General features: G+C 41.9%; 2 protein-coding genes across 4 annotated transcripts in view; both read right to left on the reverse strand.

The window, feature by feature from the left end:
- Positions 1-15530: 15530 nt before the first annotated feature.
- On the reverse strand, positions 15531-95928 carry TGFB2 (transforming growth factor beta 2). Of its 3 annotated transcripts, none has more exons than XM_035010116.1 (8): positions 94954-95928; positions 81070-81153; positions 44915-45078; positions 23660-23792; positions 23427-23537; positions 21740-21802; positions 20370-20523; positions 15531-17376 (listed from the first exon to the last, which is right to left on the reverse strand). In XM_035010116.1, the coding sequence occupies exons 1-8, from the start codon at positions 95297-95299 to the stop codon at positions 17352-17354; spliced, it is 1080 nt and encodes a 359-aa protein (XP_034866007.1). In that variant the 5' UTR covers positions 95300-95928; the 3' UTR covers positions 15531-17351. The 3 variants fall into 3 exon arrangements, with proteins under 3 accessions (XP_034866007.1, XP_034866005.1, XP_034866006.1); XM_035010114.1 differs by having other exon boundaries at positions 21740-21917; positions 94954-95917; XM_035010115.1 differs by lacking the exon at positions 81070-81153 and having other exon boundaries at positions 21740-21917; positions 94954-95367.
- An 11932-nt stretch (positions 95929-107860) lies between these two features.
- The window catches only part of RRP15 (ribosomal RNA processing 15 homolog), a 43250-nt gene continuing 6931 nt past the window's right edge, over positions 107861-144179 (reverse strand). Inside the window, exons 2-5 of the mRNA XM_035010117.1 lie at positions 138399-138673; positions 135985-136082; positions 132719-132920; positions 107861-111261 (exon numbers count right to left, since the gene is read on the reverse strand). Of these exons, the coding sequence (XP_034866008.1) occupies positions 111118-111261; positions 132719-132920; positions 135985-136082; positions 138399-138673 (719 nt within the window). The 3' untranslated portion in view covers positions 107861-111117. The remainder of the gene's footprint in view (positions 111262-132718; positions 132921-135984; positions 136083-138398; positions 138674-144179) is intronic.

Raw genomic sequence — 144179 nt, forward strand, 5'->3', positions numbered from 1 at the left:
TTGCATTTTTAAATGACATCTCACATTTAGATTTTCTATTACTCCAAATGGCTCTATTAATGCATCTCTGTAATTAAAGCTGCATAGATACCAAGAGGATAAAACAGTTCAGTGATCAGAACCAGGCCCCTAGAACTACAGAAAGTTCCAAAACTATCCATGGAACAGGCTTCCTTTTTGAACAGCTGGTTTATGTTGTAAAAGATCACAGAAAGCTCAAGATAGCATTTTCTTTGTATATGAGACTTGTGAGTAAGAGTTAACAAGATCCATAGTTAGGAAATGACATCACGACTTTCCAAGGGGGAGGTGTGTGTGGATTTACTTTGTAATTTGTGCGCTGACTGGTGTTTCTGATAGCGATTGTCTAGTCATGGGGGTGGGAACAGGGAGGTCCTTTTCACACCACCTGCAGCGTACTTCCAAGGTGTGAGGGCTGCTTTGGGGCTCACTGTGAGAGTACTGGAGGTGACTTAAAGTTCTAAACTCCTCAGCTCTTCAGGAACAGTCCCCGAGCTTTGCAGGTTCAACTTCAGGTGGCCATGTCCAAGTATCAGCCCCATCACATAGCACCCAACACGCCCAGCTTGGAGGGGGAGTGTGGATTTAGGCAGGAGAAATGGTGACCCAGTAAAAAAGCCCAGCGTACAAGTTGAGGAAGAAATTTCTGCTCTGAGGCTCAGTGCATGACTCCAATTGGTTCCCTTTATTGGTAAAGTTTTTCTTTGTGGGTTTTCTTTCTGGTCTATTGAGGACTTGACCAATAGCCCATGGAATGTGTCAGCTCTAATTGCCTGTGTGGATTGGCACAAGTCATGCCTCAAAATTGGAATGTTGTCACATATAACATAGTCCTGCAGAGGAAGAAATGTGGCCTGGAAAATGTTTTATCCAAACATTCCTTAAAAGCAATTGTGTTCTGCCATAGTAAGGGGCAGACAACATTTACAGAACCAGCTGAGTGAGTTGCCAGGAGGCCGGAGTCTCCACACACGTCAAGACGCTGCCACCTCCCTGGGCCCCTAAAAAAGCAGACTTCCTCTTCCCTCTCAGTACATCAGACAATGGCCAATTGCCCCCGGGGGGCGCTCCAGCGCAGTTGCCGCCAAGGGCATTTTTCTAAAAGAAATGGGTAATTGGAGAGCTGCGAAGACAGATGAGGCACCTATGGACCTGGGCTTTGTTTTGGGGTGAGACTCCTAATTGATCAGCGGCTTACGCAAGTGTTGCCTGATGGGCAGGTAAGAGCTGTGGGGCAAACCTCGCTGCAACAAGTTCGAAGAAAGCACGGAAGCTGTCTTCAGGGGGAGATTTGCCACGAAGAGAGATGCCATGAGCTCCGGATATAATGTGATTAGGGAGATGAAGAAAGAACACCGACATCGAAGGAGCAGCTATGAGGTGCCAGGCACTGTGAGTTGGCATTTTTGCCAATATTATCTGAGGGCTCTGAAGTTCAAGCACTCACATTCTCTTGCAGGGTCTGTTTTCTTTAGAAATAAACTGTGGCAGTCTGGTTCTTGTGAACCAATTAAGCGGTAAATATCGGGCCACGCAGACAAATCAGTGCTGTGCTTATTCACTCTATTTCCCTCTGCACCTGGCAGACAGGTGCTGGGTGAGAAAAACAGATGCTTGAACCGAATACTACCACATAGTCAGGAAAACATTCATTTCCCATGTCATAAGCCCAGATACTATTCCTCTTGCCTCAGAAATATACCTCATTAAAGGCACCTAGGCAGACACCAAAGCATTGTTGAAAATAAAGAACCTAGCTATTTTGGCTACCTAAAACTAATCTACCTGTTGACTGACTTAAGTTTTTGAAAAATTAGCAAAATCGTGCTGCTCTTTTTGTCATGAGAGAGTGAGTTGAATGGAGACTAGTAGCAAAGCCAGAACTCTGTATCAGTTGGAGAGAGACAATCAAGAGACTCTCTACAAGAGAAACTCTCCAGAAAGTTCCCATAGAAAAACTCAGACCCACAGGAAATGTCTAGTTGAGATGATGGATCACAGACCACCCCACTTGCCAAACTTCCATTTCAACCTCTCGCAGCCACCATCATGCGAAGAAACAATTCTCCTTTTCGTCCTGGGATACCGCTTTTTTTGGAAATGACAAACTATGGTCTTCTAAACATTTCTTGTTTGATATTTGACATTTTCCCAAGAGATCCAACCCTACCCTCACCGTGCAATGGAATGGAGATAAAGACGCTTCTTTTTTTAGAGAAGGCAATGCTGCTTTGGGAGGGCTAGCGAGATAAGCAAGCATCTCCTAGCAGAGAATGGGACCAAAACAATCGAGATCCCTGGAGAAGTGAGTGGGAGTCTGTGACCACCTGGCATTCTTGATACTTATCTTCAGACTGATAGTCATTCAAATATTTGCAGTGCCTGGGAACTGTGTTTCCCTGAAATGGTTCCATTTTTATGCACTTTTATGTGTAAATTGAATCTCCTGGGCTAGACAATCATTGACAAAAGATGGCGTTAGATGCTACATCAAATTTACCTGGAAGATTTTTTTTTTTAAACTATAAAAGCCCCTTCCCCAAAGTGATCTGAGTCAGTAGGTCAGGGATGCACCTAGGAATCTTAAATTTTAAAAGCTCTCTGGGTGTTTCTGTTGTGTACCCTGGCTTGGGACCACTGGGGGCAGGTGGAATGCCTGTGTGCAGGGGAGTGTGAGAGTTTTGCTCTACCCCACAATTGTAGATTTTTCCAACTGTCTTCCAAAGAGGACTGAATAAACAGAGTTTGGTCTAATTGGTCCAAATCTTTCTCTATTTTTGGCAGAAATATCCAGCCATGAGCAGATTGGTGAAGCCCATTTTGTATATAGTTTATTTTCCCTTGAACGTTCTCAGGAATAAGTTGTCTTTTCCTCTGTACTTCTAGTTAAATGCCTATAGGTTGAATTGTGTTCCCTCAAAAAAGATCTGTGGGAATCCTAATCCCCAGTATCTCAGAATGTGACCTTATTTGGAGACAAGGTCTTTACAGAACCAATTAAGTTAAAATGAGGTCATTAGGGTGGGCCCTAATCCAATATGACTGGTGTCTTTGTTAAAAGGGGAAATTTGGACACAGAGATAGACACACTAGAGGAAAGATGATGTGAAGAGACACAGGAAAAAGGTGGCCGTCTGTAAACCAAGGAGAGAGGCTTGCTTAGAATAGATCCTTCCTGGGGCACCTGGGTGGCTCAGTTGGTTAAGCATCTGCCTTCAGCTCAGGTCATGACCCCAGGGTACTGGGATCGAGTCCTGCATCAGGCTCCAGCCCCTCATCAGGCTCCAGCCCTGCACTGGGCTCCCTGCTCTGCGGGGGAGTCTGCTTCTCCTTCTCCCACTCCCCTTGCTTGTGTTCCCTGTCTCGCTGTCTCTCTCTGTCAACTAAATAAATAAAATCTAAAAAAAAAAAAAAAAAAAGAATAGATCCTTCCCTTACAGCCCTCAGAATGAACCAACCCTGCCAACGCTCTTTGATTTTGACCTTCTAGCCGCCAGAACTGTGAGGGAATAAATTTATGTTGTTAAGCCACCCAGTTTGTGGTGCTTTCTTACAAGCAGCCTTAGGAAATGAACACATAAACATCAGTCAATATTTGGTGGCCCTGCCTCCATCTACCTTCCTAATAAATGTAACATTTCTCCTGTGTAATTGTTTTCCTAGTATAAGGAGTCTTGCTGGGAGGGTAATTCCCTTTTGCTACCCCACCATAGAAGCCAGGGGAACCAGATTTTTCTTCTAAATTCCCATGTTCTAGCAAAGGAACTGGCCCATGACCTAAGCTCAGCCAATCGGATGCTGTCTTCTGGGACTTTCCATCTTGAGGGAGGGAAGCAGAGATGGAGAGAGCATGAGGGAGCTCTGCAGACTCTGTGCGGCAACCGTGGGTAACTCAGCAGTACCTCCACTGGCTGTTCCAGTAACAAAGAGTTGGTTTCTCCTTCCTGCTTCCGGTCCTTCCAGAGCTTCCTTGGTCCCTGCTGATCCCCAAGCCTGGTCTCCCTGAATCTTGGTTTGTTGTGGTTGTTGTATTTAGAGAAGGGCGGGGGGGAGGGGCAAAGGGAGAGGGGGAGAGAGATTCTGAAGCAGGCTCCATGCCCAGCGAGGAGCTCAACTCAGGGCTCGATCTCACAATCCTGAGATCATGACCTGAGCCGAAATCAAGAGTCAGACACTTCCAACTGAGCCACCTAGGTGCCCCCTGAGTCCTGTTTTTTGAGCATCATATGAAATTATCAATTGTCAATCTTCTTTTTGACCTACAAAAAAGCCAGTTTCATATGGTTCAACCTAATAATTCTGCCAGAGTCATTTTCTATTGTTTGTTGCTAAGAACCTCAGTGCACTTCTAATGCATCTCATACATGCATTATTATAACCCACTAATATAATTTCCAGGTGTCTGTCTTCCCAATACCACTATATTCCCAACACCTGTAGAGTGCTTTATCACATCATAGGTGCTCAATAAATATTTAATGATTTGATCCCTTTTGACTTTCTGCTTGTATTTTAGTTATTTATAGATCTGTCTCTTTCAGGAGGCTGTGAGAACCTTGTGGCCAGAGATTGTGAATTTATCATCTCTGAATCTCCAGCAATTTATATAGTTCCTGATGATATAAGACATTGTTGAATGACTGAACTCACTAAAAAAAATTTTTTTTTAATGAAAAGGATCCATGCAAATCATCTAGTTAATTTTTTTTTTTACCTACACTCTTGGTTGTATCAATAACTTGAAAGTCCTACAGCTAACTTCTTAATTTCAAAGGCAAAAATAGTAATTGTTACTATTATCATTGCTGTGTAACCAATCACCTTAATTGATGGCTTAAAATGGCAATAATTATTTTTATTACCTTTCACGGTTCTGGGTATTGACAAGCTCAGCTGAGCAATATTTGCCTGAGGTTCTTTGTGCAGAAAACGTCAGTGGCTGTGACTGGAACCGTCTGAAGCCTTCTTCACTCACATGTGTGACAGTTGATGTTGACTGTCAGCTAGGATCTCAGCTGAGGCTGTTGGCTGGAACACATAAACATGGTCTGTCCATGTGGTTTGGATTTCCTTACAGCGTGGTAACCAGTTTCCAAGAACAAGTTCCTGAAGAGAACCAGATAAAAACTATGTTACCTTTTATGATCAAGCCTTGGATATCATGTAGTATCACCTCCATTACAGTCCCAAGTCCAGCCAGATCCAAGGGGACAAGACATGTACCCCACAAGGAATGAGAAGAGTATCCATTTCATGATGTAAAATGGGCATGTGGGATGGGATATATGGTGGCAGCCATTTTCAAAAAATATAATCCACCAGATTCTGCCCACTGACTACAATGATTCGCATCCCTCCCAAAATGCCACTTACACTCAACCCCGTCCTTCAAAACTTCCATGTCTCCTGCCATAAGCATGAAGTCTAGGATTTTGTCATTCAAATAAAATCCAAATATGGATGAAGCTCAGGTGAAAATCCTTAGGTACATCATCCTGAGTACTGTTTCTCTTGATCTGAAGACCTGTAAACTCAGTGCCCAGTGTAAGACAGGAAGAATATGTTTTCTTTCCCCAAAGGAGATAAGAGTTTCACAACTAAATAGGAAAGAGATTGGAGGCAACTTGATTAGGGTGTGGAAGATGAGAAGAGGACCGTGATCCCATACCTTGGTCAGGTTTGAGGAGCATCCATGTCCCCACTTTCCCAGACAGTAAGCCTCATGCGGCAAACATGGGACCTGAACTGTGGAAAAACAATGACTGAAGGAGATGTTTGAAAGGATTACCTAAGGCAGCATCAGTGAGTTCTATGAACTCAGCATGAGTCAAGAAAAACAGGCAAGAGCTTCCAATCCCTCTGAAAAAGGCACAGAAATGGGAGAGTCAGCTAACCACAAGAGACAGGGGATTGGGATGTAGACAATGTAAAGCATGTCTTCCTGACAAACAAGAAGGACACAGCAGATCCTCTGACCTCAGGAGCACATAAGGCCAGCACAGAGGATATGGTGGGCCTGGGCCTGTTTGCCCTGAGATCCACTCCTCACTGTTCCCCTACTCTGTTCTCCGACATGGGGAAGCTAATCCTTACAGGTTGCATTTCTCTGATTCCTATCTCACCTGACTTCCTACTGAGGGTAACCAGGGGAGATGCTGACAGGACAGAGGGCAAGGGGAAGAAAGAATCTAGGGAACTTCTACCTACTTTGCCTCAGACATTTCCAGCAAAGTTTGTGTGCACTTCAAAGCTCCAGCCCCCAACAGGGAGGCCCCTGAGCTCTGGTAACACGGCTTCCTCACTTGTCCCTCTGGCTTAGGGGTGGTACTAGCTTTCGGCTGTTGCTAGCCTTTGGGTTGCCTTAAAGGCCCCTATGTGGTTCCTTATCTCTTCCATCCCCTGGTAACCAGTCCTGCATACCAAATTTTTATTTCAAACACCAGTATTTATTTTTATGTTCCTTTTTCGACCTCCTCTGATGTAGAAGGCCATGTCCAAGATGGGTTATGATATACTCCAGGGATCAGTGAAGAGAAAAGAGTACCACAGACCAACGCCATACCTCCTATAGGCCCCATAAGCCTCCACCAGGACCCGCACGCTACTTAGAACAGAGAAAAAGGAGGAGTGGGCAGAGCAAATCCAATGCTGAGTAATTAGCCAAAAGAAACCGCTTTAAAACTCAAGCGACATAGTTCTCTTCACTTGGCAGGCTTAATTGTTCTGCTACTAGAACAGAATGAGAGGCTTATGAGTGGATTCAGTCATAGAAACATAAAATTCCTTTCTTCACGTCTGAATACATAGTCTTAAAAAGGAACATCTACCATGTTAAGGATTTTAGATTTGCCCTATATGCAACAGCAATGCTCTGAAGGGCTTTTAGCAGGGGCTGACATATTTCATCATTGCTTGAGAAAGATCCTCTTGCTGAACTGTGAAGAATGTTTCAGAGGGAACAAGATAAGAGACAGACAGACCTGTTTGTCTTTTTATAACAGCATAAACTGAGGGGTCCAGATGTGGCCTTCCTTAAGGATTTGAGCAATTTGGTCATAGAGGAGAACAACTGTACATACCCTCCAATAAATGTTCCTATTAATAAAGATGACAATACAATTCCCTTTCTTTCATTGTCAAGTACAGATCCCAAAACAAATTTCTTTAAAGACTCTGAGGAAAACACTAAAAATATGAATGCAGAAAAGAAGCCATTAAACCCTGCTTTCCCACAGACCAAAGACTTCTGAGCACATGGGGAATGACATCACATTCCAAATGCAGTCGTCATTGAGGCCTATATAATAGACACAAATTAATGCAGAATTTGCTTTAAGAGGCCCTCTGGTTGAAGTATATTTTGGAAATATTCTCACTTTTGCTACTGTGCACCTCGAGGGTCATTTTAGAAACTCATCACAGTTATTCACACTATTTAATAATTCTTCACTGCCTCATGAAACCCGTGATAACTAACAAATGTTGAGGAAGTTTTTGTCGCAATCAGAGTTTCTCAATTATAGCAATATTGACATTCTTTGGCCATCTAATTCTTTATTGAGGGAGCCATCCCACACATCGTAGGATGTTTAGTTGAATACTTGGCCTTTACCCACCAGAGGCAAGTAAGACTTCCTGAATTGTAACAACCAAAAGTGTCTCCAGATCTTGTCAAATGTCCCAGGGGCATGGGAGCAAAAGTGTTCCTGGCTCAGAATCCCTGGAACTGGGATTAGATGGAACAAGTTACCCATGGGGGATATAAATCAAGACACACACACTTGTAAGTCGTAGTGATGATTTTGTAGATGATGGCACGGCGGGTAACAAAACTAAAGATAATGATAATTTGGTTCATTCTAAGCTGTGAGCTCCTGGGCTGCAGAACTAGTTACTATGGACTTTCAAGGATTCTAGGGGGTGGAACGAACATCAGAAGCCCTGTTTGCTGGTCCTCCACCTGCAGAGATAACATTGTTCCAATCTTCCTTCATTACGAAAAGCTGTTCACCAATTCTCTTGTGTGAATTGGCAGAGTTGGGTTATCTCACACCGGGGTTTATATCCCAGCCTTATCTCTGATCGGCAAATGAAAGGTTTTGTCCATTGACAGGCTCTGATGGAGAAAGCATTTTGGGAAGTCGAGGCTCTTCCTTCTCCTATACCTCTCAAATCAAGCCAGAGAAGCGGCTGCTGATTCTGCCTCCATCAGAGATGGAAACCATGTCTCTCAGTGTTAGCAACAGGGAAGGTGCAGTGTGAGAGCGCATTCTAACATCTTCTTTCAGGTTTTCACTGGAGTGAAATCCCTGCTCCAGCAGAATTTGCTGAGGGCAGAGTTCACTGATTTGGCCTGTTTTGTTCACTTATGTGAACCTAAAATCTAAAATAAAATCTGGTATATAGGATAAGCTCAGAAATCATTTGTCAAATGAATGATGCTTCCTGCCCACTGGTACCAATCATAGAAAAACACATGAGGGCAACCTACAAATCAGAAAAAAAAAAAAAAAATTACAAAGTACTTTATAGATCACCTAATCCAATGCTTTTGTTTATTGAAGAAGGACATGCTGAGAATGCTGATTTCTTGGGGTCCCAGACAGTGCCTCAGTAGCAGAGTTGGACCTCTAACTCTATCCCAGGCTTTCCCTCAATTTAACAAACATTCATTAAATTTCCATGAGCTAAATTGTGTACTAGGTGCTGGAACACAAGATAAATAAGGACTGGTCAAAAGTAGGAAACACACGATTGGGATGGCTCACTGTTCTGAGGGAGACCCCTGGGGGTGGGATGTGACCATTCTCCAAACCCAGCACAGCAGGACAGAGACAGAGAACAAAGAGCCGCTTCTTCTAGTCACATCATTTATGCAAGCAGCAGGTTGGCTTTTAAAGGCTCCTACTGAAAGACAAGAGCACCGTGGGATTCCTCCTTTGAATCTTCTGCTTGAAGTTAAGTCCAGTTGACCAATTTGTTCTGTATTTCTCACTACATTGGTTCGGTTGCTTTGGTATTACACACAGACATCAAACTCTTGGACTAAATGTGAGCTGCACATGAAGGTGGTGCTCAGTGTCCCTCCCTTCCCTTCCTGTCCCTTTCCCCATGTCCCCTCCTTCCTTCCCCTTCTGTTGCGCCTCGAAGTGTTCCCTGATATCACTCTTTCAGATCCCTGAACAAGAGTAAATAAATCAAAATCGATCCTAGCACCTCTGGGTTGCAACTGGTTCTTGTGTTACACCACTGACAATATTGAAATACACACACACACACACACACAAACACTTAGGGAAAAATCGTACGGGAATAATTCCTCATTGTTGGCTACCAGAGGCTGTAACAAGTAGACAGTGTTCAAGGGGATTGCCAGACCTCCCCAGGGCTCCATTATGCCTCCCATAGAAGCTTCTATCTACTTCACCTCTGTAGGAATCTGAACGTGGCCAGTGGTTTCTCGGAACACCAGGATATGAGCAAGGGGAAGATGTACACACACGGTGATGTGACATTTGATACTTCACAAAATGAACCACCAACGCTTGATTTAAAGTTCTCAGTTTTCTGTACTGTTTAATTTAATTTTGCTTCAAATGAAGAAATTAGTGTTACACCCATATTTGAGGACAAGCCAAACTGCATGACTTCACATCGCCTTTAGAGCAGGATTGGATTACACAACTTCTTAGTTTGTTTGCTCCCAAAATCCTGAGATTTGGAATTTTCTATATGATTCAGAATGGACATTTGGGCCTGAGGAGAGGGTTTCCATCTCTGGGGCTGGCCAGACCTTTATGATGTCACCTGAGTAACACATCTGTGTTCTTTCAGTTGGGTTGGCATCTATAGGAGAGAAAAATCCTACTTTGGGGGAAAAGCCTGAGAGATTATATTGGGCCTTTTTCTTTACCACTAATTTCTTGCCTTGCTCTTTAATTATGTCTGTTCTCTCAGGCTGACTGATTTCCCTAGTTTTGATCACACAGTACAGTCTCCCTCAGTACATTCTGTTCCTTTCACTACGTCTCTGCCCAATTACAGGAACACACTCATCTCTTCTCCAAACAGCCATTACTTGCTTGAAATAAAAAAACCAACTCAAAGTATTTCAGGGAAATAAAGACACCATCAGGAAAAAACCTAAAGCAATTCTTTCATTTAAAAAAGGCCATCAAGAAGGCATTCGTTTTATAATTTCATGTAATAACTTTAATAAGTTACTCCTATCTATTGGTACAATGATCAAATATGTATCTTAACAATTTCTCCAATCTCATAGGATCTAGTTTGATGTTTCAAAAGAGGTATAAAAATAACATTTCCTTTATTGTCTCTGACCTGGAATATTAGTGAAACCAGGGTCTTATTTTCCTTTGTTCAGCACGTAAAATGCAGTTGCAGAGATAAGGGGAGGAGAGAGAACAGAGCAACTGATTTAAACTGATTTAAAACTGATTTTAGCAGATTAGCAATGAAAGATGAAATCCAATTGTAGCTAGAATTACAAGGTAACAGGCTTTGATAGAAACAAAAGCATGTATTAGCTTCAAGCCCAGAGGCAGGTTTGCAGTGAAGCTCTTAAAATTTACAAGTCCTGGCTTTTCCCATTTTATGGGCCCTTTCTAAGGCTCTGAATCTAATTTTGTATTTGTAATTTTGATTCTGTAAAAAAATATATATATGTGTGTGTATATATATATATATATATATATATATATATATATATATATACACATATATATATACACACATATATATATGTATTACAAAAACACAACTCCTCCCTTCTGTGAGTTTCTGGAACCCAAAGCCTGGACATACCCATCTAAGGCCTCTAAGCAAAGGAAGCTCCGCACAAGTTACTTACAGATAGAAAAGCAATGTCTTCTCAAGACCAGGAACTCAAATGAGCACAATGAGTGTTTTGATTTGTTTTCCCCCTTAAATACAGCAGAAAAAGTTGTCACAGGTATATCGATGAAGATTTTTATGGACTGAAAACATTTAATACAATAATCCAACGACCCTAGAAGTGGGTTGTACTGTCCCACTTGGTGGCTTTGCTGGTATGTAACCATTGATTTTATCAAGAGTTTTGTTGGTGGGGTTTGTATAATATTTGCATTGTCATTACCATATTAGTCAATCCGTGCCAACTGTTAGGTTGAACCCTTGCCAACATACAAGAAATCATGACCTACAAAGCCAGTTTCAGAGGGTTTGGCCTAATATTATTCAACCGTATGTTAATTTCAAAAACAAAAGCTGGTCAGATAGCTGAGGGGAAGAGTTTAGCCTTTGTTTCTAAAGAGAGCTGCTTCCAAATTCTACACTAAAGCTGTCGAATAAGAATAAGAAATAGAACTTCCAGTTTCTGGTTCTGCATATAAAGAGCTGGGAAGTGGCCACTTCATCTTAACAACTAGCGCTGTAAGCTGAACAGACGGAAAAATCAGTAAGTCTTCTTGGATCCCTAAGAGAAGAAAAAACTGCAGCCTCCAGAACTGGAGAAAGAGATGGGCAAATACGGGCCATCACAACTTCCAAGACCAGAGACTCACAAGCAGGGACCAGTGCCAAAACCATTGCCGAAACCATTGCCGGGCTAGGAAAACCTGAAGCCTAACTGATGAACTACGGAAAGCTCAGTGCAAACAACTCTGAGAGTTAAAAACTCTGGGGGGGACCCAGTCACGGGGGAGGCACAATATTGTTAATATTTACCTCCAGGAGCTTTACCACATTCCCAGAGTAAATATTGGAGAACAATTTCGTAGTACATCCAGCAGGGAGAGGGGGCAAGGAGCCATTTTGAAATATACCCAAGTGCTCTGTTCTTAGCATGGTCCCCTCTCAGGGGACACTCATTAACCAAAGGCTAACTAGTTGGAGTATCAGAGCCTAATTGACCTAGGGAAAGGAAATACCAACTCCAGCCCACTCTAGCCATCCTGTGCCACCTAATGGTGGTGGAGAAAAAAAACTGAGAGGCTCTTGTGAAGTTCATAGTCCAGAGGCAGAGGCATACTGAGACTGAGACCTCACCAGGAGACTATAGAATGCTTCCCCTCCCACCTCAATACTAAGTTAGAAAGGCCTATTTATAGCAGTTTCTTTTACCCAGTATGTCATGTCTAGCTATCAAGAAAAAAACTACAAGGCATACTAAAAGGCAAAAACACAATTTGAAGAGATGCAGCAAGCATCAGAATCAGATCTGGCAGGGATATTGAAATGACCAGATTGGGCGCCTGGGTGGCTCAGTTGGTTAAGCGACTGCCTTCGGCTCAGGTCATGATCCTGGAGTCCCTGGATCGAGTCCCGCATCGGGCTCCCTGCTCGGCAGGGAGTCTGCTTCTCCCTCTGCCCCTCCCCCCCTCTCATGTGCTCTCTCTCATTCTCTCTCTCTCAAATAAATAAATAAAATCTTTAAAAAAAAAAGAAATGACCAGATCGAGAATTTAAAACAATTTTGATTAATATGCTAAGGGCTCTAAAGGATAAAGTAGACAGCATGCAAGAACAGATAGATGGGCAATGTAAGCAGAGAGACAGAAATCCTAAGAAAGAACCAAAAAGCAATGCTAGAAAAATAGAACACAAAATAACAGATGGGAGCCACATATGTAATTTTAAATTTTATGGTAATGGTATTACAAAAGTAAAAGAAACAGGTGAAATTAATTTTAATAATATACTTTATTTAATCCCATATATCCAAAATAGTATTATTCAGACATGTAATCAAGATCAAAAATTAATGAGACATTTTACATTCTTGTTTTGGTACTGTCTTTGAAATCTGATGTGTATTTTACACTTTGTTATATCTCAGTTCAGATTAGACATATTCCAACTGCTTGAAAGCCACATACACCTAGAAGCTAGGGTACTTACTGGACAATGAAATTCTAGACCCTTCCCTTATAAACTGAGGGATCTTGGACACATGATTTAACCATTCTGCGTCTGCTCACTTCCCTGCAAAATGGAGCTATATAAAAAAACAAAAAACAAAACCCCTACATCATAAGGTAATACGTGAGGTTAAATAGGTTAACAGAGAACAGGAGCTGGTAGGTGCTCAGCAAACCACACAGTTCTATCACCATCTTAGGAAGTAGGTCATTCAGCTAGCCACTTTGTCTCTTTTACTTTGAGTTTAGTTGGTAGACCTGAGCAAAGATTTACATGACCATCTCCCCCACTGTTTTAAACAACTTCTGGTCAGACATGTAACCAAAAGTTTAACAAATAGAATTACAGAATATTCTCAGAAATAACTGATGGCTTGATCCATTTATGGAGAGTCTGGAGGGTTTACACATTCACTCTCAAGACGGGGAAGTATGGGCCCAGGTTACAGTCTGAATATAAACACCTCATTACAATAGAATTGCCAAGAAGCCAAAAACAGAACAAGTTGAGAAACATATTAAGACTACAGTTTACTGATCATCAACTATAGGCCAAACGCCAAGGGAAATGCTTTTCATATGTAGAGTCACTTAACCACAAAAACACAGGAACAAACGTGCAAACCCCTGTGAAGCAGGCAGTCTCTTCCTCACTTAAAAAACAAAGAAACAAGGCTCAGAGCAGTTGACAAACTTCCTAAAGTTGATGTTAGGTGACACTCTTCATTACCCTGCTACCCTCCTCCTCTTACTCATCACATGAAGGTGATGCGGGCTGGGGTGATAGGCCTTGTGCTGGCCACTCTGCAGAGAAGCAGCTCAAGTGAAAACACTTCCTTAACTTCCTTTAACTGTGAGTTGAGGATAGAAGAGATCAAACACAGAGGATTCTAGAAAAGGGACCATTTTCTATTCCACCTGAACACTTGCATCGATGGTTTGTTCCTATGTGAGGTTTCGACAATGGGCACAAACTGGTTTTTTTCCACCAGATAAAGCAAGACAACCAGATCGAGCCACAACTACTTTTTTATTAGTTCCATTTATTACGAGACTGGCAACTCACTTGCAAAGCCTGTTCTTGAAGGAAACGGCCAAAGCACTTTGCGGGAATAGGGGTTTTTCGGTGCAGTGGGCCGGGGAAACGGAGAGGAGTAGCTGTTCCCAACACCAATCCCAAGGAGCACGTGGCTCTTGTTATATCTGGCTGGCTCAGCAACTATCCAAGTTATGGGGCTACAGGGGATACTGTCTAGACCAGTTCTTTTGGCCTTGGGGTTGGCAGAACATAGAACCAGAAAGCCAAGGCATGGTTCAAACAACTCTCTGCATTTTTTCTGGTAGACAGTCAAGCTGGATGGAAACTAAATCTCAAACAATTACCAAATGGCAATAAACAAGAGAATAAAAAGACTGCACAGTCTTCTTCAGTCCTTGGTAGATACGTCCTGGCTCATGAGCTATAAAACATGACATTTCTGTAGTGAGTATCCTTGAGAATAAAAGCACAACCTTAAAGATGTAGGACTTTTCCAGCTCGAGATGATTCTCAGGGCAGTAGAGGTGTTCTCTAGTCTCAGTGATAATCCCGTGATAGGAAAAACACATCAACATACAATTGAAATAATTTATTTACCACTAGAGCACCACAAAACAGACATACATCATGTTTAAAATACAGCGTAATCAGTCATCAAAATACAAAACAGCTATTCTTATATTCCATTTTTTTTAAACCATGCCAACCATGAAATTGTACTGCTTGCTTAACATATAAAAACCGCCGCCCCACCCCCCCACCCGTACACTAACATCTTCCCATTCCCTCCCACCTCCCTCCCTGCCCACGGCAATATTTACTTATGGGAAATAAAGACCTTACAGAACCCCCAAACTAAAAAAAAAGATTCAAGAGATCTTAAAATAAAGCATTTAAAATATTATCAGTGCATTCATGAGGAAAGACAAAATAATACAAAACAAAACGTCATTCTATCTGAGAGGAAAATACCTGCAGAAATAAAAGTGATTTACATAGAATTAATAGAAAATGGAAGGAAAAAAATCAACACACTCAATTTCTGGGATCGGGTCACACCCAACACGAGGGTCATTTACTACCATGGCATCCCCTCTCTTGCTTTTCCAGTTTTCAAACCTGTGAATCCAATTTGTCATTTCATTAACAGCCAGGAAATGTCAGACAAGAAGTCTACTAGATCAAATAACTTCACTTGGATTCACACCTCGCCATGCTGCCCTTTAGGTGACACTGTAAATATTCCATTGTTTTGCCTATTAATTTTTCTCTTCAAGCTAAGGAAGAGACAACCGGTAAACTGATATCTCCTATCAACCTTGACGGAACGTTACCTTCTCTGCAACGGTAAGGCAAACCATTCATTTATTAAAGCAAGGTAAATTCTAGCCTCAGATCTAAAGAACTCTCATTCAGAGGGAAAAACAGAATTTTTTGATCATGGGCGTATTTGGCTTGTACCTCGAACAACCGTCAAAGAACATCTATGAAAACCTTTAACTTCAGTGAACTCAACTAAGTGACTTAGGCTGCGCGGGGCTTTTTTTTCTCCCTTAAAAAAAAATCAACTAAAATGTCAATCTTTCCATTTCCCCCCGAACACTAAAAACCTGATTAAAGAAAAAGATATATCCTATGAACTGTCTGATCTCTACAAACCGAAGAATTCTGTGAACATACCGATGAAACCAAGTTGGAGAAAGCTGTCTTCACTCAGCCATGAAGATTCTGAGTCTCAGTCAGATCCTGAGGCCCTTGCTAAAACGAAAATATTTCAGCTCAATGATCTATACATCTATCAGAGTCCCATTTTCCTAACATAGAAGATGGTTAACATCTGAATGGATTAGTAATGATGCTTAGAAGATGAAGGAAGACTAGTGAACTTGAGTCGATCCTTTTTATAAAAGGAAAACGAAAGGACAAGTGGACTCAGGTAGCTTAGGTCATAATATTGGACAATGCACAAAGCACACATGGAGCAAATACTATAAAACACGTATTTGTGCTGCAAGTCAAACTACAGCGGCCTTCCTCAAAGTCCTGGCCAGCTAGAGGAAACACACAGGTCTGAGTGATCATTAAAAAGAGCCCCAATTTAAGTCCAATCGAAATAATCGTAGTTGACATTATTACAGAACATTAAAAATATGGTAAAAATTTACACATTACATGTAAAGTAGTTAACGTTCTGATTTAATAGTTTGCAAAAGAGATCTGCAGGTGTGTTTCCAATTACATTGGCTTCTCTCCCCATCTATTATAAGAATGTAGGTATGGTTACATATACGGAAACGAAGAAAAACCTATAGCAAAACTACACGGCAATACTTTAAGGTCTGAAGTTGGACCGGTACGTATCAAAACATTTCAACATGTCACTGGTTTACTAAACTGACAAAGAGCCATTTACAATTAAAAAGAAAAAAAAAATCTTACAGACTTATTCTGACTGAAAGTTTTCTTTATTAACAGGCTTTTCAGTTTTGAACCTTACAAGAAGCTTCCTTGGGCAGTCGGCACATAGCATGTGTTTTCAGGGTCTTTATCTTACTGCAGACTTGCTTGGTCATATAATAACTCGCTTGGTTTTTCATCCCGTTAATATGACCTCTTTTTTTTCTGGCTCGTTTGAGTTCAAGTTCCTTAAGCCATCCATGAGTTCCTGGCAAAGTATTTGGTCTCCACTTTATACACCTGTTTTATTTTCCAAGGGCAATGAAATGTTCATTATATAGTAACACACAATAAATAACTCACTGTTAACTCTAAAGGTAAGAATGGGAAGGGTGCCTATTGCATAGCAATACAGAAAAATCAAGTGAGGCATGGGATAGGAACGGTATGTACAGCAACTCCACTTAATGGGATTTTCCTGTTTGTTTGTTTTTTCCTTTCACATAATTAACACTAACAAATTCTTCCAGTGTTTATTTTTTTCTTAAAAAAAAAAAGGTTTCGCTTCTTGTCTCTCTCACTTACAGAGTAGGTGAAATGTAGAATAAAGCCTTCAATTTGTTTTGCTTTGTTTTGTTTTGTTTCAGAAGCCAGTTTTAACAAACAGAACACAGACTTCCAAAGTGTTTGAACTAGTACCGCTTTTTTCGAAAATTTTTAACACTGTTGAAGCAAGGCTCTCTTATGTTTTCTTGTTACAAACATTGTCATTGTTCTCGTCGTTGTCCTCCTCCTGATCCTCCACCATGGGATTATCGTCTTGCCACTTTTCCAAGAATCTTAGCTGCATTTGCAAGACTTTACGATCATATTAGAGAGTTGTTCAATCTTGGGTGTTTTGCCGATGTAGTAGAGAATGGTTAGCGGTTCTAAATCCTGGGACACGCAGCAAGGAGAAGCAGATGCTTCTGGATTTATGGTATTATATAGGCTGAGAACCTGAAAGGACATAGGAGAGGAAAGAGAACATAGGAAAAAAAAAGGGGGGGGAGGGCAATTACTTTAAAAAGAACCATTCCATAGAGCCATAGTGTTACCTTATCCGTCAGCACTCAGGAGGCAATTTAAACGAGTTTTGGTTTACAATTTCCTTCTCTTAACCCCCAATTATGGCCAACTTGATATGTGTTCCTAGTAATCATTGAATTCATCATTTTCCTACAGAATCCTTTCCTCCTGCATCGTAAACAAATGATTTTGTAAAAGCTCAGATTGCACAAAATCGCTCATTCAATGAAGTTTACAGTTTCCCCAATAATTCTGGACTTTGATCACTGCCTTGCTGCACACGCTTGCCAGGCCCTTGAAAAACTTGGTCCTCTTAGTATTTGCTCTGCTGTCTACACTTCCTTCCGAGTGTCTATTTCCAATTCCACCTAGGTTAGAGTTCTATTAAGCTCAGAGACTCTATGGACTTTGTTTTGACCTCATAGCCCAAATAAGGCAATATGAGACTGTTGTCCTCCGTGAAGAAGCAAATACACGGAGGAGTAGAAGAATCACTTCTACAACTCCCATCAGAGCTTTAATCTACCCTTAGGTATAGAAAAAAACACCTGTCTGCACGTGAAACCTCCCTGTGCTGTATCTTTGTGGGCCCATTTAATGTCACCTACATTTTCGCTTAAAAGAAAAAAGACACGAGTCTTTTCATTTCTTATTGTTTCATAAATACGATAAAACATTAAGCAGTTAAGAGTTAATTAAGAATGACACTAGGGCGCCTGGATGGCTCAGTGGGTTAAGCATCCGCCTTTGGCTCAGGTCATGATCCCAGCGTCCTGGGATTGAGTCCCTCATCGGCTCCCGGGGAGTCTGCTTCTCTCTCTGCCCCAGCCCCCTGTTCGTGCTCTCTCGCACACACACTCTCTCTCTCAAAAATAAATAAATAAAAATCTTTAAAAAAAAAAAAGAATGACACTAAAAGCAAGCTCTCTTTTTAATTATTCACTTTCTTACATTTTGCTTAAGAGTAATAATAATTAACCACGAGAGTAATAATAATCAACCCTCCATTAGATTCCATGTGGTAAATGGTAGTGTCTACGTTGGAGGGCTTTAGCCAGTCCCACAGTGGAATGAAGCGAAAGTTCTAGAGTTAGTCCCATACCCTTATCTCCGTTTTATATCCAAGGGGGATGGGACTTTTACCAATGGAATTATGTAGGTTCCCCAGTGATGATAAAGAGACATTTCCAAGGATGCCATTAATGTGTTAGTCAAACAGCAAGTGACCTTTTCCTCGAGATTCACTGCGATTTTTTCAGCCGAAGACAGAAGATCTGTTCAGTGCAGCAACACTGACTACTTTATTAAGCTACCTCTGGCTTCTTGGGTAACTGTCCAAACCACATATTTGTGACCATGACAGTTATTCTTCCTCTCTCCTTGAAAAACAAGCCTGGTCTCAGCCTTCACACACTCCCTCTGTGTATCAGGGAGGGGAATTATATTTCTACTTGGCACTGGGACCTTGCCCACATTATAGCTACTGTTGCCATAGCCCAGTTGAAATAGCCTGGCCAGAGAGCTCAGACAAAGGGACAGGCATGAGCAAGTTTTCCTCACATGGCCAAGCACATGGTCAGCCGGGAGTGCCAAAATCTACAGGGGAGTTGGGAAAACAGCTGAAGGAAGGAGAACCCTATTTGTCAACTTAAAGCCTAGCATATGTAGACATTTATAAATAAATAGACTTCATGTTCTACTAACACGTGATTTTTCATATGAATTAAAGGGGAATTTTATACTACAGATTGTCTAAAATAATTGATAACCCCCAAACTCTTGACTTGAACCAAGTGCATTATGTGATCCTTTTGGCAGCAGGTCCATTTTCCTACCCTGCAATGAAGGCAATTTTTCTAATGCCTCTTTAATAAGGAGATTTACAGAGGCATAACCTCAATGTGTAGCCACATTTCAGGAATTAGACTCAGTAAGACAGCAAACGGAGGCCTTGGTTATAAAACAAGGAAGCCTGCGTTCCAAGTTTTGGTTTGTCACCAACTGTTTGATCCTGGGCAAGTCACCTACACGATCTAGACCCCAATTTCTTTAAGTAAAGTTAAATGTTTGGACAAGATAATTTATGAAGTCCTTTCCATCTCTAAAACCCTACATTATGAGGTACCAGGAAAAAGCATTAGGACAAGCATCATTATTACATAGAAAAGGTCTTTGCTGATCTGGGCTACTAACCCATGGCCTCCCATCTAGGACTGGTCCTCTGAATTAGCCTTCTAACCTCACTGAAGTAATGTGACAAAATATTTAGATTCTTGTGTACTTTGGGTATATTAAAAAAGACGTGGAGATACTAATTTTCAAATCATTTCTCTTATTTCACCTGTTTGCTCTTTATATCTATCGTTATTTTAAAGATCATTTTTAACATAAACATTCTTTCTACTGATAAAAAATTGAGGTATTGAGGTTTAGAGAAGTCAAATGACTTTTTAATTGCCATACACTAGTGAGTCACTATGCCAAAGCATCCACTGAGGTCCTCAAAGTTTTTTCCTCTATGACAGTCCTTGATGTAGATGATGATGGCTCCTTCTTTAGATGGGGACCTGGGTCCCTTCACATCCAAGCTGTACATGACCCCAATGGATATTTTGATTCCAAAAGATTTTTTATAGCTACTAATCGCTTACAATATAAAATAAAGGAAAAAAAATGAACAAAACTGTCTTCTGGTTGCTTATCGTTGAATTGGGAAGGTAAAACCTACTTTTCAAACTGAACGGTGTTACTTCTGATTTCACCTACCCCCTACATTCTTGACCTCCCCATTCAAAAGGATTTCTCCAGTACCCATTCATGTGTGATGATGAACGGGCACCAGGCTAATTAGAATTCACTGGACATGTTATTGGCAGGTACACGTTAGAGATCCCAAAATAGAAGAGATGGAGCCAAATACTTACCCTACTATGTTGAGTGTCTGAACTCCATAAATATGGGCACGCTCCAGCACAGAAGTTGGCATTGTACCCTTTAGGTTCATGTATCCATTTCCACCCAAGATCCCTCTTGAAATCAATGTAAAGTGGACGTAGGCAGCAATTATCCTGCACATTTCTGTTAGAAGAAAGAGTGGTGGAGCTTTTACAGCCGATTTCCCACCCCCACCCCCCACACCTCATTCCAAGTCAGAAAAATGACTCCTTCACTCAGGCAAACAGCATCTAATGAACAAGTATCATGGGCCAGGTTTGAATGGTTTTATAGTAATCTCAGACGACTTTCACGATGGAATGTCATGGTGACCTGCTGGACTACTTTCCCTTATGAATCCTAAACCCCAAGTCCCATGGCTGTGACCTTGAAAGTCAAACCTTTCTCTTGAATGACTAAATAGAAGCAGAGAGGTGGCGGAAGAGACCAATCCCCCCTTGCCAACCAACACTGGGCAGTTTTGCCAGTCAGCCTTGATTGCCCTTTCAAATATAAAATGAATGGAGTACAACAGCTATTTTCAAAGAACCATCTAAGGCGTTTTCCTTTGAGAATGAATCCATTATTTCATCTCCTGTCCCTAGACCCGGGAATGAGCCAGAGATCAAGACACATGGAACCTCGCTTCGTGCAACCACTGACTCTGGCGAGCAAAAAAAGCCCTTTTACTCATGAGCTCTTTGAGCACTTTATCAGTGAGAACCCCTTACTGCCCCATAGCTCTCAAAATAAAGAAAGAACTTTCCTCTTATGAGGCTTGGTAAGAAACCACAGGAGAACACTCATACTCTCCCCTCCATGAACTCTTTCAGGAGTGGGAAATAAATTTGTGTTGCCTTCACTTCTCTCAGATTCTGTAGCTAATGACACAATAAATAGCATTCTTCTTCTATTTCTCTCATCTCTGTGAAAAAGGGCATGGCCATGGGCACTCTACTGTGTGTGGGGGGGGGGGCGGTGAGGGCTTCACACAGATGGTGAGTCTTTCCAATTAAGGATCCGCCATCACACGCTTCAAGTAACCTTATACTTGCTCTGGGGAGCAGGGAGCTCATTTTCTTCTTCGGCCCCAGAGGACTTCAGAGGGATTTGGGAAAAAAACATCAGGGGACTAATTTTCTGACTTCACACTTGGTGCACTGCAAGGTGTTGAGGACTACCGCGCAGAAAAACTGGTTAAAGCCTCTGGGAAGAATGCTGTTAGGAGGTATGATGGCTCTCCTGTCCCACACCTGGCCTTATGCAACAAGTGGAGTTTAGGTCAATTTGTAAGAAAAGGCAAAGGCAGTGTTAAGAGTTAACAGACGTAATTACTTTGTTTTATTTTTATTTCCTTTACCTAAAACAATAGGCTGCATCCAAAGCACGCTTCTTCCGCCGGTTGGACTGTTGTGACTCAAGTCTGTAGGAGGGCAACAACATTAGCAGGAGATGTGGGGTCTTCCCACTGTTTTTTTTCCTAGTGGACTTTATAGTTTTCTGATCACCACTGGTATATGTGGAGGTGCCATCAATACCTTGAAAAAATGCATTTGGGTAACAAACATTTAGCTTTACCTTCATCAAATATAACCAGCCATTCTTTTTTCCTTTGTATCTTGTCACAAACAGCCGTGATGACCTCACAACAGCATCATCAGCTGGCTACCGCCACTCCCCACGGAAATAGATATGGCACGAGGAGACAATCGCAGGTGACAATGGACACTTCTCACTGAGGCTCTTGGCAGGAGGCAGTTCAGTGTCCAAGGCAGGGCTTGTTGGTTATGAAGGTCACTACAGAAGAAGCCTTTGACTATAGTCCAAGGGCAACCTAGGTAGTTTATTTTAGTCAACCCTCAGGTCAGGCTGTGTTCAGACCCTCAGCGACTGAAGGCACAGTGAAAGAACGTGCCTGGTCCCTGCCAGTTCACTCTCTTCCTCAGACTCCTAAACTCAAAAGACTTTCCTCATGAACACAACCTGAGACTTACACGAAATTGCAGTGAATTAGGTTCAAGGGAAACAGAAGCCACCCTTACTTAATGCTATTTGGGGAAGCTGTGAAGAAAGGGCTTTTTCATTTATTTTATGGCATCCTCAACACTTTCCTGATTCCATCTGAGATTCAGAAACTTGAGCTCCCCAAAGCATGCTCAAGAGACTGCCAGTTTAAGCACTTAATCTCCACACTCTAGAGAATCATGGCTAGGTTAGAGACTGAAATAAATCTCTAGACCTCCGGGAATATTTTTCCATGAGCAAGGGCCACCGTAGCCTTGGTCCTGGGTGGTGGTAGCTGGGGAGGGGAAATCAGCTCCCTGGCGTGCTGGTGTGGAGCCGCTGTGGGCACGAGCACATGGCAGACATCCCTCTTTACCTCTCATCGGTCGAACTGGTGAGCTAATAAGGGAAGCAACTCCAACCCTTGGCATCTCCTCATTCTCCTTGACCTTTGGCCAATCACTAAGAGGTGAGCAGGAATAGGGAACAACTAAAGCCTCGTTATGTCTTTATAAATTATTCCAAAAGTCTGATCAGGCAGCCACTGGCAATACCGGGCACCAGCTAGAAACGGTGGAGTGTTCTGATACATGGAAGGTGAGGTAAGGAGGCTATGGTATGAGGGGCTTCCCAAGTGAAATATGGTTGTAGGCCTCCTGACATTGCACCTGGGACATTATCAATGGGTGTCCTTGATTGTATACTATCTTCTGCTCTAATATCAGCATAGCTGGAAAGTTGGCTTGCTTGAATGAAGAATAAAGGGCTTACCTGACTAATAGTTTGGAAAGTTGATGAATCAGTCAGTTAGTACTGCCAAGTCATCACTGGGCAAGGAGCAGCATAAACAGGGAACCAACTGCTTGGTCCCAATCCCTTCTGCCTTCATATATCTTTCTCCAACCTTATCTTTACCCAAACAATTACAACTCCCAAGCCTCACCCAACAATCCCATTCTCACATGCAAACAGACTTCATCCCCCATGAGATTGTGAATATAGACCCCTCCCTCCCCCACCTCGTATGACCAAGTTTCAGTTACCTGCAAATCTTGCTTCTAGCTCTTCACTTTTATTGGGAATGATGTAATTATTAGATGGTACAAAGGTGCAGCAGGGACAGTGTAAACTTATTTTAAATCCCAGGTTTCTGTCTGGAAAACATTAAGTCAAGGAGGTCATTTGGATGTGTGACAATACCCTTAAATCTGCAATCAACTTACAGTAACGTGGGGTCACTGAGCATCTAGGGAGGAGGACAGAGGGCAGCTGAAACCTTTATGGTGGAGCCATTCATGGACGGCGTCAGTCACGTCAAAGGAAAGCCATTCGCCTTCTGCTCTCGTCTTGACAACTTTGCTGTCAATGTAGCGCTGGGTCGGAGACGTTAAATCTTTGGATTTGAGAATCTGGAGAAGGAGAGAGAGAGGGAACAAGCTCAGCTGGCATAAGGTCAGCATGACTAACCCAAAACCATTAACAGTATTCCAATTCATTATCTAAACTTAGCTCCACTCTGGTACATCCATGTATTGTCATCCCATAGCACGTGTGCATAAAAGCATAGCACCAGGCCATGTGCCATGAAAAACAGAGCTACCAAGTCAGCTGTGTGTTATGATAAAGGTGACAGGAACCATGAAGCCAAATGTCTAAGAGAAAGTGACAGTAATTATTTTACTTTGCTGACATAAGCTTTGTAAGATTTCAGCCATAAATTCTATGCTATTAAGTTAATGGTTTTGTTGTTCTGCTTTTTAATTTGGGGAGCTGGGCGGTGGGGAGGGACAGGAAGAGTGGGCCAGTCCAGAGGACCCATGCTCACCCTCTAAAGGTCCTGACTTATAAATCTCCTTCTAATAAAGAGAAAAATGTCCCAAAACCCTGGTTCCTAAATCCACCCACATTACAATATGTGGCACGCTTCAGCTTTTGAGGTAAGTCTCTAGCTGGGGTTTTTACTCTCCATGTGACTTGTTATGATTGATAAAGATATTCCATATCCCACAGACAAAGAGTGAATTGGGGCAGGAGCAGTCTGGCAAAGTGTGAGTGAGACTCTGAAAGCCAATCAGCTTGAACACTGAGACTTTAGAAGGATTCATTTAGTTCAAATATGTGAAGAGCAACTGTAGTAGGTTCTTGGGTTTCTATAGGAAGTGAACACTTCAGGCGGTTTTTAAAAATTCTGCCTGTCTTTAAATGAGAGTGTTTTATGAGCCAGTCAAACCAAGATTTCAAGTCTCCTAGAGCTCTATTAAATCCCTACCCAAACCTGTATCTTGCCTTCCCTCAGTACTCAGGGGCTTATATTGCCCTTCCCGACATTGAGTCTAACTATTCTGGGCTCGTTTCATACATGTGGGCTGGTCTTTCCAACAAGTTCCTACGCTTCCCCAGGGCAGTGATCACGTCTTCAATTTGACGCCATTCCCAGGCACAGCACTCAATTTAATCAGTGTCTGTTAATGCCTGAATATCTAGAAGCCTTACTTACTCTTCTTTCAACCCTGCAAAACAAAAATGCGTGATCTTCCTGCTGATTTTAAAAGGACTTTTCTTCCATGTGCGTACATGACTCGTTCAGATAATTTAGCAACAAATGCTTCCTAAAATATTTGGCATTAGGGTAGACGTTTTTTCTGGATGAAGTAAGTTTAGGAAAGGAAAGAGATTCTCACAATGGAACTTTGGGGGGCCCTCAATGAATTTTAGACAAAACCCACTCTCCTGGTCTTGCCCCTGAGGGTCAACACACCCCACTAAGTGAAGACAAGCTAGAGGCAATCATGATTCTACCACAGGGGAGAGATGTTCTTGGTGAATTAAAGGAAGCAAGTAAACACGGCTTGAGAGCTGGGTGCACTGGGCTCTGGGCTTGGCACACATTATTTCATTTCATTTCATCCTCAAAACATTCCTGTAAAGTAGAGTCTCGGAGAGGTTCAGTAACTCACTCAGTGCCTCGTGGTGAACATATAGGGAGAGAGGATTCAAAGCAAACCCCTAATTTCCCCACTTCAGTGCTGGATTTTGAAGACCAAAGAGTTATGGGGGTCAGATTTGAATCACAGTTCATCCTTACCCCCTTCCAGGTAACCAAAAACCACTCAGTGATAGAAGTAAAGATTTTTAAATAAGAATAAAATAAATGTTGGTACAAGATGGAAATATAACTTGTGGAATGTATACACAGTTAATGCTAACATAAACCTGTAACTTTAAAGGTACAGGTTCACAGCAGCCCAATCCTCGGGAAATAAAACCTTGCCTTGAAAACACTCCCAGTTGGACAAATAAGACACCACGTATCCAATTCATAATAAATGGTATAATTAACCTAACCTAGGATAAAAATTATAAAACAATGGTTGAGAAGTTTTCAGGCAGTTCCATCTGCCTCGCTGCTTAAAAATTGGTAGCAAATCCAGAATGCATTTTTCTGATTTTAAATTTTTTCCCCTAGTGTACCTCCTATATTGATGCATTATTTCATAATGCTTTTATATTTGCTTTGTTCCTAATCAGCACAGTGTATGTCTTATTCATCTTCTTACCCCTAATACTTAGACACAATGTCTAGAACAAAACATTGTTTTCATTGTTGTATTAATTACATATTATATATATATGTATATATAGCAAATGTCTATGATATCTATCTCTGATATAAGTATCACTGAAGACACAGAATTTTTTTTAATGACTGTATTGACCAAATGGGCAGAAAAAGCACATACCAGCAAATCCATGGAAATTTTTCACCTCAGAGAGAAGGGGTAAATTTAGATGATCCTGCTTTAAAAGCAGACCAAAAGGGAGCAAAAAGATTCTGAAACTTCTTTATTTCTTAAATCTCGTCTTCTAATGAGTGCTTCCTCAGCCACAAAACACCAGTAGGTTCTAACAGTGGACAACTTCATATTCTCACCTGACTGATAGGTCCTCTATGTCTTTTTGCTATTTCAAGAACAAGCCCATTTAAACCACCCAAGAACGACAGCTAGTTAGTTGCACAGTTCTGAAATAGAGAGGTGGCTTTGGTCTTGTGGGTTTGCTGTCTCAAACTTTATGGCCAAGGAATTCTTAAACTCACTCGTTGCAATTGAACTCCATTCTTTCTTACCAAGTCCTCAGTGGAAACAGGAAACAGCTGCTTTCCATCACTCATAGACTATCCCTCATATTCTTGGAGACTATTATTAAGTCCCCCTCAGCATGCCCGCTCTCTCTCTCTAAGCTAAATAAACCCTGTTCCTTTAGCCCATATTTAGAGGGGCAATTTCCCAAACCTTTAATCACTTGAGTCACTAACTAGGATGAATGATGCTCTATAAAAGTACTCCTCCTACAGCTTCGTGGTGTTGTCTCAGAACTGCCTAGAAAACCTTCTAATCACATCTCAAAGCCTGAAATCTTAACTTGAAAGGTATCTTCTTTCTAAGAATAGGCACAACCTCCCTATTCCCTGTTTATCTTCCATTTATCATCCATCCAGAATTAAACTGGAAGGGAAGAAAATCAACCCACTGCTATTATCGATTAGGACTTCCTCAAATTCAAGAGTTTATACAGTCAGTCAACTTCCCACTCCATTTTAGCCTTTGCTGTCATTTTTCTCCAGTCTTCCAACAAGTGTATTGAACATGAACAGTCATGGATATGCAGCTGTTTTTTTCCAGAATCAGAGTTGCTTCTAAATTCCTCTACACATCGTATCATGACAAAAATAGTTTAGTTGAATACTAGAAGCTCTCTTAACTGGCTTCCAGATTAACCGGTATTCTCCATTTGTTCTGTAATATATATTGGTTTATGCTGGGGTTCATTGCTGGAAAACTACTCTCTAGTATGTTTTGAGAACTTCTGGTCTTAGCCGTTGAGTTGTATGCTTAGCAAATACCAACTGTATATGTTTCTAAACCCGTGTATGCTAGTTGGACTTGATATTGTTAATTATCCAGGGGAATCAAATGGTCTAGAAATAATGAAATGCAGGCCCAATATTTAAGAGAGCTGTTGCTTTTGTGAAAACCAAGTTGAATGCTTTGCAAAGTCTTCAGTACAGACAAGTTGCTTTAAAAACACTTAAAAAAAAAAAAAACAGTTTGGTGGTTCCTCAAAAAGGTAAACATAGAATTACCATTTGATTCAGTGATTCCACTCCTAGGTATATAACCAAAAGAACTGAAAGCAGAGACTCAAACAGATACTTGCACCCCAATGTTCATAGCAACATTACTCACAATAGCTGAAAAGTGAAAACAACCCAAGTGTTCATCAATAGATATACAAACAATATAAATAAAATGTACTGTATACACATAACAGATTACTATTTAGCCATAAAAATGAACGAAATTCTGACACATTACAATATGGATGAATTTTGAAAACATCATGCTAAGTGAACTAAGCCAGACACCAAAGGACAAATAATATATGATTTCACTTCCATGAGGCACCTAGAATAGGCAAATTCATAGAGATAGAAAGCAGAATAGAAGTCACTAGGGGTGGTGGGTAAGGAAAATGGGGAGTTACTATTTAATGGGTGCAGAGTTTCTGTTTGGGATGATGGGAAATTTCTGGAAATAGTGAGTGGTAGTGGTTGTATGACATTGTAAATGTACTTAATGCCACTGAATTATATACTTAAAAAGTCGCTAAAAGGTTAAATTTATGTATATTTTACCACAACAAACTCTTTTTCTAATTTCAGATGTCAGAGAGACAGCTATAGAAGAAATAACAAAAGGAATAATATGATAAAAACCTAGAAGGAGGGGCACCTGGGTGGCTCAGTCATTAAGCGTCTGCCTTCTGCTCAGGTCATGATCCCAGGGTCCTGGAATCGAGCCCTGCATCGGGCTCCCTGCTCAGTGGGAAGCCTGTTTCTCCCTCTCCCACTCCCCCTGCTTGTATTCCCTCTCTCACTGTGTCTCTGTCAAATAAATAAAATCTTAAAAAAAAAAAAACAAAAAAACCTAGAAGGATCCCGGGGTGCCTCGGTGGCTCAGTTGGTTTAAGTGTGCAACTCTTGATTTTGGCTCAGGTCGTGATCTCAGGGTCATGAGATCGAGCTCCACATCATGTTCCACGCCCAGCGTGGAGTCTGCTTGGGGTTCTCTCTCTCCCTCTCCCTCTGCTCCTCCCCCTGCTCACTCTCTAAATTAAATAAATAAATAAATAAATTAATTAATTAATTAATTAAAAAACAAACAAATAGCCCTAGAAGGATCCTCCACTCGGGTTGCTCAACAATTGTCCTGAAATGTCTTTCTTCTTCAAAGAAATGAAAAACTAGAAATTGTAGATGATGCATAATGGATGTGGTTCATGCAAAAAATACGACATGGATTGGCAGTAGTCAGAGCCATAGAAAAGTCCTTGGCCTTTTATAAAACACTCAGCATGTAAAGTGTTTGTGTGTGTGTGTGTGTGTGTGTCTTTGCATCTGCATACGCATATACATATATATGTTTTAAGTTAAAATACTTATTTCCCTCTCTCACTCACTCTCTCCTGTTTCTATAATCCCCTGCTTTGACTTTTTTCTTTAACAGATGAACAACTGTTTCTGATTGAATTAGAAACGAGAGCTTCTTTTGTGAAATGAAATTTAGCTGCCCCTCACTTAGCTACCACCCACAGTGGTATGAATGTTACCTTCATTACATTATTGATATACACACATTATCTATAATATGTGCAAAATACCCACATAACACCTTTGGCAAGGCTCTAAACTCTTCACTGAATTACAAAACTCTCTACACAGAAGGATCCATTCAAGTCTCTGCCACTGGAAAGCAGCCAATCAGCAGTGGATTGAGGCAAAAGTCATTGATGTTACCCAATAGTTCAGGGCAAAAAAAAGAAGAAAGAAAGAAAGGAAGAAAAGAAAAGAAAGAAAGAAAGAAAGAAAGAAAGAAAGAAAGAAAGAAAGAAAGAAAGAAAGAAAGAAAGAAAGAAAGAAAGAAAGAAGAAAGAAAGAAAGAGAAAGAGAGAAAGAAAGAAAGAAAAAGAAAGAAAGAAAGAAATAGACTAGATGCAAAATTACAGCCAGAGGAAATCTTAGTCTTAGAGGAATAACGTTGTAAATCAACTCAGGTTTGGCTTAGACCCCAAGGGTGATACGTACTCCTCTCCCATGAGATACTGCAAAGAGGTATAAGAAAGCATTAAGAATTCCATTTTACTTTGCATATTCAGACATCGATGGACCTAAAGGAGCACCAGGGGGTCAGTTCAACCCAGACTTCTAATGCGAAGGTAAATCTAACAATAGGGCTGAAGGTAAAAACCCAACACCGGGTTAACTAGTTGTTGTTGTTGTTTTTAAATGCATTTAATGTTTTTAATGTACTTAACATTTAAATGCATTTAAATGTTTGTGGTTACTGGCACAGAGTGATTAGCAAATGCTGAATTAAGCACCTACTCTGCGGGGCCCTGAGCACTTTGTCTCAGATGTGCTTTAACTTCCCTATCATGAAATATCAGTGTCAGAAAGGGACCAGAAGGCCATCAGCTTCAACCCCTACAATTCATTCATTGACATCTCCATCTCTGTCTGAAGACTTCTCATGACAGCGGACTCAGGACTTCTTGAGAAAGGCCCTCTCACTTCTGAATAATTTGTATGTTGTAATCCTTCCTTCTCTTGGATATAAAATCTCCATCAACTAGTCCTACTTAATAATAATATCATTGCTTCATATCCGTACTATCATTTCCAGTTTTTCAAATATTTGCACATGTTCATGTTTTTTTTGGTCTTCACAAAAACCCTGTGGGGTGGACATCATGGCCCTTATCATCTACAGTCTGCAGCCAAAGGGAAAGAAGCCTGAAATACTTACCTGCGTGACCACAGCCCTGTAGGAAAAGTCTGGACTAACATCCTGCCCTCTTCATTCCAGAGGACAGGGCTTCCTCATATTGTGTTTTGTTCTCTGGAACAAGATATAAAATTCTCTTTCTTTTCTATGTCAGGCCCCAATCATAGGAGGCGCCTTCTCTCAACTGCTTCCTTCAGAACAAGGTTTGAGGAGCTTCACCATCCTTGTCAAGCCCCCCTTCAATACTCCTCTTGTAATTACTTCCTCAACACACTCAGATGCAGTCTAGCAGGATGTGGAGAATATTACAGAATGTGCCACATGTGGAAAAGAGGGGCTATTGCTTCCCTTGTTCTGGTCACTATTTTTAATGCAAACTACTTTTGGCAGTAACCACATCACACCATTGAGTCATAGTAAACTTTTTATAAAATAAAACCTTTGTCCTGACACAAACTGTTAAGTCAGATTTTCCATCCCAAATCCTTTCTGGAATGACATGGAATAAAGAGAAAGAAATGAAGGGAGGCAAAAAGGGAAGGGAAGGTGGTTTATCTAGCTGCGTGGTTCTCTAACTTCAGCCTGCATTAGAAACATCTGGAGGGCTTATTAAATAAAACACAGATTGCTGAGCCCTAAACCCCCAGACTTTCTGATCTAATAGGGATGAGACTGGGGCCCAAGAATTTGCACTTCTGACATATTCCTAGGTGATGCACAAACTGCCGGTCGACTCTGAGAACCACCCCTCTAGTCTATATTTATGTAATTCATTCTTGAACCTAAATGCAAATTACGCATGATCTTTGTTAATTTTGAACTTCTTATTTGGCCCTGACCTTGGTTTTTAGCCTTTTGGGAGCCCTCTGAATCCTGTTTGCTACTTAACACATATTCTATTCTTCTTAGCCACATAGAACCAGCAACCGTGTGCTTCGTCAGGGTGACAGTAACAACGTTAAATCACCTAGGGCCAAAACCATAACCTCTAGCTGGATCCTTGGGTCCTTCTTTCCTGGTTGGCCCTGTTTCTTTAATCAACACTCCACGGTTATGTTATATACAGCAGAAAAAATATAGAACTTCACTAGTGTGAGGTGTGAGGCCCAGTTTAGTCCAGGAGTCTTGCCCATTTTCATCAACTGACAATCCAATCCTGTGGTCCCTTAGGTTTCTTTGAAGAACCCCATAGGGCTTGCCAAGTGCCTTTGGAAATCGTTAATGTAGTAAAAATTCTCATAGGCTTTGAAGTCAGGCAAACAACAAAAACTAGCACTTACTGGATCTGTGATTTTCTTATTTATGAAATGGGTTAATAAAACCCACCTTCCATGGTTGTTAAGAGAATTAAATAACACACGAGTAGGGAAAGCATCTATCACATTGCTGGTATTCAATAGATGTGAATTATTATTATAATTATGTTCCTTATCTAGTCAAAATCTTCCAGATTCACTAGTCAGCTTCTACTGTCTAGTGAATAAACTCCAGATCCCATAGTTTAGTATTTAAGACACAACTTGCCACCAATCTATCATCTTAGACTCGCCTCTCATCCCTAGAAAACTGATCTAAACACTATCCCTAAAACATATTCTGTGTCCCAACTCTGTGTTTAGACTAGTATCCCTATCAGAATGTCTTCCCCACTCTCCCAGTTTTTACTTAAAAACAAAAACAAACTTAACAATAGCAAAAACCTTTCTATTCTTCAGCCCCGCTTTTCAATGAAATGGTTACTTTCACTCTGAAATCCCTTTTCTTGTCCCAGTCCCCCAGCAATTACTGTGTGTGCCAAGCATTCAGCCCCTTGAACATAGTGGCCTCACGGGTCATCCTGCCTATGCATAAATGTCCATTTCTTCCAAGGGAATAGCCAGCTCCTAAAAGAGAGAGGGAAACATGTACTTACTTACATCTCCATAATCCCTGTACTCTAGTTTGCAGACACTGGAGGCTTCATTGATTTAATTTTAGAGATTTGACTCTCTGGGTTGAAATCTTGCTACTATCAACATTTCCTCTCACACAAACAAACAGAGCACACTCCTGAAGGTGTTTCTTGGCTTCTCTGCAGGAGCAACAGGTGATTCTCCAAAATATCACTTGCAAAACCAATGTATAAGTTCTGAAATATTTTATATGATCAGTTCATTGGTTTGGTTATTCATTCATTTGTTGAATAATTGCTGGGCATCTTATACATGCCCGAGTCCTCATTTATTCAGCTGTTCCAATTTACTTTATAGCTCACTTCCTCCAGTTTAGTTCAACAGCTATTAAGCACCTGCTGTGAGCAAGGCTTTGCCCTTTTGTCCAGGACAGTAAGATGGTCCCTGTTCTTAAAAGAGCACACGCTCTAGGAAGGGAACGAGGTCTCCCAACAATTGAAAGCCATGCATTCACAGGCCACAATGAGGTCACTGATGCAGGGCATGACTGGGAGCAAGGAGATAACTATCAACAAAGTAAAAAGGTAACTACTAACATCTGAAAGGTTGGCAAGAATACTGGGCACTGTGAGAACACAGTCCAGATCACAGAGATGTACTGGGTCATTACAAAAGAGAACAAATAAATGGAATCTTCCTTTCTCTGCAGGGCTCCTCCATCCGTCCTAAGCACCAGAAGCTTGAACTTAGGGAGAGTTTGCTCCGGTAAGTGTGTTAGACTCCCAGGGGCTGACTGAACAGAGCACCACAAACTGGGTGGCTTAAAAGAGCAGAATGTACTCTCTGGGGTACGTGGTTCTGGGGGCAAGAAGTCAGAAATCAAGGTGTTGGCTGGGCCATGTTCCTGGGAAGCCTCCCAAGGGGGATCCTTCCTTACCTCTCCCAGCACCTGGTGTTTTGCTGGTAATATTTGGCATTCGTTGGCTGGAAGCTACCTAACTTCGATCTCTGCCTGTGTCTTCACATGGCATTCTCCCTGTGTGTCTCTGTCTTTACATGGTCATCTTCCTATAAGGACACTAATCATATAGAATGAAGGGTCTACCCCCTACTGCAGTAGGACCTCATTTTGACTTAACAGATTGTATCTACAATGACTCTATTTCCAAGAAAGGTCACATTCTGAGGTCCTGGGGATTAGGATTTCAACATATCTTTTTTTGAGGGAACACAGTTCATACTATCACAATAGGTGTTTGTAGGTTACACTGGGTTGGGTATGTTCTAAATGCTCTGACCATGAAGTCCTTCAAAACAAAGGATGTTCTGGCTCTTTCTGATTCTTCCACAAAGTCTTTGCACAGTCCGTTCTTGGTAAATGCTTGTTGACTAACAGACTTCATTAGAAAGACACACACAATAAAGTGACAAATAAGCCCTTAAACAATCCATCTTTTATACTATTAATTTGGTATTTTATGCACACATATCACAGAGATTATGCATGCGTGTGTGTTGTACATATATGTGTGTTTATATATATATCATAGATATGTATATGACAAGGAGGACAGAAAGAATTATCAGTGTAAGCAACGTTATACTGTATTTTACCCTTTCTATTTAATATATTTCACTGTGGAATGAAAATAAGGGAGAAAAAGCAAGAAGGGGAATTTTCAAGGAACAGAAAGCAGGGCTTTACGGAGAATCAGAAGTAGGAGAAATGGCTTTTCTTCCCCTGAGGCATAAATGTAACTCTCGGTTCCTGCTCAACTGCAGCCTCCTCGAACAATGCTGGGTCATTCTGGGGGTGCTTAACACACCGACACACTGCCTGATTGTCCTTCAGAAGAGACTTAACAGACCCAATACTTATCTTGCTTCTCCCATTGGCCTGTGTTGTAATTGCCCTGGCTCCTTTGAAATTGCATCCCTCTAAGAGGCTGTAGTAACGTATCCCTCACGAGAGCTTCGAGAGAGCCTGCAGAGTAAACTCCCATGGAGTACGGATCAGCTTCAAAAGAAAGACACACATAAAAATACAGTCTCTCTGGAGCTCAGAGATCTACATTATTATGTTATTATATTAAGTCTTTCTCTTTATGGTACAGAGTTCCTGTATTATACGTATCTGTGTGCAATTAGGATAAAGAATGGCATATATAGATCTTTAATGACCTTTATGGAAATGTCACCAGATATGTCTTCAAGCTACAAACACACACACACACACACACACACAGGAAAGCCTTTCCTCGGTGATGAAAACACCTTATAATTCTCTATTGTTCCCTTCAACTTTTTTTTCATTCTTTACAGATGGGCCTTTGTGTTGACTGCATGTATGCATAAATAAGTAAATTCATTTCCACAGGTCTGAGGGATGAAGGAGTCCTTTGTGTGGAGAGAAAGTCTCTCAGATGTCACAGCTTAAGAGCAGTCAGAAGACCATCATCTATGAATCACACAGCAGAGAGAACGATTCAACTGGGCAAAAGTCACATGAGTACAGGCAAGAAAGAGATTTGTGCAATACAGCCTTCAGTGACAGCATCTGAAGGGAAACTAAGTCAAGACCTCAAGTCACGTCAGTCCTTGAGGCTGGACCGCACAACCTAGTCCTATGGATTTTGATAACTCTAGTTGTTTCCTGCTATGGGACGAAGGAGTCTCCCCACCAAGACGGCTGCAAGCTCTCTGGGGCCTGATTCTGATTTTCTTCTGATTTTCTTCCTTGATCTCCCTTTCCGATTTCACTCTGACTTGACACCAACACACACATACTGGAAAACCACACTTCCAACACCCTTTCCTGCTTCCTGACTACCAATAACACGTATGGCCGACATTACAGTTTAAGGCCCTTCTTATATTCAGCTGAGAACTTTAATTTAGGGGGTGAGATTATAAAGCAATGAGTCAAAAAATAAAGTAATGAGCCTGATTTTTCTGCAGAGAGAGTTTATGGATTACCTAAGAATATCAGTTTCACGAATCTCTTATGTAATTTTTTTTTTTTTTACCTACATCATTATTATCCACTTAACCAGGGCTAGCTCTGAATAAAAAACAAAAAATGGGTAGATATATGTTTCTTACTTTCTCAACAGTTAGATACCTTTAAAACAAATGTAGCAGAATTTCCAAATCCAAATAAAGGAAAAATATTTCTCAAGAGTCCCCTCGTGATATTGCACACTTATTTCACAACAGTTCCTTGTACTTGAATCTCATTTTGAAATGTTTCTTCAATTCCCTGGAAAACATTTGTTGAATGCCCACTATGCACCACGCACCGTTCGGGGAATCTGTCCCTAGGGGTGGAGGTGAGACTATAAACCAGATAGAGATGGGGCAGGAAAACAAGTACAGCAGAATGATGAGGGGTGTGGAGGGGAAGCGTGCAGTGGAGAGTGGGGGTAGGAAATGTTGGGAAGAGGGGCCCTGAGATGTTAGGGTGACCACGAAGGCCTCTCTAAGCGGCTGACATCCGAGGAAGTGCCTGAGGGAATGAAGAGAGCTGGAAGGACAATGTGGGAGGAGGGCACAGGGGCCTCAGTTTAGGAGGGAGTGAGCAGGTGTTTGAGGTGTAGCCAGGAGGCCAGTGCAGGGGAGGTGCCTGAGTGAGGGCAGTCAGGCTGGGGGCTGGGGTGCTGGAGGGCTAGTGAGAAACAGGTCCAGGCACAGTAAGGACTTTGGCTCCTTGGCGAAGTGAGGTGAGAAGCCATCACAGGGCTTTGAACAGGGGATTTAGATCTGATCAATATCTCTTAGCGGGAATCACGCTTAACTACACACACTCTCTAAGGGGGCCGGAGGGCGGTGGGTGCAACAGCCGGACCAGCCAGGATGCCACTGCAAAAGCGAGAGGCAAAAACCCCTTGGACAAAGGTGGTAGCAGCAGAGATGAGAAGCGGCTGGATTTCAGATCTATCTTTTAACAACAGCTATCACGTAGGAAAATTAATTACTTTTCAATTTCCTCTTCACCAGAACTTTGGCAGTTTTAGAAAATTAACACCGCCTTTCAGAAGTTTGGATTTGTTTCCTTTGAAGGAATTCGCAATTATGTATTTGTAGGCTCTGAACACAGTTCTAGAAGAGAAGTTCCAAAAAAAAAAAAAAATCTGAGCACTGTTGATATCAAGAAATAAACATAGATCCTCCCTCAGAACCATTTTTTGCCCTGGTGGAGGTTGTTGAAGAGTTGGCAGACGTTAATAGCATTTTTTATTTTTATTTTTTTTTAAGATTTTTATTTATTTATTTGACAGAGAGAGAGAGGGACACAGAGAGAGGGAACACAAGCAGGGGGAGTGGGAGAGGGAGAAGCAGGCTTCCTGCTGAGTAGGGAGCCCGATGTGGGACTCCATCCCAGGACCTTGGGATCGTGACCTGAGCCAAAGGCAGACGCTTAACGACTAAGCCACCCAGGCGCCCCAATGGTATTTTTTTAAATGGAGCCTTATGAAAATCAATCCAGGAAGCATATATATCACGCCTATTCGTATGATGGTAGTCACAGGGAGAGGTCGTCACAGGGGCCGGGGATGAGGGAAAAAGACACCCCACTAGGGTCAGTCACTCTATAATCATTTGAGAAGAAAAGCAAGACACATCATGGCCTCCAGCCCACCCCTGGTGCCCTGAGAGTTTTGATAAAGCAAATACACAGAGTGCCAAAACCACGGCTGCTCCCCACAACCCCACTCTGCCCCACTGGTACCAGGAAATCGGCCCGATGAGTCCTCGTCCGACCAGAGATGACTGAAAAAATCAGAGTGGTTTTAATAATCACAAGCCATATCTAGGGGAAATATATACCATGTTCTGGATGATGAGCAAAACCCCGATAATAATGCACTCCTTATGCATCCAATGCGCCAGACCCTTCACATGCATTCTCCTCCCTGTGACTCATTAGACAAGAACCATTACCTGCATTTTATGATGAAAACCTGAGGCTCAGAGACATGAGTGATTTGTAAGACCAAAACGCTTATAAATAAGAAGAGGTGGAAGATGAACCCAAACAACACCCCTCCCCACCCCTGCAAAGATTTTCTTCTTTCCTGCCTGGAGCTGCTCATCAGCAACTGAGTGAGACGGCCAAGAGCAGAACTGGGTTGAAAATAGCATTTCAGGAGGCTCTGAAGCGACCTCCTGGGGCCACCGAGAGCCTGGCCCCACAGCAATGGAGATGGGGTGAGTTCTCATTTTTAAGAGACTGTGAGCAGATCATAAGTTGAAGAGACTGTTTCTTACAAAAGTTCAGACTCATTGCTTTGGCAACTATGATAAAAATAATCAGTAACCACTGAGTAGAAGTACATTGTGCTAGGAGTTTCCATGCATTCTCTCCTTGCTTTACAAAGTCTGGGCCAAGTAGGTGTTCTTACCCACATTTTACTGATGTGGAAATTGGTTTGGTGACGTGACTTCCTCAGACTCTCCAGAGGGGCAAAACCACACCTTGAACTCCCACTGGCCCCACTCCAGAGCCTGCGTTCTTCCTGCTAGTGTGGGCAAGGGGATCCAGAGCATGGTCCCTGGGGCCAGACTGCCCGGGTTCAAATTCTGCCTTTGCATGGGCCTGGGCAAGTTACTTAACTGCTCTATGCCTCAGTTTCCTCCTTTGTAAAATGAAGATAAGAACCCACCTCAGATGGTTATTATAAGGATTGAATGAATCAATCTATATAAAACACTTAAAACAGTGCCTAGGATACATGGTGCGCTGTGTGTTAGTGATAATTATCAATATTGTTACACAATCATATCACACAAAATTACTAGTTACTATTGTATGACTATCAACATTTCTTCAAATACAGTGGGGAAGGACTACTGTTCGCATGACTTTTGGGGTCCTGTCTGCTCACAGGGTTAACCGACACTTAGTAACGTCACGACTTAACACAAATGATAACGATCCAATTTCCTTATGAGGCAAGCCTGTCATTCGATCATTTTGAAAAAACCTGAGATATTAGTAGCCTTGTGCAAACAAAGTGTTTATTACATATACCTCATGGCTTTTTTTTTTTTTTTTTTAAAGTGAGTTCCTCTACTGGGCGTCGCCAATGCGGCACTGGAGTGAGGATCAGCATTAAGGGGATCGTATGCTGTAAAATTCTGCACAACAAGAGCACAGGATAACTTTTTCTTTTTTCAGTAGCACTTTTTGCAAGTCTAATTTAACAGACAGTTTTTTTGGCTGACCTCTTTTTCTTTTACACACCCTTGGGCAATATGAGAAAAGAAAACTGAACCCTGTGTGTGTGTGTATGTGTGTGCATATGCACATACGCACATGTGCGTGTTTGGGGTTCGGAAAGGGGGGCAATTTTTCTTAACCCTGTTAGTGCCATGCTCCCTGTAGTGACAGGAACCTCACCCTTCATGTTACAGCATTAGAGTCCCTTCAAAAGCAGGCCTAGGCCATCAACCTTGAATTTTCACTCTAAAGCCTCAGGGGTGTGCATAGTTTAAAAGCTTTTACAGAGATTATAACATATATGTGTGATATCTATCTATCTATCTATCTATCTATCTATCTATTCTATATATAGGGTTCAGAATTCCTCTGAAATCCACCTGAGCTTATTTCATTTTAGCACATTTATCTTCTACTGACCAACGGGCCCATCGGCAGATTAACTATTCTACCAAGCTGTCGGGCACAATGCTAATGACCTCCTACCAGGGCTGTGCAAGAAGATGACATTTTTCCTCTGATGTTTTATGATGTATGAACCCATGACATCACATTGTCTCCCAAGGAGTTATTTTGCATGATTTTATTAGTGGTCTGAAGCTAACAAATTGATATTAAAAATAATCTGGCAACTGACTGGCAGGTAATTCTGTCGAGGGCTCTTCCTCTTCGAGGAATCAAAGCCTTCGAAGCCAAAATCTACAAGATGACATGGAAGGAAGTGAACTAGGGTATGTTGAGTGCCCACTCTCCATCTGGCAGTTAGAGACATTGTTTCATTTTGCCCTTATGGTAAACATCAAGCTAATCAGGAATTATTAAGGAAACTCGGGTCATGATGCTCATGCCCTTGAACCCTCCACCATGTTGCCTCATAAAGGGTGAACAGAGAGCACAGATGGAGTCATCAAATCCCAGGATGTTCGTTCACACATCGAAACACAATAAAAATAGTTCCAACATGATTAAATAAAAGGCTGTGCATTTTAATTAACCAAACTGCTCCGATCTCAATCCGATTTATTCAGATATCCCTGCTGTAAATATTGTTGGGCTCAAGGGAATCTCTTGAGTCCGACAGATGGCTCTACCCAAGGAGTCCAACCAAGATAGCAGGCTTCCCCGTGCCCCTAAATTCTCACAGCTCCCCTTCTGGAAGAAATGAATTCTGAGACATATCTCTGGATCCTCCAACTTTTGCTTTAAGAGTACTTTGGGTATATGTCTATTAGTGGAAAGACTGTCCTTTTGAGACATAGTGTCAAATAACGGATTGTTATTTGAGGCCACGAAATTTTGGGGTAGCTTGTTATTCAGTGAACAGATTGTCAAAACAGTCACAAAGGTACAAGTCTTATTATCCTAGAGGTGGTAAAGTTTGAAATGAGCAGTTAGTGTGAAAAGGGTGTGAGTTAGCGAGAGGAAGCTAGAAATATCTGAAAGCTCCAAGGTCCTCTGAAGTCAGGATAGCTAATGTAAGTATGGGTTGGTGGTCTCATGGGGCCATGAAGTCATGACTGCCCATACATACGTTATTAATTTCTTGGGGCTTCATTTCTTCTCTTGTAAAACTGGGAACTTACCCCAGCCCAAGATGGCAGGTGCCTCTGCTCATGTTGGTGATATTCATTTTGAAGAATATTTCTCTTCCCTATTCTCTCTCTCTCATAACTCTGGGCATGATTTTAATCATAAATATAGGAGCAAGTTAATCAAAGAAAGATGTGTTCAAATTTCCAAATGAGCTGGGAGCTATTCTAAATATTGTAAGTTCGAAGGCATTCCCAGAGCACTGGAGCTTTATCTGATCATATTCCAAAATAGGCTGCCTTTGGCATAAGGCTTTAAAAACATGGTAAGGGTCATTCCCATTTGGAAAAAGGTCAGTTTTTATCCTTTTTTTTTTTTCCTCTTCTTTTCCCTCATATATCAAAGGGCTTTATCCCTCTCATATTCTCTCCAGTATTGGTGTATATTTGAAGTCATTCCATGATCACATCAGTATATGCTATTTAGAGTCTGTCAACATCACAAAAGTTCAGTAAGGCTTTATTTTACCGCCATTCATCAAAGTTCTGACAGACTATTCTGTAGAAAGAGGAGAACAGTGAGAACTCCGAGTTCCCTTGCCAAGCTAAATGTGACTTCCACGGAAGCCTGGGCATCCTAACGCTCCCAGGCAGGGAGAATCAACAGATGCACAGCCCTGGACAAGATAAACTCCAAACTCACTCACAGAAAAGCTATCTTAGGCCCTTATAGCCTGGTATTCTGACTCAAGAAAGAGTACCTGTATACATCCTATGGGACAGAATGACCCCCAAACCCTGCCTGAAATCTGTGATTCCCAATGGAGAATGAAGAATGATCATATCCAAAGATCTGAGAGCCTTTGCAAACTACACCTGTCCAGAAGCAGTTCTTTTTTTCTCTAGGGAGAATCGGAATCTAGAGATAGGTACTGTGGGCGGTCCTTATAAAAGTTCCCACAGGGCTTTCATACTTGGGGGAGCACTGGTACCCGCATATGAACTTGCATGTGCACTCACATATACACACACATTCTCCCCCTGCTTAAAACCAATGCCCTGAGGAATTCTAATAAATTATCCATTCAACCATCTAACAGCCTGAGAACCTATTCATAGTCATCCTACCCTTCTTCTTCTAGGGAGTAGAATGTCAATGGCGTGTCAAGTAATACAGTAATCAAAAGTATCTAGAAACTTCGGAGGCTTTGTTCTCCTGAATAGTGGAGCTCTCCAAATAGCTAAAGATCTCCCCACTGAAGCACCAAGCCTTTTTTTCCCCCCAAAAATAAGACTTCAGCAATTTTGAACATGAAACTCTCTGAAATTTTATTGCATATATTCAGTTTCCTGAATATAATTTAACCTCACCTTCATAATTCAAGGCTCTTATCATAAGCACCAATTTCCGTACTGGGGCTAGAAGAGGGAGTTGATTCCTGAAGGAAGGCTGCAAAGACCACCAAATGGCTCCTGAAGGCAAGTGGAAAGTCAGAGAACAAGCCAAAAATGGGACTCCAAATAAAGACACCATGGCAGACGTCAGGAGCCAGGTGGGATGCCATTGCTATCAGGGCAGAGTTAGCTATAAACAGGGTAAGATTTGAAAAAGCGTCTGCAACAAGGATTGCGTTCATTCTGTGACCTGATTTTCGGGGCTAGCATCACTGAGGCGCGCGGGCAAAAATCTCGAGTCTAACGCATCATCTGCTTCTGTCAAAGCGTCTACCTCCAGCCCTCCCCTTCCAATTCAGCGCTTCTAATTTCTCGTGGTCCTAGAGATGACCAACCTGGTCACAAGTGAATAAAGGGCCAAAGGCTGCCTTTCCGCTAACTCAGCTGTGTGTGCGCTTTGTGTCTTCTGTGAGGGTGATCAGGGGTCTCTGACTTCTTTCCTAGTCGTGTTTCAGGAGGTGAGACTATTGCCTCATTGAGCTCCAGATAGATAAGGAGTTGTTGCCTTCCTTACTTTCCCTCTAACAGTATCTTCCTCCAGGTTCCTGTGTTCAGTGACAGTGAATCAGCCCACGCTCACCCTCCTCATACAATATGCTTCCATCGTAGGCTGAACCTTTTCCAACTGGGGACTCCAATCTGTGAGGATCTTGCTGCCCCAGCGATGGGAGAGCCGGTGCGGCAATAACCTCCGAGAAGGTACACGGCCACTAAGAAGTCAGTAAGGAAGAAGTCACTAAAAGGTCCTCTAAATTACCAGCCGCAAGGGACACATCCCTTCCGGGCGATGAGAGGGTTTCCAAGAGTAAGGCAAGTGTTCTGCTATCATCAGAGGCCACCCCTTGGAGTACAGGGTCAGAGGCCTAAGAATAACAGTGACTTGGCAGCTTATCTTAGAGGCAACAAGACGTAAGAGATCTTGTCTTCAATATGCTGAAGTCAGGCAGTTGAAAAGGAGCCAGGTAGAACAATCCACGATGCTGCTATCGTCCATACACAGGGATATATAAAAGCAATTTAATTGCAAAAGAAGCAAAGAGAGAACACGGAATCATGTTTTTGTTTTTATTCTTTTTTTTAATTACCTTGAATTATATATCTGGCTACCTTTGATCTAGCTTCTTTTTCAGAGAACCCAGTCTTTGCTTTCCCTCCAGATATCAACCCACCCTCTGGCTGGCCTAGTTTCTCTTATTTTTCTTCCATTCTGGCTGATACTGAGGCAAAGAGGAAGGCAAAGCACAGGATGTGGTGAGGAGCGAGCACCTGGGAGTCACAGCTGGATTGGTATGACCACCCTGCCTCTTCCTAGCTGTGTGATCCTGGCCCAGTGACTTACTTTCTCTTTGACTCAGCGTCTTGCTCTGTGAAAAGGAGGAAGAACACAGTAGTAGAAAGAATACCTTCAATGGGTGAATGTGGTCAAAAAGGTACAAACTTCCAGTAATAAGACAGGTAAGTCCTGGGGGTGTAATGCACAGCATGGGGACTGTAGCTAACAATGCTGTAGCGTATATTTGAAAGTTGCTCAGAGAGTACATCTTAAAAGTTCTCACCCCGGCGGCGGAGGGGGGAGAAATGCTTAACTATGTGAAGTGATGGATGTTAACTGAACTTACCCTGGTAAACATTCTGCAATATCTACATACCTCAAATCACTATGTTGTACACCTTAAACTAATATCATGTTATATTGCAATTATATTTCAGTCATTTCTGGAAAAGAAAAGAATACCTCATCATGCCAGCTTCACAGGATAGTTGTGAGTATTAATGGAGAAAATACTTATAACATGTCTAACAAAGTCTCTGGTACCCAGGAAGCTGACACTGGAGCTATCCTAGGTGACCGGAAGCAACGGCCGCCCTCACGATGCTCTCAGAACATGCATTGAGATCTGAAGTTCTCCAAGAAGAGGTCCTTGGGGATTCATTTTAATAAGTAAGAATTATTTTTCATGAACACACAAGTAAACTTGAAGACTCTTTTTATAACTTTTAAAACTTATTCTCTGTAATCTCATACACAACATTTATGAGTATGGTAATTCCCCATTCTCATAATAAATACAAAGAAAATCTCATCCAAATTGTCAACGTTTCCAAATGTTTAGAATCCAGAACAACCAGAAGTTTCTTCAAACAGATGTCAATTCCTTTCTTTTCCTCAAGTAAGCCCCCTTTTTAGTCATATAGTCGCCCATGCCTCCTCCTTAGCATCGTGGTTCTCTTGGTGCTTTCTTGACCCTTTTTAGTTTCCCTCCATACACTCTCCCTGGAGGGCAAGCTTCTCCCAGTCTCCCCTCACCTCCAGTGTCTCCTGAGCACCATCTACGTGGTGCCCTCAACAGGCCCCTTCAAGGTTCTGTTTTTTTTTGTTTTTAAGATTTTATTTATTTATTTTTGTGAGAGAGAGAGAGAGAAAGAGAGAGAGAGCATGAGCCAGGGAGAGGGGCAGAGGAAGAAGCAGACTCCCTGCCTTGCAGGGAGTCTGATGTGGGATTTGATCCCAGGACTCTGGGATCATGACCTGAGCCGAAGGCAGACGCTTAACGGACTGAGCCACCCAGGTGCCCCAAGGCTGTTTTTGCAAGGGTTGGTCGTCTGTCAAGAATGATCATCCCTCATCCTGTCTTAACAGATGCTTCTTAAGGCCCTGCTCAGATGTCAACTCCCTGGTGCAATCTCTTCAACTCTGCTCTCTACACACACCGTTCCTATGACATTATGACACACATAAGTCACTCGTGCACAGGTCTGCCTCCCTCCTCAGACTCAGGGCTTTCAGAGCAGTGCCTCAAACTGCGTACAAATCACCCAAAGGTCTTGTGAAAAATGTAGATTCTGCTCTATACTTTGTGCGTTCTGATTCAGTGAGTCTGGGATGGGGCCTGAGATTCTGCAGCTCTTGCAGCTTCTCGATAATGTGGATCTACTGCCCTGTAATCCACTTGAGAAGCTTTTAAGAACCTTTCTGAAATGTCAGTGACTTGGCACTTCATCATCATCATCATCATCATCATCATCATCATCATCATCATCATCTTTTAACCCAGCTGCCCGGCAACTGTACTTAGGAAGATGAAAGAGACGTCAGGGCTGCCTGAAATAATGCGGGGCGGGGGCAGACAGGGAATGGGGATGGGGGAAGCTGGACAGAGCAGGTAGAACCAGAAAAAGGAAAGGAGAGAGAATGAGGTTAGCGAAGAGGCAGGAAATAGCAAAGAGAGGACGAAAAAGGAGTGAAAACTACAGGGCGAGAGAGGACAATAGGAAAGCCCACATTGTCTGACTTTCCAGATTGCGGGGGAGGACTTCTGGGCGCCATCCCTCCCAAGGGTGGGTACTCCAGCCATTTACGCCACCGGAGAAATGTGCTCAGAGCTTCACCACTTCCTTCTAAAGCTTCTTCCTTCCTTCCTGATTGAGGAATGAGCTACAGATGGCAGAGTAATGACAAATGAGAGCCCCTCTCACGATTGTGAACGGACAGCATGGTTTCTGTCGGCTCAGAAAATCGGTAACGGCAGAAAGTATTTTACTCTAAGACTTCAAACTGACTGTCCACCAAAACAACCACACAAAAGTTACCTGATACAGTTCAATTCGTTGTTCGGGCACTCTGGCTTTCGGGTTCTGCAAACGAAAGACTCTGAACTCTGCTTTCACCAAATTGGATGCATTCTTCTCCATCGCCGAGACGTCAAATCGGACAATTCTGAAGTAGGGTCTGTAGAAAGTGGGCGGGATGGCGTCTGTAAAAAGTTAGGGTAATCATTGAAAATGATAAAACCCATTGTTCTCTCAAAAAAGACCGTGCAGCATGAGATCGTCTCAAGAAAACATAAGGGAAATATCTACAGAATGATTTCGTTTCCAAGGGCCAATTTAATACCATTAACAATTTTACCAGAGGGGGGGAAAATAAATATACATGTGCATTTGGTTACAGGAGTCGCAGATTAATAGAGATTAACAAACCACTTCCAACTCCATTTGAGGGTATGCAGTTAACCCTATCCTTTGAAAGTCGACAAAGCAGTGGAAAATCCTAGACGGTTAGGAATTGGAACAAGTTCGTGACAGTTGATGCCTAGAGAGAGCTGTCAGGCTTGCATACACTTTAATCAGACGTGCCAAGAAAATAGCTCCTAATGGCAAGCAGTTTGCCCATGTATTTTTTTTCCTTGAAGTTTTGGCATCCGAATACTCTACTCTATCCAAGTTCATGTATTGCATCTTTTTTGGCTTCAATAGTTTGGTTTTTCACACACATATGACCAAATACACCCTCTTGTGAAGTTAGGGTGAGAAAATCTGAATTAAAAAAATAAATAAATAAAAACTATACCCACACACTGGTTATCCTGGCTAATGACGAGAAAGAGTCAGCCCCAACTCCTTCAGTTCTAAGCCCCGGAAAACACAAAGAGGCAGATGGTAGACAACAATTTCAAGGTCATGGGTTGCTAGAGGTTTGCTGTTATTTTGCAGTAATTTGCCACCGCCTTTGAATAAACACCTGAGCACCAACAAAACCAAAGCGGGTCCTAATCCCAGCCACATGCTTCATACGCAGCACCCGTTTATTGAGCATGTACACTGGGCAGGCCACTTGTTCCAGATGTTTCTACAATTCTCCTCCCACATCTTCTGCAAACCTTCTTTCATTATTCTGGAATGCTCTGTCCAAATCGGGTAGCTCCAGTACTTTCTACCCTCTTCTCAACTATGTAGCTTCATTACAACATAATCATTCACAGTTGTTTATGGCTTTTTACAAGTGTTTTTATTACGTCTGCATTATGTTTGTTTATTTTGTTTTCCCCCATGAAATTTTAAGAATCTTGAGGGCAGAGACCAGATCTGTCAGGTCTTCTTTCCCCCTGCCCCCGCCCCCCTATCGCTAGGACAGGGCCCTGCACACATGGAATTCACCAAGGATCCACTGTTTGCATAGTTGGTCATCAATGCGAGGCTTGAAAGACTCGGCCATCTGGCTATTGGCAAGACTAACTTCTTATTAAATAAACAAGCCATGTTGCCGATCTTAAAATAGAAATAAATACCTTTCGTGATTTCTGGGGAAGCCCGTGCCCTGACGATGAGACTGAAAAAAAAAAAAAAATGCTAGGAACACACCGCCATTCGCTGATCTTAAGAGCTTGGCAGTCTTTTCCCTCAAGGGGGCTTACCCCCACCCCACCCCCTCATCCTGTGACTCTCAGAAGGCTGCTTCTGAGGAAGAGGTGAATTTCTCCCAGCCACGCTCCGCACCCAGGGTGACTGCCTCGCAAACGACCGACCGACCGACTGTGTGAATGGAAGCTTTGTAGCTCGTGAGCCAGGCGTCTCCGAAACAAAAAAACAAACAAAATAAAAACCCCCCAAAATCTAAAGCATCCAGGTGTCAGAGAAAAGAAAGTATTCATGCAGACACAGTGATGGCCCAGTGCATTACGACTGTGAATGAGCCGGCGGACAGTTTTCAGGCAGACAAAGATGCCTACAAGCAGCCAGGTTTTCCAGAGCCCCCTGAGCACTGAGATTTAAAAAGATCACTGCTGGGAAGAAATTGATCTTTCTCTCCTCTGGAACATGCCCAGCCCAGGTGATTGGACAAGCTGGTCCTGGCCTGACCAGCTCAGCTGCCAACAGGCCAGATGCCCAGGCAGAGAAGCTGGGGCAAGGCTGGAGCCGGGCTCTCTGGCTTCCTACACCCTCGAGTTTGGCCAGAACCTTCCACAAGGCCTAGTGGCTGCATTCATCTTCACACGGCTTCCCCATTAGACTGCAGAATCTTCAGACATGCTCTGAAAGAGCATCCTGCAAGAGCAAAGCTAATTCAGTGCGTTTCCTGTCATTAGGCCGAGTAAACATCTCGCGAGCCATTTGCCCCTCTTCATTCAGCGGAACCCCCGCAGGCCGGTTCTCCTTCCCCAAACACCCATCTTTCACACCCACCCGCCCCAATCTCATCCTTCCATCGAGTTTGTAAATAAGTGCTCTTGAGATTTATTTTTATTCTCTTTTGTGTTTATGAAGCTTTGAGCGATTTTTTTTTTTTTCTCTTTTCTGGTCTTCTGCCCAAACTCACTCTTTCTTTTTATGGCTGCTTCGGACCATGAGGTCAATTTTGTTTCCTCTTCTTCTAAGCAAATCGTCCAATGATCCTGTCCTAGGCTTTTGAGCTTGGAAGGGGCGTTTGCAAATATTTACAGGAGGAGCTTGACGCTCAAGTGCTGGTCGGCTCTGCTCCCTATACACTGGCAAGCGGCCCTCCTCCCCTCTGGCGCCTAGAACCCATCCCGGAGCTCCGTTTCAGGGCCTGATAACACAGACCCGCGTCTGGGGGCTTCTTGCTGTAGAAGCAGAAGGAGTTCAGGCACGAGGGGAAAGGCCCACGGAGCAGCCCCTACCAGCAACTCTGCTTTGGTCTAATCGCCACAGTGAAGGGACCCGGCCAGGAGGAAGCTACAGCCTCCCCCCACACTCCTGCAGCAGAGCCCTCCATAAAGACTGTTGACCAAAAAGAGCTGACGACTGCTTCCAAGGGCCGGTTGCAGCTATCCCCTGCTGTTATCTGCTTTGGGTCACCAGCCCCCTGCCTGGCGGAGGAACTTGAGTGACTTGGCAAATGTTTCTGCATTTGGGGGCGGGGGAAAGCGTGACAGCAAATTGCTCTGGCCTGGGCTGTGACCCTACCCTTACCTCATCAAAGCTTTGGGAGGCACGGTGCGGGGAGAGCCGACTGCGGCCCATCGACACCCAGCCGGGGACGCTGCCGGCTCGCTCCCCGGGCACAGGGCGCCAAAGCGGCAGCGTAGGTATTTAATGGCTTGTGCAGCCCTGATCCACCCCCTTAGCCTTGGAGGGATGGAGCTTTTTCCTCTGCCTTCTCCAAGAACTCATTTCCCCCGTCGGAATGGGAGTTCTCTCTAAAGTCCTCTGTAATTCCAATCCCAGCTCCTACTCCATCGCCAGGTGGTCAGGTACTTGGGCTCGACCTTTGCCAACTTACCCACACTCACATCCTCGTTGGCTCCTGCCTCTCTGTTTCTGACCCACTTTTTTTTTTTTTTTTTGGTTTAATCAAATCGATTTTCCTGCAGCCCTTTGGATCAGACCACCAAGCTGATTCCGTGCCTCATCCCGTGCTCTCTCCTGTGGGCCTGCCTCTCATGGAAAAGCTTGCACATGGGAGATTCCAGAATGACATCAAGTGAGTGGTGTCTCCCTCTCTTCAACCCTGGCCACACCTCCCTGCTGAATCAGATTTGGGGGAATGGACAAGAGGGAAAAAAAAAGAGGGAATCTAAGTAGTTATCACCTTACAAAGTCAGTGAACAGAAAGCCTAATTATAGCAGTTAATCACAAGCTACTTTTATAAGCATTGTATACTGACTTGTTATCTGTTCCAATAATGTAATAATGGCTCATTGTATATTATCTTCTCCTGAAGTAACCACCTCCCGTCCAGGAATCTTTCCGTCCCGTTCTTTGGTTCTCCACAGCCCCGGGCCGCTGCAGGGACGTGTGCCCAGGGCAGTTACACAGTTACACAAGGTCCCCGCGCTCAGCAAAGCCTCACATTTGAGATTAATGCTCTACAGTCACCGTCTTGAAATCCTTAATAATTTCATCTTTGAATTTAGGCTGTAGAAGGGAAGTCTGATGGGACAAATGAGACGTGTGCAGGGGGCATAAACCCTTGGCTCGTGAGCTACTGCATCTCTCGTTACCTGCGAGCCTTCCGAAGATTGGTCCTCAGCCCCCTAGCCCTCACCCTCTGGTGCCCCCAGCCTCACCTGGGAGAGTCAGGGTCAGGCACACGCCACTGAAGCGTCTCAGAACGCATTTGGAGGGCAACTCTTGGCCACTCTTGATCCAGGTACCAAGCACGCTGCAGAGTTTGCAATCTTATGGGTCGTTGTGGTGGTCCCGTGGGAAGGGAGGTGCCAGGCTCATGGCATCAGTCTGGTGGCTAGAGACAGGGGGCACCCAGCTGCACGGGCCCAGGCTAGAGGGCAGGGCCCCCGGGCCCTGTGAGTCTGCTCCCACTCTGGGAGGGTCCCCGTACCCAAGGGAGCACAACATCAAAGAGCACATGAAAACAGCGCACCAGGTCAAGAGAGAGGAGAGGGAAAGGGATCGTGGAACCAAGGAGAACATTTTATATTGTGGAATCTTTGACAGTCTATGTTCCCTGCTTTTTAAACAAGAGGCCCCGCGTTTTCCTTTGGAAAAGCATCCCACACATTTTATAGCTAGCCCCACCACAGTGAAAGCTATAGGATCTTAATGCCATGTGGGACTTCACGGCCATCTGAATTTTAATCCCAAATCATCCAGTGCTGGCTAATGGCAACAGTTTCTCCATCTATGCAACGATTTAAATAATTCCCTATATAATATGCATTGAATCACGTGGTCAGGACGGCATAACTAAGCAGAAGGAACGTTGGAGCACTGGTCTAGCACAGATTTCCCCTCAGAAAGGTCCCTTCCTGTCCCCCTTCCCATTCTGCAGCAAAGCTGCCAAGCGGTGCTCGGGCCTTCCTTAAATATCCTCAGGGAGAGACAACTCTCCTACCGCCTGACGAACTTAACTAGAGGAGGAGACAGGAAGGAGCAGAAGCAGCTAAGTGTACTGGGGCAGTTTATAAACGACTCTATGAGTCAACCAAAGTTCTCTCAGGTTCCCCATCACCGGCCTTCAGCAATCTGCCTCAGAAAGGGGCCAAGAGAATTCTTTCTTCTCACCAGACTTCTCTGTGTCAAGCTATTCCGCCTCCCACTACGATGCTCATAGTAAGACTACTTACCAAAAAAGGCAGCAAAAACCAAAACCTGAGGAAAGTCTGACAACATCACCAGTATGTGATGAGCTCTGACAAAGAATGTGGATTGGGGGCCTGAAAGAAATACCCCCAAGAATGTGCAGAGCTCAGCCTTTAGGAAGGCAATGCTTCACTCATCCATCTGTTGCTTACTTCCCACTAGGTTTGTCTTCTTGCCTGAGGCACTCACCATTCACCAGAACCTTAAATACAAGTTAGTATCCCTTCTTGGGCTCCTGGTAATTAGTGGATGTGTGGACCCTCCATAGCAGGGGTTCCCAAAGCGTGGGTGTGGGGTAGGGGTGTCTGCATTTCATCGAACTCCTTGGGTGACTCATACGTTCCCTAAACCTCAAGAACCACTGAAATAAAAGACAGAAGAAAAAAAATCCACAAAGAAAGACAGACAAAGGAGCTTATTAATATGCTTATCACCTGGCTCCATCCCAGACCTACTGAGTTAATTTCGGATGATTTTTTTTACAATCAGGTCTGATAGCATCTCCCCTAGACTATGGTCCAACCATCTATGATAGACTTTTTTTTTTATTTTTTGAAAGCACTGATCATCTTCCAACAGACTACTAAAGTTGACAATACTAATTATTTAATTAGTCTATTGCTTTTTTATTGTCCATCTCCTGCTGCTAGAATATAAACTCCATGGAGGGATCTTTGTTCAATTAAGTATCCAAAGTATCTAGGAAAGTACATAGAACATAGGAGTCATTCAATAAATAGTTTTGAATGATTTTTTTTTTTAAAGACAAAGGAGTATCTAAACTTTTTTTTAAAGAAAGAAAGTTATTTATTGGAAGCACCTAAAATTGTGATCAGGCATTACACATAGAAAAAAAAGAGTAGGACAGAGAAAAGATGAAATTACAGCAACACGAGACTCTGATAATGGAAAAACAGAATTCCCCCATGATTTGCACTAATTGTCTCCCTTGACTCCACATTTCAAACTAAAGACCTCTGAAAATATGAATGTCTGGGTCCCAGCCCCAGAGACTGTTTAATTAATTGGACTGAGAGTGCCTTTTCTAAGCTCCTCAGCTGATTCTCAAGCAGAGAGAATAGAGACAGTTCCTTAAGAAGGAACTGATAACACTTAGCCTGAAGAAGAGACAACTTAGAGGGCACCTGGGTGGCTCAGTTTGTTAAGCGACTGCCTTCGGCTCAGGTCATGATCCTGGAGTCCTGGGATCGAGTCCCGCACCGGGCTCCCTGCTCAGCAGGGAGTCTGCTTCTCCCTCTGACCCTCCCCCCTCTCATGTGCTCTCTCTCTCTCCTCTCATCCTCTCTCTCAAATAAATAAATAAAATCTTAAAAAAAAAAAAAAAAGAAGAGACAACTTAGAGACACCAGGGAGACTCCAAATATTTCAGGAGCTTGTGTATGGGAAGTTCTTACTTTCTAAATGGGCCAGAGAGTCATATTTTGGCTCAATATAGAAATAATTTTTCTAGTAATTTAGAAGAGTTTAAAAAAATGCACTGTCCTTCAAGGTTGGGAGTGCTCCCCTCACTGAAGAGTTCATGTAGTTTTGAGATGAAAGATGCAGTGGGTGTCCTGAATCTGGTGGCAGGTTGAACTAGGTGGCTGGCTCACTTGGAGCTCATCTTTCTCGTTTGGATGTTCTCCATTCATGAAACCTCCAAAAAATGGTTTTCTCCCCTAAATCCCACATTAGATGATTGTCATTCACCACCTGCATGGGAATTACCTGGGCAGGGGAGCTTATTAATATGCTTATCACCTGGCTCCATCCCAGACCTACTGGGTGAATTTCAGATGATTCTGTTTTACACTCAGGCCTGATAGCATGTGCCCTAGACTATGGTCCAACCACAACAACATTGGCAGGCTTCCCTTTCCGTTACTCAGTGTCATGAACTAGCCAGGGATGAATTAAAAATGTCCATCCACCACCCACACCCTGAAAAAGAATGGCCTGGCGTCACTGCAGCCTCAGAATTCTACTTCATGACCCCCTCCCATTTTATACTAGCTTCATATACTTCATTTCCGCTCAGAGGGTGTTTTTCAACCCCATTTCACAGATAAAGAAATTAAGAGCAAGGAGAGTGAACTGGCTCTTGGCTAAGGTCAAGGCGAGCCTGGCCCTTCAATCAAAAGCTCTGGCTTTTTACTATAATGCCTGCCTTCTGCGCAAAGGAGCCCCTTGAAGAGAAGGCGTGAATATTATCCCGGGCAGAAATACTGACCCAGGCATTCGAACACTGTTGCAAAACCCAACACGAAGAAGTGGCTTCTTCTCAACTAGGGATCAGCTTGACCTTGCCCTAAAGCTCAACAGAGTTCAATGCAAGATCAAGTATTTTCACCGATACTTTTTTTTTTTAAATGTTTCATTTATTTATTCATGAGAGAGAGACAGGGAGAGAGGCAGAGGCAGAGGGAGAAGCAGGCTCCCCGCCTAGCAGGGAGCCCGATGTGGGACTTGATCTCAGGACCCTGGGATCACGACCCGAGCCGAAGGCAGACGCTCAACCATCTGAGCCACCCAGGCGCCCTTCACTGATACTCTTGGAAAGAATAATCCCGATTTAGAGATCTGGGGCTTGCTCAGTGTGAATGTTTCCCCATGAGACGCACTTTGCCAACATCAGGATGGTCCAGAACCCTACGGCCCCCCACACAAATGTGCCTGGTGGCCCTCGGCCCAGTGGCATCCACTGGCTCCTCGAATGAACAGAGCTAACTTCTCATCTCCCACTCCAGAAATGACCACTTTTCGTGCAGCTCTCCGGTAATCGGCATGGACTTTTGACATGCCTAATGAGCGTAGCAGCCCCTTGTTCCTGCCATCCCCAGCTCTGAGGGAAGTAGTTCGGGGTTCATTAGACATCCCCCAGAGTGCGGCAAGACGAGCAACCCACTGAACGGTTGGAGGGCAATAAACTAGCCTCTATTTGTGTGTGCAGAGACACAGCCAGCAAGAAACCAAGACAATTGTGTTTTGGGGTTTTCTGAAATTTATCTTGGCACACGGGCTATGGATTTTATTTCACTACCACATCCCAAACGCTGCTGACATTGAAGTCACAGCAATTTAACCCAAAATGACTGAGAAATAAACAGCGCATCAGCAGTGGTTTCTGATGTTCTCTCGGGCCATCCCTCCTATTAAATGTAACACTGCACCGGAGGATCTGCTATTTAAGGGGGGGGGCGGGGCATCTCCAAGTCGGGGACAGTGTTGAACTTGACATGCTGTTGGCATCTGCGAGGCTAATTGTGTCAGCATCAGCTTATGTGACTTGGTCTTCAGCTCACTGCTATTTGAGACTGTGCCTGCTGTCCGTGGGAGTTTCTGGGCCCCTTCCTGCACAGAGAAAACGCAGTAAAATAACAGTGGGGCCGGCCCCTGGTGGTTGGCTTTCTTGAATTGTGACAGACACATGGTTTCTAGTGCCTGCTCCCAAGTTTCCATCGGGCTCATAAAACCCCACCTACATGGAAACACCTCTTCTGGCTCAATTCCTCTAACGTGTCTCCCTCATCACGCTTAGGGCTAGGTCGGCGATGTGTGTAGGGCATGCTGGGTTTTAGCAGCACAATCTGTGGTTGTGGAAAGGGGCAGGCCAAGCCGTGCTGCTGAGAGGCCAGTGGTTAACGGAGAAAGGGTCACAGGCGGTGAGCGTGGTGAGGGCTCCCGGACCCTCCTCTGCGGGCAGGTGTCCCGTGAGGGTGGCATCTCCCTTTCCAGTGGCCCCCCCAGCAGAGGGGTCTTCTCATGGTTGGAACAGGCAGCTGAAGGTGCTCTTCTCTGTCACTGTCTCACTCTCTAAAGCACATAAAAGCTCTCTTGGCTTGGGTTTCTGTCTCTCTCTCTCTCCCCATTCTTATCTTCTCTTCTTCCTTTGCTCCATTTTCTCTCTCTGTTCCTGCTCTCTTCTCTTCAATTTGTGCTTTAGTCTCTCTATGACATCTAATGGGGCAAAATAGTCATGATTCGGGTCCACTGATAGCATTTAAAGAAGCCATTAACCCCACGATATAGCTATCCATACAACTATTCTAGAATTCAGAACGGCTCCCAACAAGGTCAGTAGGAAAAAAGGCAATATGCGTTGATTTCGCTGCCAAGTTAAACTTGAAAATTTAGGATGTCACCCTTAATCTCTTAATGGACTAATGGACTAGAAGCACACTTCATTTTTAATCTCTTCTTACAGGTTGAGAAACTGAGGAGCAGAATCTTCCCAGGATTACACCAAACATTGGCAAAATAAGGCTTCGAATGCACGATCTGAGACATTTCTCACTCATCCCTGCCAAGAGAGCTTATCCCTAAACTTCCAACAGTCCCGCTTTCCAGAACCAATTGCACGTTCCCTGCAGCTCTAGAATGATTGGTGTGGATTTTCGACATGCTTAATGAGCGTAGTGGCTCTTTACTGGGCTGAAAATCTTCCTCTAATCTTTCTGAAATTATGGCAGTGGTGCATATAATGGCCAATGCGTGCCTGGTACTGTGAGCTTTTCCCTGTGTTTGCTGTAAGCTTCTTGCTTGTGGCCTAACTTCTTAGTCAGGCAATTGCCTAATCACTTGGAGGTACCGGGCTGATCTGTGGCTCTGCCCTAAAGCTAAGCTACTAAGCAGCAAGGCACACCCTGCTAGGACTGCAAGCTATTTACCAACTTAACCGAGTGGCAGGGGCTATTATTATGAACGTATTAAATTCATGACTTGGGAGTGAGTAAAGACGAAGAGGAATGGATGGTCTGGATTATCCAGTTTGAGAGAAGGAGAGCAAATACAGCCCACATCCCGTCTCTCTGAAACTCCACGTTGCACTTAGAACTGAGAGCACATCAAGGCATTGCCTGGCACCTATCAGGTGCTCTCTCAGGGTTATTGGCAACTAATTCCTCTTACTGCAGTTTTCTCTACAACAAGAGAAGACCCGATTATTGTCTCTCCCAGAACTCCTCAGTGACAGAGAACTCAAAATTCAGGTAGCGGGCCTCCTACAACGTCTGACAGCTCGGGGTTGCACAAAAGCTTTCCCTATGCTGCCCTGAGATTGGCCTGCTTGCAGCCCTTCCCACTGGGTCTAGTTCTGCAGCACGGGATGATTTACTCTCCTTCTGCTTGACCCTGCTCGGAAATTTGGAAACCAGTTCCTATGTCTCCCCACCCCTATTTCTTTCCTAAGCAAACATCCTTACTGCCTTTCATTATTTTTCACGAAAGCCTTTTACTTTCACGTTATCCTCTTTGCTCCAGTCTTAAAATCAGACCCTCAAGTCGGACCATAATTCTCAAGACAGAAGAGATGGCACCATGACCTCCCTGCCTGTGCGACTTATGCTTTTTTTATTAATGCATCCCAACAGTAAGTTATTCTCATTCTCTCTTTTTTTTTTCACCTCTGCACTCATATTTTCTATGTCTTTTGAATGCATAATACATTTCAAGTCTGAGGTCTTTTCCATGCAAACTATTTTACAGATGGTACTATCCTATGTCTTATACCCTGAGGCTTTTTGGGTACAGATTTTATAATGATCAACCCCTATTCAAATGCCTCTACTTAGTGACTCCATTCCTCATTTCAGATACGCTGAGATGGATTTGCAATCTGATTTGGTAAGCGTGGACACTCATTTGTTAAATGATATTGCAGAGGACAGAATCTGAAAATCAGAAAGACACTTAGTACATACTTCATTCAATCCCCTAGACTCCCAGATCATGAACCAAGTTTCTCAGTTTTGTTTGGGTGACTACAGACCTGAATCCATACTACAACTTTTTCCCCTGAGCTGTTTCCACTCTGGCAGGCACCACCGCACGCCGCTCATCTCCGTGGGGACAGCCAAGTCCATGGGAAGGGGCTGCTCTCTGCCCAGCAGCACGCTTTCTAAGACGTCAGCAGGCCAGCGGCATCCTACTGCCAGGCATCAAGGAAAATGGCCAACAGGACAAGGCTGAGGAAGGTTCCGGAACCCACCTCACCCCAGAATGCCTCTCCTCTATGAATCAACACTCTGAGGGTTAGTTTCCAAATACGCTTCCTTGAAAAGCTGAATGGAAGGTCTGAATTGTTCTTTGTGATGAATGCTAGCCCTGAATCTCAAATATAAAGATGGTAGGGAGTAAGAACTGCTTTGAAGGAATTTTTAGTTTGCAGATATTCTTTTTTTTTTTTAAGATTTTATTTATTTATTTGACAGAGAGACACAGCGAGAGAGGGAACACAAGCAGGGGGAGTGGGAGAGGGAGAAGCAGGCTTCCCGCGGAGCAGGGAGCCCCATGCGGGGCTCAATCCCAGGACCCTGGGACCATGACCTGAGCCGAAGGCAGACACTTAACGACTGAGCCACGCAGGCACCCCAGCAGATAGATATTCTTATTAGCATTTCAGTAGATGGTCATTCAGTACCTCGCAAAGAATATTCGAGTTTCAAAGGATGGTGCTTTCCTGGGGTTGGCATATGTATTCAGTAAGGGTGTGTACTCTTCCCCCATTCTGTTTGTATTGGCAATAGAGCTACGGGCAATTAAGATATGGGACCATACAGGAATTATAGGAATCCAGATTAACTGTGGCATGAACGTGTTCTGGAATGGAGCCGCGGGTGTTATGCTTGTTTTAAGAAATCATGTTCATTTGGGTGCTAAGCAAATTTCATTCAAGGTGGGGCCACCATTTGTGAGAGGAGAAAAAACAATCTTTAAAGTAAGAATCTTCATGGCAGAACTAGACCACAGCTGAGTTCTTTAAAATGTTCGAATATGGTTAGTTTTATTTAAGTATCCGAAAGCAAGCCCCACAGCTTAGCATCAGTCTCATGAGTTGGGTGTAGAGAGGCTATAAAATGTGTGCAACTTGATCTGCTCTTAGGGACACTGGGATAGACAGCAGCCAGGACATCCCAAAGAGTGAGTCCAACCTGTCCCCCTTTCTCCTGTACCCCCGCAAAAACCGAAGGTGCTGAGATTTTGAGGCTAGACAGAATTCTTAAGAAAAAAAGAGTTTCTCCTCTTTGGGAAAGTGTAAGCTCTGTCTTACGGCTCTCTCTAGTTTTTTCTCAGACATCTTATGAAGTCTTTCAGACAAGGGGTCAAAACTCAGGTGGTTTCTGAAGCTTTGTCTTCAGAAGCTCTATTTTATCATGGGCCAGCGTGCAGATGACACACGACAGATGCTTTTACTTAGTCCCAGGCAGTGGCTCTCCTGTGCTTCCTCAAAAGCATTTCCTAAGTGCCCTTTAAAGAAGAGCTCTTTGAAGAAAGCCAGTGCTTTTTAAATGTGTCAGGATAGAAGCAAACAGAAGTCCCGGAGAACCAGAGTGGTATCTACCCAGGTTCATAAGCAGAATTAAATAAGCAGCAGGCAAAGGTAAAGAACAGCCTGGTGCACCTTAAAGTTTACTTTAAGGAATTACTTTTGCCAGGTTATGGTGACCGAGTTATGCCATTTTAGTTGCCTCTTTCTTGCCATTTTGCATTGATCTCATTAGACTGTTTTTGTTTTTGTTTTTGTTTTTTAAATGTTATGGAGGACCATCCTCATGCTACATTTTTTTTTTTAATTTTTAATTTTTAAAGATTTGATTTATTTGACAGAGAGAGAGACAGCGAGAGAGGGAACACAAACAGGGGGCAGTGGGAGAGGGAGAAGCAGGCTTCCCATGGAGCAGGACCCTCGGATCATGACCCGAGCTGAAGGCAGACGCTTAACGACTGAGCCACCCAGGCACCCCTGTTTTTTTTTTTTTAATTGAGATATAATTGACATATAATATTCTGTTCGTTTCAGCTGTTTCATTAGATCATTTTAAAAGGCTAGACAACATATCTGAAAGGCTTCCCTGTGTCAGAAAAGTGAGAAAAGAGCCACTTCCATGATGGCATCTGAATACATCAATTTAGCTTTTGTGTACAAGTGAATGAAAGGTCATCAATGAAGAACATACACATTGTGCAGAGGAGCACCCACGGGGTACTGGCTTGAGTTCAATCGCTGCCAGAGGAGCTTGGAGAAGGGGACTTGGTAGTTCTTTTCAAGGGCTCTTAAACACCTTGAGAATTCACTTTTAGCAGGGAGCGAGCTGTGTCTTTGCATCTCGGCAGCCCTAGATCGAGAAGGCTGAGAGCCAGCAAGAGCTCTGCAGACATCTGGTCTCTCCAATGAGCTCATTGGTGAGTTCCCTTTCAGACCTTCCTGACCAGGATGCACACTGAACCAGCCCCGGATATTGGGAGCATAGACACTGGGAGGACGGGCTCTATATCGGGGGAAGGGTCTTTGTAACTTCCACGAGCTCGGGGGCTAAACCTGTTGCCTTCCCACTCCTGGGTCCTAGCTCCAGACCCAGGACAGGACCACCCAGCACGTAATAGGTGCTCAGGATCACAAAGCAGAAGGAAGCGCGTTCTTTTCTGAAAAAACTAAGTCACGTGATGCCAATGAATGCTAATCACATCCGCACAGGATTTGGTACACTTTCGCATCTATTACATCATGGGAGCCGAATTAACCTACAAACAAGGTAACATTATTCCCATTGTACTGTTGAGGAAACCGCAATGGAGAGGCTGGATGGTTTTCTTTAAAGGGTTCTCCGGACTTCTTAGTGCTAATCTAATGCTCATCTCCTGACACCGGGCTCAGGAACTGCCTCCCCTCTACAATGTAAAGCAGCCTCGGATACTAAAGAGAAGGGTCAGCAGGCTGAGAAGACTGATTTTGAGACCTCCGTGATATTCCCACTTGAGGAGATACAGCAGCATGGCAATAAACACGCTGTCCTTTCAGCTGCTCTGATGTCCCGTGCGAGGGGTTTGTCTTCATTGTTACTGGGCACAGCTATTCTCCTGCCATGAGCAGAAACGCCTTCCCCTAAAAGCACAGCAGGCTGAGGGTGACAATGCAGAGATGGGACCAAGATGGAGAAAGGGACTGATGGTCCTTTCAGGCAGCCACCTCGGGGACCATGATCTACCATGACCTCTGTGACTGGTACTTTAGGAATGACCTAGAAATGAGAGAAAGAGAAGCAGGGAGAGAGCTGGGTTCCCCAGTTTCAGCGGGAGAATGTATGATGTCTTTAGAACCCTCCGCTTTCTTCCGTGGTGGGGGAGGGAGAGACTGGGCGACAGCACCTGCCTCAGTGGGCATGACAAAGATTCAGATGCGCTTTTTGGCCAGCAGCCTCAATGATGAGATCATTTTGCGGTGTTCAAGGACAGTCCACAATGGCCTGGGAGTTTATAGCACTTTTAAATTTTCCCTCTGGGTGTGGAGAACCAGCTGTAGCTGGGACCTCTCTTCCCCCCAAGATGGGCTCACCGAGGTCATTCTGCTCAGACAGGCAATTGGTACAGCCCAAACACAGATGGACTTTTACAAACTCCAGCTGATGCCTTTGCTTTTTTTTTTTTTTAAAGATTTTATTTATTTATTTGAGACAGAGAGAATGAGAGACAGAGAGCATGAGAGGGAGGAGGGTCAGAGGGAGAAGCAGACTCCCTGCCGAGCAGGGAGCCCAATGCGGGACTCGATCCAGGGACTCCAGGATCATGACCTGAGCCGAAGGCAGTCGCTTAACCAACTGAGCCACCCAGGCGCCCCTGCTTTTTTTTTAAAAAAACTGACCATACATTATGCTTTTATTGTAGGAAGGAAGCTGGGGGAAGGTGGTGGCTCAAAGAGGCAAACATGGCTTCTCCGGGGCTCTACTATAATTATACCCTGTGTCTAACCCCACACCCACTGTTCTGTGGGTGCACTGGGTCCTCTAACCATAGAGTCTAATCTTTTTTTTTCTTTTTTCTTTTTTAAAGATTTTATCTATTTGTCAGAGAGCTAGAGAGAGAGCGAGCAAGCACAAGCAAGGGGAGTGGAAGGCAGAGGGAGAAGCCGACTTCCCGCTGAGCAGGGAGCCCACTGTGGGGACTCGATCCCAGGACCCCAGGATCTTGATCTGAGCCAAAGGCAGACGCTTCACCAACTGAGCCACCCAGGCGCCCCTAGAGTCTAATCTTGCGGAAGACAGAGAGGCATGGTTCTGCTCTCAGCGGGCCTTGCAGGCTCCATCCATTTCTAGGAAGAGTCACACTCATCAGGCGGGTCATCGGGGGGTGGGGTAACACGGACAGAGAAGTGAACTCCACGGCATGCTCGGCACCCTCAGATATCTCGGAGCAGGATGCCAGAACTGTGAAAGCACTTCAGAGAGAGAGAGAGAGAGAGAGAGAGAGGGAGAGAGACAGCCCCCATGGAGTTGGTGCTATTCTTGCAGCCTTCCGCCACACCACCTTTTCTCGGAAGTCCGGGGCAGGGAAAGGGAGGTGAAAAGGTCACATGGGAATGGGTCTCGGGCCGTGGCCACTCAGGCCGTGAAGGGGTTTAAGGCGGACAATACAGGAGGGCCTTTTCAGAAGTAGCCTGAGGAGGGCGGATGGAACAGTTTCCCCGCAGAGTCCTCACTGGGGCAGGTCAGCAGACTCCCCGGGCCTCAGTGCCCTCACGCCCAGGACAACGGTGGGCTTGGACTCCACGCGTCCATCTAAGGCTGGGAGAGCTCCGGGCTCCTGCTGAGGTTCCAGGGCTTCAGGTTAGAAAGTACGGACTCCGCTATAGCTTGGCGTGCCTTTTCTAGCAGGTTTAGGCGCCATGGGTGCTAAGCAAGCCCCCTTCCATTCTTTTTTTTTTTTTAATTTACTCTTTTAAAAAATTTTTTATTTAAATTCAATTTAGTTCACATATAGTGTGCTATTAGTTTCAGGGGTAGAATTTAGTGATTCATCAGTTGCATATAACGCCCAGTGCTCATTCTGTCAAGTGCCCACCTTAATGCCCGTCACCCAGTTACCCCAGCCCCCCACCCCGCTCCCCTCCAGCAACCCTGTTTGTTCCCTCCATCTGAGTCTCTTATGGTTTGTCTCCCTCTCTGATTTTATCTTCTTCTATTTTTCCTTCGCTTCCCCTATGCACACTTCCATTCTCAACCATGCTTTCCTCTCTCTTAACCTCCAACCAGTGAAGTCTCCACAATCTTTTTTTTTTTTTTTTTTTAAGATTTCATTTATTTATTTGACAGAGACACAGCGAGAGAGGGAACACAAGCAGGGGGAGCGGGAGAGGGAGAAGCAGGCTCCCCGCAGAGCAGGGAGCCCGATGCGGGGCTCGATCCCAGGACCCCGGGATCACGACCCGACCCGAAGGCAGACGCTTAACGACTGAGTCACCCAGGCGCCCCTCCACAGTCATTTTCAATCACCTCAAAGAAACAACCTCAGAACGTGTCTGGCTTTGTGCGCTGTGACCCCAACCTACCTTCCCAGCTTCGTGGGCACTCTGCCATCTCCCCTCCCTCCCGCTCCTGCCCCAGTGGCCTCTGCCCTAAGTGCACCCTGTTGTTTCCAGACTCGCCAAGCACAGACACACCACCACACCCATGCCCCCGCCACATCTGGCAAACTCCTACTCATCCTGGGGAGCCCAGCCTTAGTGCCTCCTGTTTTCAGAAGAATTTCCAGCAGAATCAATTTCTCCCTTCTTTGTGCCCCAATGGGACTTATGTATTATATAGGTATTATAGTCACCTCTCTACATGTTTACCTGATTGATGTGGGCAGCACCAGAGCAAGGACTCAGACTCATTTCTGTGTTTAAACTGTGGTAATGCTGGGGCTCCTGGGTGGCTCAGTCGGTTAAGTGTCTGCCTTCAGCTTAGGTCATAGTCTCGGGGTCCTGGGATCGGGCCCCGAGTCAGGCTCCCTGCTCAGCGGCGAGTCTGCTTCTTCTCCTTCTCCTTCTGCCCCTCCCCACCGCTCATGTTCTCTCTCTCAAATAAATAAAAATTAAATCTTTTAAAAAAATAAAATAAATAAAATAAATAAAATGTGATAATGCCAACTCTTGCCTCTAAGAATTGCTATTAAGTGTTAGATAAAATAATGAATATGAACATAATGAGCACTCAACAAGTGTAAGGTTGTATAATAAATGACCGCTGGGAGCAGAATGGGGAAAGCTGCACCCCCTCACAGAGACTAATGTCAATAAGACTCTTCTACCCAGGAACAAGGAAGAGGTCCCATTGTCAAAACTGCAGAGTGCCTGAAACCCTGGGGATGGGAGCACCCTTTCCTCTGCCTTATAGAATCAAACACACACACACACACAAACACACACACACACATGCACGCACACACACAGCACAGTCCTTGGATCTGCCTCTGTTATTCCATTTACAACTACTAGAATCCGAAACCAGTGGGCACACGTGAGCCTGATTCAGGAGGACATGTCTTAGAAAACCAGTCTTGGATCAACTGGATTTGCTGACCCACTGCATTACTCACATATAAACCAGGTGCAAAAGCAGACTTCGAGTGATTTTATTATTGAAAGTACCCACATTCACCTACAACTCACAAAGCACGTTCTTGAACATAATTCATTGTTAAACCTAGTGGCAGTTCATATAAGTGCTGTCTTATTGACAGTGTCCACTCTGTGCCAGATCAGTCCCCTTTCCTCACAGCTCCCAGTGTATACATGGAAGGACCGAGACTTACAGCAGGCAAGTCACTTGTGCAGACAACAGAGGAGAGGGCTGGAAATTACAAACCAAGTCTCTCTGTTCCCAAGTCCACACTCTTTCCATGGCCCCATGGCCCCTTCCAATAGAGGTTTGTTCTGTAGCGCTTTAAGGACAAGGGGATGGAAAGTCCCAGAACAGCCCAAGCTCAGTATAGCCTTCTCTGGATCAGAGCTATCCACAGAAGAAGCTGGTAACTTGGGAGCAGTTTTATGACAGATTCAAGGAGAGAGGACAGAACCAGATGTCCTTTAAAATGCCACCACCCTCATGACCTAGACACTGTGCTGAAGCTTATCAAACGAGTCTGGTTCTAGCAGTTTGAATCTCCCATTTTCCTAAAGAGGACAGAGGGGGAAGGAGTCAGACACACCAAGAGTTCAGAGACTGAACTTGTAAAAAGCCTCATTTAGGTTTTGAAGGAGTCGCTGTGAGGTCTGAACTACAGCTCCTTCCCACCAGCCGATGACACGTTTGGTGTGTGATTTGCTAGCCTGTCATTCAATGCTATCCATGTGGTTAAGTGAGGAGACCTTGATCTTACTTTTTTTTTTTTTAAAGATTTTTTATTTATTCATTTGAGACACAGAGATACAGAGAGAGAGCATGAGCAGTGGGAGAGGCAGAGGGAGAGGAAGAAGCACACTCCCGGCTGAGCCAGGAGCCTGACATGGGGCTCCATCCCAGGACCCCGGGACCATGACCCGAGCCGAAGGCAGACGCTCAACCATCTGAGCCACCCAGGTGCCCCTATTGACGTGTGGTTTTATTAAAACCCTTCGGTAAAAACTCCCAAGCCTTATGGGTAAGGGGATGGATGGTTTATGCCAAGGACTGTCACTGCTTAGTAAGAATTCCCATTTGTCCCTGCAACTGTGTTGCCTTGGGGAAGACCCCATAACTTCTCTGTGCCTTGTCAACTTGTGACTGCCTCATAGGGCCCTAGTCAGGCTCAAATACGGTGACGTCTGTGAAAGCACTTTGTTCGATGCAAAGCAATAAACAAGCATAAAGTGGCATGGTTGTACTTCAACTTACTCTCAACTGTCCTTGAAGAACAGGCTGTCCGCACACCCCGGGAAGTCATTCAAAGATAACAAGCATTCGTCCACAGTACCTTATCTAATCCCCCGGAAGTAACTTTTGAGGTAGATCCCTCACTTGGCAGAAAAGGAAACTGAGGCTCAGGGCTTGGAAGCAGAGTACTGATAAGTGATGATCAAGCCCAAATCCTGACTCCTGACAGGTGCTCTTCCCATTCACCACATCACCTCAAACTTGGGAGGCGTTCATGGCAGATTTCAAGGCACCCTCAGGATGGTTAACCCGATCCCTATGACATCAGTCCTATGAATGATACTTGCATGGGCCCCAGCATGCACCTGGGCAGCCTGACACACCTGTGTCCAAGTCTGGTTTGTTCTCCCAGTTTCACTGAGCGGCCTCGCAGGTCACCCTCGCAGGTCACAGGTCAATGGAACCGTCATTCTCAACAGATCTGAATTTTTGCTTCTGTCCCTTTTTCACCAGACCCTAGGGATGTGAGTGGACTATCCATGGCCCCTGAGCTTACAGAGGAAGAAGAAGGTGAAGCAAATTCATGGTAAATCTGCCTGGAAAGTCAGCCTTTCAAAATGGAAGGCGCAAATAATAATACCAGCAGCTAAGAGCCTTCCCTGGATTCTGTCTTCTATGCCTCTCGAGGAATCTATGTGGTAGACCTATTTTCAATTCCATTTTGCAGATGAGGAGTCTAAGGCTTAGGCAGATTACATACTGTATCATTGGTCGCACAGGTAATCAGGGGTGGAACCACAGGAGAAGTGTCTGACGAAGGACTGTGTGTGGTCCATCACTTTAGAAGGCAACATCAGCCCAGACGACACACAATCCTGTTCATAATGCATAATGGAGTATCTAACTTACTTGCTTTTCTCAGCTTCTCAAATATCCCACATACCTGCAATGCTTTTCCATCTCAGGTTATTCTAACACACACAGCGACGTTGATTATCTAACGAGAAAGATTGTAACTTTGAATCCTATAAACTAATGAATGACAAGATACAGTCACTAAAAATAAGTACCCGGGCGCCTGGGTGGTTCAGTTGGTTAAGCGACTGCCCTCAGCTCAGGTCATGATCCTGGAGTCCCAGGATCGAGTCCCAGGATCGAGTCCCCGCATCGGGCTCCCTGCTCGGCAGGGAGCCTGCTTCTCCCTCTGACCCTCCCCCCTCTCATGTGTTCTCTCTCTCTCATTCTCTCTGTCTCAAATAAATAAACAAAATCTTTAAAAAAAAAAATAATAAGTACCCAATGATATTTAATCCCTTTTTTCTTTTTTTTTTTAAATGAATTAAGATGTTCTGGAAGCGGGGGGGTGGGGGGACTCCAGTGAAGTACTTTATATTATTTAAATAAACTTTCTCTAGATCTCATCTCTACAGAACTATCACACCACCACAAAATCCACCATGTGTGACAAAAACTCTGTGATGACAAAATGAGGGAAAGGGTGGAGGGTAGGCATTCTTGGTCATTTCACAATGTTCGGGAGGCTCCAGAATGTGGTACTTTTTCATCAGTATGTGTTGACTCTCTACCTTTTTAGGTGGGGAAATCCAAAGGCAACATTTCTTACTTGAAAATGCCTTTCATGGAAGGTTCTTCAGAAGCTTGTGGTTAATTTTGTTGCAATTTCTAACTCCTTGAAATCTGACTCATGGAACAGATCATCAAATTTTGTGAGTCCTCTGACACGTCGTTTTGTTAAAATTCTTCAGTAAAAAAACTCCCAAGCATCATAGCTAAAGGGATGAGCGGTTTATGCAAGGAACTCTGAGTTGCCTACAAGGCCTATAGGAGCCGGTGACTCCCCTTTCCCCAAGCCCACCTGCTTTCCCATCAAAAAGAAAAGGGCCCTCCAAAGGACAAAATTAACACTCTTGTTAGTGCATTTCAAAACGTTCTTGTGTTTTTCTTAATGTAGATTTATATTTACAATAAATGAATACGTTTTTCAAAAAGACACATGCTTTCCAGCCTTGCATTTTGGAACCTCCTAAAGATCACTTACAAATCCCAGGAGGATTATACATTGAAAAAACAGGGATTTCAGATGCTGTCTAAATGTGGATTCATTTGTGCTCATGGTGTTCCAATTAAACCTCTATTTACACCATAAATCCAGTTCTGCAGCTTTCCTGTAATATCCAAGGGCAGAACCCAAAAGTTTAAGACTGTCATAGTTTTCTCTTCTCCTGGTTGAGACTTGCCTTTCCTTTTGCCTTTCACGCTTCCCTGTAACCCTTCTTTATCATCTAATGTTTCATTTAAAAACCCACTTATTTCTAAGACTCGAAAAGCAGTTTACAGTAGGTTTGTGTCATAGAACCACCTCCTCAGCCCCACAAACATTTCTTTTCAAAAACTGAGTGAGTGACCAAAAGAGAAACCCATAACCATACGAGCTCCCCAGGGGACTAGCGGTAGCCTTTGCAAATGGTCTCAGCCCCTCTGGGGAGCAGGGCTTGGTAACTCTAGTCCTTGCTTCCCTGATCCTGACTCCTTTACCACTGGCTGTTTCACTGCAGACAAGTTCCTCTACCCTCTTCTGCTTTTCGATCTCAAATGATGGATTCACTTTCCTGTGTCCAGATGTTCAGCAGGACACAGTGGTACAGGACGCCAGTAAAGGAAAAAAAAAAAAAATCTGAATTTCCGCACAGAAAAGAACCTGACTCCCTACTTGAATTTGGCAGTGAAACCAGGTGCTTCCAGCCAGTCCCCGTATGAGCCCTGCAACAGCAAAGCACCTTGAGGAATCGGTGTCCCTTCTTAAATCTCAATGTGTGTCTCTGAGCACCCTTTCTCTGTGCCGGGGGTGATGGTTCTTCCACCGACAACACTCACCAGTGTTTAGTTCATACCTTTGCTTTTATAATTTTCCGTCCTCAGCTAAAAATATTTCTTTTTGAGTGAGATTCAACCAAAGCATAATCCCCCAGAGCAACAGATGCGGTGGTGGAATATGAGGCTCTTGCAAGAGGCCTCGGGGCAAGAAGCCTCTTCTGTTTATATTTCCAGCCTCATTGGAAGACAGCCCTGAGCACCTCGGAGTGGGGTGTGTGTGGGGGGGGGGCTGTTCCCAGTGCGATGGCTTAATTTACACACAAACATTGACCGCCCTCCCTCCCCTGCCAATTACAGCTCCGTTGGGGGCTCTAATGGCAGCTCCCATCTGGTAAAGGCAGAAAGAACTAGAGTCAGCTTTCTCCATCTCCTTTTGCCGACCTTGGGGATCTTGTCACCATTTACTCATCAGATGAAGTGATAATGAAACTATAGCCAGGGACATTATCCATGTACTTCTCTGGCAACTGTTGCTGTCTTCAATTTGAGAATAATGCTCCCCTGCTCCAGCCTGCAACTCCCCACTGGTGCACACATGAACCCCCCCCCCCACGCACACACGCGCGCACATGCACACGCACGCCTAATAACAGTATCTCATTTACTAGCTCTGTTTACTGACATATCGACTAGCTCTGTACAGTATGGGCTGTCTGGAGCTCTGCCTCAAGCCCCTTCTCTTTCAGGAACATCGCAGAGAGCTGTGCTTGCCCAGAGCCTTAGGGTTTGGTTTTGTTTGGAATCGCATGAAGCCTCCTGCTTTAGCACAGAGCGACGTCAGGGCTGGGATTCAGCGGCCCGCCGGCCGTCGGCTCCCGGCTCTGCCACTGGAAAGCCGGCCTCGGGGGGAAAAGCTCTTTCCCTGGTGAGGCCTCAGTTTCCTCGTTCGTAAGATGTGACTAGCACCCGCAGGGCAGGGTGGTTGCGAGGGTCAGAGGAAGTGAGAGTCAACAGAGGAGACGGGGAGCACTCTGGCTGCGTGACCCCACTCGGCCGCTCCCCTCCCTCGCCCTAGACCAGTCTCACTCAAGTAAAACTACAGACAGACCTTGGAACAGAACCTGGGGAAATCCACTTAAGCCTTGGAACCGCGCTTTCCCCATCTGTAAAATGGAGATGACACAGCGTCTCCCTCCGAGAGGCGGGAGGGTAACAGGGGGTGGTGAAGGCGAGAGCTTTGAGCACCACGCCTGGCACAGGCCAAGCACCCCAACATGCTGGCCACTGTTACTTCCTCCTGGATCCCAAGTTGCCAGCTAAAGGGCTGTTTCTGGCAAATGTTTGTTCACCTTCCCAGCTACCTACTCATTCAGAGATTCCTCTGAACACTGAGCTCCCTTCCCGGCGGCCCGCCCCACCCCCACTCTGCTCAGCTCTGCTCTTCATCTCCAGATGAAGCAAAAATCTGGTAAATATTACACTTACAAGGTAACAGGTCTGGAATGCTTGGCATCTCAGGCGGAGTGCAATTGCTTCTTGGCACCCAGACACATATAGGCTACAGCCCAGGGCCAAACTACATTTGGCTGCTTTGTGCAATTCAAATAAAGATATTAAAAATCCTCCAAGTCTATAAACATTTGTACTGTTTGCTAATCAAAGGGGATCTCAGAACTTGGCATGCTGATGGCTCTTTTCTGTTTAGAATCTAAGGAGTGCTGCGTATATATGCGTACCACAAAGGTTTCTAATCTATGTAAATGATTTATATGTTTTAGGCCAGGTGGACTCTCCTTGCAGAGTGGACTGCCTCTCCCCAAACAAACAGACCTAAGCAATTTTCATTCCGGAGTCTGTGTCTGTCTCGATGCTGCTTTTATGTCACCGGGACCGGTGACTGACCTGAGCTTCCAATGAAGGGGGGTGACAGCTATGGTGGGAATGTGTCCTGGCTCTACCTCTTAATAGCTATGGATCTTGGGCAAGCTATTTAATCTCTCTCTGTGCCTTGATTTCCTCATATGTGAAATAAAGACAATAGTAATACCTATCCATTATTGCCAGGATCAAATGAACCAATGTCTCTGAAGTGCTAAGAAAAGTCCCTGGAGCCTAAGAAGCACCACACCAGTATAAGTAATAAATATTATTGTTCTTATGGACCAAATACCAAGTGTAAATAAAAGACAGTAGGTGCAGCTCCTTAGCAAAGGGTAACTTGTTCCTTTGGTAGAAGAAGCTAAATGCAATTGGACTTACTTAGGCCCACCTTTCTCCACGAACTCACAGCAAGGAGAGAGGAACGTGGTGAAATTAGATTATCTCGCAGCCAGTGATTTAAATGTGGACTTCACCAATTCAGATGTCAGGACTGAACTTCCTTCGGTCATAAGAACAGGAAAAAAATACCATTTTCAATTGGCTTCCTCTTATCTTCCAGAAAGCTAACTTCAGACCTTTTCAATGAAACCCCCTCCCATGGGCACCTGGGTGGCTCAGTTGGTTAAGCGACTGCTTTGAGCTCAGGTCACGATCCTGGAGTCTCAGGATCGAGTCCAGAATCGGGCTCCCTGCTCAGCAGGGAGTCTGCTTCTCCCTCTGACCCTCCCCCCTCTCATGTGTGCTCTCTATCTCTTTCTCATTCTCACTCTCTCAAATAAATAAATAAATAAAAGCTTTAAAAAAAAAAGAAACCCCCTCCCAGACTGCCCCCTCCACCCCTCCCTGAGCATCCACAACTCTCGCTGTTCCCTCAGGTCCCTTCTGGGTCAGAAAAAGAAGGAAAAAGCACTACAACATACATAATGAATTAGAATTAAGGAGATGGTGGCTAGCGGTGGGGGGACACGGGGGGGTGTTCATCTCAGGATTCCCTTTACAGAAGGTACAGGAAGAAGCCAGTCATAGCAGTGAGAGAGACGGAAAGAATTTTTATAAAGTAAGACCCTCTGGGGCCTCAGACTGCATCCTTTGGAGGCATCTACCTTGCATCCCTGAGGACCTGGGGCAGAATCTCTCCCTGGCCACGGCCACTCAGTGTACAAGACAGGACTGGGGGCTTCCCCGGGGGTCGGCACGGGCAAGCTATGCCACAAAGGGGCAGGCACCCAGCACCCGAACAGGACTTCTGTTCTCTGTACTTGAGAAGCGTAAGTCTCTCTCAATATAAAGTATATGAAGGGGAGGAGCCCTGAATTGAATGAATCACAGTGCTGATTTGGGGGTGGGGTTGGTGGGGAGGGATGTCCTTGTGGTTAACCACATTTTACTGGGGTTTTTATTGATTGCAGTTGTATTGAAAGAGACATGACTCAGACATACCGTATCCCCAAGCCACGTATAGCACTGGGTCCTAATGGAATTTCAGTGTAGGAGAATGTCACAAACTGTACTATGAAACGTGAAAAGCTTTGCTATCAACATAGACATCATTTGCTTCCGTCCTTTAGCAGCTCAAGAATAGGCTGATTTTTCTATTTCCCTTTTCACTGGAAGGCCGTGGTCATTCACAGCTCAGGTACACACACTGTTCTGTGTACGTTATGGAGCGCATCTCTTATACGGTGGTTTTGTTAACCAACCGCCTTGCCTTGGTCTCCCATTGTCCCTTGCTTATAAATATCATTCGACAATTTTCTATGCTTCTCCTTTGTACAGTGTTGTTAGTTTACAAATTTGTCTCCACAAGTAGGCTGTAAGCTACTTGAGGGCAGGCATTATATAACCATAACAATAAAACAATTACAACAACAAAAGTAATATGACCTGTTTTGAGGGGCATAGCATCTATCCTGTACCCACCAGGATTATCCCATTTTGGTGGAAGATAAAAAACTGAGGCTTAAAGAGGAAACATGGCCAACCCCACAAATGGAACTAGAAATCGTGCCACCTCGACTATACCCAGGCTGTGTGATCCCAGCACCTTTCTCTGGGCCGTCTGCACTGCTTCTTCCAGGCAGGGACCCCCCATCCCTACTTAGCTCATCTCTTATCCACTTGTGTGGTTCAGACACCACACCCCAGAGCCAATATATGCTCAGTAAATATTTACTGAATTAAACTGAATAAAATAAAAATTTCCACATCAGTATTTCCAGGGACAAGCCAGGCAGGGACTAAAGAGACAAAACAGGGGAGGCAGAGAGACCCACTTAGTTGCAGTAATAGTTACTAACACACGTAGTCCTTTTTAGGCCAGTTCTCAGAGTTTCAAGCCCTCCAGAGAAGACAAAGAATGTCATTCTGCCTTACACTCTTCCATCGATTTTTAAACAATATCTCCAGTATTATTTCCTCTTACAAAAATCGGTAGCACTTTTTAAATGTTTTCCTACACTTTAAAAAAAAAAAAACGTCACTTGCTTTTCTCAATGTATGGAAATTTGATATTAAAAACATGGGCCAGAATTTCTGGTTTCCCTGTAATTCTCTGTATACAAAAGCTAGAAAGTTAAAGACTTCACCGATCACCCTGAAATGAATGAATGGATGGATGGATGATGGTTTATTTAGCCCCTACCATGTGCCAAGCATTTGTATGTACTAATTTCTTTTTTGGAAAGGACTATTAAGCAGGAGATTTTTTTTTTTTAAATCAGTTCTCATTTTTGTTTTAAAGATTTTATTTATTTACTTGACAGAGAGCGATAGAGTGCAAGCATGAGAGGGGGCGAGGGGAGGGGCAGAGGGAGAGGGAAAAGCAGACTCCCCACTGAGCAAGGAGGTGGGGCTCCATCCCAGGACCCTGAGATCTGTGGCCTGAGCAGAAGGCAGATAGTTAACCAACTGAGCCACCCAAGTGCCCCTAATTAGTTCTCAACTTAGAGACAAGAAAGATGAGGTTCAGGGAAGGTAGCTGACTTGCCCCGTGTTACAGTCAGGATTTTATCCTGGGCTCCTTTAGGCAAAGCCTGTATTTTCTTTCTATTATATCATAGACTGAGTGTCACACTCCAGAGTCATCTTTGGCTCATGCGTGAGTCACTTTCTTGGCTTATCAACAGTAGGTTAGGATCAAAAAACCAAAGGCTGACATCTTCACAACTTTAAAGGAAGGGACCACCGTCTGTTATAACAAAGCAAAAGAAACAGAGAGGCCCATTATATGAACCCGTCTGTCTAGACAGATGACTAAACAGGGGTCCCTCCAGGGTTAGACTTGAATTTCCTCCGTTCAGCCTGTTGGATATTTAGCAATAAAAGAAAAAAAAAAGAAAGAAAGCAAAAAAAAAAAAAAAACCTGCTTAAAGGCTTTAGCGCTGATGCAACCCTCCTATACTACCTGAGAGTAGTTTCAAAGTCGTTCCAGTGCAGCCTGCATGTGTTAAAGTCTCAAGCAGAAATCAGATTGAGACAAGAAGAGCCCTAAAATACTTGTGCAGTCTGGCTGAAGACCTAAGAACACACTCCTAACTGTCCCCTTCTAACTGCAGAACTCACAGACGGAGCAGGGAGCAATCCAGGTGTCCCTGTAGGACTCTCCGTGGCCAGACTGCACCAAAGTGGAACTTCTCTTTCCCACGGGCTGGCAAGTAGCTTCCCTTCCTGCTCCTCATGTGCCCGGGGGACTCTGCACTTTTTCTAACTTTATGAAAAATGCTACTTCCAGCAAAGAAAAAGTCAGGATCCTTTCATTAAGGCTAAGAGAGATAAGCAGAGGCTGGTGACGTGGGGTTTTTTGAAAGCCTATTAATATTGCTATGTTTTGTGTACAGAAAGGTCTCCCAGGTAGGCAATTAGGAGTTGGCGAACAGACAAGGTGGCCCCAGGCAGAAACTGGGAGCTTACCAATTAACTAAGACCTTTCTCAGTTCCCAAGAAATCCTTAGCAACATGCAAGGCACTATTTCGATCGTGGCCCATATTTGCAAAATTCATTCACTCCCTCACTTAACAAATATTTACCGGGTGCCTCGATCTGCAACATTCTTTCATATATATGGGGATAGACAGGACTGCCAGGAACGGGCGGGTGGAATTTTTAGGGCCTTAGCCTGGGACCATTCTGGACTTTTAACAGGCATTAAAGGATTAATGCAGTAGTTGGAGTAAGTACTCAGATTTACCAGCCTGCAGAAAAACAAACAACAAACAACAAAAAGGTTGTTCCTATCCAGGGAACAAAATGAGAAACACCCGGATTTTGTATTACACGCTCCAGTGATTACAGTCTGAACAAGAGAATAAACTGCAAGGAGGCACCACGCTTCGTGTCAGTTCACATAAGAAGAAACCATTTCTATTCCTCAAATGGGGAATACAGAACACAGACGAGCTAAACTCAGAAGTCGCCGCCTCATTCCCACATCCACGTGCAAGCCCTTGGGCTCTGCTGCCTGCCTTGAACTTTCCTAGGTTTTGGGAAGCGAAATACTCTATTTAAGGGAAAAAAAGGAAAGACATCCAAACATATCAATTTCTCTTTTTTCATAATAGAATGATTTCCTAATAATACACATACATATTATTCTCAGTGATTTCTCCTTTTCTGATATCTCATCCCTTCATCCAAAATTTCATATTTAAGTTTATCGTCTTAGGGGTCCAACTGGTAGGATGAGCTCTGAAGTCAGATAGACTTCAAGTTCAAGTTCTGGCTCTGCTACTTATGAGCTACATGACCATGGGGAAATTACATGATGTCTGTAAGCCTCGGTTTCCTTATCTATGAAACCGTGATTAATAATTACATTTCTCTTATAAGATTAATATAGAGATTAACACAGTGTCTAATGTAACTATTCAATAACTGACAGCTAGCGTTATCTGTATTTTTAAATTTATTATTACTGAAGACAGAATCCACCCTCTCTCCCAACATCCCCACTCAAATATATACCTTTTCTTCATACAGAAGTTTGCTCATATTATAACAAAGATAGCTGGACAGAAAATCATAGTTTTAACAAAAGCTATGGAAACCCCCAAAACAGAGCTTCTCAACTCGAGCCGAACATTAGAATCACCTAGGGCTTTTTTGAAAACCAAAGATGCCGCACCACGCCCTGCCCCCCCACCGCCCCCTACCAACTAAGTCGAAATTCTGGAGGTGGCCCCCAGCACATTAAGTGCCCCCCCAAGGCGGCTCGACGCACGGTGAGGTTGAGAATCCCGGCACTAGAGCCTACGGACCATGTCGCGGGTGGTCCCCTGCTTCCAATAAGGGGTCTGAGTGCGGCGGTATCTGCAGCCCAAGTCCAAGTCCCTGCCGTCACGCCAGTGTACCTGGAGGTAAGCTATTCTTGGTGCTTCCCTTGATTCGCTTCTGAAAAGTCTCTCTCCCTAACACTTACACTCAAGTCAACAAGTCCTGAAGCCTCCGTGGCCGCAGTCCCACGGGGAGCTGCCCTCCTGCTCTCTTGAATGTGGGCAGTGGACGAGGTAAGTAGCAGCCTTGGGAAAACAAGCAACACAGACCAGGAAAACAGAGAGGCCAGCCTTGCTGCCGCACGAACACAGAGTCAGCTCCACTTCAGAGCAAAGGTCCGATCCAACTGCATATTAGAAAAACGTGGTCTGACCATTTAGATTTCAGAGGATCCAAGACCAATTTTGACTCCAGTCGGTGGACAAAGTTCACATTCAGCAAAACAGCTCCAGCAGTTGCATCATGCACACAGCAGGGCGATTCAGAAACACAGATGTCCGGCCATGTGCAAAACAATGCTTTCATTTTGCTGCTCTTTCCCACCACTGACCTCAAGGGCAGGATGGAAAAGCTCAGCATCGGCAGCTACGAAGGGTACTAAGGAGAGGCCATGGAAATGACTAGGAGCTTGCGAGCCTAAGTCACCGAGCCCAGTCAGGAGCCATGGGCACGGATGGGTGGCCGTCACTTTGTTGACAGTCCCACTGGAGATGCCCCATGCCAGCAGGGTTTCTCTCCATTTGCTCAACTGAACACAGCAGGAAGGAGCATGAGTCTATGCAGCCTACGGGGTAGGTCATTGTCAGGAGACCAAGGTTCAGGTTAGACAGGATTCTAGGGAACCACGTGGCACGTGATGTTTAGATTGTTAAACTGGCATCGAACTCACACAAGAGAGAGAAGAAATGGGAGATGCATGCTCCCTCCAGCAAACGGTGAAGCATCTGCAGACTTCTACTCTCCTGGAACTTAGCCTTCCTGGGGACAACATCTATCAGATAGGGCTGGGCATGTCAGGACTGTGGGGACCATCTGAGACCCTACTAAGGCTAAGGGATGTCACTACATGTCCGGGGGGTAAGCCTGAGTTTCAGAGTGTCCCTGACATACATAAATTTCACATAACACATCAGGACTTCCTTCAGAAACCCCATACTACCAACTGTGCCATTTACACCAGATACATTTGTCTCTCTCGGAGGAACCAGTCAAATATAAAAATGGAGAACGACATTTATGTCTGTTATAAAGTCAACCTACTAATTATTTAGTAAATATCCATTATAAAGCTCCCCATAATTCCATAGACAAAGAAACAGAGTGGATCCAAGCATGTCAAACACACAATATAGAAAGTTTTTAACATGAATGAAATCTTTCTCCCTTCCCCAACTCCACCACCTACACTGTGGTAAACTGTATCATCTGTTCAAAATGTCTGTCCCTCTCTCCCGGGCCCATTGCCACCTGAACCCCCACCTTTGCTCTCCCTTCTTGTCCTATTGAAACCAGGTGTGGCCAATGGAATGTGGGCAGGAAAAACTGTCCCATCTCATGGTCTGGCCATGAGATCCGCATGCCCGGGCTAGAGGCTGCTCCTTTACCTGGGTCCCAGAATGAGGATGACATGGAACAAAGCCACAGCCAACCCACAAACCCATATGATATGAGTGAGAGATTAATTTTGTAGCATGCCATCGAGAGGAAGAAAAAAGCTCTAGATAGTGACCTTGAGCTTGTAAAATAATGCCATATTCCACAGAGTCCCATTACACCACAGCACTGCACAGAATGATGGATTTTACATGCAATAGACAAATTATGTCTTCTGAATGTATCCACTCTGAATAACAAATACTCTGTATAAAGATCTTACCCTCCAACCTCAGTATTTTAGAGTGGGTCTCCTGAAGGAACACATCAATTTTTTCAAAGACCACACCAAGTGCTTCTGCTGTTTCATGATTCATCAAGATGGTAGTCATGCAAGCTCGGAGAGGAAGGAAACAATGAGAAGGACAAATCTTTCCTTTCAGAAGCGTAAGCAGCTTCCTCTGGCTGCTTGAGGGCTGCGCAACTGCAATTGCAAAGGTTGTTTTTCAAGCAGCAGATATCACCTCCCCCAGGAAGGCCTCCTTCACCTCTCCGGGACAAGTACAGCAATTCTTCCAACCTGTCAGGACTCTTATTTAGAATCAACCACACGGTATTGGCTTTTTTGGTTTTGGTTGGTTGGTTTGGTCTGCCTGACTTCCTCGCTCAGCTGCAGGCTCCCTGAAGACAGGGTCTGCACTATATTCCTCCATCTATCAAGTGACCTAGCACGACACCTGGCACACAGTAGACTCGATAGATATTTCTTGTACAGATGAAGGAAGGACTAAAATCCACATTCCAGTCTTCCTGTTCAAAACTTAAAAGTTAGAAAGCAAACTCGGGTCCAATGGAAATGCTTCTTGACGAATAAGAGACATAGTTTTACAAATTCCCTGGCTTCTGACCTCATTTCAAAGCTTAGGCAAAGGCACTAGGCACATCTGGACAGATCCAAATACTCTTTGAAGCCTGACTTTCTAGTTTCCACCGGGAAAGGTAGTCTGTCATTCTCCTAGGCCAACACATGGCCACCAATGAGCTTAGGGGCACGTGTCCCTGCCCACCAAGTCACAGATGCTGTGAGGAGGCCTTACAGCAAGCACACCTGTCACACAAAACACAGATAGCTCCTTTCTAGAAAGGAAAGGGGGCGAGTTGACAATAACTCAGGAATATTAATTTTAAAAAATTTCCAAAACCATATTCTACATACAGAACCCACTGAAGCTTTCCTATCAAATTACTACCAAGAAAGAACTCAGCACTATTGGAAATTCTTGAGAGAGTGAAGTTTCACCTGGAAAGGCAGCTGCAGAACGCATTACAAAGACCTTCTCACTGGACTTCACGCTCCGCCGTTAGTCACCCTGTGTACTCTTCTCACCTTAACAGCTACCAGAACAACCTTGACTAAACCCACCCTTCTCCCTATTTTATTCAGGGGAAAAGCCACAGACTTTATGTTGGCCCACAAGGTGCTACCTGATGTGTCCGACATGATCTCTCTCTAATCTCAGCTCCTAGGACACTTCTGATAATCCTTGAACATGTCAGCAGCAGTACCAGCTGTACCCTGGGCCGAAAATGTTCTTTTCCAGAGAGCCCCAGGCTCCTCTATGACCTCCTTCAAGCCTCTGCTTTGATGCCACTCTCTTCCTGCGCCCTCCCAGGCCCCACTTCTTCGGAATTGCAACTCACCTCGCCATCTCCCAACCCTGCTCTATGTTTTCCCCTCTAATATTTTCAACTTCCGCCATCCTTATTTAATTTTTTAAATGAATGATTTATCTTCCCCCGACGCATGGACCTCTCTGAGGACCAAGTGTTTTGCTGTTTTATTCACTGATGGAGTCACTGGTGCCTAGACAACCAGTAAATACCGCTGAATGAACGAACGTATCCTAAGAACAACCTGTTTTCACCTGCGTCCTCCCACAATCTCTGCATGCATTTGACATTTATCTTAAAGTTGTACCTATATTTGTAATTAATGTAGAGATCTTGTCATTAAAGGCTTTTTGGAAAGTAGAATTGACACCACCCATCCTTCTTTTCATACGTCAATAGCCAAGTGGGATGGTTAGTGATACAGACCACGAAGAACTGGATATTTCTCTAAATAGTCTGACAGCCCCCAAATCCTACAGTAGATATAGAATATCCATACTGTGGGGCTGGATTCAAAATACTCATGGTTCCAAAATAACCAAAATAACATCAGAATAGCAGGTGGCACAGGATTGCACAAATGCCAAGTAATTTATCCTTAACTTTTCTTTTTAAAAGCTGATCAGATTTGCACCTGCTCTAATATATCTGGTTGAGAAAAACCTCACTTGGAAGCAGAAAACTGCTGTTACTCAAAGCTGAGTCTGGCTGAGAGAGTAGAGTTTACATTCCATTGTCGGCCATATCCTTACCCCGTGGAATGTCTGAGAACAGGCTTCAGGCCACAAAGAGGTCGGCAGTACTTCGACCAAACACAACCTCAGGGAATTAAAACCTTATACATCGACTTATACATTATATGTGTCACTCACACATCATACATTAGGTTTCAAAATCCCCTTCCCACTCACAGTGGCCCAGCTCAAGGCACCTGGGTGGAAGAATCCACTCCCAGGCATAATTTCCAAACTAGGCCTCCGTTACCCCATGTGACTAATTCGTTGGCTTACACACTCACTGCCCCCTCTGTGGTGAACAGAGAGCAGGGTAGATGTGTGATCCTGCAGACAACAGGTCTACCTAGGGAAAGCATGGGACAAGACTCTTGTGCTGTGGGTGAAGGGTCCCACCCTCGCAGAACCAGCTGATCACACAGAGGCCCTGCTTCATCTGAATCCTTCCATGCTGGAGGGCTGTGGGTAAACAGACCTGCATCATCACAGCATCCACTGCCTTGAGCGGCCGCAGACTCCAGTAAGGTCAGAATAACCATGTGGAGCCCGCTTACAGGTACATAAGCATCAGCTCCACCCACCCCGGCCATTCGGACTCTGCAGCTCTGGGCCGGGCCGGGGAATCTGCTCTGTAGGACACCTCGGGAGACGCACATGCAGGCCACGCTTGGAGCAACAACGTCTCGCAACCTCCACAGAGCTCCTTCAAAGCCTCTCACTCAGTAAAGATGTAAAAAAAGACAAAACCCAAACCCCAGAACCGCCTGAATTTGCCTTCACAACTTTTAATCCATGCACTCACAGAGAGACTGTCTCAGTTGCTGATCTAGATTCTTAGGTCTCAGTAGGAAAAGCTTCAGGCAGGCTAACGTTATCTTAACCAAGAATGTGGGGGCTAATGAATTGAAAAAGAGAAAAATGATTCAGCAGCCACATGGGCTGTGCGGAGCAAGGACCATTTCGTCCTCCAGGGGATTTCAGTGAAATCATGGGTGTCAGAACACAGAGTTATCAACTACACCCAGGTTAGAGAGTGAGAACAGCGAGAGGCGCCATGGGCCCTGGGCTCCCTCCAGCCGCTCCCAACATCTCCTTGGAATGGAGAGGCAGTTCACACAAGGTGACAGGGATGGCCCTCGAGCTGCTTGGCACAGGCCGGCCTCCACTTAACGAGTGCTCAGAATCACACTCAGCATGGAGAAATTCACCCTGACCCTGGACACTTGCCCCCTGGCATCCACTCACTTACATTTTTACTCAATTACTATTTCTAAGAACAGAGACAAAAAAAAAAAAAAAAAAAATGCAGAGCCCCACTGCTCAGCAGTCTTCCGTGGAAGGTCTGAAAGGGGTCCGGAGGGTCTTCCCACGGGCCTGGAGGCTGGGTGGGGTGGAGGAGCCCCGCGCTGTCCGGGAATCTCCGTGGATCTTGTACCCTCTCTCCCTTCCACACCCTCGGAGACACTCCTGATTTTCCCAGACTCACTAAGGAGCAGGGTGGGTTTCCAGTGTGTTTTCACCAAAGAAAGAAGGAGGCTTGCAGCAATGAAATGACCGAAAATAACCCCAAGCGAGGAGTGTCTGAGAGGAAAAACCACACAGAGAACCAGGGTAGCCCTCTCAACTTGTTTACTATGGGAAGAAAAGATGAAAAGGAAATTAATCCAAAGTAGTCACTGAGACAATTATAAAAATTAATGGGGTGGGATTGCCAAGGGAAGGCAAGAGGAAGGCCAGAAAATCTGGGGGCTCTGTGGTCTGGTGGCGGGCGTCGAGGCCAGACCTGAATTTGGATTCCGGCTCTGCCCCCGCCCTTCCCCCCCCCCCCCCCCCACCCCCCCCCCCCCCCCCCGCCCGCAAGTGTGCTATGACCAAAGACAAGGTATTTTCCTCTCCAAGCCACAGTTTCCTGACACGTGGGGATGGTCATCCCAGCCGTCCCCAACCCACCAACATGGGGAGGATCAGGACACTGTGTCTCTAAGTGCCAGGGACATAGGAGGGATTCAACAAATGTTTTCCTTCTCTTATTCCCTTCCCTTTTCTTTTCCAAAAAGCTAGTGGGAAAAACATCAGACAATTAAATCCTTGGTTTAGATAGTGAAATAAAATACAAATGTAGAGGTTGAAAACAAAATAGAATCTGTCTCACAAAAGGGGAATTTAAAAGCACGGATTAAACCTTTTACTCTTTATTCACATGGCAGCTTCTAGCCACTTTCGTACATGAAAATAAATGTATATTCTCAATAGAATCAGTTCTTTTTTGAGGAAACCCAGCTTAAACCACTGTAAATAAACTACTTCAATCCTTCATTCCTTGATTCCTAAGAAGCAAGGTTAGGCATGGTAAATTGCAGAGTACACTATACCAGTGAACCAGATATCTTCTAAGGTAATAAAAACATTTCTTTTGTCCGTATCTGGGACCTCTGCCCACACTTAGCATCAGTATAATGCAAACCTTCTTGGGGTCTCAAAAATGTGAGTGAACCAATGCCAGGATTGTGAGTCTATTTCATTTCTTCCTGAACATGGATCAGGGACAACTGGGCCCCTGTGTTCTTAAATATCAGGATCACCTGAGTCCTATTCTTTGCTGTGATCTCACTGCTTAGCATACAGTAGGCTCTCAACAAAAGCTGACTGAATTGATTAGTGTTCTAAACCAGAAAGCACTGAGACTTCAGTGCTCCTCAGCCTGACATGCAGCGCTAGCTCCAAAGGGTTTGCACTTGTGCTGAGGGTCAGGGCTCAGTGGCAAGCTCCCAGGGCCAGTCAGCCAAGACCTGACCCATGACAATCCATTCTCATGCCACCCAGGAATGACAATAGGAAGGTCACAAATAATGGCAACTCTCCCACAGGCCTCCCTCCAGGACTTCAAAGGAAAGAAAAGCTCCTTCGTCCCCTTCAGGTCAGTACAAGAAACATTAATTGAGCGACTACTGTATGCCAGGCATAAGAACATAGATATAAAAAAAGACACCCAAAAAGGACCCCTGATATTCTGGCCATACGGCTCAACCCTCCAGAGAGCATCATCCATAGGGGTCAGCAGATCCGTATTTCAGACCACTGTGTCACCCCTAGAGCACAGATCTCATGTACCCACAACCCATTCTTGCACATACGGCCATCAAATCATCATTTACGGACTAAAAATTGGGGGCACCTTTGTGACTGTTCAGCTGCAAGGCTGCATGCCAGAATTCTCTTTGGCCTCTGACAAGTTCCCCCACCGGAGACAGACACTAAAGATGGACTTGATATCACCATGTCAAATGAGGTATAAAGCAGACAAGTGTACTCACCAAGGTACCCACAGAGCACCTGGGACTGTCTGGAGCACAAGCTGCCCACTGAGCCAGAGGGTGTTGTAACAACTGGGCAGACAGCTAGGAGTTTTAAAAAGCACAGTCATTAGCTATTTTACTGAGGCGATGCCTTGCACAGAGCTATACAAAGATTCAAAGTCGAAGAGGGCTCTCTGAATGTACTTATTCCCCCACACATAGAAGGTCCCCGCTACTCGGGGACCAAGGCTCTAGAAGGGAGTCTGGATTCTGTTCCCAGATCTATTGGCACCCCTTAACCACCAGGCAGGCTCCTGAATTCCGTTTTCCCTTTAACATGTTCTAGCGTCAAAATCACAATGTACAATTTATACATGGAAATGGTAAAATAAATACCGTGACTTCTGTCAAAGATGAACAGGAAAGGCCCTGACCTCCTTTGACAAAAGACAGCCTACCCGCTCTGAATAAAAATCAATGTTTCATTTGTTTGGCCTAGATTTCAGTTTCCTTAAAACCCCCGTCTTCATTTCTAACCCGCACGTGAAAACTCCTTGAGTAAGTCAAAAATACAAGTGTATCTTGGTTTGGTGCTGCTCAGCTACAGTTTAAAAATCTAGGGCTGCTCGGGATGGATTAAACATTCTCTTCCATGATGGTTATTACATCGTGAAATTTTGAACTTTCATTTCTTTAAAGTAACAGCAACAACATCTTGTATACCACCCGCCATATTCTTATAAAAGAAAATGTACCAAAAAATACCCTCAATGGAAGAGAAAACACTGCTAAGTGTTCTATCTGGGGTCGAGTCAATGACAAATATAGGATTTTTGCATAAGAAGACGTAGGTTGAAACCCCTGCCCTGTCACTGGTTTCCTGTGAATCTCTGAACAAGTGGCTGGATTCACCCAAGCTTCAGTTTCTATACATGAAGCATACATCATGCTACCCCTGAGGGTTTTAGAAGATCACAAAGAGAGGATATATTTAAGAGATGGCAAATAAGAAGTGATCAAGGGATGTAATAATACTAGTTATATAACTTATTTGACAGATGAATCCCTGACTGGCTTCCAGGCCTGGGGTGAATATACTTCTTTCCTAGCTCCTTACATGGATTTAACATCCATGTCCCTGCCATTCGTCTAGGGCATGTCTTCCAGAAGGAGCCTGTCACTCTGCAAAGAGGACTTGAAAACTTCTTTTGACAAAAGACAAAAGGCCTTGTGGAATCCTCTCCCCATTTTTTTTTTTGGTCAGATTTGTACCTTTTATCTTTTGATTTGAAAATGGACAAGGAAGCCTTTTTCCATCCCCTGTAACTTACCGTCTCCAACATTCAGCCCACTAACAAGACCCCCGTGACATGCTTTCACACTTCCGTGGGACATGCCTCCTAGTCAGAACTCTGTGTCACTGGGATTATGGGGCACTGGAGGGCCCGCAGAGGCATGGACGAGGAAGGTTCCCTCAGAGCTTTCTGCAACATGCTGCTTTCATGTTGCCACCATATGCTGTTACCAGTTGCCATCTGCTCACATATGTTCTCACCAAGAAGCAACCATGTTGTTTATTTTTAGAGGCTCTCCACAGCCTTAACCCAGAGCAAATTCCCTCAAAGAACCAGTCAGCAAAGACAGGAAGCTACACTGGGTATAAACTGTTTGTCACAAGATTAGCAAGTCAAACAAAATCTTCTCATTCATATCTGACCTCTAACAAGAGATGCTGAAAGTTATCTTAAATAAAAATCTCCAAGAATGTAACCAGGGAAAGGCAGAATATGCAGAGGAAGTCGCTTGGTTAGCAATACTTTTTCTTCCAACTATGGCCCTGTGCGGGTTCTTGGGGGGATTTCACTCCTTTTCCTGGGAAACAGCACCTTCTTCAGGCCAGTGGATGTTGTGGTGCAGAGGAGTTCTAGTAACAGAATCCAGATCCCTGAAATTGCTCCAGGTCACCCAGGTCAAAGGAAGTGTGGGTGGGACCAGGGAGAGGTTACTACTGTCCTTTGCAGCTTCCAGCATGCAGTCCTCAAGTATGCCCCTTTGGTTTACTTTTACTATGCCATAAAGCTGCAGTATTAAAATCTTTTCTTTCCTTTTTTGTTTTGTTTGTTTGTTTTTAAGCAGGGTCAAAAAAGACAGGCCCTCTGGTGCTGACCCAGGGCCCCAGAAGTAGAGACCATGAATTGGGTGGAGTTATAAGTGATGCTACCAGTGATCCTTTAGGCCAAAGAAAGCAATCCTTAGTTTTTTCAAAAATCAATTTCAACAGTCTATAGGAGTCAAGTGGCATCGGGGTAGGAATACGCTTTTGTAGAGCCGTGAGGCTTTGGCAGATGTGAAATGCTTGATAAAATGTGAGAACTTACAAAAATCCAAGATAACTAGTTTTAGAGAAATAATCCTTTTTAGAAGTAATTGGGCATTCACTAACTGACCATGGAGGACGACCACTCACATAAGTCATAAGATAGAAATGGTCCTGCAATTAAAATTTTGCCTGGGTAACTTACAAATGTCTAAAAGACTATAATATTAACTATAAAAGTTCATTTTGCCTGGGATTACCCATCTAAGAAATAAAGCAACAAAACAAAACAAAAATTTAGTGTTTCCAAAGCGTCTTTCTGAACTCCTGCCTAAGAATCATCTGGCCTTCTCATCAAGGTGCAGGTTTCTGGGGCCCACCTGAAAACTACTGAATCATAACCTGGATAGAGGATACAAGACGAAGATTTGGGAATCTGCATTTATAATAAGCACTACCAGTGATATAGGGAATTCTTTTGCATGGTAAAATTTAAGAAATTTTGGTATAGGCTTTTGTTTGGTTATAGGCTACAGTTTCAAGAAGGTCTTTTATTAAGACGAAATCAGAGAGGGAGACAAACCATAAGAGACTCAGCTATAGGAAACAAACAGAGGGTAGCTGGAGGGGAGCTGGTGGGGGGATGGGATAACAGGGTGATGGGCATGAAGGAGAGCACTCGATGGAATGAGCGCTGGGTGTTATACGCAACTGATGAATCACTGAACTCTACCTCTGAAACTAATAAGACACTATATGCTAATTAATCTAATTTAAATAAAATAAAATAAAATTTTTTTAAAAAGGCCTTTTACAAAATCTCACTTGACCTCGAGACTATCCAACCAGGTGGATCGTTCTGAATAAGTAGGGGTTTGTGTAGTGTGAAAGTGTCTATAAGATAAAGACTTTCTCGCTGCAACGATATCATAAACATAATTAAATGCCATTACAAATGCTCCAGTAAACTCTGTCAGATTAGTCTCCTCCTCCAACCCTCCAAACCTTCCCTACAAACATTCCTCTCAGGATTGTAGCAGGTCCATCAGTGGGTACTATCATTTCCTCCTAACACAAACTCCGGTGAGTTTCTACTTTACTTAGAGAATTCCCAACAAATGTTACTGAGAAGGGGCAAGCTACTGATCCCAAATATATAATGACTCGGGGTCAGCTTGGCTCAGGACCCTCTTTCTAGAATCTGGGTACTGGTGCCCAAGAATTAATGAAATTAGACATGACTCTCTACACATAGTTTCATTGTTGATGGTGATATTTTGTGACAGTGGAATTCCTCTGAAATACAGCTCTTTCCAAGACAAACTAGCACCAGTCACCTCATTCTATGGGGGAGAAAAAACACCAGTTTAGTGGGTGAAAGAGCATCAGTTCAGGATTTAGTTCAGAGGTCTGACCAGTAACTTCCATTAACACACTTACCAAGCTAAAGCTTTCTACTATGAAGAGGTACAAATGAATGACTAAATTATTATTCAAATCAATATGATTTTTTAGCAGACGTATCTAAAGGGGAGCACAGATGCTTCAGAACCCAAGGAGCTGGACAAAATTCAGCTTTGGTTCTACTCAACTACTTCTGGTTAAAGCCAGGAACTCCAGCTCTGTTCCTTTCTCATTAACATCCACACCTCTGTTCCCACCTCTGTTCCTTTCTCATTAACATCCACAGCCCCAAATGCCCAGGTATGAGCTGGATGTGGAAACATTTCCCCTCAGAAAGCCCAAACAGACCTCAGAGGGGGCAGTTTCCTTACCAAAACACCTATCTTCTGGAAAAAAAAAAAAAATGTCCTTCGTCTGTGATTTTTTATTTCTCCTTCTAAAGTGGAATCTGACTAAGTCATCCACTCTTTTGGCTGCTTGGTCAGCCAGCAACTTACTTATAAGGGTTTATTATAAAGCAAGTAGCAACAACTTCAATGGTATTGTCATTAAGATATCAAAGCAGAAGTGAAAATGAGATTAAACCAATGGATAGGAAAATAAATGACCAAAGAAGAACCAAACCCCCAAATGGAAGGAATGACAAAGTCCCTGCTGCCTCTGGTATAGAGAGAATAATCACTGATGAATTTGGTCTAAAAAACCATTGAATTGCCAATGCTGAGATGAATCCAAAACTTAAAAATTAAATATTTTCCTGAAAATTCCCATTTATGTTTGGACAACCAACAATATTTTCGTGCTCTCAAAAGACACGAAAAAAAATGTGCAGTGTTCTCTTCTAGATGGTGATTCTGTATAGATTTGCAAAGGTCACCAGACCTGCAGTCATTTCAGGGTCTTTCTCAAAACCAAACTTTGCATTCCTGTTCACAAGATGAAATAACAAGTAAGGACTCTTACAACAGCTTTAAGTTATGAATGAGCAGTTATTTGTGAACTAGCTTTGTCAAGACAGATGTGGTATTTTTCAGTGTGGTGTGGGTTAGATAGGAAAGCCAAATGAACAGAGCCAAGGTCTAACTCACATTTTTCTTTTTCTTTCAGGAGACTGGAAAGATGCTACAGGATTTCCTGAAGCAAACAACATTTCCAAAAAAAGCAGTCGGAGTCTCAAATAGCGAGAACCCAGTGTGTCCGCTTCAGGAATAGCCTGCTTCCCAATCACCAGCACGTAGGCAGCAAGGAGGGCCTGAAGGAAGAGCGGCACCCTCCCTGTGAAACGCGGGGAACATGCCAGCAGACAGGCGAACAGCTGCCTGAGGAACTCAGAAACATATTTGGGCTATTTTCAGAAGGTTCGAGCTTCACAACCTCCAGAAAGCATTTTCCATTTGCCTTGAGTTCCTCAAATCCTTGTGGTTAAAGGACTATCTAAGCCCCACGTTTCCAACTTGTCAGGTGGTAACGTTTGGAAGGGCTCATTTGAGAGAATGAAGGGATGGTCCTGGCCCACAAATAACAGCTTTCTCAGCACCAGGAGGCTTCCCCTCCTTCTAACAGATGCTAAATCTGGTAAACTCAACTCCTCTTGGACAGCGATGTTTTCTCACACCAGTGAATGGCCTCACTCGGCTGCCCCAGGAAAGCTGGACGCTACCTCACACGGAGAACGCCTTGCACTGTTAACAACCACCCAGGGCCTGGTGCGGCCTCTCCTCTCTGCTATCACCTCCCACGTCTTCATTTCCTCCTCAAACCCTTTGCCATGACACTTGACCATGCTCTCCTCTTCCTGTCATCCATCTTCCTCTTTGAGACTTCTACTCCCTCATGTCATTTTGTTGCTAAGGCTTTTTAAAAAAAAAAAAAAATGAATCACCTGACGGCTAAGAAACTGTTGTGGCCAGTGCTTGATTATGGAAGTGACACGAGGTCCACCACAGTCTAACTTTGGCTGCCTGACCTGGCTCAGCCTTAACTCCAAATGGCCTGGCTTCCTTCTCCACAGACCCTCACTGGGGGCGGGGGTGGGGGTGGGGGGCAGACAGACAAGAAAACCTGTGAGGAAGGGCTGAGCCAGACGCACATTACCCAGAAACACCCTCTGCATGCTAGCCTCTCAGGAACAACATCCCCTCCTTCCGTCACTGGACTTCCAGCCCTATAACTGAGCAAGACAAAGAGGTGACTGTTGTGTGAGTCATCTGCATGTGTTAATGCCGCTGAAACATAGAGCCTGTCTACTCACTAAAACAAGGCCCCTTCTTGACCACCGCCATAGGCCTGGAGCGGGGCTCCGTGTCTTTGGTGCCATCTCTTCCGCTTCCGTCTCTGAGACCTTTGGGTGCAATTCCGTTTTACCTATGCTCCTTCTTTTCCTTATTGGGCCTGTGTAGCTCCAAAGCCCATGGTCAGGGCACCACTACCAGCCTGCCTCCCAAATACATTAATCCTCTGAAAGAGACAAGAGGAGTCCCCCGTCAATCAAACATCTCAGAACCCCTGTGAAGAAAGGGTTGCAGTTAAGGACCCAAACCAGGGACCTGGTAAATCGTAATCTTTTATCAACCAAAATGTAGTGAGAAAAGTTGAATGTGTTAAAGGCAGGGGGAAAGACTGCGGGTCCTATCCAAGGCCTCAGGGGTATATAGCCTTTTGTGGGGAAAGAATTCAGAGCTTAAGGAGGTAATGCCTGGGAGGAGAGGACAGACACCACTCTTGCCTGGATGCCCTGCATCATTTCGCCAGAGGGCAAGGAAAGTCATGCTCTCCATTTCCTGGTCTCTATTTTAGGGCCTCTTTTATTTGTGGTAACTAAGAGCCTTACTTTCTTTCTTTTTTTTTTTTTTAAAGATTTTATTTATTTATTTGAGAGAGAGAATGAGAGACAGAGAGCACATGAGGGAAGAGGGTCAGACGGAGAAGCAGACCCCCTGCTGAGCAGGGAGCCCGATGCGGGACTCGATCCCGGGATCCAGGATCATGACCTGAGCTGAAGGCAGACGCTTAACCAACTGAGCCACCCAGGCGCCCAAGAGCCTTACTTTCAATAAGCCATCCCTGATAGAAATAGCCATGCCCATGTCTTCATATGTCACAGGGAAAATGCTAGCAAATACTAGTATGGACTCTAAAGGCTTGCTTGTAAGGATCAATAAGGACATACAGGTGAAATATTTAAGACTATACTTGACACAGTCAGTACTCAGTGAAGGTTAGCTGCCATCACTATTCTCATCATGATTTTCTTCACTGTAAAACTGGAAACAGGAAATGTATGGGTATGAGAAACCCAGTGTTGCTGTAACCACAGTGTCATGATCCATCAAGCACATTCTCCCTGATAATGAAGGTGAGTAGATTTCATCTCTCTACATCTCCTGGTCCTGATACTTGGGAACCATAGAGCCTTCGTCGGTGGTTGCATCTTATTCTCTAAAGGGAAATGCTTGTTCGTTTATGAGGCAGGTATTGAGCAAATACAACGCACTAGTTCTGTGAGAGTCAGCTCCTGTTCCGAGGCAGTTTACAAACCAGCGAAGAAGACAGCTGGACCACAGCTAGATTTTATCAACAGCAAAAGAAAAGAGGCTGCTTTAGAGATGAGTATCAGTCTTGTGGGAATGCAGAGGATGAACTGATTCACATGACTGGGAAACTCAAAGGTTTTGGCACCTGAAGAAACCTCAGAGGTTGTTTAGAGGTGTTAAAAGATGGATCTCCAATGGAAGAAACAGCATAGACAAAGGCCTGGAGGCACGAAAATAAATGACCCATTTGGATAAAGGCGAAGAAGGTGATGTGGCTGGAGTGTAGCTTACAGCGAGAATGGGATTTAGCAAGAGGTGGGGCTGAACAAGGAGGGACTGGAACCTGAAAGGTCTTGGATGTTTTCTTAAGAAATCTGAAATCTTACCGAAGAAGTCTAAATTCTCAAGGCCTTCTTATATGAGCACAGATAGTACTAATAGACATGGTGGATGACCAGCCCTTCCAGTCTCTGCTCCCAGTCCCTTAAGTGGCAAAGGTCACCTAAAGACCAATCCAAGAGAGCAAGGGAAATAGATCCATTGAGTAGAACTTACAAAGAAAAGAATGAAGCGCCAAGAGATTCCAGGCCAGTGGGAGTGGTTCCCAGAGCATCACTTTTAATCACATTTTTACTATCTCTAAAATACCTCTCTTTAATGTGTCTTGCAATCGATGGCATGTTATAATAGTGTTATTCTTTGCTTAGTGGCAAACAAAATAATGGCGCATCTGAAAATCAATGATGTTTGAGATTCAGTGAATGATGGCTGCCCAGATCGCCTACTGAGTGCCACGCACAGAGCCTGATGCCTCTGTACGCCCCTCATCCTGGGTCCTTTACAACCCTAGGAAACAGCTACCTTCCTCATCTTGAGAAGTGAAGCAAGTGAAGCCTGGTTAAGTGAGGCGAACCGCCACGCATGCAGATATTCCAGAACAGTGGAGACGAAGGCAATTCGGAGACTGTGGGCAAGAGGTCGAGGGGGAGTCTGATGCAGAGCCAAGGCCACCAAGCCGACCCCAGGCCGCAAGGAGGTGGACGTGATCACGGTGCAGAGCAGCTCCGCACCCACTTCCGGCATCAGAGGTTAGAAAAGAAACAAAACAAATGACAAGCAAAACCCCTCCGCGGTGGCTGCGCGGGGCGAGTTTCTGCTAAACAAATGACGGAGGCAAGCTTTCAGTCTGAACAAGCCCATCAAAGAATCCTTAGCCTGTTATTAAATTTAAAGTACCTGGGGAACACTGAATTCCTAGGTCTAAAACGATCCCTGTTTAAAGAATATTAAAAAACAAAAGCACGCCATATGGTTTCAAAATGACAACGGAAACGTTTGTCTATCTGGGCCAGAGGCACATTTCATCAAGCTGTTCCGAGCCTGCAAAGTGGACGACACCCTGCAGCAGAAGGGAAGCCTGCGTAGAGCGAGCACATCTGGCGAATGCAGAGCCTCTCTCCAGGATCCGTCAGGACCCGAAATGCTACCCCGAGACAGCCGAAAGGGCTGTTTTCAGAGCTCCTTCACGCAGTCGCTCTGCCCTAAGGTGCTGCTCACCTTTCCGCCGGGCGCAGAAAGGCCGGGGGGGGGGGGGGGGGGGGGGGCGACAGGGGAGGGCGGAGTCACACCGAGTCCCATCCGGCGGTCGCCCGCCCCCTCGCCCAGGGCCGGGCTCCCCCACTCGGTGTCCCTACCCTTCTAAAAATGCAGCCTGGAGTGTGTTGTAATCTCTGGGCTAAGGCCTAAGAGCCAGTGACCTCCTCGGTGCTAACCCAGATTTGATGTGGGATCAACAGTGAGTCATTAGCCCTTTTTTTCGCGTCTCCGTTTCCTCTAGGAAAAATGATCTGTCATTCTTTCATATCTTTATATGAAAGAAAGATGCTGCGACTAGGTTACATCAGCGTGTTCTCACCAGGGGAAAGTCGGAATTTACAAAGTGCAGCTCCGTGAGTGGGCCCCAGGGGTCGCTGCGGAGACACAGAGGGTGCCAGGTCCCTCTGCCAGGTCAAGGGGTCCCCACCTGCCCCTCTAGCCTCGCAAAGCCCAGCCTCCACGGGACGGGACTCCTCAGGGGAGGCTCGCGGCGAGCTGTTCTCACTTGGCAACAAAGCCTGCCCAACTACTTCAGTGATAAACAGTATCCTTCTCCCAGTCTTTGAAAAGTAAAAGAAGGAAAGGAGAGGAAATCCTGAAAGAAGAATGTGACCCAATTTACTGGAACCACAGTTAGGCACTAGAGTTAGTACAAGCAATGATACAGTAAAAATGCAGAAATTGAAGTTTGGTCTGTTGTGTATTAATAACTCAATCATTGTAGAAGTCAAGAGGTCAAATCCGATTGTCTCTGATCTTTCTCTTTTTCTTTCTCACACATCCTCACCAGAGAATCTTAAAAAATAAAATCCCTGGATATAAAGCAAAAATACTACTATGCTCCAGCAATTGCTAATATTTTCCTTCATTGGGCAACTGGCCAATAGTCCAGCAATCTGTATACAGAAGGACATGTCCATGAATAGAATCTTATGTCAAATTCCCCAAAACCATAGTGCTATTGGTATTCATTCTACATTCCACGATTTCACTTGGAAAATTACAGGGGAAATAGAAAAGGAGATTGTTTGCTATTAAAGATTTAACATTCGTGTGAAACAATTACAAAGGAAACCTCATTGTGATGTCTCAGGCTGTATATTTTGGTTTATCTAACTCAATATGATAGAATAAACCAACACAATTATTTACTTTCTTCGGTTGTCTAGGTTGGAGATCCCACTCCTCATTAACATGAACTGCTTATTCTCCTTGCAAGGAAAAGCCAAGACAATTCCTCATTTCTTTTTTCTCTGTTCTGACTAACATCACATTGCTGCTGACTGAAGTTACTGATGGGTGAGGCAACATCATTATTTAGGCTAAATAAATGGGAAGTTTTGAGGTCTCCAATTTAGGTGCTTTAGGATCATAATAATAAAGTATCCACCACACAAAATGGTCCAATTCAAACTCCCATCTCATGAAGATAATTTTCTGATTATCTTTCCATTCAATGCTCTCATTTTAATCTCCTCTTGGTCATACAGATATTTGATTTTTAGGGTTATTACTTTTAAAATGGGACTCCTCGCAAAATTCGGTAACCCAAAATCGATAGCAGGGGTACGAGGGCTTCTCAATATGCGCATTACTGGCGATTCTTTGATGTATGTGCTGGTGGTGGTGGGTGGAGGGAACCTGTCCTGTACATTCGAGGATGGTTAGCAACCGTCCCTGGCCTCTACCCACGACATGCTCGTGGCATGCCTTCCCTAACGGTCATGACAGCCAAAACTCCAGACTTCGCCCCAGGTTCCCTGGGAGGTGGGGGCCAGGGCAAAATCACCACCTTTTAGAACCCCAACACTGCCTGGTTTGTTACAATGAAAACAAGTGAGAGGAAAGATAGAAAATGAAACTTACTGTCTCTTTCTTTTTTTGACTGCCCAAGCCTCTACAGATTTTAACTGTCAGTCATCTGGATTCTCAGTCTAGTGAACGGAATCACTTTCGAGATTTCTAAAGCTTTGTGCAGTGTCTTTCCAATAGATATGCCTTGAACTGCAGATGGCTTGTCGAAAGGACTGGGGCGTCCACAAATTCCCACTGGGTAAACTATCGGTAAACCTTAACATAACTCCACTTTGAGCCTTAAACTAACAGCATGTGAAAAGATCAATATGAATAAATTCAAAACTAATCAGACCCTTTCTTTAAATGTTGACACAGTATTATTTATATCCCATAAATACCTTCTTGACTAAAATTCATCCTAGGAGATTGGCACCTGGCCAGTTCTATTCATATTTACTGTATTTATACAGTATACCAGGCCAAGGATAATATTTAAAACAAAATATGCCTGAGGGCATATACAATATCTCTTATATTTTTACTTTTAAATCTCCACACTGCTAAAAATATGTAGTCTGAACTGTATAAAATGTCCCACAAAGGGCTATCAGCGATCTGTAATGATATATAGCTCATTGAGTATAATTAGAGCATATTTGTAATATTTGAGCTGAAGTCACTCCCTGAACGCTAATAAGTTGATAGTAAAAAATGAACCAGTGATCTTTCCCATGCCTTCATCTCTGGGGCTTATGACCCTTGCCGGATTCACTGCAAGAAATGACAGGCACACTCCCTCCCTTCAGCCACTTCAGTGACGCCTGAGTTAAGAGTTGGGCGGAAAAGTCCTAAAGAAGGAAAGCTAGTATATAAGCCAATGCTGTACTTTCAATTTGCTCTTTAAAAATACGGTGGAGTGATTTCTTCTTTTCTTCCTTTTTTTTGGAAGGGTTCACTATATTCCAGTATAACTAGAAAGTGCTGGAAAATCAGTTAACCTACTTTCTATAAAATTATCCACAGTTCTTGCACAGTAGTATCCAATCTACTCTTAATATGCTTTTCTGCCCCTAAACTTCCATAGAAGCTGGTATTCTCTGTATGAAAACTGATAGTATACTTTTTTTATACTGCACCTAGCAGAGCTTTTAATCTATTTGGTAGCTGGAGGTGGGATGGAGTAGAGAATCCACACACTGATCTGAGCTGTCATCAGAAAATTTCAGCTGTCTGAAATCCTTACATTCTGAGAATTTTTCCAGTTTGGGGATGATCATTTTCCTGGGTTGGATCACCTTGGCTCTTTGGACTGAGGTGTGCCGGAAGGAACAAAGAATCAACACTCTCTTAGGTAACTGGCTCTCCCCACACCTGTCTAATAATGAGGAAGAAATCAGACCTCCTGTCTGTTATAAAATGCTGGCAATTCATTTGAACTTCTGCAAGTAAACCCGGTTCAGATTCTATATAACCCACTTTACTTGCCCGCCTGCCCAAATACCAGTAGACCGGATACACGTGCTTGAGAAAGCAAACTGACTCAACTCTCCGTTTGGTCTCAATCATTCTGGACCAATTAGAGTGAACTTGTTTTCCTAATATCTCCTTGGCTCCACCCCAGGTAGAAAGCTTTACTTCCTGAGGGGAATAACCAGGGCGGCGTGTATTTATCACCACTGTTGTGGACGGTGCCTAATTACAATAATAAAACCATCCTGCTTGCCAGGATCTCTCGGATCTACTCTGCTCCCGGACAAGAAGAGAAGGTGCAGCAAAAAGAAAGGTGGCTAGGAAGACTGCCATGAGATCCATGGGCTGACATTCTGAGACTGTCAAGTACAAGACATGGCAAGTCACAGAACTAGGATTTGTCAAACTAAAAATAAATATTAAAAAAGAAAACTACCATCCTGCAATTAGAACCTCTAGGAGAAAACTATCAAGATGGCCATATTATCTATTTAGGCAAGACACAGAGACTTTGTGAAGGCAGCCAGCAAGTATATAGGGCATGGAAAGGGGAGGAGAGAAATGGGCAACCAATGAAAAAGTTTATGACTTGGGATTTGGAATACGCAAATGTTGAAGCTTTTTTTTCCCTTCTTCTTCTTCTTCTTCCTGGTATTTAACCCTCTCAGGTATCACTGGATGCTTCTTCTCCTTTTCTTTTATTTCTTTTTTTTTTTTTTCCCTAAGAACTTGGAAATCATTCTCAGCTAACTGTCCTCTTCCCTTCCCCCCAGAGGAACTGCGATAAATCACGTCACTCCCGCTGCTACTGTATGCCAACTAGTTTTGAGGCCGCTGCCCTCAGAGAAGCCAGTTCAAAAAAAAATCGGCTGTCTTCTACACTCTGTGAGATTTAGGAATGCACCGAAGTAACTGCAAGGAAGCCTAAGAGAGCTCAGGGAGCCGAGAGCGGCTCAAGAGGAGAAAGATGAACGATAAACCCGTAAGGAAAACGACCTGCTCCACCAGCGATCTTAAGAAGACAGGTCTGAGGGAATACTGAAAAATAACGCGAAGTAAAACACTCATTTTAACATCGTCAGGAACGAAGTTGTCCTTCCTGCCACTCCAGGTGACATCAAAGGGGGACGTGGTGACAAGATCTCGCCTTTGCGGGGTGTAAGCACCCAGCTGGGGCAAGAGATGCAAGAATTGAGGGTTCGGAGGTATTTTTCGAGGGGTCTCCAAATCGGGTTTCGCCTTGGCGATGCTGACATTTTCAGGGGCGTTAGAGACAATAGGGAAGGCTTGGAGAACCCGCTGATAGGTCGGCCCGGAAAGGGGCGCCTTCCGGAGAGGCTAGCTTTGAGCCACTTTTTTTTAACCCTTCGTGCGCCAGATCGGCGGGCTACACTCAGCCCGCAGCAAAGAAAACAAGCCCACCGAGACGTCCCGGTCTAACTCGGCCCTGGGGAGCGCCTCTCGTTTGACAGGGGAGGGGGTCTGAATCCTGGCTAGTGGCCGGGAAGAGACTTTCAGGGGTCAGAAGGAGAGCATGACGCCTCGTACGGGACCGAGGCCTTGGGGGAAGGGAGACATGGAGAAAATCAAGTCGCAAGTCGCGGACTGCAAGCCTAACGTTCTCAGGCACACAACCAGCAAGGAGGTGGGTGGGACGGAGGACCGGAGAGGGGGAGCGCAGACCGGGACCCGGAGCGGGAAGGGCCGTCCCTGGAGTCGTGGCGGCCCCGAGAGCCTCGGGCAGCGCTAAGCCTCAGGGAATGGGAGCGAAAAAACAGTACTTACTTTCCGAGGGGAAGAAGGGCGGCATGTCTATTTTGTAAACCTCCTTGGCGTAGTACTCCTCGTCGCTCCTCTCGCGCTCGCAGGCGGCCGCCCTCCGGCTCGCCTTCTCCTGGAGCAAGTCCCTGGTGCTGTTGTAGATGGAAATCACCTCCGGGGGGACTTCCTCGGGTTCGGGATAGTCTTCTGGGGGGCTGGTGAGCTTCAACTTGCTCAGGATCTGCCCGCGGATCGCCTCGATCCTCTTGCGCATGAACTGGTCCATATCGAGCGTGCTGCAGGTAGACAGGCTGAGCGCGGCCGTGACCAGATGCAGGATCAGAAAAGCGCTCAGCACACAGTAGTGCATTTTTTTTTAAAGGTGGAAAAAGTTTTTTAAAAAAAGTAAAAAAAAAAAAAAAACTAAGGAAAAAAAAAAAGAAACCAACAACTCTCAAGTACAGATCAGGTAGATTTTTTTCTTTTTTAATGCGAAACTTTTGCAAACAATCGAGAGTCAACGTCCAATAGAAAAAGGTATCTTGCTTGAATTCCTTTAAAAAGAAAATGCAAGTCTTTCCAAAAGTGGAAATATTAATACACGATGGGCAGGGGAAACCCTAACTTTGGGGAGTAAGAAAAAGTTTTCTTGGAGCGACGAGATGGGGGAAAAAAAGAGACGAGTGGCTATTAGGCAGGAATAAATTTAAGAGGAGGAAACGGAGTTCAGTGTGTCAGTTTCGGGTGCGGAGTGGCGGATCTGAACTCGGCTCCTCCGGCCAGAAGGAAGAGATGAAAAGGTCCCGGGGCTGGCAGCTGGCGATCTGGCGGGAGGGGCGCCGGGAGCGCTGTGCGGGGGGCCGCCGAGGCTGGCCGGGCGGTAATTTAGGTATTTAAAGAAGGAGCGGTTCGGCCCTGCCTTCCACTGCGGCGCTGAGAGCGGGAGCAGCCGCGGCTCCGGAGCGGAGAGCGCACACGTGTGTGAGTGTGTGAGTGTGTGAGTGTGAGCGGGCGTGTGTGCGCGCGCTCCTGTGCGCGCGCTGGGGGCGAGCCCGGCGCGCCGCGGGGAGGCGGGTGCGCTCCGCACGGCGCTCGGGACTCGGTCGGGTCCTGCGCGGGCCGCGGCGGCGGCGGCAGAGGCGGCGACGATCCTGCTCCCGGAGCTGCTGCGCGCGGTGGCCGACACCCCGGCCGGCGCGCGCCGACCCGCCCGGCTACTCCACGTCGTGCCGCCGCTCGCAGACGCGTCCAGCCTCCACCTCCCTCCTTCTCCTGCTCCTCCTTCTGCTCTCGCTCCAGACGCCAACCCGGCAACAGACGACCGGCTGCCGCCGTTGCCTTCAGCCCCGGGGACGCGCTGCCTGGGGAGTGTTATTCCTAAGGGGGCTGCGAGGGGGTCCCTGGGACTCCCACCCTTTCCCACCCTCTCCTGGTTTCTCTCCCACTCGGACTTTCTCGCGGCGAGTAGGTGGGCACTTGGCACCCTGCAGTAGACCCTCTCCTTCGCCTTTCTGCAGCCGGGCCACCCCTCACGTTGCTCCCGAATGGCTCCCTAGACCGTTATACTATGTTCTCCATCCCTTTCCCCGTGTCCCCGTCACTTGCGCTCCTGCGTTTCTCTGTATTCCTTTCTCTGCCTCTCTCTCGCTCTACCTCTGTCTGCCTTTCTCTCTCCTCTCTCTCCCTCCCTCTCTCTTTTCCCTCTCTCGTCGGGAGCTTCTGGAGCTCCCCTCGGAGCGAACCTTCTGCTGCCAGCAGATAACATCACGATCTTGCCTGGGAGGAGAGATTTATAAGTTCTCTCTGAACCACGTGTTTGCCTTCAACAAAGTGACGTGCTAGGATTACAGTCAGAAGTCCTCTCGTTTACTTAGACCACGAGCTCTCCCTGAACCGTTGAGGGGGTGTGGAAATGAGGACGGCCGTGGGGAAGGGAGGGAGGAGGTGGAGTGTGCGCCCTGACAACAGTGATTTATGGTATTTACTTTATATAGTCATTTTGGACCTGTCTGTTGAAGGACAAGCTATCAAGCCTCCCGTTTTTACTTAGTGTGGCTCACTCACAGCCTCCCAAACTGAATCACTTGCTCTAGAAAGTCTTCCCTTCTGTACTGTGTACACACACACACACTCTCTCTCTCATGTGAATGGGCATGACACAGTTTACTCAGGACCCCCCAGCCCTAACACATGCTTCCAATCTAAGATTCACTTCCTACCTTTTTAGTGGAATCATTTTCCAAGATCCCATAACATTGTGCTATCCTAAAGCTTATCTTACTATGGTTTGTTGTTTGCAGTCTAGTCCCCCATTTGACTGTGAACTGATGAAAACATGAAAACAGCTCAATCGTTTTTATCTAGAGAATGAAGTACATTTACTTGTTTCACTGTTTGAATGAATGAATACCTTCTTAATTTGCTGCATATGCCACCTCTTCATATGGCTTTCTCTTCCTCAGCTTCTTCCCTAGGTAGACATTAGCAACTGACTTCATTCTTTCCATAGCATACATCTGGGAAGCTGGAATTTTAAAGTGATGTCTACTGTTACGCACTACACATTACTTGACATTTTCTATTTCAACCTAGTCTCAATTAGATGAATCCAAGAATGATTCTTGCCACGGTTCACTTTTCCCTTTGTCTTTCATTTTACCTTGTTACTCAAAGTCAACATTCTTTTTTTTTTTTTTAAAGATTTTATTTTTCAACAGAGGGAGAGAGACAGCGAGAGAGGGAACACAAGCAGGGGGAGTGGGAGAGGGAGAAGCAGGCTCCCCACTGAGCAGGGAGCCCGATGTGGGACTCGATCCCAGGACCCTGGGATCATGACCTGAGCAGAAGGCAGATGCTTAACGACTGAGCCACCCAGGCGCCCTCAAAGTCAACATTTTCATTTCATCATGACTATGGCCATACTGACTAGAAAGATGATTCAAAGTGGAAACTCTGTTGAGTTTCCCCCCAAACTCAAAGCCTCTCTATTATTCCCTAGTTCAGATGTTTCTTTTCCATAGTAAGTGGTAGAGCTGCATTTTACAGTCAGGATCCATTGTCTGTGGACTTCTAAGATGCCGTATGTAAACTGGTACGAGAACATGTCTGACAAATATGGATTCCATAGTGAAGTAAGTTTGGGAGATAATGGGTCCCTGTTGCTTCTTACAGATCCACAATTCCCATCATCATGTTAAAGGCTCTGAAAATCTTGCAGGAAAAAAACAAACTGTTCAGCTCTTTTAACCTAGCATATTCTGAACTCCCCTTGAACATGGAATGCTTTACCTATTAGGGCACATTGGAAAACTCTGAAATAAAGAGATTGTTCCGATCCACTTCTGAAAGTTATGTGTAAATCAGCATTCGCAGTTTCCTTTCCTTGAGGCCATTTTCAGATTGAAGTGGCTTGAAAAGAGCTGGACAACCAGCTGTCATGCTAACCGCTAAAGCAAATTATAATCAAAGAGGAGCTCCTGTGGGGCTAGCTTTCCCTCAGACTCATCGAGCTGCTATCCCTTTAAGTTCAGTTTGACAACTGCAAAAAACCAGCTCTACATTGAGGGGGCAAAGTGAATATTCATATACCTGAGGCAATTCTAAAATGTAGAGCAGGACTTGCAAACTAGAGCTAGTGACTGAAGATGCTGCCTTGGAGTACGGCTGGTTAACTCCATCATGATACTCCGCTGAGGTCATAGGTTCAGCCTCCCCACAAACCAGGGAGATTACCTTCTTGGTGAAGACACCAATTTACCTGGGAGGTTAAGCGGATTCAGATTAGAGTATGGATAGATTAGCCAAAGTCCACCTACATCACTTTGAGGAAAACAATGTAAGCAATAGATTCTTCTGATAACTCTTCCCAACATAAACATACACACTTATGTCCATAATACTTAGTTTGTTGAGCACTTACTGCTAACTTAACAACCCCTTAGACTCCCTGGCCTATTCATAAGAGAGTACTTCTAATTTCCCCAAAGCCCGGGAAGGTAGGGCAAGGGAGTGGGTGGTAAAATGTGGCATGGGCAAGTACAGTAACTGAGGGCCAGCAGGAGTGGAGTCCCTTCCTACCTCTCAGGTAGGAACCCTTTGAAGATGTAAACAGGTGAGGACTATAAGAGATGCCTCCACAAATGGATCCTTTCTTCTATTAAACTCTTCTGGAGCCTTTTCATCTCTATATTCAAGAAGTAAATATTCACTAAATTTATTGAGATCTTATTATGTGGGAGGGACTTCAGACACTCGTCACGGTAAAAGGGTATTTAACTCATATAGATCATCTTGATTACCTTGAAAAGGTATTTAACTTATATAAACCATCTTGATTACCTCAAGGAGGCAGAGAGAGCATAGTGGTTAAAGGACAGGCTCCAGAGTCAAGTTTTCTTGGGTTCAAATTTCAGTCACTTTCTGGTTTTGTGATCCTGGCCAAGTTACTCAGATACTGTGTTAGTTTCTTCATCTGTGAAAAGGGGACAACACATAGTACCAACAAGATTATTGAGGACTGAATTACACAAGTTACACAAAACACTTCCAACAAACCTGGCACTTAGTATGTGCTCATTAAATGTTACCCACCCTTTTTATATCCTCATTTCTTCATTTTTGTCAGAGACTGTGTAATAAAACGCATGTGGTCTCTACTCTTTCTCAGATATAAATAGAATGAAAAAGCTAGGGAAGATGCTAGTAAGACTTCGCTTCATGGTTATGCCTCCTAGGAGTTTGGTAAGTACATTCCCATTCAGTTATTTTAAACAGTCTGGTACTTGGCTCCCATGAATTGTAGGAAGACAGGACAAGAACATATACTTCTGGTGAACAGAACTCTAAACGACGGAAGCCCAGTTAAGTAGAAATTCCAGATTAAGGTCTCTTATTTAACACCCTAAAATGGACTTCTTTGTTTTCCAGATCAGAGAGGCAGAGGGTGCGTCTGTTTCAACCACTAGCCCTGCTCTGCTCACTAGTGGGTCTATTCACTTAAGTAATGTGGAATTCCTACAAGATGCTAAACAAATGTCTGATACCTAAACTACTCATCCCTGTCCAGGGTTTTACCCTGTGGCTCCTAGGCAAGAGTTTATGATGTAGTAGGTCCTTCCTGACTAAAGAAAGAATAACTTCATTTGCAACAACTCTGAAAGCTTCCCGCAAGGGCTTCAAGCATTATAAAACCAGGAGGTAGGGAAAAGAAATCTATAGAACTAGTGACACTTGCTAAATACAAAATAACGCTTCAATGTGAAAAATATATCAAAGCCTTTTAGGTTCTTCTAATTTTATATTTGATGCAATTCAAAAACACTCTTTGGTCTATAAAAAAATTTGTCTCATGTTCTGTTATGTATTTCTATAGCTAAACAAACTTCTGCTCTCAGAATAATGAAATGGAAAGGTTAGTGACTTCCCCATGAAAAATAATCCAATTACTAACTCCATTTTGTATCTGTAGGTTAATCTAAGACAGAAGTGATAAGGAGGGGACAATAGGCAGGGAGGAGAAAGCTTAAAAAGAAGATCAGAGGTGGTAAGAGATAAAGGGATCAACTCAAGAGATAAGGACTAGAGAAAAACAGAGCATAGCAGAGATAAACTCACACTTTAATGATACTCTGTGGGAACATTTGTCTTGCCCTTTGGAATTATGATTAGCTGATGGATTACTGCTTGTGGCTTTTGGGCACTTAAAACTCTACATATCACTACTTTTCTGCTCTGAGAGTTCCAACGGGAGGAAGTCTTTCTTTGGGAGGCAGTCTCTTAGTGGCCTGGGCTTTGTCAGCCCCAGGGTCTACTGAAATCTGGTTTCTTGCCTCTGGTGAAAGCCATCCACTAAAATAGCATTTAGTGACTGATATAAATAAATGAACATATGGGGACAGTTGTCATAGAGTATAAAATGGATACATGCTTCATCAAATGCTAATGTTGATAAAGAGAAGCCAGCAGCATTTTCCTCAGTCCTGTCCCTGACAGCGTCTCTACCACCTCCCTTACCCCAGCACCCCAGCAGTCCAGACACATTGCACAAAGCAAGAAGCCAGATTAGGTTGCTGGGGGGAAAGGCAGAGAGAGAAATATTTCAACAAAGTAAAAAATACAAATAAAAGATGAGTAGGGAAAAAGAGAAGGCAAATCATAAAGACATGATTATGTGCCCATAATTTAAAAAAATGACTATCACAATGTAAAGTGAAATTTTCATTTTTTAAGATATGTATTCTTTGAATGAATTTGTCATCATCTCAGTGGGTATCACTGTGGGAGAATCTGAATGCGCACATTTTCATTAGCAAAGTTACCAACCTCTATTTCAAACCTTCTTGCCTTTCTGTTGCCTCAATTATCCTGCAATTAAAAAATGAAAACGAAACAAAAACCAACAGAGGGGATAGTAATTGCACATTAAAAGAATAGCTGAATGTAGCTTTTTATGTTAGAAGGAAAAACTAGTAAATAAATATTTTAAAAAGCAAAGTATAAGTATACTATTTTAAAAAGCAAAGTTATATGGGTGGTTTATAATCTATACAACTGGAGACTCACAGCTACAAACTTTTCCTGATGTTTAAGTCTTAGAAAAGTAAGCTCTTACAACTAGGGTGACTGTATAATTTATCACACAAACCTGAGCACTTTCAAGACCGAAGAGGATGATATTTATAAATACATTATAAGACAGAAGGGGTAAACTGGGACTGTCCCAGATAGTTACCCTATTTTGAAACAAAGCAACTTTAAAATCTGAATTGGTTAATGTCAGACATTCACCTGTTCTTGGTTACCATAGTGATATATTTTGCGTATTTCCAAGCCTTTTTTTTTCTTTGTCTATGCTTCAGATTCTAATAGTCACCGTCAGAGCTAAAATTTGAAGATGCTTCCTTGTACAGATTTAGCATTGATATAAACATGCATCACCCAAAAACTGAAGCCTTTAAGAGGTACTTGGTCAAGATTCTTTCGAGCTCCATGAAAGCCAGTCTTCACATGGAAAGGAAGAAGATAAAAGATATTTAAGCATTTCATGTATTCTGTGCACAAATTCGTTTTTAAATTTTGGAAAATGAACAATTGATAAGAGAATTTGAAAAGTAAAGATGAATTCTGTCTTCTCATTTTAGTGTACAGAAAAAAAGAATGTCATCTGGTGCTTATGGGTTACCTAATACTGACATTTTTTACATGTTGATCTTCCCTGCTTAATAAACAGTAATGGCTTCACAAAACTAGAACTTAACTCAATTGAAAGGTTGTTTTCCTGTTAACTTGAAAATTGTTGTGATCCAAATTCCTACAATTTCTGCTTTAACCTTAGATTATTTTAGTTATACACATGTGCCCCTTTACAAGGCAGTATCTTTACAGTTTCTGTCAATGGCAGGCTATTTACCATAAACCAAAGAAATAAATTTAGAAAATGGGTGTGTGCTATGACCCAAGAAGGACCTCAACCATACCATACACAAACAGGATTTTGGTTGTTTGGTCAGTACAGATAAGATTTGGGGTTTTGCTTCTTTTAGAGATCTTTGTCTTTTAATGTTAATTAAGGTTATTAAACAACAGCAATGACAAAGTCAACCTAGTTATTTGGACAGTTGTAAAAAATTAAATCTAATCAAAGCCACGTTGTATTGATTGCTCAGAGACTAGGCACTCATCTGGTTGAAGGGGAAAAAAAAAATTGTATCAATCAGCTAATTCAATGATAGCCTAAATCATGCCACCTAGAGGAGAGCAGTGGTATTTCTCACAACTTCCTATTTGGAGAAAACCAACATGCTCAATTTTCTCTATTTTCATCACAGCTTATTAAACAATCATACAATTATCGTTTTGCTGTAAAAATCTTTTTAAAAACTAATCAAGTGTTACCTCAAGAATATTTCCCATCGATTTGTTGTTTAATTTCCAGAGGAAAAGCACTATATAACAAAAACTACTGCACAAGAAAATGAAAGCTATAATTGGATGTACTGAAAATATACATTTTTCAGGAAAGATCCTACATCAGTAACAATGGAACTTCCATAATTCTAGTTATCTCCTAGCCAATAATATTCAAAGCTAAAATCTAGTCTTCCTGTATAAAGCATAATTTAAATATCTAAATTCTTAATAGCAAAAATGTCAGCACTTACATTTTTATGAATCATCAAAATGTCATTAAATAATAAACAGAAGCATATGGGCAATATATTGTATCTTGGTAATGAAAGGAGCAACAGAGTTGTGTTCTAAGAGACAAAACTATGGGATCCCACTCCAGTAGTAACACAGTTCCATTTCTGCAGAACCCAGATAATTAAAACATTTTAATTACCAGACATATTCAAGACCTAAAATAAACTCTCCAACGGTACATGGTATTATAAACGGACAGAGGCAACCAAAATGAAGCCTGGGAAGACATGCTACTTGAAACTCTAACTTGCCACTGCTAGGAAGGTTTTCACTTTTTAATACACGTTGTCCCCTCTACCTTCCCCAGGCCCTAGGTTTATGTCCTAAGTAAATGAAACTGAAAAATAGAACATGTCCATTTATTTTTCCAGAGCAAAGTTCAATTTCTAGAATCTCATTCTTTTTTTTTTTTTTTAGAATCTCATTTTCTGTAAGACATTAATATCACCTAAAGTTAGGGAATTACTATTGTGTATAGCAGCTCTGTTGATTCAAGCTTGGACCTGAATGTATTAGTTGTGTGACCTTGGCAAGTTATCGAATCTACTACCTGTTCCCCCAAATGTTTACTGGGGACAATAACAGCACGTACTCTATGGGGTTATCGGAAGACTGTGTGAGCTAAGGGCATTATAAAACAAATAGTATCTGGCATATAATAATTACTGTATAAATGTTTGTTGTTATTATTACTTGTTCTGTTTCAACCTAAACTTGAATGATGGATGGGACCTATCAAAATAAGATGGTTGAGCATGAAAAGGCAACATTTTAAAAATAAATCAAGGAAATAGAGATACTCATTTCAAAATAAATTTCTATTAATCAAGAGACACAAAGTGACACAAGGGGGAAAGAATCAAATTTTTCATGTTCAATGTTCAAAGCAAGGTAACTGTTAAAATTTAAAAAAAGAAAAAGTAGGATTCTAGCAAACAGGACTCTTGATATAGTTACCTCTGCACTTCTCCGTATCAACCCTTAGAGTGTCCTAGGTAAGACAGTATTTAGAGTTTGAGTTCTGTAACAGTCTAATTAGGCAAAAAATGTTTTAATATCTCATTAAATGTCAGGATCTTTTTACTCAGTGTGAGACTTGTCTTGCAAACTGTCAAAAATTATCTTCTTTAATAATGTATTCGTATATTCATCTAATGAATTTTTGGCATTTAAAAAACTTATCCTATCCATGGTTTTAATCTTGCCTTTTAAGTTAACATTATTGACACGTGTTTTCACTGGTCTTCACAGCCATCATTTCTAAATGGCAGCAGAAAAGCAGAAGTACCGAAGTTTATGTAAATGTTCTCTTATCACTGAAGTTGTAGGTTGTCCAAAATTTCTTGCCATTGAAAACAATGCTATAATAGCGTTCACACAACATTTTTGTAATCAGGGTCTTTTCCTGAGGAGCGTTTCCAGAAGTAAAGTTACTGAGTCTCAATATGTATCTACTATCTGCAGACTGTAAACTTTTGTGGGGAGAAACATTTACAATTACATAGACCAGAAATGAATGATAAATCTACATGCACAGCGCCTGATCCTCCAAATGCCTAACAGAGGACATTTCTTGAGACCCTCCCTACTACACAGCAGGCACTGTGCTAGATAGACATTGTGGATATATTATTCAAATTTTTATTATTTGAACAAGTGTATGCCTATGCCTGATTTATATGCTAGTGATACATAATTTCACCTATCATCAAGTGTATTTGGGAGTCCGTGGAAGAACCAAAATATGGCAGTTGTGGGTCACACAATCTAGTTATTCCTAGTGTTTATAGAGAAGGATAATATCACCTTCAATCTTTTTTTAACTATGGGCTTTCATATTTATAATACATTTAAGAGAGCCCAGTGTATTGTACAAAGACAAATATTATGTAGAAACACCCTGATGTTCCGCTTGGTAATTCGCAGTATTTCAGGGTGACTGCTGTGTCTGGGCGCCTTGCTGATGTTTGGAGAGCTGATGTCAATCTATTGTTTATGTCCATCCCATGGGAGGGGATACATTTTTACCTCAGATTGAAGTCTGGTTCTGCAAGCGCAAAAAGGCAACTGTCTAGTAGCCTGAGGGTGAATCAACAGCTGCAAGGCCACCCACGCATTAAGGACACGGCTCTCAGCTGTCTCTCCATTCAGAGCCCCAGTTGGTCCTGACCCCATACAAATTTGGTGTTCTTGCTTTGATGTTTATGAACCGATTGCATTTAAATGCAGGATAATGATTCAGGGGTTAGAGAAACTGTTATTTATACAAATGTGGTTAACACCTCATCATTTTAAACTGGCTGTGCTAATAATGCTCATTGTGCTCTTTGTTTTCTGGGGGTTTTTTGCCCAAATCTGCAATCTACATTTGCTCTGGCAGGATGTCGAGTGTGTGCTGGAATAGACTGGAACTGTTGGACAACTCTAGAGGCCTGCGACTGAAGGCACTTCTTCAGGGAACCTCCTAGCGTACACGGTGTCTGGTGTCTGTGGGTCTGGCAGTTCTCCAGGTGTCCTTGTTCACGTACCATAAATCTGTGTTTTTAGAGAATCAATAAGATTTAAAGTTGGATGTATTCATTCTGACAGCTGCAGATGATTACACTAAAAAAATGAAATGCTATTTGTTATTCTGGCCTCACATTTAAGGACCATAATTACCTGAGGAAATAATGTAATCACAAAGCAACTTAATGTATCTTCTTCAAAATACAAATAGTAGGGCGCCTGGGTGGCTCAGTCGGTTAGGCGACTGCCTTCGGCTCAGGTCATGATCCTGGAGTCCCGGGATCGAGTCCCGCATCGGCCTCCCTGCTCGGCAGGGAGTCTGCTTCTCCCTCTGACCCTCTTCCCTCTCATGTGCTCTCTCTCATGCTCTCTGTCTCAAATAAATAAATAAAATCTTTAAAAAAAAAAAAAAAAAATACAAATAGTAAAAAAGAGAAATCGACAATGATTTAATCAATAAAATTACACCAGTATTTGTATATACTTAAATTATATCCATAAAAGTTTATCACAAGAACTCACAGACATGATTTCAAAGTTTACTGATACATTATCAGACTAAATATACGCTAATTTTATTCTCTTCACAGTTAGATAGACCACCATTGGCCACGTGTAGCTTTTAAAATTTAAAGTATAAAATTAAGTAAAATTTAAAACTCTGTTCCTTTGTATCACTAGCCACATTTGAAATATTCGGTAGCCACTTGGGCAACCATATTGGACAGTGGAGATACAATGTATCCAGCAACACAATCCTATTGGACAGTACTGACTTGGACTCTGAAGTTATAAGGAATTATGCTCACTCCTTTAACACACATCCTTGCTTACATCCTTGGTTGTAAACGCTGCTCACAAAGAGCATTTAACAGAAAGCTCAATATGTACCCCTGCAATTGGAGGGAGGGGGAAAAGGAGGGAAGAGGTGAGCAGTGCTGGACTAGTTATTCTTGACAAAATAAAACATGTTCTGTAACTGTCTCTGAGGATACCTCTTCTGAGCACAAAAGGTTCATCACACATCTAGATAAAAAGCCTAAAACTGTAACTCCCTGAAATTATGCTTAGTAGCCTGAATGAAAAATATTCATGTGGTTCTCTAAGCTAGAAAGCACTCTTTAGAAAATCTAAAATTATTTAAAAAGCATTAGAAGATACCTTCCATCTATAAATTTCTGATTGGATTCATTACAATTTAGTATTTTGTTAAACGTCAATCACGGTTCTAAATGTCTTATCATGGACTTCAAAGACCACCTTACTTCCAAATCTGTTCACAGGTCTTCTTGACTAATACATTTAGTCAAGTTTCAGAAAAGTTCCCCTGGCGAAAAAGTTCACCAGGCCTAGCTTTGCTGCAATAGTCGCTAAGATTCAGCTATCCAGCTGGCCCAAATTCAGACCCCTGTTTCCTTGCCCTGAAAATATCTGCAGGGCTTAACAGTCTCTACCCATCACTAATGTACCAAACAGACACAACCGGCACATTAATCCTAAGAGATGAATTTAAGGAAAGAGCAGAATGAATTCTGCTTCCTTCACTTCACTTTCTAATTTTAATTAAAGAAACGATGGTAGTTATGTCACATCTAAGTTGAGAATGTACAACCTGCTATTTTACACACTGCTATAGACTGAATATGTGTCTTCCCAAATTCATACATTAAAGCCCTAATCCCCAAAGTAATGGAATTTGCAAGTGGAGCCCTTTGGAAGGTAATTAGGTCACAAGGGTGTAGCCCTCATGAACGGGATTAGTGCCCTTATAAAAGAGACTGAGGAAAGATGATCTCTCTCCACCCCAAGTGGAGACACAGCAAGAAGTCAGCTGTCTGCAAACCAGAAAGAAGGCTCTCACTAGACATCAAATCTGCTGGCACCTCAATGGTGGGACTTATCATCCTACAGAACTATGAGAAAAGTTTGTTGTTTTAGCCACCCAGTCTATGATATTCTGGTATAGCAACCTAGGCTAAGGCAGACAGATTGTAGACACAGACACATACATGCTTTTCTTAAGAAATTACAAAGGTCCAAAAATATATCTACTAATTTTTTAAATGTTTATTTTATTATTTTTTAGAGATTTATTTATTTGAGAGGGAAATGGAGAGTCTCCCAAGCAGGCCCTGCACTGAGCGTGGAGCCCAACACGGGGCTCGATCTCACAACACTAAGATCCAAAACCAAGAGTCAGACACTCCACCAAATGCATCACCCAGGTGCCCCTCAGATGTTTATTTTAAAAGTGAAATTCATGTTGCACAAACACATCAACATCCTAAACACAATAATGGTACTCTAAAGTCATTAAAAAGCCTGAAGAAATAAAACTTCCATCCCATTTCACTTATGACTCTTTTCAGCACATAGATTGGTTAAAATCTATGATAAAAATAACAAAAAATAAGTAAAGATAAATAGGGAGCAAAAAAAATTATCCAAAGTTTGCCGAAGTATTGCCTTATTTATTTGACCTCCTCCTTTCTCTTCCATAGAAATACTTACACCCTTTGGGGATTCCGTTACAGGAATTTTCTTAGGCCTTACAAATTCTTTAACTCCTTAGCAACACGATTTACATCTTCAGTTTGTCTATGCTTCTGTTCACACTTTGAACTCGGGAAGTCTCAGCTATTATATGTTTAAGTAGGACATCTTTAGGCATCTATGGACTGTAATCAAATGGCTTTGTAATGAAGTACTGTATTCTCACCGCCAGAAGACCAGTCCTGGAGGCAGGAATAGTTGGTGGCCACTGAATATTAAGTCTATTCATAGATGCAAAACACAATGACCAAGAGCCCTAAGAGGTTTCCCGGAATATAAACATTCCCTTTTCACTCCCTTGTAAAACATACAAAATATTTTAAAGAACTTGGGACTTACCCTCAAATAAACCTTCCAGAACCTCCTCCTGAGTCATTTTCAGCTCTGAGTACTGAAGGTGAGCCTTCAGACCATTCCATCTAAAGGGCTTCCACGGTATGCTTTTCAATGAGTAGAATAATACTTGATCTATGTAGAATTCTAAGTAATTTGAAAATAAATTCAGTACTCTGACTCCAAACTAAAGTGCTAAACTACTAAGATGATTCTAAGTGTTTTCAGCCGAAAACAGGTATTAATTTTGACTTTGAGAGTTCAATGCCTAAAAACAACTAATAACCGATACTAAACTATGCTAAATATTGAGAACATTCACCACAGCCACCTAAATATCCAGATAAGGGGACAGGATAATACCTATTACTAGTTACCATTTCCCATAGTCTTTCTAAACAAATAAAAATAACCTTTTTATTATTATATTACTCTAGTTAACAAAAATAAAAACCAAATATTGTTATATTGAGATAAAGCAGGGAGGATCTAGAAATGTGGTTCTTTTTCTTGTCTCTCCCTAACTCAAAGACAATGTAGGAAGATAGAATAGATGCAGATTTATCTGATTGATGTGAGAAGAATTTAAATGCTGTAGGTAAAATACTTAGGGTAGAGGTGACAGAGCTAGAATATTTAAAACATTCATCTCAAGATACATATTTAGTTTCTAAAATAATAGGCTCATCCTTGAATTTATATTAATATGTGATGGTATTTTGCCTACATAGTGTATAGCTAAGATGCAGCAATACTAATACATATAAAACATCCCATTTTTATGAAAGAAATTATTTCATGTACTTTGAATATGCTTTATAGTGTTCTAACATAAGTGATAAAATTTTTTCTTATACTGCCAACTTGTCTTTATTTTGGAATAAAATAATTTCTGAAAGAAGAAAATCTGCATAAGTTCTCTTCCTTATTTTCAGTTAAAAAATTTTGCCCAATTTTTCTAAATTAAACCAAAAACTATGTGAGTTTATGTTTCAAAAACATTTTAGTAAATAAAAAGTTATTTACCCATTTCTGTCATTCAAATGTACTATTCAGAAGAATTTTGCAAAGCTTTAACATGATCCAGAATAAGATTAAGAGCAAAAAAGAAGTATAATCTTTAATTCTGGGGAGAAAAAGTTTATAACTGCTCAAAGAATTTTCTTTTTCAAAATTACGTATATGTTCAGTTATAATAAAATATTCACCTGTGTTAAGTTATAGCGTGATAGTTAGCACTCTTATTATTTGAAGGAGTATTTGTTCACATTTATTTATATTACCCTGACAAAATGGTAGTTCTATAATTTAATAAAACACTGAAGTTCAAAAGTTGGGATAAATACAAAAATATATCACTTGATATCTTAGGTGTGCATCTTCCTTTATGATAACAAATACCAGGCCAGGGACTAATTTAACCTTGGATATGTAATACTTGTTAACACTCAAATGGGTTTGAAAATATAAACATCTCTGCTCCAGCATAAGCTTGAGGGGAGGATGCAAATATGTGCAAATGAGTAGTAGAAGGGAATGATTTTTATTATGGAAAGATGGGAAAAGGAATGGATCCCTTTTTTAAAAGGAACAGATCACATTTATTAAACAATTCCTTTATAAACTTTAGATCTTAGACCTAGTCGCAAAGAAATTTTGGAATTATATTCAACAGTCTTACTTCTTTTTGTTTAACATCTAGATACTAAGTCACCCAATTTAATCATCTTTAAGGGAACAATAAGGAACCAAATCTACAAACAGATGGGAGTATTCTGATGCAGACTACCTGCAGTCTAACTCTATCACTTCACTGGCCAGTCAAACCATAAAAGAGAATTTAAGCTAACTCAAATATTAGGGAAAAGCTGGGGGAGGGGAGAACCTAAAACATGTCAAATATGCTTTCTAAGAAATTATGCCTCACTGCATAAGTTAAACATGAGAATTTCTACCTCAGTAAATTTCTCATACAAAAATAACGTAACACTTATATATGTTTTAGTATATAAAAGGACATAATAGAAAAGTAGAGATTTGGTGTGTTTCTTAAATCTTATTTACCAGGAGTTCTAAAAATGAAATTATCACCCTGAATCAGAAATACTATCATTTTAAATTTCACTACATAGGTTTCTCAATAGCTCACCAAAACAAATACCAATAATTCCCCTCACAAAAGCACAAACACATAGGACCAGTAAGTTGGAAAGCTGAAAAATATTAACTTCAAGGAGTTCATTTTAATTATGAAAAGCACTGCACTTCTAGAAACTGGTGATACTGAAACAAAATACCAATATCCATGACCAATATGTAAACTTATAATGATCCAGGCAAAATGTGCATCTCGCTGGTTAAGCAGAAATACTTCTTTTTACAAATGTCTGAAAAACAATGCTTAAAATTATACAAGGTTTGAGAAACCTAATTTAACAAAGTTTTCATGAAAAGAGAAAACACCAAAGTTGGTAATAGTAAAAGTCTTTTGGCTTTCTACAAATGATAGCTTCAGAGCCACAGACCTTTGAAAGCACAGAGTATTTTTCTAGGAAAAATAGAATGATTGTATGCTGTGTTTCCTCTACAATCTTATGTATTCGAGTCGCTCCCAGACCCTGGCTCACTGTTATCCGCACCATCACTTTCTTTGTCCCAGTCTTTCATGGACGCTCCCATCATGAAATCATCACGTAAGATTGTCCATCCAGGGCCCTCTTCTGATTTCATTTCAGTCTGAGGACAATTACAGAAAAAAACATCAAAAGGCAATTTAATCATAAGGAAATAAAAAAGCCCAAGCTACAAAACAAACTTATCAACACTTAGTTTCATAAAAGGAATGAAAACAAGATAAATCATAGTTTAATTTATACACTATGATATAGGCACAAATATGTATTAGAGCTATATGTTAATAAACTACTTTTAACCCCATAAAAGAATCATGGAAGCAAAAGAAAAAAAAATTTTTTTTTTTTTTGGCAGGGGGAGGGAATATAGTAAAGTCTAGGTTTGCTATCAATTTTCAAAATCTGGAAATCAATACAGACTTAAATATAACATTTAGTGATGATTTATTAGAAAAATTCTGGCAAATTATTTTAAAACAAGTAAATATTTAACAAAGGCTTATCACACAAAATAAAAGAGAGAAAAGGAGACTAACTTGGTACTGTGCTAGGTTTTTATAGATGTTATCTCATTTCACATTTGATAAAAATGTGAACCAAATGTTCTTTATTTAGGTTATGATCTCACTGCCTGACCTAATCATGTAATCAAAAGACTAAGCACATGTTAAAACGATAAATAACTGAAGGAGGCAATAAACATACTAGGTAGTCAATTCATTTTGCTTATCTATAGGATTTACATAAAACTATATGACAGCCTAAGAATTACAGCCTTGCATTTCATGGTACAACAGCACCACCTTGTGGTATTAAGTAATACAATATATGCAGAACTCTTAAGCTCCGGGATTTCTTTCCTTCATTCCACAAATATGAGAACTGTGTATCAAGCACGGTTCTTAGTGTTGGAAATACATTCATGAACAAAACAAAGTCCCTGTCTTCCTGGAGCTAACAGTCTATGCCTTCCTATTTATATCGTTCATAAAAGACAATGTTGGAAAACTCCCTAATTATGCAAGAACCCATGATATTTGGCCAGAAAAGTGTTATCTTTATGGGAACTATTAACCATATAAAAAGCAATTTTAAAGAGAAAAGATATTAAAGACATTTTCTAAGTTACAAGAGATTATTTATCTAATTCTGCTGAAGGTACCTTTTATTTTTAAAAAACATAGCCCTGAAACAGTCATTCCATTTAGAAAAAAAAGGACACTACTACAAAACAGAAAAAATATCCCCTTGGATTACCCCTGTCTTCCTGGGATCAAAGAATCAAGCAAAGCTTGTACCTAAATATAATCTAAAGACTGGAGAGTATATAAATGTGAGCAAAGATTTCAGAATTGACTTAAGTCAAACAGCACACTTTGTACTATAATTTAACCAACGTGAAGAAAGAAAAAATATCTGTTAGTTAAAAACCAACAGTAAAACAATTGCAAAGCTTCTCATCAGCCACACTGATATGGGAGTAAGCAAGTAAGAAGGGAATTTATAACTCTCCTCATGGAGTATGCTAACACCTTCTCCCCTCATTTCTACACTATCAAACCTACCTTCCTAAAACTATTCTTGCTTCTGTTAGATTTAGTTACGTAACTGGATAAAAGGCTGTTTTCTTTGATTCAACTCAAGTTTTCTTTGCCAATCTCCTCACCTTAAGAGAACCACTTAGATGCAATAATGAAAACACCTCTCCTGCCAAATTAATCAAAGTTTTCAAGTAAATTCTAAAAAGTGTATGCTTCCTGGTATAGTCATATGCAAGTTACTGACTAGTAAAGACTTAACCCTGACATTAATGTTTGTGTTTACATATGAATATGCACAATCTCAGTGGTAAGCTTCCATGTTCAGACACCTGCACCCAAAGCGCTATCAACATGCCGCCAACCACAAGAAGGCAGACCTCTCATGCCTGAGCTCAATGCAGACTGTTTCCACATGAGAGCACATCCTGACAGCCCACTTCTGCGGGACTCTGAGTTACTCCTTTACCAGGCAGCACCAAAAGAAAGGAGGGAGGGAAGAAGGGTAGAACAGGAACAAAGCCTTCAACAGGTAGTTCAGAAAGAAAGAAAAGATCCATAGTGGACCAAAGAAAAGGACTCATTAATTAAAATGTTGAGACCAACTGCCCGGCCCGCTTGTCTTGAAAGACAATTATGATGTTTACATGTTTAGTATCTCAGGCAAAGAGAAGCATCTCTCAACGGTCTGATTTGAAGAGTAACAATGAAGTAAAGCTTTGTTGGGGGATTCTGGTGGTACCATTTTTGTTTTTTCAGCAATCGACTGTCTGTATCAGTAATTTTCCAAGTGTGGTCCCCAGACCAGCAGCGCGAGCGTTAGTATCACTTGTTAGAAAATGAAAATCTCAGGCCCCATTCCAGACCTCCTAAATCAGAAACGCTGGGGGCTAGAGCCCAGAAATCTCTTTTAATAAGCCATCCAGTGCTTCTGATACTGGCCGCAGCCTGAGAACCACCAGTCTATAAAAGAACAAATATTTCTTAGTGAGTTTCATTCACTGCTACAAGACCAAGTACACATTATGGCTGAGAGAGGAAAGATTTTAGATTCTGGAAATCCAATGTTAAGACACCTCACGGGATGTTTTATCAATTGCCATCATCCAAGCTCTCACATTACAGTGGTATTTTTTTTAATTTTTTAAAATTTTATTATGTTATGTTAATCACCATACATTAGTAGTGTTCCATGATTCATTGTTTGCGTATAACACCCAGTGCTCCATGCAGAATGTGCCCTCTTTAATACCCCATCACCAGACTAACCCATCCTCCCACCCCCTCCCCTCTAGAACCCTCAGTTTGTTTCTCAGAGTCCATCGTCTCTCATGGTTCATCTCCCCCTCTGATTTCCCCCCCTTCACTTCTCCCTTCCTACTATCTTCTTTTTTTTTAAACATAAAATGTATTATTTGTTTCAGAGGTACAGGTCTGTGATTCAACAATCTTACACAATTCACCATAGCACATACCCTCCCCAATGTCTATCACCCAGCCACCCCATCCCTCCCACCCCCCACCACTCCAGCAACCCTCAGTTTGTTTCCTGAGATTAAGATACAGTGGTATTTTTATACTGTGAAGCAACAATATGGAGATTAAAAAACAATAGAAAACTTAGTACAAACAAGTATGGGTTAATATATTTTAAAAACAGGTATTTTTTATAATATTTGTCCTGATGGCAGCTCAAGAAAAACTCTGTTTTAAAGGCAACAGGATGACCCTTTACGTTCTATGCCTACACTTGCTAAAGAAATACACAGCCAAAAAAAAAGGCGGGGGGAAGGGGGAGAGTGCACATAAGGTGGCAGTTTGAACATAAACAATTAGTCTTGCTCAACTGCAAAACTCAATAAAACAACAGAAAAGTGACTTATTATTTTAAAGATATAATCCACAAGGAAAAGATCCAACATCAACAGTGTGGAAGCAAGATGGACTAGAAGAGATTGTCTTGGCAAACCCGAGAAAGCTGACTCCTAAGACTGCAACTGTCAAGCTGTAACCAACCCAATTTACACGGCAGAATCTTCAAGAAACCAACCAACAAACCAAACCCCCAGGAACTAGCATTCACTGGGTACTTTTGGAAGTGAGGGTAGGAATAGAAGGATCAAAATAAAGAGAACTGGGTGAACCTTATGTTGAGAAACAATCAGATCTCTGGATCCCCTTCCCCATTCCACACTAGCTGGGTGGAAGACTGAAGGTTTAACCTCTGGAGAGGTAGTGGGCTAAGCACCAATGAAGGCACAGGTATAGTACCAGAAACAGAAGGTTAAGTCACACCCCCCCAACCCCCGCCCCGATAATGAGTCCCAACCCTCTTCTCACTTTGGGCTCCCCAAAATGCTGGGAGGCAGACCTTTTCCTTCAGGCAGGAGATCAGGAATACTCTAGAGAAAATCTGGCCAGTCGCTAATAACCCATGGAGAGAATGCTACATTAAAGCTCCTGTCACATGGACAACATCCACATGCTCACAACTTCATGGTCTCTTTGGGATTATTTGTTCTAAATCATGAACAGACAACTAAGGACTATCAGAAAGAAAAGAGAGAATAACAAACACAAAATTATATTAGAAATTATATATTAGAAAGCATCTTATAGGAAAACAAAACTGTCCAAAGAGGCGAAAATACCATTAATATCCTCAAAGAGTTAGGAGATTATAGTGCATCCACAAAACAAAAGCAGTTGCTATTTAAAAAGAAACATTAAAAGAATAACAAGGAGCTTGAAATTAAAAACATGATGGCAGAAATAAAACATCAATACAAGAGTGAGAAGATAAAGCTGAGGAAATCACCCAGAAAATAGAGTAAAAAGAAACAAGTGATGGAAAATAGAAGTAAGGTAACTGGAGGACCAGTCCAGGAGGTTCAACATACAATAACAATTATGCAGAGAGAATGCAAATATGGAGGGGAGGAAAATCAATGAAATACTTTAAGAAAATTTCCCAAAAGTAAAGGATACACACTTCCAGAATAAAAAGAGCCCTCTTGAATGTCCAAAACACAAAAGAAAAACCGAGTCACATCAAGGACATCATGTAAAATTTCAGAATAATAGGTACTAAAAAAATATCCTAAGCTTTCAGAAAGAGAAGAAACAAGTCACATACTTAGAGATGGCCAGGAATCAAAACAGATACGGATTTTCCTATGAGCAACCCTAGAAGCAAGAAAGCATGAGACCCATTCTTTCAAAACTCTGAAGAAAAATAATTTCCAGTTTAAAATTCAATACTCAGATACACCATTATTCAAGTACGAGGACAGAACAGAGGTACTTTCATACATATAAGGTACCCAAAAGTTTACTTCTAATTAAGCCTATCTTGGGAAACTACTGAGAATGTCCTCCACAAAAACGAAGAATAAACCAAGAAGAGAAAGACACAGGATAGACAAAGTAGGCAATCCACACAAGAAAGAGAAGGGGATTTCCAGGATGAGAGTAAATGGAGACTCCAGCATGGTAACTGAGCATTGGGCATATAGACATTCTGGAACATGGCACCATCGTTTTAACCTGAGAAAAACACTGGAAGATATGCTTTACCAAAACAGTGGGAATAAACCAAGAAAGAAGAAATGAGATCCAGTAAATATGAAATCCAATCCAGGAGAAATTCCAAGGATCACAAAAAATATAAATCCCAGGATGACAACTGTGAAGCAGGCCAAGAGAGCAATCAGCCCAGAAAAAGGAGAATGGGGGCCTCTAGGAGAGAATTTCTCAAAAATATATTACCTGAGGTAATTTGATTTTGAAAAACTAAATAAACTAAGGAAGTTACATATGAAAATCAAGGCAATTATTAACTCAAGGAAAAACAAATAGAAAGGAAACAAGTTAAGAATACAGAGATGCATAAATGCCAATATAACCAGCTAAAGGAGTAAAAAGTGGTTGTCCTGGGGTAGGAGCCACGAAGAATAGGCAGAATAAGGCAGAAAACCATTTACTAATAATCCTTTTGGCAAAATCTGGCCTTTTAAACCACATGGATAAGTAAAAATTGATTTAAATAGGGAAAAGGAGGACAGCAAGTAATGAGAAAACAAACTATTCCTTGATCATTTCCACAAATTCTAAGTTTTATAAGCCTCCTCTAAGATCTTCCCAAAAAATCTCCCCCAAGATACCCTTCCGGTTTTATTAACTATGATTCTGTTTCCCTTTCCAATTTATTCAAATGAAAAAAATGTTAAAAACATGAATTATAATATGAAACTATTATGTACCAGAGTTTACATAATACTGCCTTATTTCTAATTCTCTCAAGATTCCTAGCCAGAAAGCAACAGTCTTTCTCATCTTATAGAAGGAAACTAAGGCTCAAAGAAGTGAAGCAACTTACTCAACTTCAGTTAATAAATGGCTGAGTCAATACTCAAACCCAAATCCATGATCCCAATGTCTTAAGTTCTTTCCATAATACGATACTGCTCTAAAACTTAGTAAGAATACTATATATTACTACATCACCTGTTATAACCTATAAATTACACAGTAGAATGAGTACTAAAATACACTGAAAATGACTGAATATGTTTAAGATAATTTCTATAAAAGTCAGAACTTGGGGGGTGGGGTGCCTGGGTGGCTCAGTCGGTTAAGTGTCTGCCTTCATCTCAGGTCATGATTCTAGGGTCCTGGGCTCCCATACTGGGCTCCCTGCTCAGCAGGGAGTCTGCTTCTCCCTCTCCCTCTGCTCATGCTCTCTCTCACTCTCTCTCAAATAAATAAATAAAACTTAAAAATAAATAAAAGTCAGAACTTGGGAAAATTATATTAAACAGATTTACATAATATCAATTTACTGTATCTTTTCCATAAAGATGATTTATCATTAAGTATAAAAATTTTCTGAATACTTGGACCATCCACAAAGAAAAGGTGGATCAGAAATTAATATAAGAAAAGAAGAAGGCTGAGGGAAATTCCAAATGTGTCATTCACTGGAAACACTTGCCTAGGGTGATTCCTAAATAGATTTCATTACATGTTAAGACATCGTGAGAATTAGGATTTTTTGTTTTGCTTGTAAAATGGAGGTAGTGGTAATTTGATGCATTACTTTTATAAAAGGAATGAAAACCAATAGAGTTCTGGATTTGAATCACAGTTAACTATTGATTACAACACTGAAAATCAGAAAGTTCAGAGGTCCAGGTCTTGAAAGAATAAATTAAAGATACTTCCCTTAACCTTGGTACAGATATATTGCAAGATACAGTTAACCATACTACACAGGTTAGGCACAGATATTTACCATCATCAGATGGAAGTTGTATTAACGTTAAGCATAGATTGGAACGATCAAAATTGAGCAGCTTGTGAAGCCTGTCAGTGTTGTTCAAAGCAGTACTAATTCAATGACCTAAAGCAACCTACAAGATAACTCTCTGGGCCTACATCAACTGAAAAGTAAAACTGATTAAATGCAAAAACTTAATGAAAACCACATGATGCAAGGAAATAATATAGTCCCTACCCTCATTGGCCTGGTTTTATACAAATATTTAATCAAGATCATACAGAAGCAGTCTGTGTCAATTCTGAAGATGAAGACAACCCTTAAAAATGTTAATCAGCTTCCATTTCAAGGTTCAAACATACATTGGCAGCTATTGAAAAGAAAACTGAAAACAGAGGTTTGGAATTATTCATTAGTCTAATACCAAATAATTAAGAGCTTAACCTCATTTCAATTCTGAAGGGGAAAATTAAAGTCAAATCCTAAAACAATAAACAGTATAATCACATCTATATTTAGCAATCAGCAATAGTTGTGATTTCATTGCTTTCCCTAAGAACGTTCAGTTTTCATTTTAATTTAGTTTCACCTAAATTAAAAAAGGTTCTTAACACACTGGCTAAATTCATCTTAATACCTTTATTGTCGCAAATTTTTTATAACGCTATTTATAGTTGTAGTTAGTAATCTCCCCTCCAACTGATTAAAGCCTATCTGAAAGTTCTGCCGGAGAAATGAAGGATGTATGGGAAATCCCTTTATAAAAAGATTTATTCTGGTAGAAAGCAACAGAACTGAACTACAGCCCCATATTTTTAGAATTTGAATAAGAACATCTATGATTTTGTCATCATGCCAGACATTAAAGCATCCCACTAACCATAAAGGATTGAAATTTATTTATTTATTTATTTATTTATTTATTTATTTATTTATTTATTTATTTTCGTTTGTTTGTTTGTTTGAAAGAGAAAGCAGAGAGAGCAGGTAGATGCTTATTCTTTTCACCTTTCTGTAACTCTGTAGGAGTTTTTATATTTATTTATTTTTTAAAGATTTTATTTATTCATTTGAGAGAGAGGGGGTGGAAAGGCAGAGGAAGAGGGAGAAGTAGATTCCCCACTCAGCAGGGAGCCTGATGCAGGACTCGATACCAGGACGCTGGGATCATGACCTAAGCCAAAGCAGACGCTTAACCAATTGAGCCACTCAGGCGCCCCATGGATTGAAAATTTAATCAGAAAGGGTTGAAATTTTCAATCTGGAATGTACAAGAGTTCTAATGAAGAACGTACAGATTCAAGGTTATATGGAAGATCCCATATCAGTACAAATTCAACTTCTCTCTGATTCTCAACGAATTCTTAATAAGCAATTCCTAATTGTCTCGATCAATTTGTGCCTTCTTCATTTCTTCACACACTTGTTTTAGTTCGTTATAACTGTTTTACTAGGACAGTATTCCAGGCAACAAGCCCATTTGGACTTTGTTTTTGTTAACTATTGTATAGTATCCAGATTCCTGTACAGTTTACAAACTTAAATGGGTAACTTATAAGATCCAAACAAGCTAGAAAAGCATTTAGTAGGCTATCCAAGGAAAAAAGATTAAGATGCTGAAATTTTGTCACCTTTAGTTATAGTCCAAGCACTTGTTAAATGTAGAGAGTTCTCTAAGAAAACCTAATTCTGCGTAGCTTTCCAAGAATTCAGGCCTAACACTCCTAAAAAATATGCTTCTTTGATGTTTTTTTTATCTGCACTATTTTTTGTTTTAATTTCAATGCTGCCCTGGATTTTACCATGTACTAAATACTTATGCCTTTGCTCAACGTGGATCTATCTGGCGGCTTCCATTCTAACTTGCTATCTATACATCTAACTTCACAGAGTTAAGTTTGAGGAAACATTCAAGCAATCCAGATGTTCCTCATTGTTTATAATCTCTTATGAATTGTTAGTAAGTTAAAGTTGACTAAACTGCCTAAAAGACAAATGTAACACCTCAAGGAGCCTTTTGACCCAAGTGCTCTATATATTTTTAGACTCAATTAGGAGCTTGAAACATTGAGAATACACTCTGCCAGTTCGACTCTTAAAGCATATCTTTGTTCTTTTATCAACCTCGTTATATAGTACACAGATGAGAATTCAGACTTATAAACGAATTAGTAGAGCTGTGAATTCATCTAGAAAATAGACACTGATGTTTTAATATAAATTTGTTAAAAAGCTTAAGTGAGAAAACATGTAAAAGTTCTCTGTAAAATCATGAAATGTTATATAAACAAAATTGTTATATCTAGTAAAAATATGCATACCATCAATCTACCTATGAAAATCAACAAAAGATTTAAAAATAAATGGACTGTCCTCACTAGAGTTCCCTGGAAAAATGGGTGAATCCAGGTCTGGGCCACAGAAAGTACAAGGTTCAGTCTGAAAGCTTGTGTCCCAGAAAGCAAGAAAGTACCCCAAGAAAAATGAGGTCATGTCAAAAGGGCACAAGAAGCTACTTTGCATTGGTTCCTGTCGTCACATTTGTGAATTTAAGCATCAAAAAAAAAAGCACAATGACTCTAAAATATTGAACAACTAGACATTCCTATGTCCATGATATTAAACAAAGACAAAGACAAAAAGGTGGGGGTGGGCAGGGGGAAGGTTCACTTGCCAGCACTGGAGATGACTGTTAAGACAACTCCTTACTCTGGAAAGTGGTAATTAAAAGAAAAGGTACATTAACCCCCATCTTTTGGAACTTAAATTTAATCTTAGAAAAATAGAAAATAAATGAGAAAAACACCATTCTGTAAATTCCAATAACATTTAACTGTTTTAAACAAGGATCATCAATTGATGCTAAAAGGCAAAAGATAGATGAGGAAAGGTGTATTTGCTCCTTTCAAATTATTCATCCCAGGAAATTACTTCCTAACTGTAGAGGGGAAAAATGCACCTTTACTAAGGAAACATTTATTACCACTTTAACCAAATGAAAAACCCCCATCAGTAACATGGGACATTCTGATAATGTGTTTCCTGATGTGATAGCATACAAGTATTATACCTATGAAACAGTTTATGCCAAAAAAGTTTAACCTAAATCCTAACCTTTCATCCTAACTTTCCACTTACAGTAAAAGGGCACAGAGGAGCAAGTTGAAAATCATGATGAAACAATCAGGCAGATTCAGAACTGGACTCATTCTTCACGACAACTGGTTTAGTTATAAATGAATGTTCGGAACTGTATGATATGTGAATTTTATCTCAATAAAGCTGTTTTAAAAAAGAGAATTTCCTGGACAGTATGGGTATTAGCACCTTCAAATCATCACCCCCAAACAAACAAAAACTAGATGGAGATGAAGACAGGCAGACTGCTCTGTAAAACAAACACATGGACAAGTGTCAACAATTTTAGAACCTAGGTGATAGAAATACTGGTCTTTCATACTTTCTTCCTGTTCAAAAATTCCTATAAAGTAACGGGGGGTAAAAAAACAAGGATTCTAAAATTTCTATTAGGCAAGCATGATTAAATACAGGATGCAATTGATATCCAATAAATTTTAATTAAGTCCTTGATAAAAGAATAGAAAGACAATTCTAACAGTGAACTTATAAAGAATTCCTTAAATGACTTTAATGAGTTTGTTTCATGATTCTGAAATGTTTTACTATGGTAATATTTTATCTTCCTTAACAGTTTTGAGAAATGAGATTCAAAAATTTATCAGTCTCCACGCACTGCTACACCTCCAGTGAAGGGGCTGTGAGACCCAGGGAAACTCAGACTGCAAGCCACCTCTCTCACCATTCTCCTTTGAGCCTCAGAGGGTGACACTGTGGCTCATTAGCCAGCCCCACCTCTTCTAGCTCAGAGGTGAGAGAAGGGAAACCCAGTTTTCAGTTCTGCTTCTCATGAAGGATCTTTTTAAGTAGCAGGCCCAAATGGCTGATAGTGATTTTGGAGCAATGTGGATTGGGTTTTAATCCAGATTCCACCAACTACTATCAATGTGACCTGGGGCAAGTCACTTAGTATTTCTGATTTGGGGTTTCTCACCTCTAAAATGAGAATTCTAGTATTTCTTAAAATGGTAAAATATAAAAACATCTCTCAGAGTACCTGGCACAAAGCAAACACTAGTAAGGCCCCTCCCAGTCCCTCTACCACCATTCCTACTTACTAACGCCCCGAGTCGTCACGTATATGCACAGAATCCCCAACTAGGGACATCTGGAATCTTCTAAAGATGTTTCTACACACTATCACAAAGATGAGAACATTCAAATATTATAGTATGAAAGCAACCATTTAGAAACCAAACTTTCCTTGGTAAGTAAAATCTTGTAAGTAACAAGAGTTAGCTTAAGCATAGCTTAAAATAGGGAAGAGAAAGTGGACAAATTTCTAGGTCCTCAAAATCTAGGTTCATTATTGTGTGATAATTTGCATCACTAGGCTAGATGCACCTAAAATGAGAATTTTCTAAATCTAAGTGTAATTTTTATTAAATTATTGGATATTTTTTGGATTATCCAGTAATTCATAAATAGTAACAGGTTCTTCTCAAATTGGTTTCCAACTTTAGATTCATCTTTGACTACTATCTGTTAGGAAAAATAGAACTAAATATAAGGAACACAAAATAAAAATAACTGCAAACATTTATAGAGCACTGTGCCAAGCACTGTTCTAAGTATTTTACCTGTACTAACTCCCTTGACTCTTACAGTTGTCTCTGTGAGGTGGTTATTGCTACCAGAATGATTATCTTAAACACTAAGAAACCTGAGGCACGGTGTGGGTAAGTAACCCAAATGCAGTAAATGGCAGACCAAGCGTTTTCAACCTAGGCAGTCTGGTTCCAGAGTCTGTGGCCTTTTCTAACTATATAATATTTCATATATCCCCCATCAACATTCTCATCTGCCCACAACTCAAACAAGAAAGACCAACCAACTCATATTCTTTCAATTTTTAAAAATGCACCACCTAAGTGTAAGCATGCAGTATAAGACTCTGCGAAGAAAAAAAAAAAAAAAAAAAAAGCCTGAGCCTCACTGATGAAAATCCTATACACACATACACTTCAGCAACTTCAAATAGAACATTTCTTCAGATAGAGCCAGGAGACCTATGGCACCATCAGTAATTATTTTAACAGTAACTAAGATTTCTACAGAAGCTCCGTAATTAGTTCTTATGCTTCCCTTACACCCATATCTCCCCCATGTCAAAATGGTGCATGCACCACAGTGCCAAACATAAGTTTGCTTTGATTACAACTGCTGTCCAAATCCAAAACCACGCGACATTAAAGCTAAACAGCCTATTTTAAAAGGAGTTGAGAAACGGACTTTAAGCTGTTCCCATCAATAGCAATGTGTAGAATCACGCTCATTCTCATTTCAAACTTTGGAGTCTCTCTTTTGTCTAAACTCTAATCTATTTAGGCCTTTTCAGTAAACAAACATTAAGCTGAATTATTTACAAAGTTAGAATTCCACACATTCCAGCCAGAGCCGCTTTTATGTGAGAGTAAAACACTGTTGGCGTGCAATGCAGGGGCAATTTAAGGACAGTATCGTTCTCTACCCCGTTGCCTGCCTTCCATTTCCCCAACACCAGCTAAAAACTAAATCCTGAAAACTGCCAGGGGACCACCTAGGGAGCTGTGTGCGGAGTCCCTCCATTCCTAGGTTTCCTTCTTCAGGAGCAGGAATTCAGTAGGTTTCTGAGCCCTACGGAACGTACAGTTTTAACAGAAGACAGCAGTGCAGAGTCTAGGTCTAAGTTACTAACATACCAAAGAAGCCACGTATTTCAAAAGTATGTCCACCACTAAATACCCAGCTATAAAGGAATTGTGTGATGGCCATTAATGAAAAAGTATATGAGAAACAAAGCCCCCTAACTTACCTCTATGTTTGACATTTCAAGTAAGTGCTCATTATCACAAAAATCAGGAAAAAAAAATATACCTTTCTCCCCCAGTAACTTGTTCTCCTGAGGATTTTTCACTGAAATTTGTTGTCCAGCAATCACTAAGAAAATTACTTTCTAACAGAAACTAGCTAACATTTTCCCTTACTACAAAATTATTATTGTGGCTTCATTATAACCGAAGGTGAATGTGATACACTGGCAATTTCAAATCAATGAAAACCGTGCAAGTCTGTAATTCAAGAGTTTGCGTAACATATAGTCAATGCTTTCCTAACAGCAGTTAATATAGTCTCTTTTGAGATTCAGATTTAAAATGCATCATATGCATCATATTTGCTTCAGTCTCACCTTTAAGGAAACAGACTCTTAAATTCCAAGAAGTTTGACTGGATTTAGTCAACTTTTCAAGAAAAGAGCAAAAGGAATAACCACAACTTTGGAAAGTAAGGGGAAAAAATAATGGCTCTACATTAAATCCTGATTATTCAACATATCGGGAAAATATCTCTCTCTACGTGTTCTGAATGGGGTAAGGAAAGAACTATTCCTGAGGGATTAAAACTGAAATTTTTTATGAGAACCTTTCTTATATAAAATATAAATTGTTGTTGCTTCCTTAAACAAAGTGTCCTAAATACAATTTAATCTTTTTAAAAACCACTCAGGGTCAACATCACAGAATCCGTCAATGTGCCTTCTTACATGTTGGTATGTAGCCGATATGGGCCTTCCATTTATTTGGCCCAGGAGTGGGATTTACAGGTTCTGGATTATAGAATTCTCTCCAAATAACTGAAAATTAATTCTTTAAACTTAGAAACATTTAAATTTAATTACGTGAAAAAAACTCTAAAATACACTATGCACCTTCCCTGACTAGGTAAACAAGTAAATTGTTTTAGGTTCCTACAAAGACATACAGGACTCATGAGCTTCAGCAACAAGGGGCTTCATACACACTGCTATTCTGGGAGCCCGCTCCTCTGTGTCATGTCTCCCGCACTGACCAAGTGCCTCACCCCACACTTGCTGTGTTTAACCTGCTCTTTACGGTCATTCTCATTTCTGATTACAACTTCATCTTATACAAGTCTTCATCTCTCGAAGGGAGGTAGGTGAAATAGGAGATGGGGATTAAGAAGTGCACTTGTGATGAGCACTGGGTGATGTATAGATGTGCACCTGAAGCTAATATCATACTGTAGTTTAACTATACTGGGATATAAAATAAAATAAGCCTTTATCTCCCAAACATGTTCCACCTTTTACAGTTTCAATTTTGTGAAAGCTGTCACCATTTCTGCATCTCCTAAGCTGTAAACCTCGCAGTCATCACAATTCCCCTCTCTCCAACCCCTCCGAGTCGTATTAGTTCCAAATTAAATCAATCTATACCTTAAAACTACCTCTCCAACATGGTTCTTCTTTTCCATCAATCCCCACCCCCCCACACCTTAGTTCAGGTTTTCCCCTCTTGCTTTATGGCAACAGCCTCCCACTGGTTGGTCTTCTGATAGCCTCTCCATCCTTCAGCCTTCTTTTCCTTAAAAATAATCAAATCTGATCATGTCACTTACCTGATGAAAAATTACAACTGGCTCCCAAATGCCTAAGGAGTAAGGTCCAAATGCCTTAACAGAAAACTGAAGACTTAAAAATGTGAGCCCAACCTACTTCCTCAGGATCCCTTTTGCCAGACTCCCACCCATCAGCAAACACCCGATATCCCAACCTCTATGAAAGAAGAAAAAGGAAAGGAAATTATAAAGGATGCGAAAAATTGAGAACTGGTAGGCTTTCTTCCCCTATGCACAATGACTGCCCATTGCTTTCCCTTGGATTACTACTTGTGAAAATGCCTACTTATTATGACTTCATTCTCTGACACTTATTTCATTTTTTTAAGTGTTTTCAAAGATTCTATTTCAAAATAGGCTAGTTTCAATAGCACTGAACACTTTTTCTAATTTGTGACTTTCTTCATGAAATTTTTTAGCTTGAAGGTAAACATTTCAACAGAAATGCCACTCAGAAAGGGTCCTTCTTTTCCTGTTTATCATCAGAATTCATATTATAAAATGAAAATGCTTCTTTAGATACTCAAAGCACCTTTACCCACAGACTGGGTTAGTCCAGTGAATGAACAAGTGCCTTCACTATGTTTGCTTCATGACTTTTTAAAACTAAAGCTAAGTGTCTTGTATTCTCCTGAAGCACATTCCTCTTGAGAGTCATGTTTTCTATGAACATCCTCCCATCATAATTTTTCCAACCTCACTACCTTCTAATTTCATAAGCAACATACCATCTATACTACCTGGAACACTTGCTTAAACAATTGTCAAGTAGTTTCTCTTTTTGTTTCCATATGAAATATTTAGTGGACTGCTTTATTCCCAAGAACCAAACCTCTACTGAATTTAACATTTAATACTTTAACCCAAATTTCTATTTTTTGGATAAGAATCACTCTTTTCTTAGGCTTTCTCACTTCCACTAACAGCATTCTTTGTCATGGCCCTATTTCACAAAAATATACATCAAATAAAAAAACAAAAATTAACTAAGTCTCTAATATTGATTTAATAAGATTTATTGTGACATGACATGTTCGTGAATTGAGAAAACAATGGGCATTATTGAGAAGTAGATATTGGGCAGTGAACTCACAAATAAATGACTTACTTCTGCACATAAGCTTTGCAATATAAGGAATTTAAAAGAAAAAACCAGATCGTTAAATTTGTGAATGACAGAGGTATAATTTGTACATTTATTAAAGTGATGTACATCCACTGTACAAATGACCTGATTTCCCATGATGAGAGATGTGCAACTGCTGTTAAGAAAAAAAGTTAACCCTTACCTATGTAACAGAAGAAACAGCTCATTTTTTAATGGACAAAAATACTTAGAATACTACTCCCCCTAAGTTCTAGTGAAGGCTTTTTGATTTACAAATATTAGCTATTATCTCTTCTGAAATGAGCCCATCAAGTACTTTTTTGTTTTTGTTTTACTTTGCAGTATTTGGGTTCAGCTCCAAAAAATAAAGTATAGTAATTAATGATTCAAATGTAATTTAATATATCAGTCTGACAAATACTTACGTCTTTTCAAAAATCTCTTGCCCTAAAAATGATCTTTAAAAAGCAATTATACCTTTTTTGCCTCTAAGGAAGGGTTTCCCAACTACTTTACTCCAGAAATAATGATTGCATACAATAAAATTAAGACAAAACAGAAAAAACAAATTCTAAGGGCAACAATATTATCCAAGTCAGCAGAATCAGAAAGTTAAAAACACTTTGATAAACAGCTAATGATGTGAAAGGCAGTCTTTGGAACATACAAAAACTTTGCTCCAATCCAGGCACCAAAAGCCTTTGAAGAAGATTATGGTTTTTAAATGGAACCAGCAGACTTTGAACAGCTGAAATTGTAGCTCACAAAAATAGTAAATACAGAAATATAAAATGAAATAAATCAAATATAGATATGTAGGGCACAATATATATGACCCTTAAAACAGACTTAGAAATCATAGCTATGTGTTGCATAAAGAAATGATTTAGTAATTCTGCTTATCTATGATATTAAAAATAAATCAACATACTAGACAAATTTTTAAAAGATCATGTACTCCCTTTTCTTCTTTACTTTCTAAGAAACAATGTTAATCACAGATATGCCAGAACATGAATCTAAATATCTAAAGATCCTTAAAGGATATAGATGATCACAAAGCTGATTTCCAAGAAGACACAAATCCAGATAAATACAGGAGGGGCGTATATCTGCTTTCAGTGGACATATTCCTCTTTATATTTTAGAAAAATGTTTATAAACAAGTATTTTTTTAAATAATCCACTTCAAAACATTAAAAATGTCCACTTTCAAATACTTAAAGATTGACTGTTTGTGAAATACCTTATAATTAAAGACTCCCAATAATTCCATCAAAGCAGTAAGAAGTTACAATAAGATTAACCTTATTGCTTTTAAAATAAAAAGGAAGTCTTCCAATTAAACAGCAGACATGCATTTATCTCTAATTCTTATGGAAAGCCCACTGAAATTAAAAGTATCAAAAGTTAAAAACAAGGGCGCCTGGGTGGCTCAGGTGGTTAAGCGTCTGCCTTCGGCTCAGGTCATGATCCCAGGGTCCTGGGATCGAGTCCGCATCGGGCTCCTTGCTCAGCCAGGAGTCTGCTTCTCCCTCTCCCTCTGCCTCTCCCCCTGCTTGTTCTCTGTCTCTCTCGCAAATGAATAAATAAAATCTTAAAAAAAAAAAAAAAAGTTAAAAACAAACAAGGAAAAAATCAGATGGGAAAATAACTACAGATACAATATGCCAACAAGTTTGGGGAGATAAATGAACACTGGATAGAGCAGTGAAAACCAATTGGAGAGAAGGAAAGCTAATGTTTACGTGAGAAACTGGGTCCATGCTCAGGAACTGGAGGCAAGGGGGGAGGTGGACGTGAGGGGTGGGATAAAAATACAGATTGGCTGACAGTCTGTGTAAGAAGCACGTAGACTTTTAATTTCCCTTTCTGGCTTATGGAGTCAGGTGACAGACATTACCATGGACACTAGTTTAGTCTCTGAAGACATTAAACCAGAAAAGTCTTGAACTCAGGAACGCTGATTAATACATAGAGACTGTATTAAGTAAGCCTACATACTGAACACTGACTTGTGGCCATATCACCCCAACCTCTGCCTCTGTGGCTACTTTGCCTTTCCACTTCTGTCGAATCTCCCCTGTGCGTCTCTTGTGAGGATACTGAACACTGGATTTAGAACCCACCCAGATAATCCGGGATAATCTCTTCACCTCAAAATCCTTAAGTTAATTATATCTGCAAAGACCCCTTCTCTAACTAAGGTACTTTTTATAGGTTCTAGGAATTAGAACACAAACTCAGGATTTTAGGGGCCACTGTTCCATCTACTACATGTAATTCAGCCAACACATCAACTAAAAATGAAGATATCCTATACCCTTTTCCAGAGAGCAACTGGTAAATGTGACCTTATCAAAATGAGAGTGAAAGCCAAGAGATAATAAGACAGTCCAAGAAACAGAGGCTACTGCAAAGTGAAGAAGCAAAGGGAATTCCCAGGACAGTGATAAAGCAAAGTCTAAGTGCATACCAGGGTAAAGAACCACCAGTCTAGATTGTAGCACGATGACCGCGGAGAAAACAGTACTGAGAAGGGTTTAAAAAAGAGGCAACTGTTACCTCCAGGAAAACAAAAACTGTAAGGAAGCTAAGTTGAAGAATAAAGAAGTATTATCTTACATTACTTTGTTCAGGAGTAAATGATGTTTACACTGAATACTGATTTAGCTAAAAGCATTAATATGCTTACATTGGAAGGACACAGTATGGGAGGTATGGCAGCAAAGGAAAGAATGACAATTCTTTGTCTTCCATAAAAGGTATCTAATATTGATTTAAAAAATAGTCTAAATATTATTTAAGATACAGAGGTAAATACCACAACAAAGATCTAAGAACTGAAAATGGTTATCTTGGAAGGGAGCATAGCAAGGGGCAGAGAGGGATGGGGAAGAGTACTGGCAATTTTTTTTAGTCACAAGTTCCCTTGTGAAACCATGCTCCTATTGCTTTGAAAATAAAATGCATTTAAAGCCAAAAAAAAGAAAAGAAAAGGTTCTCAGAAAAGTATCTTGTTCAGGATTATGACATAGTTAAGAAATATCTGTCACAATGCCTTAAAACTTCTTATATCTTTCAGGAGTATAGAAATTCTTGAAAACGGGCTCTTAAAAATAAATTTCCAAGTTCTGAGTGTTCCTAAGGAATAAAAAAACAAAAACAAAAACCAGACACAACCAAAAGCACCCCTAATGTATGTTCATATAATGGATCCAACCTCTAGTTTATATTACTACAATTTTATCCAGCTTTCTTAATATAAAACTAACGGTTCTTTTTTGTTTTTGAACATAAGACATTAATGTCACAACTACAAATAACAGGTGCAACGGGGTAAAGGAGCTGAAGACATAATGAAGGTATCTCCAGATTGGAATCCTGATAGACAGCTGCCAGTGGATCCAGTTCGTATGTGGATGGACTCTAATTGTAAAGATTTCATAATATTAGGAATACAGGATAAAAAGGCTGTGTTCTGACCCTTTATGCCCAGGAAAGGGACAAGAATTTCCCTAAAGCTCTTCTCTCTGATTGTCTGAGAGGGAAGGAGCATGGAAAAGGTGTGCAATGGTGCTAGGAAAAGGTAAAATATGAGAAAAAGAGAAAATTTTATTTTTGTACTTAATTACTATCCTTCTCTATCCATTTCATTAATCTTTTTTTTTAAAGATTTTATTTATTTATTTGAGAGAGAGAGAATGAGAGAGAGCACATAAGAGGGGGGAGGGTCAGAGGGAGAAGCAGACTCCCTGCCGAGCAGGGAGCCCGATGCGGGACTGGATCCCGGGACTCCAGGATCATGACCTGAGCCGAAGGCAGTCACTTAACCAACTGAGCCACCCAGGCGCCCCATTTCATTAATCTATGTCTCATTTCTGAATCACGTTTTGGCATACTACTCCCAACTTTCCCTTCCCTCCTTCTCTTCAACTGCTTTAAAAGTCTACCTAGTCCCAGTAACTTACACCGGTTTACTGATCTATGTCCTAAACGAATATGACAGTCACATCACAATCCCCCCACAAATAGGGCAGCCACTTAATCTATCTCTTATTGTACCTAATGTAACTGATGATAACGTGCAGTCTAGACATACTAATTTAGAATTTTTTAATCTTACTTATTTAATTGAAGTCATCTCTCTATCTGAATTGCAAGACTCTTTTAAAAGATACAAGGATAGCACCAGGTACAACTAGGCAGATATTTCTGACATTAATAACTGACCCAATTACAAATATTATAGTACTTTTATATTATTCAGATGTGAAATCAAGTCCAATAAAAAAAGAGTCTGGTGGTTTTTCTATAAATATGAAATCAAAGTGAAAGCAACGTTTTTAAAAGAAATGTAGCAAAATGTTGTTAAGTATGGGGTAAGAAGTTCTAGAAATAAATTACTTTTAGAGCAAAGCCACTTCGGTTTGACAGTGAAGTAGAAAAAAAGAAAGTCAAGGGCAAAAGTGCAAATGGTAAGAAAAAAAGGCAACAATGGTACTGGAAAGAACCCTTCATATATTTTCATAACTCATGAAAAAAATAATACCAAAGCAAAAACAAATGCTTCTATTAAAGTCATTCTGAAATGAATAGAAAAAAGAAAAAATAAGTCTTGCTTTTTCCATCTTCCTACTAACTCTCTCATTTATTTTTATTTATTTATTTTTTTACAGAGAGAGACAGTGAGAGAAGGAACACAAGCAGGCAGAGTAGGAGAGGGAGAAGCAGGCTCCCCGCTGAGCAGAGAGCCCGATGCGGGGCTCGATCCCAGGACCCTGGGATCATGACCTGAGCCGAAGGCAGACGCCTAACGACTGAGCCACCTAGGCGCCCCCTAACTCTCTCATTTAATGCTGCTAGATCTTTCTCCAATTTTTAGAGTTAAATGTCCCTCATGAGAACACAGCAGGTTAGATTTTTTAAATAAAAAGTAATGACCCCCAAACATAGTATTCATGTGTATTCATAATTAATTCTAACACTTTAAAATAGCTGCACCAGTGAGCAGCAGTATTATGTAGATAATTAAAAAATAATTTGAGGGGGCACTGGGTGGCTCAGTCAGTTAAGCATCTGCCTTTGGCTCAGGTCATGATCCCAGGGTCCTGGGATCGAGCCCCCCATTGGGCTCCCTTCGGGTGGGGAGCCCGCATTTCCCTCTCTTCCCTGCTCGTGCTCTCTCTGTCGCCATCTCTCTCTCTCAAATAAATAAATAAAATCTTTGAATAAATAAATAAATAAATACATAACAATTTGGGTCCTTTAATATGCAAGAGATAGACAAAGTAGCTTAGAAACCTTTTGTCAAATTTAGGTAAAATGGCAACTCGATCAAAGAACTCGAAAAATACTTCAGCTCTAGGTTAGCATGAAATTCCTAAATGCTCTTCTTGCCAGAGTTTCAACTGGCAAACCAAAAGACAAACAAAAAACTTACAACAGAGACTCCTGATTGAAGTACTTTTTGTTGGCAATAGAAATTAAGCCATCAAACACACGAGTACTGTACTTTAATTAAAAAACAAAACCAAACAGCCCTTTTGAGAATAAAGCACATTTCAAAACCTTTTACCTGGTACCTTTAGAAAGGCAACTACTGGAGTCCACAGGTCAAAAGGACTGCAGAAGCAAAGTGATCATGCCAAAGATCATGAAGAGTATTTATACTCTTCATCTTCCAACTAGTCAAACATCACCAAGCAAGCTCATGCAAGAATGACCTTCCATTATGTTCCCCAAAGCTCTGATGCTTCACATTTTAGAAGTTATATGCCATCACAATTACCTCTGTGGGTCAAAGTCGCAAACTGAAGCTGTCTCCCTCACTTAGGTTTCTAGTCTCCAAAATGCACAAAAGGCAGGATTTCAGATGGGAGAGACCTAGTATCTCTAAAAGATTTACCCGAATCCATTGGTTCCTGAGTTCTAACAGCAGGGGTATGTATGTCACCTATAACTAGCAACTTCCATACTGAATAAATCATCATGAAACTTAAGAATACAAATTTTTAAATTTATAGTGTGCTTTTTCACCCCAAAACTTTATTTTAAGAACTAAAAGTCTGATGCACTGAATCCTATATAAAAGTCTCACCTGTTTGGCTTTCAAGTTCTTTCCAGTAGAACTTTTCTCACTTGTACTTGCATCCACCCCTCTCAGAACACTGATGAAATCTTTCTTGGAAACAGTCGATATCAACTTAGCACGTTTTCTGATAGAGCTTCCAGCTTCTTTAACCTTTTCATCAACGTTCTTTTGGTGCTTCTGAACAGCATTAAATAACTGTACCACACCTCTATAGAATATAAAATGACCAGAATAACACAGTTAAGTAACAGTTACACTAGGATACAAACTGTGAGGATAAGAACAATGTAGTTTTACTGCTTAGGAAAGAGGCAAGCATTTAATAGGCACTCAAATGAAAAGAGTTGAATCGAAAAAATGAATATACATTTCAATGAATGAATACAAATTTCTGACTAGAAAATAAATATATGTGGACTGATAATGTGATTTTTCTTTTCAGTTTTCATCTTTCTAAATCAACTTTTGTGCAATTAGAACTAAAAAGTACCTTTTTTTTTTTTTAAGATTTTATTTATTTGACAGAGAGAAACACAGCAAGAAAGGGAACACAAGCAGGGGGAGTGGGAGAGGGAGCAGCAGGCTTCCCGCAGTAATTGAAGACATCACAATGCAATGGAAAGAGAACAGCCTCTACAGTTAGCTGTCTAACCATTTGACCCTAGGAAAGGTTTTCTAGATTTCAGTTTCATCTATAAATGGAAATAATACTCAAGTAGCTTAAAAAGTATTGTTATATTATCTGCAACTCCTATGATATAAAACTAATTTAAAAAAAAATTATTTCTTGGGCGCCTGGGTGGCTCAGTTGGTTAAGCGACTGCCTTCGGCTCAGGTCATGATCCTGGAGTCCCAGGATCGAGTCCCGCATCGGGCTCCCTGCTCGGCAGGGAGTCTGCTTCTCCCTCTGACCCTCCCCTGTCTCATGCTCTCTCTCTCTATCTCATTCTCTCTCTCAAATAAATAAATAAAATCTTTAAAAAAATTATTTCTTTATTTGACAGAGAGAGCGTGCGCAAGCACAAGCCGGGGGAGCAGCAGGCAGAGGGCGAAGCAGGCTCCCCACCGAGGGGGCAGCCCGATATGGGGCTCTCAATCCCAGGACCCTGGGGTCATGATCCAAGCCAAAGGCAGACACCTAACTGACTGAGCCACCCAGGCGCCCCAATATAAAACGAATTTTAAAATCCTATTTTAAAATGAAATACTTATTTAAATATTTTGGTCTATAGTTAAGTTCGTTCCAAGAAGAATTCTGAAGATTAAGACCTGCAGTGTACATCACAGTTGCCATGAGCCACATGTAGCTAGTGAGCCATGAAATGTGGCTGGCTAGTCCAAACTGCAATATGCTCCACATTTAAAATACAGACTGAATACATTGAAGATTTAATATGAAAAAAGATAATTTTAAAATCTCATTGGTAATTGTTTTATACTGATTATATGATAAAATAAAAAATAATTTGAATATTTTAGGCTCAATAAAACATATTAGTACAATTAATTTTATCTTTTTTTTTTTTGACTGTATTCAATGTGGCTACAAAAAAGTTTTACATTATATATGTAGCTCCCATTATATTTCTACTGGACAATACTGATATAAACCATTACCATCCTTCCCAGCTCTAAAATTCTATCACTGGGAGAGGCACTCTGCCATGGACCCTGAGTATCCCTGCACATTCTTGCTAGGTTTTTCAAGGATGCAAGGCCCTGACTGTTCTTTACACAGGTCATTTCTGAGAGCTGAGTTTGTAGGATGCAACCTTGAGAGATGAGGTAACGTCTGCCCCCAGGCAAAGAGCAGGCTTGCTACCATTCACCAAAAAAGCAATAGATTCCCAAGTAGAGTGTTCTTCTGTAACACAACCCACTGCATGCTCAAGCATCCATACGGGGCACCTGTGTTACCACTGAGGGATAAAGGGAACCAGTGGAAATGTGACGCTATGGCTACTGCTTTGCCAAGAGTAATAAAGTCCTTTGTCTCTGACCCAAAAGTCTCTTGTCTTCTGGCAGTATCCAGGAAACTAACAGACTAGCTTATTAGCTTATACGGAGGGTAAAATTCCATACCCTTCAGAGCAGGGCTGGGACCAAAGTGACGAAAGGGAGGTGCCTCAGGTATAAAATTTAAGGAGGCACTTACTCTCATGCACCAACCATGTACTTTTCTAAATTCTTTATATGTTTTTAATTTATTTAATTCTCAGAGAAATCCTGCAGGGTAGATATAATATTCTGCTGTTTTTATATGTAAATAAACTGAAACGGAAAAATTAGGTAGCATGCCCAAGGACACACACGTAATAAGTCAGTGCTGGGATTTGAACCTAGCAGTCTGGCTCTATGTATCTCACTATAGAACACCCATATGGATTAAAAAATGACCCAAATAATGTATGTAACTAGAAAATAAAAAATAATTCCACTAAGCAGAACTGCTATATTCTTGAAGTAGCAGCATAAATGTTCTCTCCTCTGTGAAATCTTCCCCAACTCCCCTGACAATCTCCTGCTTTAAGTTCCCAACACACAGGACGTACCTCTAATCTCAAAGAGACTGTAATTCCTACCGGTGAGTAGGCAAGGACCACCTGGCAGCCACCAGATTCTATTTATCTTTGGACACAGAGGGCATCAAATAAACATTTGGTGCCAATGATAAAAAAAAAAAAAAAATGCAGGGCGCCTGGGTGGCTCAGTTGGTTAAGCGACTGCCTTCGGCTCAGGTCATGATCCTGGAGTCCCGGGATCGAGTCCCGCATTGGGCTCCCTGCTCGGCAGGGAGTCTGCTTCTCCCTCTCCCACTCCCCGTTTGTGTTCCCTCTCTCGCTGTGTCTTTCTCTGTCAAATAAATAAATAAAATCTTTAAAAAAAAAAAATGCAGAGTGAAAGGACAGCATAAAGCTACTGTAATGCAAAACTGGTTATGTCCTAAGTACAATGTAAGATAACAAAAATAATCTATTGCCATAAACTCAGACAACCATGATAAGAGAAATGCATGTCTAATTACACTGTTTTCCTGACTACAGAAACAATATGGTTTGCAATAGGTTCAAACCAAATATACACTGAGGACGTTATATTCTTGCCTCCTGAGATCTGTAAAATCTTTGGTTGAATTCAGGATTAAATAGGCAGGTTTTGATCTAAATCACTTGGCTCTGGGAAGGCAGAGTTTAAGAATCAGGTCAAGTCAGAAATGGATCACTATCAAAGCTTTAATATACTTATTTTTTAAAGGGCAAAAACAATCTTACCTTGTTGCAATTCTCTGAAGATTTCTCTCTGTTTCTTTGTCTTTGACAACATCTGGCTTTACTCTGCACATCATTTCCCATTCCCGCTTCTTATCAAGCTGTGTTATAAATATTGTTATGTGAAAGAATATTAGGCATTTTTGAAAGTGCAGCATACTTTGATATGATACTCTGTGAAAGGACAAAGGTAATAAATCATTCTGGCTTAGTTTGTCACAGGGACTGAAAAAACCCCACACTTTTAGGGGTTCAGCTCAGGAGGCCTGTGGTTAGCACTCAGCATGTCATGTGAGAAGCACAAAGTGAGTTTCCGTCAGGCTCTCTGACAGCAGGGGCCTGGAGGGCTGCCAGGATACTGAGGCAAGCAGGACAAGGTAAGGTGTGAGAGAGCCACATGCTGGCCTGCCACCACCAGATCAGAGGTAAGCATCAGGAAGATCCCAAACTACTGTCTTTAATAACCACAAGTTTAAACTGTTTATTTTTCAGAAACTGTCTTTCTCAGCAGTCAGAATATTAAAAATTTGTATCCGCTTTTAAAATCATAGCATTGTATCCAGTAGTACTCTGGTCCTAGGCACCTGACTTGACACACCAATACACCGCATCAGTATATACTGCCGTCTCAGGCCAAAATATCACCTAAGATCAAATATACTGAATATGATGAACTGATCGCCAGGAAGCTAGTGAGCATCAAAGGCAGTAATAAGAATCAGTGGGGGAAAAAAAAATCACCTTTTATCTATTCCTTTTCTGCATCCATCTAATCTCTTATTTTTGTATTAATGAAAATGTTTAATCACAGTAAAATCAAATTCCTGCTCACTATAAAGATTAGCCTGATTCCTTTCTAAAAAGAATAGACTCCTCCCCAAATCAGATAATTTACTTTGTAAATTAGTGATAGTGATGAAATTCACTATCAGATTATGCCAGAAATTTAGAAATCTTACTTTTAAGTTTAAAACAGTTGATTCTTCATTATCTGTAGTACCCAAGGCATGCACAATCCCAAAATAATTTTTAACTTTGAAGTATATTTTTATACTTATGATCAGAAATAAGTACTTGATATTCTGGAAACTGATAATATTTAACAGTAAAAAAACAATGATAATTTACACAGACTCTACTCAGGAATATATAATAGCATTTGTAGTGACTGTGTCCTGTTTCTGGTATCAACATGTGTGTTTTCATGCATTATGTGAACAGTATCATCCCCAGCACTCAAAGGACTGCCCTAGAGTTACAGACTCATTTTTCTTGGCTTCAAAGTGTTCTTACTTTGACTAGAACACTGGGACTAGAAGTAATTAAGGATTCTGATATTTTTAAAGCTTCTGTCAGCTTTTGCCAGATGATGAAGATTCAAATTTTCAGTTGAAAAGCTATCAGTAAGATTTATCTTAAAGTAAAATGAGAATAACTGAGTAGTACAGTATGTTCTGTTTCTAAAAGCAACACTTAAAAAGTTCCATCTTCATACAGCCTTTTGCACAGAGTACTAGTATTTGGAACAAAGAAAATAATTCACCTTGAAACAAGATAAGGGGATGATGAAATTAAAAGGAAATATATGCCTCATATATAAAAAGGAAATATATTCCTTAAAAGGAAATATATGTCAATCTAAATCTATTTTCCTTTCATTTTACCTAGAAAGTACCTCTTGGAAATCAGTACTTTTATATTGTCAGTATGATCATAGAAAGTTATTTTTCTTTCATTAAAAAATGGTATTTATTTCACTAACCAAGTATTTTATTTTATTTTTATTTATTTATTTTTTTTAGACAGAAATGCTTCATCAAGTATAAGGGATTTAAAAACCTTATTACTGTTTCTTTATTCTTATGAAACACAACAGCAAACTGAAGTCCAACTTTTGGCCTTGAAGCCGCAGACTGTCCTAGTCTAACTTCTACCCATGATTTAAAAGGTATAATGAATTCGACTTTATCCAGCAGTGAAACAGTCCATTTTCAGAACTGCAACCAATCCCTGACATCTTCACAGATTTGTATTACAAAATAGGTTGTTAGTAAAAAGTAACTAACATGATTCTATTGGTTCAGAATCTAATAATGTTAGCATATGGACAGCTAAATTGAATATTTAGACCCAGGAGTCACGGCCACATGTATAATTTACTTGATTTTAAAAGGCTAAATTTTTCAGTAGTTTAATTTCTATTTCTTTGCTTAGATGATTAAAAAGTGAACATGCTCAATGAAGTAATTTAGACTAGGCCTCTGTACAAAAGCTTGGTTATTCACCCCTACGTAAAAAAGCAAGTTAAAAACTGGAATGATAATTGGACAAACATTGCCAGGAACAATTTGGTACAGATAGGAACTTGACTAGACTAGGCAAACAATCTAATCTACAAAACAACTGGTAAGACACACCTGTTTTCTCTTCTCTAGTCTCTCTTGCTTTAACTTTTCTTTTTCCTTTTCCAGCTCTCTGTTTTTGACCAGAATAGTGGGTTTACTTTTAGGAGTTTTTTTGTTAAGAATTTTAGCCATGGCATCCGCCCAGCCCACGTTAGTTCCAACACTAGCTTCAGCTGCATGTTCATTTCCATTGCCACACGGTTCAACTTCATCTTCATTGTCAGCTTCCACTGCTTCATCATCTGAAGAAAAGTCATCCTTTTCTGATCCACAGCTTCTTACAGAACCTAAGAGTAGAAACAAATTAAACTTTAACACTGGAGGAAGAGGCTGTCAAGGCCATGCCAGACCCCCAGGACCCGTCAAAAAGCTAACAGTTCTCCATCTGTCTTCATTTTCACAAGAGGGGAACTTTGTGAATTCCACAGCTACAGTAATAGCAGAGAGCAAGACGGCCCTCCATTCTACTGCCATCAGCCCCCAGAGACCTGGCCCAGCCATGCTGGGCTTCAGCACCCAGGACCCAAGCAGCAGAAACAAATCCAACAGCCCACACAACCTCCTATTGTCAAGGGGGCAGCAGATGCCAACATGGGAGCAGTGTAGGGTGTGTTCAAGTCCATGGGCCTTACTTGTGCCATTAAACTACTTAATAAGAGACTAATGAAAATTATTTTTAAAACGATTAACAAAAAACTTTAATCCATCAAGAAAACGTTTCCATGGTACAGAGAAGTCAGAATAACCTCTCTAGGGATTTGACCCAGATATTTAAAACTCTGAATTTGTGTACAGAAAAGTCTAAAAAACAAAACAAACAAAAAACCCAGCCTCCTTTTATAGAATTTGTATATAACATTATAAAATTAGGTATTGACCATTCTTGAAAAATAATCAGGTAATATCTGCCCAAGATACTAAAGATTCAATTGCACAGCTGGGTGACCAAATGACACTATCAAGCTCTGAGTTGCAGATACAAAAGTGTACTGTTGGAATTGCATCCTGCACAACCTCCGAAAAAAAGCATATACAGGTTATTTGCCAGCTAGTTCATCTTATGAGGTTCAAATAGCTGGGGTCAGCGGCTTGGCAGAAATAAGAGTCCAGTCAGTGGCCTTGCTTGAAAATCAACTCGTTGAGAAGCTTTTGTAGTTTAAGTTTTGTGGCTTTTCTCAACTTCTGAAGTTCACTGTACTTTACCAACAAGACCACAAGCAGCCAGCACAGTTCGCATACATCTATATGGTCCAGAGCCTTTTGGACAGCTTCTGTTTTGTTCTTCAGAAGCTGATGGAACTTATTAGGAACTACTTCAAAGGAGAAAATCGCCCAAGAGCTTAGTAACTTGGAATGTTTCTTAATGAGCAACAGAGGAGCTAACAAAGCACTGCCCTTCAGGGAGCCTATGTTGGGTCCAGCTGCGCATACCAAAGCTAAGCATTATAACCACAACCTCTGCTTCTACTTCTAAGAAGTCTGACGGTTTTTTGTTGTTACTTCAGAATAATGTACCTGCTCGTCAGCTCTAAGGCCCCCTTTCTTCTTTAAATAATTTCAATGAAATGTACATATTCTGCTTTCAAATAACATTTCAGCCTTTTTTTCCCCTTAATTCAGCTTACTGCCATGACCAAAATGAAAGGAGCTGAATGTACAGTCGGCTGTTAATGTCTGAGTGATCCTCTCTAGTCTCTCAACTGTAAATCATGAAGTAAGAGAGAACTGCCAGAAAGATCTGACTTAGCTAATCATTATAATACCTGCAATTTCGCTATTACTTTTGCACGATACCTTTAAGTGTTGGAAATTCATGAAATGAAAAATATGTAAAACTTAATATTTAATACATTTAAGATAAAAATTTATAACCTTAGAAAACAGCAAATAAAAACATATAAAACATTTTATAGATATAGAAAAAATGAACCTCAAGCAAATAAGTAAAAATAAAGTATCTTCAAAGTGTGATAAAAGTGTGTCAGTGTTATCAAAAAGTAAAGGAAATTGCTAATAATTCCACTGCTCTAATGTGCTGCACATTTCTCAGTAAAGAGAAAAAAGTTTTAAACAGAAACTCATTTGCCACATATTTAATTTGAAGCCTTCTCTATATCCTGCATACTGGGTAAATTTAAGAAATCTGAGGACACATGATTCTAGGCTTTGACATGCAAATATAGGTGATTTAAGAACTTTATTATTTACAAAGTATTTTTTAAAAGTATCTAGATTTTGGGGTGCCTGGGTGGGGCTCAGTCCTTAAGTGTCTGCCTTCGGCTCAGGTCATAATCCCAGGGTCCCACATCAGGCTCCCTGCTCCACGGGAAGTCTGCCTCTCCCTCTCCCACTCACCCTGTTTGTGTTCCCTCTCTCTCTCTGTCTCTGTCAAATAAATAAATAAAATCTTAAAAAAAAAAATCCAGATTTTGCCAAACAAAAGCTGTTAGCACTATCATTCAATTCAATGAATCTGAGTGTCTACTATATACCAGATTTCAGAGTCACACAATTTTTCCCTCAGAAGCACCTCCTCAGACCAAGGTTTCTGGAAAATACACTGAGAAGCAAAGTTTGGAGAATGTAATTATCTGAAAAATAAAGATGTTAATATTATACATCTTATTTCTCAGAGTCAGCAGCATTGCACACGTATTAATAACAAAATAAACAATTATTTGACAAGTGCTTCTTGTAGTAAGAATTTTTCTAAATGTAAAGAGGCATAACAGCTTAAATGTTTGTGTGAATGAAGAATACCTGGCTGATCAAAAACAGAAGGTTTCACCAGTCCCTGGTAAAATGTCAGAACTACAATACTGACATCTAGTGTTCTGTCCTGATGCATTCGCACACAAACGGCAACAATTTCACTTTCTCGGTTGCACTGTAGAGGCAGCCACGAGACTTTACAACTGTATGAGCTACCCCAATTCTCCACTTCCAGACGTTGGGTCTTTTTCTTGGTATGTTTCTTACCCAGACTGACTACCACAGTATGCATATTATAGACACATAATAAATCTGTGAAAAGTCTTAGAATACCTTTTTATACAACCTGCATAAACCAATTCAACAAATTCGAAAAGAATCCACTAAATTCATAATTTTTATTTGACTTTTTTTAAAGACGTTCTAGCTCAGAGGAGTCTGACATTCACTGCAAATGGAAATGATCACATTTTATATAAATAAAAAATGCCAATGTAATGAGGTCCTCCAGCGTACTAAAAACCAGGATTTACTTCTAGGATACCAAAGATAAAACCAATCAGAAAGCAGAACTGGTTCTTAAAATTTTACTGTATCCTATGAAGATGAGATTTTTTTTAAATTTTCTACTAACTGATCTTTAACAACAGAAGTTAAGTGCATATATCCAGGGCACCAGATAAGTAAAAGATTCCTTTGAAGCCTTCTGTGTTATCTTAAACATTAACTCGAAGTTTGCATCCTATTTTTGGAATCTGGAAATTAAGGAAGGGCTACAAAGAACACTTACTGGAAGCAATAACTAATGGTTCCAATATAACTTTCCGCATTCATGGAAATGTTCTATTATCAAAGCTGCCCACTAGCCATTGGGTATCAGAGCCTACTGAATACTTCAAATGCAGCCAGTACAACCAGGAACTGAATTTTTCACTTTAATTACTTTAAATTTAAAAAGCTCCATGTGGGGGCATGTGGATGGCTCAGTCGGTTAAGAGTCTGACTTTTAATCTCAGGGTCTTGAGTTTAAGCCCCGCATTGGACTCCACGCTGGTTGTGGAGCCTACTTAAAAAAAAAAAAAAAAAAAAAAGCCACATGTGGCTAGTGCTACCAGCTACCATACTGGCAGGGCAGGGCTAGACTTCTAAGATTCTGTGGTAGACGTAGGCATTTCCCATCTCCCGCTGCCTTTTCCCCAAACTTCCAGCTCCCTTTCAAATTTATTATTTGTCCCAGATATAGTTAGCTGTTGGCTAGAAAGTGGGATAAAGTTTTAAGAAGACTCACAGTCCTTCAATATTTACTGAGCACTCATGAATGATGGGGAAGGGGAAAACAAAAAATCTAAGTCTAGGTTTCTCTCCTTGAAGATGGTCCTATGTTTAGTAGGGTAGATAAATCAGTTAACCAACCACAAAATTTGGTTTTACAATATGCAAAATTTGTCAGTGCTCTTCTAAAAAAAAAAAAAGGCAACAAAGAAAGGGTGACTGTTTGGGGGTATCTTTTACAAAGATGATATTAAAGTTGTTTCTTAGGTAAAGCAGGGATTTGAATGACAAGAGAAGGGAGGAGGCCAAAGAAGTAAGATACCACAACCCAAGTGAATTGAAAGACACAGGTGGGGATGATCACTAAATCTACAACCAAAAACTCTCTAGATCTGACTGAGTCAATGCCCTGTATAAAAATTAAAATTATGATAATCATCATTATGATGGGCATTCCAGGCAGAATAAACCAGTACGTCCAAAGGCATGGGAATATGAAAGAAGGTGAGATGTTTATGAAATGACAAGAAGTTCAGACTGGCTGAAACCGGATCTGGAAACTGGATAGTAAGAACTGAGTTTAAAAAGCTGGCTGGTTTATAAAAATGCTGGTCTGATTTACGATCCAAGAAATAAAATATGCACATTAACCCCCAAATTAAAACCAAGCGGTTTAAAATTACAGCACTATAGGTGTGTTTTTCCAGTAAGAGGCCAAACTGCTAGTGCTTTTCTCTTACCTTAGGCCCTTACTTTTAAAAAGTTTCTCTACTGGATTAAGAAGGTTGTTCTTTTAAAATACAAATACCATCTGGGAGCATTAAGGTTATTGGTTAACATTTAACTTATTTCACACCTTTAGAATAACTCTAACTCAAACAGAATTCCTCATAAAAACTTGGTAGAGATCAGCTAGTAGTAAAGAGTATGAACACAGAAGTCAGGCTGCCTGAATCCAATCTCACCTCCAGATACAAAATCCCCATCTGTAAAAATGGCAATAAAATAGTATTAACTTCACTCTGGTTTTGTGACAATTAAATGAGTTAATATATATTAAAGTTCTTAAAAGAGTGCCTAGCCCATAGTAAACATTTAAGTGCTGATTACATACCACACACAGAGACACACACGATAAGAATTTTAATGTCATTGCGGAGGCGAAATGAATAAGGAATACCTCTGGTAGTTGGAATCTGCAAGAAGTGTGAGGTGCTGTATGGGAAGCTTTGGTTGACCAGCTAGTTAGAGCAGAAGGGTGAAGAGCTCAGATTATAAAATCAGACAGACTTGGCATTACATCCTGATTCCACTACTTTCCAATAGTATTAGCTTGGGTGAGTTACCTAATTCTGCTTTGTCTCAGTTTCTTTGTAGCAAAATAGGCATGAAAATAGTTATCTACCTCACTGGGTTGTTATGATGATTAAATCAGATAACACATGAAAAGAACTTAACACAGACTTGGTACATATTAGACATGAAATAAATGACAGACAAGGATGCTGAGAACCCAGATGACAGACCAGGGATGGGAGATCACAAAAGACTAAAAAAGGATGCCAAAATAAAGGTGGTAAAAGGAATTTCACTTCCATTGTAATTCTATCTACAGTCTTGGTTATAGCCTACAACGCATGTCCAGGGACTCATCAAGTGCAGGTAGGCTACCTTTGACTTTAGTGATCAATGATACTGCACCACAATTTTTTTTTTTTTTAAAGTAAGCTCCTCACCCAATGTGGGGCTTGAACTCATGATGCCAAGATCAAGAGTCACATGCTCTACCAACTGAGCCAGCGAGGTGCT

The sequence above is a fragment of the Mirounga leonina genome, unplaced genomic scaffold (genome assembly GCF_011800145.1).
Source record: "Mirounga leonina isolate KUSES-001 unplaced genomic scaffold, KU_Mleo_1.0 Mir_154, whole genome shotgun sequence".
NCBI lineage: Eukaryota > Metazoa > Chordata > Mammalia > Carnivora > Phocidae > Mirounga > Mirounga leonina.

Excerpts from the sequence above, each read along its gene's own strand:
- TGFB2 (XM_035010114.1), bottom strand. The coding sequence starts at position 95,299 with ATGCACTACTGTGTGCTGAGCGCTTTTCTGATCCTGCATCTGGTCACG. Across the intron at positions 23,538-23,659 it reads TGAATGGCTCCACCATAAAG|ACAGAAACCTGGGATTTAAA; the intron begins GTTTCAGCTGCC and ends AATGTTTTCCAG. Across the intron at positions 21,918-23,426 it reads GCTAGAAGCAAGATTTGCAG|GTATTGATGGCACCTCCACA; the intron begins GTAACTGAAACT and ends CATTTTTTCAAG.